Below are 144,179 nucleotides of genomic sequence, written 5' to 3'. Positions count from 1 at the left end.
TCAAGATCTTAACAAGTTTCCCAAAGATTTTAAGAAAATAGATTCGAAAAGCAAAACTTAAACATTGCCCCTAAAAAGACTGCGTGCAAACAATTTTGGATGATTTTATTGAAAACAAAACTGCTAGTGTCAGGGTGAAGCCTTGAATAATCCAGCGTTTTTTTGTATCTATTGAAGAGTTTTGAATTAAAAAAAATTAAAGTTTCAAAAAACTTCAAAAAGTTGCGTGTTTTTAGCGCGCCCTCCCCCTTAAATTTAGACATATTGTCGCCTTTAGAAAAATTTTGAGGCTGGCCAGCCTCAGCCAGAAATAAATGTCGTAAAACTTATACCAAAGGGGGAACCTTTGGAGAAATTTGTCAGACAGAATTGAAGAAGGCACATACCACCCCATCCCCCCCCCCCACCTCGTCACGCTACTGGTTCCCATCATCACTAACGCTTACTGAAATTAAGCACTGAGTATATGGGCCTTTTGTGTCACAGGCTTTGGAATGTATATTAACAGGATGCTGTAACAGTATTTATGATGGAAATGTTAATTTTTAGAAAAAAATAAGTTTTGCCGTTTTTGTGAAATTCTGAAAAAAGATCAATTCAAAGAGGATAATCCAAATAAACGAGTGAAACCTCTTGGAAAAAAGGTTCTTGATCATTTTTAACGCTAAATTGCCTAAGGAACAATGATTGGCCTAGAAAAAATGGGTCTCAAATTGCCAAAGCCAATTAATTTTGAGAATTGAAACTGACCCTTACATGATTTCCTAGAAAAAATTCGAATTGTATGAGTTGACCCTAATTAAATTATCTGAATCATGGCTTAAAAAATTTGCCGGAGTTTTCTTCATTGTAAAAAAAAATCTTAAAATCTGACTGCGGTTAATTTTTTGTTTGAATACAAAATCATAGAAAACAAACAGTCTAAGAGTGAGATGTTAACACTTTTTCAAAATATAAACTACATTCAGTTAAAAAAGTGAAGTGAAATGCATACTAAAATGGTTGTTCCCTATCATCAAAATCTAAATAACTTCGCAAGCAAAGGTAGAGCATACTCCTAAATAGGAATTCACTGTAGTTCCAAAAAATTCGAACATAAACCTCAGCAAAATTGGCATACAGTTCGAAAAATAATCTGAATATGGTTTCCATTGAAGTCTAAACAAGCTTCTAAAAACAAAACTTGAACATAGCCCTTAAAAAAACTGCGTGTAAACAATTTTAGATGATTTCATTGAAAACAAAAGTGCTAGTATCAGGGTGAAGCCTTGAATATTCCGACGTCCTTTTATTATCCATTGAAGAGTTCTCAATAGAAAAAACTGAAGATTCAAAAAATTTCAAAAACTTGCTATAACATTTAACATAAAAAATTTAAAAATTTGCTCTAACATTTAGCATACAATACCGTATTGGTTAGAACAATTGGTGTGCTTCCATTCAAGTTGCAACAACTTATTGGCTCTTAAATCAGCCGCTCACGCGTTTTTATCCAGAATGATATGCCGCGTTGATTATCGCAAATGTGCCAAACTGGCAACTTTTAGATCACTGGTAAACTACCATTTAAAAATTTTAAGAGTTTTTTCATGCAACTGACCAGATTTGATGACGGAGCTTGCGATCTAATATTGATCACAAACTTTCTATGATTTGCTCAAGAGAATTTCAAAAAACAAACAACTTTCCGATTCGCATTCCTATTTTATGACTTTTTGTACTGAACACTTTCGAAAGAACGCAAAAGAACCATGAAAAACCGGGCATTGTTTTCACGCAATTCAGTTTTCAGCATTCTCCAAGAACAATTACAAAGAACCAAGTAATCTTGAATTTTTTTGAAATCTGATTCGAAAAACTAGATTACTTTTTTTCATTTTTTAAGTTTTGCATATCTTTCTAAAATATTCTCAAAGTTTTGTTTCACCTCGTGACTTGCAATACCTGTCTAGAAGCGAGATGCCCTTATTTCTATATTGCACTCCCTGTACAATACTTTTAAAGTATCATCTAATTTAAGGATCATCGAAACATTTACCTCTTTCATACGGCCTATTAATAAGAAAGAGAGATCAAATGCGAGCTGTTTAGCGTTTAACGGAAGACCGATGATGTGCTTCTCATTCAAATTTTCATGCATTGTTTTTGTGTTTTCTTTTCGGGCTATGATGAGCTAATTTTTGCTGCCTCCCCGTAGGCAATGAGGACGAATGTTGATGGGCGTTGACCTTTCTATTTAGGCGCTCAGTAAATTCTAACTTTTCCACTAATAACTATTCAAAAAAGTGGAAAAATTCTGTGAACCGTTATTTATTTTATTCATACCGGCAGATATTTGTTACCAAATACCATAGGCTAAATTGCTAATTATCCCCCAAAATTTTTCCATTCATACGAGGAAGACGTCTGCTCCCTTTTTATTACAGTTTTTCTATTAGTTTTGTATCAGATGCATACTGCAAGAAATAATTGGCATTATATCAGTAAAAAAGGAGAAGGAGATAAAAAAAATCACACCAAGCCAATTACTTGTTGCGTATGATTCGCTCTGTAGATTCTATTAGTTTTCATGCAATCGCTTTTTTGGTTAGTGCATATAGAAATTTAGTTACTTCCGTTATTTGAATCTTTGATAAGTAATATCAACACAAACGCTCTGAAACGATGGACTCGGTTCTAAAACTAGATGACGCATTTTGCTGTGCAAATAGGAAAAAACAATCCAGCCAATCTATTTTGCTTCAAAATAACTAATAACGTTTTGTCTGTAAACATTTCTACTTGGCAAAAAACTTGGAACAAAGATATTAATTGCTAAAACAACGCAAATACAAAAAGTTAGAATTATTAATTTGGTGGATCAGTGAATTCGTGAATATAGTTTTAGACAACACTATCCCGTACCTACTAAATGGTCTAATTCAGATCTGAAATAATTTTTTTCAGATCTAAATTTCAGATCTGGAATGGGTTGTGAATTGTTAAAATAACTCTTGAATACTTTAAGAATGGAACATTACGAGCTAATTTCAGATTTGAAATTTTGTTTTTCTTGATTATTTCAGATCTGAAAAATCTATTTCAGATCTACTTTCAGATCTGAAATTTAGTCTTTCTTGGTTAATTCAGATCTGAAAAATCAATGATTTTGACACAACTTTTGCTTTATTGATACTTTTGTATTTGATAGATTCTGCTAGCTACTAGCATGTACGCAGCAAATTCTCCAATGCGAGACTGCCAAAATATGTTTCCCCAAGCATGAGATAAACATTGGAAACGCATAAAGAGCGCATGAAAGTCAAAAAACTTATAGTTCTTCTAAAAGTTTTTGAAAACTTTTTATCACAGTTGAACAAGAAAAACAGTTTGTGAAATTATTCAGAATTTCTTTTCTACTGCTAGTTAATCTAAGCATAATTGTGTATAGCATAAACATCAAGTAATAAAAACCCAATTGTTTCCTCGAAATGCTTAAGTTATAAATTAACAAAAGGTTTCTCAGATCTAATTTCACATCTGAAATTTTGTTTTTGAGGTTTATTTCAGATATTTCAAATTCTTATCCAGATAAAAATTAAAGAATCTGAGAATCAATTAATGTAAGCAAAAAAAAATGTCAGATCCTGCACAGAAAATCCCCCGGGTACTTGATTGCAAGAAAATCAGTGAAACTAGAAAAAAACTTCTGTTACCGTAATAGTTTTTATCCTGCAGCATAACTGCAAGCAACCTCCTGACGTGTGGCGATTAAGCGGTGCTTACAAGTTTGAAAGTCTTTATCGACAAATTTCTTCGCTGCGTTGTTCTTTTTATATATTTGTTCCCAAAATATTAAAATGATTCTTAAGTTTAAATTCTTGTCGTTACCGTCAAAAACCAAGGCTTTAAGCTACAACAAATAACAAAAATCAATGCAAAAAGCAGTTTTTTAGCAAAAAAAGAGTCAACGTTGGTAGTTAGAAGTATCGTGCAACTAAGTTTACCTGCAAATAAGGTAATTAGTGGGGTGAGAAAAACAAACAAAAAACGATTTTTGAGAAAAAAAAACAAGGATGCATCAGCTAAAAATCAGCTCTAAATTTATCAAAAATTTCAGCTAGCCTATTTTTATTATAGCGGAAAACAAGTTCATCAAGTTCATTAAATGTCTCTTCGGATGGATTGGTCGCAGCTTGGTAATGATCAGACTTAATAGTTTCAAACACAGTATTAATTCAGTACTGGAAGAGTACTGAAATATTTTGTCTTGATTTCATCACTAATCAATGTTTTTGTGGAATTTACCCAGTACTGTTACAGTAATATTTTTAGACTGGAATAATCCGGCTAAACTGTGAGGAGAGTGGTCGAAACAAAACTTTAAGGTGTTTCGTCCGAGTTTTTTTAACTGCGGTAAATTTGATGATCAAATAGCTTTTTTTAGCTAATGGCTGTCTCGCACTTCCTATTTAATATAAGAGCCAGCGACTAGCGCTCACGTATCAAATTTTTATACAAAATCTGTTTCAATTTCAACACAGAGTTGAAAATTCATGCGTTCAAGTATCTTTGTGTCACAGAAAATTTGTATGTCTCAGCAGTTTACTTTTTGGATCTTTTAAGCAAAAATCAATTCTATTTTCCCCGATGGTCCCTAATAACAATTTCTGGCCCAATTAAGGACTAAATTAGGATATATAGGCAAAAATTAACATACCCCTATTACCCCGGAAAAACCCACAAATGCCTGCAAAGATGAAAAAAATCAGCAAAGCTTAAACAACTCAAAAAATGATCATAGATATAATAATTATTTTACTGAAGTTTCTTCCACAGTCTGAAATTTTTCTACTTCTGGCTCTTTTTTCCGGTCAACGGGATAAAAAATATTAAAAATCATCAACCAGACAAAAATCAAAAGGCCTTTTGAAGTTAAGTGTAATAAAAACTGCCTTTTAAAGTCCCAAAAGCAAGGCTGAAAAATTGAACAAATCACTGAATTACATGTAATAATACTGTGTTACTAATGATAACCTATTAAGAAAAGACTGCTCGTATCAGGGCCAAGCCCTGAATGTTCCGAATGCCTTTTAAGGTCTATGGAGCAGTAATAACATGGAAAATTTAAATGTAATAAAATAAAATGAAATTTTTTTTTCTAAAAAAGTTGAGATTTGTGAAAACATCCCCCACACGCCATATTAAGTACAAAGTGATAAATTTTGCTCCTACTAACGAATCAATTATGGCATATAATCTTCCTTGAACCAATTTGGAATGATTTCTAGAAGGAATAAACCTCGCTTCCGCGTAAGTAGCGCGAAACAAAAATGGCAATCCTTAAAACCCCATAACTTTACAAAATGAGATCACAGGTGAAAGTTCCTTTCAAACTTAAGCTTAGGACAACAATAGCTTTCGATTGATGTTAAAAAATTTTGTCAAAAATGGCTAGTTAAAAATCGAAATTTGTCTGAAGAAAAAGAACCCACCTCCAAGCACAAATATTCCGTTACTTTCGTTATGAAAGTCGGAACAAAAAAATAGTAAATGTGGCGAAACAAAAAAATAGTAACTTTTTCTGAGCCAAAATGTTTTTACACAAACTGCTTTTCAAGCTGTTCATAAGCATTTAAAGACATAAAAGTTTTAGCGTTTCTAGAAAAACTTTCGAAAATTATAAAAATTGCAAGTTTTAAGCATTTAGCAGCACATGGCAATCAGTAGATCAGCACAGAGTGATCGATAAATAAATTTTATCTGATTAGGAAGGTATTAAAAAATCGCATTCCGAAGTGATGCAGACCAGAGAATTTTCTACAACATGCTATAAATATCATGTCTTAAACATGTCTTATATTCGGCTTAGTGTAGAATTCCATAGGAAAGGCTGGTATATAGAGTAGAATGGCATAATTTAAAATGGTATAGGTTAGATTGGTATATAGGGTAGAATGGTATAGTCTAGATTAGAATAGAGTAGATTGCCCTGCTACCATAAAAAACCCAAAAAAAACCTCAATCAATTTTGAAATATTGGTAGACGAAACCTTTGGGATATTGATTGAAAAAAAATTTTGGAAAAAAAATTATTTTTCCAGTTTTTTTAGTTTTGCTGCAACTTGCTAGTGCCCTGAAGTCACCATACTTTCAAGTTCGATCTAATTTTTTATTTTCATAATTTAAGATCCGAACAATTATTTACTAAAACTATAAATAATGTTAATGCAAAAGGAAGTTTTTTTTGAAACAGTGCAAAAAAATATTACCACCGATTTTTGCAAATTAATAAGCGCGTAGATTGAGTCGCAAGAATCTGACAGACACACTGCAGGAGGAGGTTTGCTATTTAGGTTGAAGTAGTAAAACCACATTGATTTGTTTTGAACAATGAGGATCTACTTAACAATCGCCCTTCCTTTGGTATCTAAAAATTACCACCCCTATAAATAAAAACAGTAAATAGCACTAGAGTTTTTTATTGTTCCGACTTTTGATACGAAAGTAACGGAATATTTGTGCTCGGGGTGGTTGTTTTTCTTCAGACAAATTTCGACTTTTTAACTAGCCATTTTTGACGGAATTTTTTATTATAATTTAAAAAATATTGTTGCCCTGAGCTCAAACTTGAAAAGATATTTCACCTGTGATCATTTTTCATAAAGTTATGGGGGTTTAAAGATTGCCATTTTGGCCAATTTGGGACAATTAACGCGCGATATATTTCGCGCTATTAACGCGTAAGCGGAGAGTTAATCCGTCTTAAAATCGTTCCAAATTCGTTGAAAGAAGCTTATTTGCCATAATTGAAATGTTACAAGGAGCGAAATCTATCTTTTTTTTAATATGGCGTGTGGGGGGATGAATTTCATAAAAAATTTCAAATTTTAGAAAACTTTTTTTTTTTCATTTTATTTTAATACATTTATTTTTTTGACTTGTTGACTTGCTTTGTTATTAAGTTTGTCTTGACTACCAAACAAGCAAAAACAATATCTCTTGTAAATTGATATTTTTTAGGCCGAAAACCAACCCTGTGGAACAACAGCCGCAACATGCACGAAAGATGTGGAGATTGCATTCGGATACGGAGCAGAAACAGACACGATCTTCCTCCAACGAGAGGTATAAAAATTTCTTTATTTCAACATCGATACCAGCATTAATTTTTTCGAGTTATTGGCTTTCAAGGTTTTTCAATTCTTAGTAAATTAGTTCGATCAAGTCGACGCTTCAATTTTTCAGTCGATCAGCAATTATGATTGTTGTAAACTTTGAATGCATTTTCCCAGTGTTTTCAAAAAGGTATCTTATGTTTCCTGGTAGGCTTCCTGGATGGCTCCTGCTAGAAAAACAGCATTTCGCTGAATTTTTTGATTTCCTGGTAGGAAGTTCAATGTTTTGCCTGTTATGTGAATTGAGAATAAAGAGTTATTTCCTAATTTTTTTTGTCGCTAAATCAGTTTTTTTTTCATGCTAAATTTTAAATTTTTTGCCCATAACGTAGTCCAGACACATCATTTTCAAAAACAAGAATGAAACTTCACAATGAATGTTTACGGTAACGTCAAAATAATATATGTTTTTTGGATAATAATATAAATTTAAATCTGCCCAAAACACTGGCTACATTTTTAACCACTGGACTTAAAAGTTGGATAGCCACTTATGATTTCATAGCCACTCATGATTTTTTTTCGTGAAACTACTGAAAAAAGTTTAATGTACCTAACAATTCTCATTATGAAGTTTACTCTATTTCATCTATTGGTCTCATCTTTTGAGAAAGTTCTGCGTTGTTTTGATTTTAGTCAAAACACGAAAATATAAAGGTAAGCAATTCACGCCTTAAAATTGACTCAATTCTTTTTAGAAACACATTTTTTGCAAGATTTGTTTCTGTACTATTTTGGTATTTTTAAGGTGTTCAAAACAACGAGACAAGTAAAAAAATCTAAAATTAATGATTCGAAGCGTATAAAACGTTTTTTTCCCAGAAATTTCGTTGTTTTATTTCTAGCCAAAAATTCGACTTCTCAGAAATTTAGGTTTTTCTTGAAAAATTTATTAGGTAGGGGAGCGACTTCGTTCGTAAAGTTTGCATTTGCTCATCTCTTTCTGTGTTCAAATATTCTTCATTTGAGCAGATATTCAGTACTGGATGCCAACGGGTATATTGTCTAAAATGCCCCATTAAATTCTCATTCATACGAGAAAAAAGGCAATTTTTTCTCTTCTAACGTTTTGCTAATTGGTCTCAGATGAGATTGTGCAAATTTTATAACCATAAAATCAGGACTATTCGTGACACACCCCTGTTGTGCACAAATTAAGATATCTATTTTACTACAACAGAAGTTAACGTCCCAGTAAAAAACTGAAAGAGAGCAGGGGAGTTTGAGATCTGATGGTTAAATCCATACCATTGTTATACCGTTTTTTTCGCTCTGATTTTTTCCACGGTAACTTCAAACCACTTTATTTGGGTATTTTTTACTTCTAAAAAAAACTTGAACATAGCCCTTAAAAAAATGCGTGTAAACAATTTTGGATGATTTAATTGAAACAAAAGTGCTAGTATCAGGGTGAAGCCTTGAATATTCCGACGTCCTTTTATTATCCATTGAAGAATTCTCAATAGAAAAAACTGAAGATTCAAAAAATTTCAAAAATTTGCTGTAACACTTAACATGAAAAATTTGAAAAATTGCTCCAACATTTAGCATACAATACCGTATTGGTTAGAACAATTGGTGTGCTTCCATTCAAGTTGTAACAACTTATTGGCTCTTAAATCAGCCGCTCACGCGTTTATATTCAAAATGATACGGCGCGTTGATTATCGCAAATGTGCCAAACTGGCAACTTTTAGATCACTGGTAAAATACTGGTTAAAAATTTTAAGAATTTTTTTATGCTACTGACCAGATTTGATGACGGAGCTTGCAATCTAATATTGATCACAAACTTTCTATGATTTGCTGAAGAGAATTTCAAAAAACAAACAACTTTCCGATTCGCATTCCTATTTTATGACTTTTTGTACTGAACACTTTCGAAAGAACGCAAAAGAACCATGAGAAACCAGGCTTTGTTTTCACGCAATTGAGTTATCTCCAAGAACTATTACAAAGAACCAGGTAATCTTGAATTTTTTTGAAATCAGATTGAAAAAACTAGGTAACTTTTTTTTCATTTTTTTAAAAAGTTTTGCATATCTTTCTAAAATTTTCTCAAAGTTTTGTTTCACCTTGTGATTTTGCATAACCTTGTCTAGAAGCGAGATGCCCTTATTTTTATATTGCACTCCCTGTACAATACTTTTAAAGTATCATCTAATTTATTGATGATTGAAACATTTATCTCCTTAAGACGGTTTATTCATAAGAAAGAAAGACCAAATGCGAGCTGTTTAGCTTTTAAAGGAGGACCGATGATGTGCTTCTCATCCAAGTTTTCATGCATTGTTTTTGTGTTTTCTTTTCGGGCTATGATGAACTAACTTTTGCTGCCTCCCCGTAGGCAATGAGGACGAATGTTGATGGGCGTTGACCTTTCTATTTAGGCGCTCCGTAAATTCTAACTTTTCCACTAATAACTATTCAAAAAAGTGGAAAAATTCTGTGAACCGTTATTTATTTTATTCATACGGGCAGATATTTGTTACCAAATACCATAGGCTAAATTGCTAATTATCCCCCAAAATTTTTCCATTCATACGAGGAAGACGTCTGCTCCCTTTTTATTACAGTTTTTCTATTAGTTTTGTATCAGATGCATACTGCAAGAAATAATTGGCATTATATCAGTAAAAAAGGAGAAGGAGATAAAAAAAATCACACCAAGCCAATTACTTGTTGCGTATGATTCGCTCTGTAGATTCTAGTAGTTTTCATGCAATCGCTTTTTTGGTTAGTGCATATAGAAATTTAGTTACTTCCGTTATTTGAATCTTTGTCTGATTATTGTCTCTTATTTGATTATTGTCTGATTATTGATTATTTGAATCTTTGTCTGATATTTACTGGAATTTTATCTGATTAGGAAGGTATTAAAAAATCGCATTCCGAAGTGATGCAGACCAGAGAATTTTCTACAACATGCTATAAATTTGATCAAGTCGACGCTTCAATTTTTCAGTCGATCAGCAATTATGATTGTTGTAAACTTTGAATGCATTTTCCCAGTGTTTTCAAAAATGTATCTTATGTTTCCTGGTAGGCTTCCTGGATGGCTCCTGCTAGAAAAACAGCATTTCGCTGAATTTTTTGATTTCCTGGTAGGAAGTTCAATGTTTGCCTGTTATGTGAATTGAGAATAAAGAGTTATTTCCTAATTTTTTTTGTCGCTAAATCAGTTTTTTTTTTCATGCTAAATTTTAAATTTTTTGCCCATAACGTAGTCCAGACACATCATTTTCAAAAACAAGAATGAAACTTCACAATGAATGTTTACGGTAACGTCAAAATAATATATGTTTTTTGGATAATAATATAAACTTAAATCTGCCCAAAACACTGGCTACATTTTTAACCACTGGACTTAAAAGTTGGATAGCCACTTATGATTTCATAGCCACTCATGATTTTTTTTTCTTGAAACTACTGAAAAAAGTTTAATGTACCTAAAAATTCTCATTATGAAGTTTACTCTATTTCATCTATTGGTCTCATCTTTTGAGAAAGTTCTGCGTTGTTTTGATTTTAGTCAAAACACGAAAATATAAAGGTAAGCAATTCACGCCTTAAAATTGACTCAATTCTTTTTAGAAACACATTTTTTGCAAGATTTGTTTCTGTACTATTTTGGTATTTTTAAGGTGTTCAAAACAACGAGACAAGTAAAAAAATATAAAATTAATGATTCGAAGCGTATAAAACGTTTTTTTTTTCCAGAAATTTCGTTGTTTTATTTCTAGCCAAAAATTCTACTTCTCAGAAATTTAGGTTTTTCTTGAAAAATTTATTAGGTAGGGGAGCGACTTCGTTCGTAAAGTTTGCATTTGCTCATCTCTTTCTGTGTTCAAATATTCTTCATTTGAGCAGAGATTCAGTACTGGATGCCAACGGGTAAATTGTCTAAAATGCCCCATTAAATTCTCATTCATACGAGAAAAAAGGCAATTTTTTCTCTTCTAACGTTTTGCTAATTGGTCTCAAATGAGATTGTGCAAATTTTATAACCATAAAATCAGGACTATTTGTGACACACCCCTGTTGTGCACAAATTAAGATATCTATTTTACTACAACAGAAGTTAACGTCCCAGTAAAATGGAACTACAAGAAAAGAAAACTTAATCCAAAAATTTTTAAAACTAATTGACTGAACTTTGTTTATTGTGATCTTGTAAGAGAATTTCAGAGTTTTTGAAATTTTCTAGAGGGGGAAATGTGGTGGTAGTGAGTAGACCACCTAAGATAGAGGACGTTAAAACTTATTATTATTATTAATGTTAGAGATCATTTGAATAACACTAATTAAAGACCTGTCAATCACGTTGATTGTTCTAACAACTTGATGGTGCTAAAAATTGAAACTCACTCTGTGCTAATTATTGAGAGAATCTAGTTATCTTCTATTCTTTGATCCATACTTACTTATTAAACTTTACTATTAATTCAACTGTATTATTAGTCTAGTTTTCAGATAAGATTTAGGGATTATCACAAAGGCACAATGATTGGCCTAGAAAAATCCAAAGCCAATTAATTTTCAGAATTGTAATTGACCCTTATATGATTTCCGAGAAAAAATTAGAATTATATGAGTTGACTTTAATTAAATTATCTGAACCATGGTTCAAAAAATTTGCCGGAGTTTTCTTCATTGTAATAAGAAAAATCTTAAGATCTGATTGCGGTTAATTTTTTGTTTGAATACAAAATCATAGAAAACAAACAGTCTAAGATTGAGATGTTAACACTTTTTCAAAATATAAACCACATTCAGTTAAAAAAGTGAAGTGAAATACATACTAAAATGGTTGTTCCCTTTCAAAATCTAAAGAACTTCGCAAGCAAAGGTAGAGCATACTCCTAAACAAGAATTCACTGTAGTTCCAAAAAAATTCGAACATAAACCACAGCAAAGTTGGCTTACAATTGCAAAAATAATTCGAATATGGTTTCCATCAAAGTCTAAACATTTTTTCAAAACATTTTGAGAAGATAGCTTCTAAAAACAAAACTTGAACATAGCCCTTAAAAAAACTGCGTGTAAACAATTTTGGATGATTTAATTGAAACAAAAGTGCTAGTATCAGGGTGAAGCCTTGAATATTCCGACGTTCTTTTATTATCCATTGAAGAATTCTCAATAGAAAAAACTGAAGATTCAAAAAATTTCAAAAATTTGCTGTAACACTTAACATGAAAAATTTGAAAATTTGCTCCAACATTTAGCATACAATACCGTATTGGTTAGAACAATTGGTGTGCTTCCATTCAAGTTGTAACAACTTATTGGCTCTTAAATCAGCCGCTCACGCGTTTATATTCAAAATGATATGGCGCGTTGATTATCGCAAATGTGCCAAACTGGCAACTTTTAGATCACTGGTAAAATACTGGTTAAAAATTTTAAGAATTTTTTTATGCTACTGACCAGATTTGATGACGGAGCTTGCAATCTAATATTGATCACAAACTTTCTATGATTTGCTGAAGAGAATTTCAAAAAACAAACAACTTTCCGATTCGCATTCCTATTTTATGACTTTTTGTACTGAACACTTTCGAAAGAACGCAAAAGAACCATGAGAAACCGGGCTTTGCTTTCACGCAATTGAGTTATCTCCAAGAACTATTACAAAGAATCAGGTAATCTTGAATTTTTTTGAAATCAGATTGAAAAAACTAGGTAACTTTTTTTCATTTTTTTAAAAAGTTTTGCATATCTTTCTAAAATTTTCTCAAAGTTTTGTTTCACCTTGTGGTTTTGCATAACCTTGTCTAGAAGCGAGATGCCCTTATATTTATATTGCACTCCCTGTACAATAATTTTAAAGTATCATCTAATTTATTGATGATTGAAACATTTATCTCCTTAAGACGGTTTATTCATAAGAAAGAAAGACCAAATGCGAGCTGTTTAGCTTTTAAAGGAGGACCGATGATGTGCTTCTCATCCAAGTTTTCATGCATTGTTTTTGTGTTTTCTTTTCGGGCTATGATGAGCTAATTTTTGCTGCCTCCCCGTAGGCAATGAGAACGAATGTTGATGGGCGTTGACCTTTTGACCTTTCTATTTAGGCGCTCCGTAAATTCTAACTTTTTCACTAATAACTATTCAAAAAAGTGGAAAAATTCTGTGAACCGTTATTTATTTTATTCATACCGGCAGATATTTGTTACCAAATACCATAGGCTAAATTGCTAATTATCCCACCAAAATTTTTCCATTCATACGAGGAAGACGTCTGCTCCCTTTTTATTACAGTTTTTCTATTAGTTTTGTATCAGATGCATACTGCAAGAAATAATTGGCATTATATCAGTAAAAAAGGAAAAGGAGATAAAAAAAATCACACCAAGCCAATTACTTGTTGCGTATGATTCGCTCTGTAGATTCTAGTAGTTTTCATGCAATCGCTTTTTTGGTTAGTGCATATAGAAATTTAGTTACTTCCGTTATTTGAATCTTTGATAAGTAATATCAACACAAACGCTCTGAAACGATGGACTCGGTTCTAAAACTAGATGACGCATTTTGCTGTGCAAATAGGAAAAAACAATCCAGCCAATCTATTTTGCTTCAAAATAACTAATAACGTTTTGTCTGTAAACATTTCTACTTGGCAAAAAACTTGGAACAAAGATATTAATTGCTAAAACAACGCAAATACAAAAAGTTAGAATTATTAATTTGGTGGATCAGTGAATTCGTGAATATAGTTTTAGACAACACTATCCCGTACCTACTAAATGGTCTAATTCAGATCTGAAATAATTTTTTTCAGATCTAAATTTCAGATCTGGAATGGGTTGTGAATTGTTAAAATAACTCTTGAATACTTTAAGAATGGAACATTACGAGCTAATTTCAGATTTGAAATTTTGTTTTTCTTGATTATTTCAGATCTGAAAAATCTATTTCAGATCTACTTTCAGATCTGAAATTTAGTCTTTCTTGGTTAATTCAGATCTGAAAAATCAATGATTTTGACACAACTTTTGCTTTATTGATACTTTTGTATTTGATAGATTCTGCTAGCTACTAGCATGTACGCAGCAAATTCTCCAATGCGAGACTGCCAAAATATGTTTCCCCAAGCATGAGATAAACATTGGAAACGCATAAAGAGCGCATGAAAGTCAAAAAACTTATAGTTCTTCTAAAAGTTTTTGAAAACTTTTTATCACAGTTGAACAAGAAAAACAGTTTGTGAAATTATTCAGAATTTCTTTTCTACTGCTAGTTAATCTAAGCATAATTGTGTATAGTATAAACATCAAGTAATAAGAACCCAATTGTTTCCTCGAAATGCTTAAGTTATAAATTAACAAAAGGTTTCTCAGATCTAATTTCACATCTGAAATTTTGTTTTTGAGGTTTATTTCAGATATTTCAAATTCTTATCCAGATAAAAATTAAAGAATCTGAGAATCAATTAAGGTAAGCAAAAAAAATGTCAGATCCTGCACAGAAAATCCCCCGGGTACTTGATTGCAAGAAAATCAGTGAAACTAGAAAAAAACTTCTGTTACCGTAATAGTTTTTATCCTGCAGCATAACTGCAAGCAACCTCCTGACGTGTGGCGATTAAGCGGTGCTTACAAGTTTGAAAGTCTTTATCGACAAATTTCTTCGCTGCGTTGTTCTTTTTATATATTTGTTCCCAAAATATTAAAATGATTCTTAAGTTTAAATTCTTGTCGTTACCGTCAAAAACCAAGTCTTTAAGCTACAACAAATAACAAAAATCATGCAAAAAGCAGTTTTTTTAGCAAAAAAAGAGTCAACGTTGGTAGTTAGAAGTATCGTGCAACTAAGTTTACCTGCAAATAAGGTAATTAGTGGGGTGAGAAAAACAAACAAAAAACGATTTTTGAGAAAAAAAAACAAGGATGCATCAGCTAAAAATCAGCTCTAAATTTATTAAAAATTTCAGCTAGCCTATTTTTATTATAGCGGAAAATAAGTTCATCAAGTTCATTAAATGTCTCTTCGGATGGATTGGTCGCAGCTTGGTAATGATCAGACTTAATAGTTTCAAACACAGTATTAATTCAGTACTGGAAGAGTACTGAAATATTGTCTTGATTTCATCACTAATCAATGTTTTTGTGAAATTTACCCAGTACTGTTACAGTAATATTTTTAGACTGGAATAATCCGGCTAAACTGTGAGGAGAGTGGTCCAAACAAAACTTTAAGGTGTTTCGTCCGAGTTTTTTTTAACTGCGGTAAATTTGATGATCAAATAGCTTTTTTTAGCTAATGGCTGTCTCGCACTTCCTATTTAATATAAGAGCCAGCGACTAGCGCTCACGTATCAAATTTTTATACAAAATCTGTTTCAATTTCAACACAGAGTTAAAAATTCATGCGTTCAAGTATCTTTGTGACACAGAAAATTTGTATGCCTCAGCAGTTTACTTTTTGGATCTTTTAAGCAAAAATCAATTCTATTTTCCCCGATGGTCCCTAATAACAATTTCTGGCCCAATTAAGGACTAAATTAGGAGATATAGGCAAAAATTAACATACCCCTATTAACCCAGAAAAACCCACAAATGCCTGCAAAGATGAAAAAAATCAGCAAAGATTAAACAACTCAAAAAATGATCATAGATATAATAATTATTTTACTGAAGTTTCTTCCACAGTCTGAAATTTTTTACTTCTGGCTCTTTTTTCCGGTCAACGGGCTAAAAAACATTAAAAATCATCAACTAGACAAAAACCAAAAGGCCCTTTGAAGTTAAGTGTAATAAAAACTGCCTTTTAACGTCCCAAAAGCAAGGCTGAAAAATTGAACAAATCACTGAATTACGTGTAATAATACTGTGTTACTAATGATCACATATTAAGAAAAGACTGCTCGTATCAGGGCCAAGCCCTGAATGTTCCGAATGCCTTTTAAGGTCTATGGAGCAGTAATAACATGGAAAATTTAAATGTAATAAAATAAAATGAAATTTTTTTTTCTAAAAAATTTGAGATTTGTGAAAACATCCCCCACACGCCATATTAAGTACAAAGTGATAAATTTTGCTCCTACTAACGAATCAATTATGGCATATAATCTTCCTTGGACCAATTTGGAATGATTTCTAGAAGGAATAAACCTCGCTTCCGCGTAAATAGCGCGAAACAAAAATGGCAATCCTTAAAACCATAACTTTACAAAATGAGATCACAGGTGAAAGTTCCTTTCAAACTTAAGCTTAGGACAACAATAGCTTTCGATTGATGTAAGAAAATTCTGTCAAAAATGGCTAGTTAAAAATCGAAATTTGTCTGAAGAAAAAGAACCCACCTCCAAGCACAAATATTCCGTTACTTTCGTTATGAAAGTCGGAACAAAAAAATAGTAAATGTGGCGAAACAAAAAAATAGTAACTTTTTCTGAGCCAAAATATTTTTACACAAACTGCTTTTCAAGCTGTTCATAAGCATTTAAAGACATAAAAGTTTTAGCGTTTCTAGAAAAACTTTCGAAAATTATAAAAATTGTAAGTTTTAAGCATTTAGCAGCACATGGCAATCAGTAGATCAGCACAGAGTGATCGATAAATAAATTTTATCTGATTAGGAAGGTATTAAAAAATCGCATTCCGAAGTGATGCAGACCAGAGAATTTTCTACAACATGCTATAAATATCATGTCTTAAACATGTCTTACATTCGGCTTAGTGTAGAATTCCATAGGGTAGGCTGGTATATAGAGTAGAATGGCATAATTTAAAATGGTATAGGTTAAATTGGTATATAGGGTAGAATGGTATAGTCTAGATTAGAATAGAGTAGATTGCCCTGCTACCATAAAAAACCCAAAAAAAACCTCAATCAATTTTGAAATATTGGTAGACGAAACCTTTGGGATATTGATTGAAAAAAAATTTTGGAAAAAAAATTATTTTTCCAGTTTCTTTAGTTTTGCTGCAACTTGCTAGTGCCCTGACGTCACTATACTTTCAAGTTCGATCTAATTTTTTATTTTCATAATTTAAGATCCGAACAATTATTTACTAAAACTATAAATAATGTTAATGCAAAAGGAAGTTTTTTTTGAAAAAGTGCAAAAAAATATTACCACCGATTTTTGCAAATTAATAAGCGCGTAGATTGAGTCGCAAGAATCTGACAGACACACTGCAGGAGGAGGTTTGCTATTTAGGTTGAAGTAGTAAAACCACATTGATTTGTTTTGAACAATGAGGATCTACTTAACAATCGCCCTTCCTTTGGTATCTATTTAAAAATTACCACCCCTATAAATAAAAACAGTAAATAGCACAAGAGTTTTTTAATGTTCCGACTTTTGATACGAAAGTAACGGAATATTTGTGCTCGGGGTGGGTGTTTTTCTTCAGACAAATTTCGACTTTTTAACTAGCCATTTTTGACGGAATTTTTTTTATATAATTTAAAAAATATTGTTGCCCTGAGCTCAAACTTGAAAAGATATTTCACCTGTGATCATTTTTCATAAAGTTATGGGGGTTTAAAGATTGCCATTTTGGCCAATTTGGGACAATTAACGCGCGATATATTTCGCGCTATTAACGCGTAAGCGGAGAGTTAATCCGTCTTAAAATCGTTCCAAATTCGTTGAAAGAAGCTTATTTGCCATAATTGAAATGTTAAAAGGAGCGAAATCTATCTTTTTTTTAATATGGCGTGTGGGGGGATGATTTTCATAAAAAGTTTCAATTTTTAGAAAACTTTTTTTTTTCATTTTATTTTAATACATTTAATTTTTAATGTCATTACTGCTCCATAATACCTTAAAAGGCAGTCGGAACATTCAGGGCTTCGCCCTGATACGAGCAGTCTTGTTGACTTGCTTTGTTATTAAGTTTGTCTTGACTACCAAACAAGCAAAAACAAGATCTCTATTGTAAATTGATGTTTTTAGGCCGAAAACCAACCCTGTGGAACAACAGCCGCAACATGCACGAAAGATGTGGAGATTGCATTCGGATACGGAGCAGAAACAGACACGATCTTCCTCCAACGAGAGGTATAAAAATTTCTTTATTTCAACATCGATACCAGCATTCATTTTTTCGAGTTATTGGCTTTCAAGGTTTTTCAATTCTTAGTAAATCAATTCGATCAAGTCGACGCTTCAATTTTTCAGTCGATCAGCAATTATGATTGTTGTAAACTTTGAATGCATTTTCCCAAGGTTTTCAAAAATGTATCTTATGTTTCCTGGTAGGCTTCCTGGATGGCTCCTGCTAGGAAAACAGCATTTCGCTGAATTTTTTGATTTCCTGGTAGGAAGTTCAATGTTTTGCCTGTTATATGAATTGAGAATAAAGAGTTATTTCCTAATTTTTTTTTGTCGCTAAATCAGTTCTGTGCTCAAACAAACAGCCCCCTCAAAAAAAGTTTTTTTCTCATGCTAAATTTTAAATTTTTTGCCCATAACGTAGTCCAGACACATCATTTTCAAAAACAAGAATGAAACTTCACAATGAATGTTTACGGTAACGTCAAAATAATATATGTTTTTTGGATAATAATATAAACTTAAATCTGCCCAAAACACTGGCTACATTTTTAACCACTGGACTTAAAAGTTGGATAGCCACTTATGATTTCATAGCCACTCATGATTTTTTTTCGTGAAACTACTGAAAAAAGTTTAATGTACCTAACAATTCTCATTATGAAGTTTACTCTATTTCATCTATTGGTCTCATCTTTTGAGAAAGTTCTGCGTTGTTTTGATTTTAGTCAAAACACGAAAATATAAAGGTAAGCAATTCACGCCTTAAAATTGACTCAATTCTTTTTAGAAACACATTTTTTGCAAGATTTGTTTCTGTACTATTTTGGTATTTTTAAGGTGTTCAAAACAACGAGACAAGTAAAAAAATCTAAAATTAATGATTCGAAGCGTATAAAACGTTTTTTTTCCCAGAAATTTCGTTGTTTTATTTCTAGCCAAAAATTCGACTTCTCAGAAATTTAGGTTTTTCTTGAAAAATTTATTAGGTAGGGGAGCGACTTCGTTCGTAAAGTTTGCATTTGCTCATCTCTTTCTGTGTTCAAATATTCTTCATTTGAGCAGAGATTCAGTACTGGATGCCAACGGGTAAATTGTCTAAAATGCCCCATTAAATTCTCATTCATACGAGAAAAAAGGCAATTTTTTCTCTTCTAACGTTTTGCTAATTGGTCTCAGATGAGATTGTGCAAATTTTATAACCATAAAATCAGGACTATTCGTGACACACCCCTGTTGTGCACAAATTAAGATATCTATTTTACTACAACAGAAGTTAACGTCCCAGTAAAAAACTGAAAGAGACCAGGGGCGTTTGAGATCTGATGGTTAAATCCATACCATTGTTATACCGTTTTTTTCGCTCTGATTTTTTCCACGGTAACTTCAAACCATTTTATTTGGGTATTTTTTGCACAGAATTCGCACATGCCAATATGTATGTTAAGAGTCAGACGTTTGCTGAGCAAAAATTTAAAGCTTTTTTTCCTTTTTCCCCACCTGCGAATTTTTAATATTAATTTCTCCGTTCTAATTGTCCAATTGTTACAAAAATTGGCATGCAGATTAATTAGGCTATGACAAACATATTTTGTCTCCACATCTATCTAGTTTTGGGTATTCGAACCACAAACAAATTGGCGTCAAAACTACACTAGATTCAATCGGTTGGGTAAAATTGCGCTTTTTAGTTGACGGAGTATAAACCTTCTGGAATTTGAACTAATTTTTTTCTCATTAAAAAAAATTGTTTGTGTACATCATCTGAAAGCGATTGATGTTTTAAACTCAAACTTTATAATAGTTCCTGTATGATAAAAGCAGGTATTATGAAAATGTATGCTATCGAGTTATTTTATTATACACTGAATAAGCGGTTACGCCCTAGTTTTCTCACACAAAAAGTTATGACTCTCGGAAAAGTCAAATTTATGATTTGTTGACACTTTTTTGAAACTCAAAGAAATTCACTCCTAGTTATAAGAAAACCGAATAAGATTTTGGGTAAAGCCCAATTTTTGAAGTTACTCTTGTCCTTCTGCATCAGTACAAAATTCAAAAATTATCAAATAGCTGTTTCCAGCTTTAGCTGACCTTTTGTTTACCAGTGTCATTTTTCTTAAGTTATGGGGGTTCGAAATTTGCCAATGTAGGTTTAATGACACGCAATATACTTCGTGCTACTAAGCGTAAGCGGCGCATCAAACCACTCAAAAATGAACTGAGGCAATTGGTATAAAAGACAGACAGAACATTCGGAAAACTCCTGATTCGAAAAATTTTGTAAACTCATCCGACTGGTTTCTTTTTTCTCCAGACAAATTTCAACTTTTTAACAAGCACTTTTTGACAAACTTTTTCAGCTTGGGAATAATAAGAGTGCAAATTTTACTGTTTCAAAGTGAACTGATATTTATGGGTTAAAAGACTAAAAGCATATCATATTGTTTTCTGTACGAACTTTTTATGGCCGATGTAAAGTCAAATTGTTTACACTGTTGACACAGTTGAACAGTGAAAAAATTTTAGAATTTTTTTTTGTTGCTCAAATCACGACTGGAAATGGGTTATTATGATATATCACTCGACCCATTCTGATAAATACATGATTTGTAAATGGAAAACAAAAAAACTAAAGCACTCCCGAGAATACGAAGTTCCTACGCATTTTTCGAATGGTCGGAACAATTAATGTCACGAATCGTTTTTTGGCTGATATGCAAAATTTGTAGATTAAAAAATTTTTGTGGCTATTGCCCTTTAACCGAACTTGGCTTTGCTATCTTTTTATATTTTACGGTCGCCAACTCTTTTGTTTGAAGATCGTTAAAATGAAACCTAGTTTTGTTTTCAAGGTTAAATTAGATAGAAATCTCACCAAAACTTTCGAAAATCTGTATATTTGGTATAATTATATCCTGTTCACTTTTTGGATCGTAACCCACTGAAGGACTAACTCCAGATTAAATCAAACATTATAATCGAACCTTATAATTAGTTCCACCCTTATTTAGCAACAGCCCGTTTTATCTATGTTCAGAGGTCAACCCGGAAGGAAAGAGTTAGCAAGAAAGCCCGGTTAAAAAAATTAATGGGACGAGGCAATGTTCTTTATTTTGGTTATCAATGTACAATTGTTGGCTAATTACCCCTGAAAACATGCCAGTTCATTGGGTTATTTTTTACCGCAGTATAACGTTATAACAAAATACCGGGACCGCAATTTTAGACAATATCGATCCAAAATGCAATCCAGCATTTCCGATTGATAAAAGACTCATTTCCCTGATGGGTTAATGTATCTTAGGTTGAAATGCCCAAATCTATCTAGTTTTTATTTTTTTAAATTTTAGAAGTCGCAAATTATACTTCTTTTTCTTATTCAAATTTTCTTTTTGTATCGTCGTTTTCAGTTTCAAACATGAAATGATATCACTGAGATGAAAAAAGCTTGAACAAAAAGTGGTAATTGGCTTTGATTTCTTTATTACTTAAATCTGAAAGCTTGACTTCCGGCGCTTCTTTTTAGTCTGGATGAAAAAAATGACAATCATCAACCAAAAAAATGAACCAAAAAGCGCTTTGAAGAGAAACGTAATAAAAACTGCCTTGAATTTCCCAAAGCAAAATTACCCAGGTGATAAAAAGATCACCGATTTGGAGACTATAAATACTGTTATTTGACTGAAGACTTATTTTGACACATGGGTATTTTCAGTAGCGTGATGAAAAAACCATTCATGAATAGAATGGGCGCTAAAAACTGTACTTTAAGGAACATGATAAGCGGAAAAAGACTTCAATGTCATCAATCATAATCTGCAATTTTGCAATTCTGATCCGATTTGTAACTTTGGGAATGATTCAACACACCACTCAAGGGAAGACAAATGAAGACTTTAGCCAAAAAAAAAGATAAAAGTTGCTAAGCTTTATAAAATGTTTCCAATGAATGTTTTCATTCACTCTTGCTCTGACAAAATTGGGTTTTCATTGATTGAATTAATTTTAAAATCAATGTTAAATTAATCGAAATATATTTTTTTATTATTTAAATCAATCGAAATTCATTAATTCTGTACACTTTAGAAAGTGAAATAAGTTTTAGTCGATTTAAATCGATTAATTCTGAAAAATTCTGATCGAAAAAAGTGTCTTAAAAATCAAATCGGTTTGTGGATTTTGGTTAAAAAAATAGTAAAAAATTGATAAGCAGAATTTGAAAGTGTTAACTGCGCTGCACAAATTTAAAGTTATAGTAAATTGTAAATTATTTTTTGGAAAAGATATCAGCAAAAATGAGTAAAAAGGATAAACTCAAATTTATGGTTTTAATTTGATTATAATGAATGCGAAAACCATGAATGAATGAATATGATTTAAAGTCAATTTTAATCGATTTAATTCAATGAAAACTTTCTCAAAAATAAATCTGAATAGATATAAAAAATATGGATTTAAATCGATTTTAAAATGATTTCATATTGAACTTTTCTGGTTTTTATTTGAGATCAAACAGTAAATTTGGAATCGATCCGATTCCTTTTTATTTGATCTTAGCTTTTTTCGATGCTAAAAATGATCCTCATCCAATTTTGTCAGTGTGGGATTGCATTTGTGTAAGATTTCGTCCGACTTTCGAATTTTTGACTTTTTGGTATTTTTTTAGGTTAATGAGAAAAATTAACATATAGAAAACTTTCATTTTGTCTCAAAATTTTATCCCTCGCAAAACTTCAGTCATAAAAAATGTTTATAAATGAACAACCATTCTTATTGTCATATTGGCTCAAAATTGGATTTTTTGTCGTTTTTCAATATAAAAACGTGACTAGAATATTAAATCAAAATGGGTGCAGATAAACACGAATTGTAACTCTAATTGACATAACCAAAACAGTAAAACCATGAAAAATGCAAAGTACAAAACTAATCAACTTAATGTTTTTTTATCTCGTAAAATTTCTGATCATAACCAAATTCAGTCACATTTGATCTTCTCTTTATTTATCTCAATTTTAAGCTAAAATCAATAAAATCCTATTTTTTAATGAAAATTTTTGGTGACTTGAAAAAATTCTCAATTACTTAGACGTCAATTGCGGTAAAAAAAATTATGCTCTATCGATCGTGGTTTTCACAATTTACAAAAGTTCTATCAAAAGCGAGAAAAACTTGTTCCTTTTTTTTCATTTTCTAGACTAAATTATACAAAAGTTGATGAGCGGCTGGCATCGCCCACTTTATATTGAACATTATTTGAGCGCCAAAATTCAACATTTTTTAAGATATGTTCTTCATCCTCTTTTTGCCAGTTTTTTTTTAAATCTTAAATTAGTCACCTTATTTAAAAAACGACTGCTCAGAAAAAAAACAAGAAAATGAAAATACATGTTTTTTGATGTTTTAATTGTAATCGGAACACTTTGTGCCTATTGTACAGCCTCCGGCTATCGTTGTTTTAAGTATAATGGAAAAATTGGTAGTATTTTTATAGATAATTGTTCAAAAGAAACAATCAACGCTCAAAATTCAATTATTGCATTAAATTTTTTTGCAGTTGCGTTATAAAGTTCAAACCTTTCATAGTCTGAAGAAAAATTAGTTCAGCTTAAAGACCTCTATTTTTTCAAATTAGCTGACCTTTTTTGATGTAACTGATAGTTATACGTTATAGGTATATGCAGAAAAAGAAAGGCATCTGCATTTAAGCGTTTATTGCTTTCAAGTTTAGAATTCCTTCATGCATTTAAAGCTGTGATGTCCACTGATGAAAGCTAGCTGACAACTTCAGGGATTCCGGAGATAAGAGGCCAGAAAAAGGAAAAATCGGAAAAATGGGGAAAAGTGGTGAAAACCGAGCCGACAGTAAAGGGGATTTTAAAGTTCAATAACCAAATATTACCCGGAGATAAAGTGATACAGACGATATACCAGTTGAGACTGACATTTAGACAAGATAAGGATATCTATATGGACAGGAGGAAAGTCTGCTGAAAATACAAGTTATTTTTCAAGTACAATTGCTCCATAGTCAAAAGAAGAAAAAATACATATTCAATGCAAGCATGTTGTGAGAGGAGAAAAGCTTCGGACGAGAAAACCAACAAGACTGCTCGTACCAGGGCAAAACCCGGAATGTTCCGAATGCCTTTTAAGGTCTATTGAGCAGTAGAATAATATGAAAAAATTAAATGTAATAAAATAAAATAAAACTTTTAAAAAAATTTTGAGTTTTTTGTAAAAACATCACCCACACGCCATATTAAGTACGCTCATATTAACAAATCAATTATGGCATATAAGCTTCCTTGAACCAATTTGGAACGATTTCTAAGGTTGATTAAATCTCTGCTTACGCGTTAATAGCGCGAAATATATCGCGCCTTAATTGTCCCAAATTAGCCAAAATGGCAATCTTTAAACCCCCATAACTTTACGAAAAATGATCACAGGTGAAATATCTTTTCAAATTTGAGCTCAAGACAACAATAGTTTTCGAATGATATAAAAAAACTCCGTCAAAAATGGCTATTTAAAAAGTTGAACTTTGTCTGAAGAAAAAAAACCCACCCCGAGCACAAATATTCCGTTACTTTCGTTACGAAAATCGGAACAAAAAATAATTGATCAATTTTTGAAAGAGCAACACCAAATTTACTCTAAGTTTGCTTAAACCAAAAAAATTTAATTGCGAATAGTGTTTTTTTTGCCTAGCATAAAAGCTTCAGCATTAAAAAAATGTTTCAACTAGATTCAAAAACTAAAATATTATGTTAATTTTTTGTCAAAATAAAATCATTATGAAAGAAATCATCTAAAGGGCAGTTTTTTCCCGCATTTCGTAATTTGCACAGCAATCAGTGCTCAGTTTAAGCCATTACATGTCCAAGTGAGACTGATCACTAATTATGTTTTTAGTAACTCAATTGTTTCGACTATTTTTGAAAACCATGACGGAATTTTTGTGCTCGGGGTGATTTTTCCTCAAGAAAAATGTCGGCGTTTTACCTCGCAATTGTGGCGATATTTTTTACCATTCGAAAGGTATTGTTATCTTGAGCTCAAACTTAAGAAGATATTTCACCTGTGATCATTTTTCATTAAGGGGTTTAAAGATTGCTAGTAAGGCCACTTTGGGACAATTGACGGGCGAAATATTTCGCGCTTTTTGATACGTAAGTGGAGATTTAATCCGTCTTAAAAATGAATCCAGCTTGGTTCAAAGAGGCAGGCTGTCATTATTGCTAGATTACTAGGAGCAAAATCTATCACTTTGTACTTGATACAGCGTGTCAGGGGATGATTTTCAGAAAAATATCAAACACTAAAAAAAATAAAAATTTGGAAAACAAAATGCACCATAGACCCCTAAAATTCTTCAGAACTTACATGAATAGTTTCTTATTATCAGTTAAAAATTTCGATTTTTTTAACTAAGCATTTTTGACGTAGTTTAAGAATTTTTTTGACTACTTTAATTCTACCTATACTATAGAAAAAAAAACGCAGTCAGATTATTCAGGGCTGTTTATTAAGTATGAAATGAAAATTTCACGTTTCTTTCTTCTTTATAAAATTTACTAACTATCTTTTTGCTCAAAACGAGACTGAAACGCTTTGATATGATATAACACTCGACCAATTCAGTTAAACTTTTGTGTTACCTAATTTTACCTGGAAAATAAAACAAGAAAAACACACCCGAAGACAAACTTTTTTACCCATTTTCAATATTAGAACAAAAAGGAGTGATCGAAAACTGATTTTTACTCCTAAAATTTCTAGATGAAAAAAAAATAACTTTAGCCATAGTTCAAAAAAACTCATTAAGTAAAACGTTTTTCCAATAATTTGTTCTTTTTTATGCAAAAAAAAATAGTTGGGAAACAAGATGTGAAATTTTTGGTCATTGAATGGCTCAATAATGTCGGAAATTGAAGCATACAAATAATTTATTTTAGTTAACCAGCCAGACAGGCCTAAGACGGAGGTTGGATATTTAGAGTTAAATAAGCTACCTTGTAAATTTCAGAGCACAGGCGATTTGAACCGGCAATCTTATCACTACCATCACTACCATCATAGATAAACTTATCCAGATAAATGGGGTACAACGTCGATCTTCTTAATTCCGAACAAAAACAAAGTGGCATTGATATAAAAGCAACAAAATTAAAATATTGGATGCTACCGTAGCAATATGGACGCTATCTCAACAATATAACAATGCTTTGGAAGGTGTGATGATTTACATTTTCAAAATCTCTTCATAATTTTCCGCCAGAAATTCATCTTCGAAAGTAGAAATTTTTATCGAGCTGTCGACATGATTGCTTTAGAATTGCCGAATAGTTGCGTTTTGCAATCTTTTAATCGTGAAACCAATAAAAATAATTTTTTGTGACTGTTTTTTTTAAAACTCTGAATCACACAAATTAATTTTGTCTTTGTACACCAGTAAACAAAGCTACGTGCAATTTCAGGATTTTACTCTCCAAAATGCCATCTTCCAATGTCCATTTCGGTTAACACATAATTCGATATTCAGTAAAATTCTTACATAGACCAAAAGCAAATAATCAGAGCTACCCTCTATGAAATTATCAGTGTTTGATTTTATTGACTCGCCACGTAATCCGGGTCTGAAAATGCCGGTGCGCCTCATTTACACTCTAAGTATCCTAGTGACATTTTTAGAATAAGCGGAGTAAAAAAGCTTTCCAAATATTGCAAGTTCTATAGAGGGTAGCTCTGACCAATTGTTCTTGATCTATGTAAAATTTTTACTGGATATTGAAGGATATGTTGTCCAAAATGTAAATTGCAAACAGGCATTTTAAAGAGTAAAATCTTGAATTCGCACGCAACTTTTGGTGAAACCTGTTTTTTCAAAAAAAAAAATGCTTGCGGCGCTAAATTTTTGATCAAAACATGGTTATTATAGTGTTCTGGGAGTGCTCGGAAAACAATTAAGTCAGGTTAGAAAAAAGGTAGATAAAAATTTTGAAAATCCACCCCCTTCAAGAAAATCCTAGATCCGCCCCCTAAAGTATATCATACCTATTATAGTTGCCTAACTGAACAACAAAATGATTTCAGAGATAATTTTGATACAAAGATGAAAATTGAGTGTTTTCCCAACTTTACCTGTGTCTCTCGATGAGTAACGGCAAGATTGGTGTGATAATTCTCCCTGTTCACAGCTTCAATTCCTTTGTTCAAACCTTGAAGTGCCGAAGATGATAACTCACATAAAGATCTCGGCTCCACGTAGTTTCGCAGAAATTTCACTTCGTCTGAACTTTCGTTGTTTTTCTTGCAACCCAAAAATGGTACCAAACTCAGTATTTTGACATTTTTTTCTTGTTTACTCACAGAGAAAAAAATAAAGAACAACAATAACTGCCATAAACAAAAGAGATACATTTTGCTTGCAAGGTAAGGAAAAGTTTTGGGTATAATTTATCAACAGGGAAGAATTGTCAAATCGAATTATCTTGGGTAAAATTTTCGTCGCAGAACGAATGAACTGGAACAATTTGGCATTTTAACAATCCAACTAAAAGCCCTGATGGCCGCGCATATTTTGAGAGACACTTTCTTCGAATTTTTTCGCTCCAGTAAATCACGGAATAAACGGATGGCTCTTTGTCTAAAAAGGCATTAAATTAGAAGTGAAATCCAAAAATGGATGCACGTTCTTAAGCAAAGAAATATTAGCATTTTTAAGGGTACTTTCTTGGTTTATGGCTAATAACCCTTACCTATCCCTTTAGACAATTCTTCAATTAAAACCAACGATCCGTGAAAAAAAAACGGCTAATTTTTTATATGTCTTCTGCAAGTTTGCCTGATAAAATGTTTTAAAAAAAGGGAATTTTGTCCTTGAGAATCGAACTAACATCATCTTATAATATTCAAATTGAATAATATGGGTATATATAAGATAAAATTTGCAAATGTTTTGCTTCCTGTATTTTTAAATTCTAACCAGCTTGTTTGAATTCATAATTATTCATTAATTCATTATGCAAAAGTCAGTTTATGTCTGTCCAGGAAATTATTTCTGCTTCGAAAATCAGTCTGAAAATTGCTTTCTTTGCAATCTCATTGATTAACTACTGACATTTAAAGTACCCTTGAGTTGAATTTCTGAAGGCTAAGGAAAATTTTCCGGGGATAATTACTTCTTTGGATATTTCAATCATGCTACATGACTGAACATTTACATAGCACTCTGAACAAAAACTAGTCCAATAATGTAAACTTGAAATTAGGAACAGTATGAATGAAATGAAATTTGATCAAAGAATTAATCAAAAAGTTAGCTTCTTCTAAAGCAAGAGTATAATTTACCAGAAGTAAGGAGCGTGATAAAAATGTAATCAGACTCAAATTTCCACTAAAAAGTCTTTCAAATGTTTTTTAAAGTCAACTTATTTTGTAAAAATAAATTGACATACAGCTTGGCCGAAATAACTATTTTTGTTACAACTTACTTCTTGTGTGTCCTAATTTTTTGCTTCCAAACACGATTGAAGAACAAATTTCGTATTATCAGATATCCGAGGACTTTTTTTGAAATTACCAATAAACATCTATGTTCTCAATCAGTTTTGAGCTTTTCAATACATTTTGAGCTTTTCAAAAAAAAAATTCAATTAACTTGCTTTAGAAAAGTTCATTTTTTTAAGAGGAAAACACAAGTCAATTTTCCTCACAAATCGAAAAGTTGAAAAAAAATCAAAATAGAAATTCTCTCCATATAAAGAGAATCGAAGAATAAGCCACACTGATTTCACGTGATAACTCTCACACAATAATCCTCTGATTGAGATAAATGGTTATAAAGGCTTATAAATGGTTATAAATGGGTTAAGTGCTTTAATCCACCATCGGGCAAACGCATAAATAATGGTCAGAAATCGGGAAGAAAGGTAAAAATTAGACGAAACTTGTCACTTCAAAACTCAATTTGAGAGTTTTTCAGCCTCTTTTAAATTCAAAATAGGACCTTGATTTTCTCTGATTTTCACCATTTTTGTAAATATCGCAGTCGTTGCTAAACTGATTTTTCCTTGAATAATTTCCAGGATTGGTATTGGTTGTTATAATTTATAACTAGAACCCGCGTCAAATATTGTTGGACTAAATTGTAAATTCTAGCAAGCAGCTTGTTCATACGTCAAATTGTTGTTCCGGGATAACTGTTCATACCAAACAGTGATTATTTGGTTGCAATAAATGGAAAATTTCTCAAAAATTTGTCCAAAAATAATTTATTGCCGGATAAAACTTTCGTCCAAAAGATTAAAGTTTATAACTAAAATGACGAAATAGGGATTAAATCTGTTTAAAAATGGCAGGAGGTAGTTTGTACATAAACAGAAAATGAACGTTTCGATATGTCAGTTTATTGCAAATCTTAAAATCGCAAATATTACTCTGATCTAGGAGTTCCTCAGTTGCTTATCCTGTTGATTTGTATTGAGATTGAAGTTTGCTGCACGGTACAGTTGCCAAAAGATCTTGCCAGTTTGTAGGCTTTCTCTAGCCAGTTTGTAGGTTTTAACTAGAAAACTCAAGAAAATGCAGGCAATTTTAAAAATTGATACAGGTTTTAGCAAAGTTTAAGAGACAGCTTAAAACGAGGAACATTATAAGATAAATGAGAGCTTCACATAAACCAAGGTCGGTCGGAAAACCCAATTATTCCAAACAAACAAATATTTCCAACAACAAGTGTATCCGGGTTGACCAAAAATGCTTATCATAGAATTTTTATATATGAAAAAATGTTAATCATACAATTTCGTACAATTCCATCGATACAGAAAATGTAAAGAAAACTCTAAGCTAAGCATTTTTTTCATATATGGAAATAGTAGGAGAAGCAATTTTTCATAAATCAAAAAGTTGATTTTTTTTAAATTTTGTTTCTCAAAATATTTAGGATATGTTTGTGACCCAACACAAGTGACTAAAACCATGTCTTACTCAAAACTAGAGTTACCAAAAGGTTGATCGTCTGGCATTTACAATGTATTGGAAACGACCTGAATTTTGTAAAAGTTCTCTTCACAAATCATTTACTAAAAGAATCAAATTTTTAAATTTTTGGCAAAAATTTTCAAAGATGATTGTTTTTAAGAATAAAACTTTCAAATTATAAGGCATTGAAAAGAAATACAAAAAAATAAGAGTTTTTAGCCTGTTTGAAAAAAAAATTTCCAGAGAAACGGAAAAAAATTCACCTTTGTGTATCTAGGACTAGGTTCTAAAGACAAAAAAAAATAAAATTTCCAAGCAAACTTTTTTTAGAAAATGATTGTTTGAATACAAAATTCGATTTGCAGTTGAAAAAAAACAAAAAATTTTTGGGCCAATTTAAACATTACTTGGAAAAATTGTTGCTGTCGCCATCAAAAAAATGCTAGTCATACAGTTTTATTATATGAAAATTGTATGATATTTTTTTCCTAAAACAAATTAGTTTTTTTTTATCACCAGATTATTTTATTTGGTTCAAATAGCCGCAAAAAATAGTTCGAATCTTTTTTCAACGATTTTTTGAAAAATCGTATGACTACGATTTTCCATACATTTGATGTATATAATTGTATTACAAGCATTTTCGGTGTATGGAATTGTAAGACATTAAATTTCGGTTTATGGAGGTCAACCCGGGTAGTCATTAAACCACCACCTTCAAACACAGCACCTACCTCCCATCCATTGTCGCGAAAAGGTAGCTAGATCGGTGTCGGACCGTAACTAACTTACTTTACCGCATCTAAGTTAAGAAAAAAAAATCATTTTTAATTGATTTTTTTGAATAAAATTTGTCAATTTAATCGATTCCTCTGTCGCCCTCAGACAACAAAATGGATCAAAAACTGATTATAATCCATTGTTTTATTAAGCTTAAGCCTAATTTTAAAAATTCAAAATCAAGTTTTTTTTTTCATTTTACTTTTGTTTTGGGTCATGCAAATTTTTGCATCCTGCAAATTTTTGCATCATGAGTAATGCAGAGTTTTTGCGAAACGATGTGACTGTACGGCATACACAATTTCTAAACCTACGCCTTCTCAAGCTGAGAAAGGTTCCACCCACCTTCCCCGCTATAGTTTGCTGCTTGCCCCCAACATGCCCCGAAAGTATAGGCTTTTTTGACGAGATTGCAGAATCAATTTGTTTGACATAAGCCTGTTGCCGAAATTTTCAGTTTTTTTTGAAACTCAGCCTTCCACTCGAGAAAAGCTTCGGTCAACTCCTGCATACTTGCACACATACATACATGCATCAATGCATTCTAAATTAACTTCTCCAACTGTTAACCCCTCCACTCCCCAAATTTCTAATTGAATTAATAAAATTGTTGAACAGAGTACGAGAAAACAAATCAAATTTGCGCTCAAAAAGGTTAAAATTGAAAATCAGATAGCCAATTTTAGTTTAAAACGGGAAAAACCGTTGTTTTGGTGCAGTTTTTGAAACATTTTGACTAAAAAATCGCGTTTTTTGACGCGCGCTCTATCTTAAAATTAGCATAGATTGGCGCCAAAATCGATTTTAGATAAGTTTTAGAATCAATTGGCAAAAATGAGGTAGTTAATTAGTGCCAAATGAAGAATCTACTGGGTGATGAGGGGTTCAAACCCCTGCAAGTCAAAAAGTTAATTTTGCAAATAAAAAACTCAAAACTGCCGGTTTCCTAGATTTGAATTTTCGATATTAGGATTTCAGACTGGCCAAATTCATTTCACAGTCAACGTGAACTAATCGTTAGACAAGTATTAAAACAAAATAGGGTATGATCGAATCGCCAACTGCTAAGCACAATTGCCCAGTGCGAAAATTGTTTAAGCCGTCGGCTAATCTTGCCGATAAGAACAAAATATTTAAGAATCTTTGAAATTAAACAAAAATAAGCACCGATTGAAACCCTGACTGCTTTTTCATTTTCATTGCTTTCTGCTTTTTCGAATACTCCAATACTTCTTGTTTAACTAATTTTACGAAAAAAAACTAATAGTTAATCTATGATATACCTAACGAATTTAATCAATGTTTAAATAACTGTTTTTCAGGTATGATTAATTCGGCTAACTTACCTTTTGGTTTGTTGCCTGGTTTCCTCTAGTACTATTTTTGTGACTGCAGACGGTTTGCGTTTTCTTTACAAAAAATAAACAGACTTCACATATTACAATACCAATCAATTAAAAGTGACCACAGCCATGTTTTCCTGCATAACAGATTGCCTAATAAAAGTGGAAAACCAAAACAGTCTTTCAAAACAAGGTTTATTCTTTCATTCACAAGTTCATGAATTTCCCGAAAATTAAATTTTGCGAGACTTTTATTTAAAAATTCACAACTTTGAATAAAACTTCTAGAACCAAGTTAACACCCCCCCCCCCACCCCTAATCTACTTGAGGAGGGAGAATATTAGCTTGGTCAAAAATTTTCATCTTCTAATGACATAAAATGTCAAAAAATAAACAATTTTTGATCAATAGTGAAGCTGAATACAAATTAAAAGTCACAATTAGGTGAAAATCAGACATTTGTAGTGTCTCGGAAACATAATTCAGCAATAAATTTCCGTGATTTTTCCTGCCATTTTTGGAAATGTCTGGACATATGCCTGCTCATGTGTTGCTAGGAGTGGATTTGTTTGGTTTATCTAACCTTCAATGAATAACGGCTTTTAACTGTTTTAACTTTTGCTAACAAGTTCATTGTCGCGAACCGCAAGTTCAAATAATCTAGATCTAAGCTGAGATTATCAAAATTTATGTCTCGATATTTTGACGAACTGGTTCATTGATGATAAAGACCGAGAAAAAATAATATAACAAAAAAACATCCGATTTTTGGAAGTTCAGTATAGAATCTTAGCTTCCATAAGATTCAAAATTTTGAAATCCTAGCTCACGGTCTGCACAATTTACTTGATCATTTTGTCCCTTTTCTTCCATTTTTTCGTTATGATTTTTTCATTTTCCTTTTTTATGACGAAATGTATAATAATTTGAAGAAATTTTTTTGAAAGTTCAGGTTGCGAGATTCTTTACATCAATTTATTCGTCGTAACGTTCTTCGTCTTAAGTTTCCTTCGCTTCTCTGAACACTTAACAGGAAACTTTAAAATACCGTAGGCTAATCCTAAAACCCTTTTCAGGACAGTCCCGGCTCAAATAGTTAATAACCAGTCGGAAATTATAGTCAATAAAACACCCAGTTTACATGGCTAAGGTGCGCAACGAAAAAGACAAACAATTAATACATGAGCTGAAACGGATTTCATGTACAGTTTTTTTTGCAATCTTTTGCTTTAAATGCTGAAAAACAATAGCGTAAAGTTTTTTTAATTTTCTGCTTATTTGTTTTTAGTTTTACCTGCCATCTGTTTATTCACTGTATTTTTCTTTCAGTTCTTCAAATTTTTCTAATTCAGTGCTGATTTAAATCATCCGTACAAAATGAACAAACTTGAATTTTCAAACACGTTTTTTCTCAACTTGGGTTAAGATTAGACACAAAGTGAAGAGAACAAAAGTTGCTTAGAATTTCATCAGAATTAATATTTTCCCCCCAAAAATCTCAACCAAAATTTTAACCCGACTCTCGGTTTTTTTCAATTAATCATTTCGGTTGGCTCATTTCGTTTTTTTTTCAATTAATCAAGAATTACTCTGAAACTACTTTGTTCATGATAAGGAAGAAAAAAATCACAAGAAGTCTCTCACACAGACCAACAAAGTTCTAGAAGGGTAAAATTTCCAAAAATTTGCTCAAATTGTGTACAATTTACTTTTAAGCAAAGATTCTGGGTTTTTTTATAGTAAAAGTTACCTTTATTGACTATCAAGTAAAAAATTTTTTTCTTATACAGGTTTTTAGAGATTTAACCCTTCTAGAACCTTGTTGCGCTGTGTAAGAGGCTTCTTGTGATATAGTTTTACTTCTGGTGAAATTCTAAGCAACTTTTATTCTTTTCACTTTTTGTCAAATCTTAACCCAAACTGAGAAAACGCGTTTGAAAATTCAAGTTTTGTTCGTTTTGTCCGGAAAATTTAAATCAGCACTGTATCTTTGGCCACCAATAAATATTTATAAGCAAAACTTAAATATTGGTATGAAGAGACCTTTATTTTTTTCATTCTGGCTCCTGGTCTTTTCTGTGTCAAACCATTTTTACCGTTGACGAACCCAAGAAAATCTCCTATATGGTCAAATTTAGTTTCACAGAAACACCATCGGCAATGATTCAGATTCCGAAAAGATCAAAAAAAAGTTCTCTGTAACAAAAAATTCGGATCTGAAAACTTTTCTTTCTTTTCTGAAAAAATCGGAGATATCAAGAAAAACCCAAAAACGGAAATTGTTCGTGATTCGAATTACTAGAAAATTATTTGTAAGTAAATTTTGAGTGTCGCGAAAACCTGTTATGAAAACTTGTTTCTAAATTGGACGAAATTTCATTAGAGGCTGACCTCTTACAGTTTGCTTCTGGTTTTCTATTTAGCCATTTTTTTTTACTTTTGCCATTTTTTACACTGTCGTACAGAAATCGATGCTTTGAGATAAAAATTAAAATTTTTGTTTGTGCATCGTATATCCATATGGGTTTGAAAATTCCCATTAGCCACTTTTGATTACTATTTCGCGCGAAGTTTTCAGTATTTTTTTAAAAAGGCAAGTATTTCCAGAAATTATCTTTGCTTTTCTAAAACTGATTTTTAGTATGCATAATTTTGTCAACTGCTATTTTATAGTGTTTTTGGTTTAAATTTTTATTTCACCATGCAGAAAAAACGACACTAATTAGAAAAATTTTTTTTATATGTTTTCAAGACTGATGGGAACATTCTGTGCTGCCTGCACACGAAATGGCTATCCTTATTTTTGTCTTTATAGTTTTATGGGTTTCTATAGAAAGAAATTTTAATCAGAAATTAAATTATACTTCTGGCTGTTTTTCCATCTTTAAAAGAATTGGATCGTTTACGAAACAGAAAGGCAAAAACAGGAAAAGCAGTAAAACTTCTACCAAGTGTTTTTTGTATAATTTTTTTCTACAAATGTGCTAAAGCATTTCATAGAAGTTAGGCATATTTGACTGTCAAAAAAAATTAATTTGTAAACAGTTTTTGAAAAAAAATACTTATAAAACGAAAAAAGTTCGTGAAATTAGATCAAAAATCAAACTTTTCAACTTTTTTCATTTTTTTTCTAATGCTGTTCGATTCACGACCGAAAGAGCCTTAATATGTAATATCACTCGACCCATTCCGATGAATATTTGTGGTACCTGATTTTGCGAGGAAAAACTAAAAAAACTAAAACACAAACTAAAACACCATCAAAATGTCGGAACAAAACTTTTCTAATGTAGCAAGACCAGCATCCCTACAATTCATGTAAAGATTTCTTTCAATTTGCAAAGAATTCTTCATTTTTGCCTCATTTTTGTTTGTCTTAAAGTACAAATTCTAAGGATTTTCTCTATTGGGCAAAATCTTATGTCAGCAAAATTTTATGGAAAAACTTGAATATTGGTATGAGAGATTTGAAACAGTAGTTAAAATTTGAAAAATTACGCAAAACTTGAGAAAACACACTGAGTGTTTTGTTCAGCCTGGTCTGCTTTTTAAAGAAAATTAACTTCATAACACGACAGAACAACAATTATAGTTTACGCTTTCTACTAAATATTTGTTGTGATAGTTGTTTTTCTGCCGGAAAAGCTATTGTTTGGTAACGTTAACGCGAAAACTGACAACTTGCACCCAAAATTTTCTGAAAAAATTTTCTTTTGAGTTTCGAAATAAGTTTGCACCTGAGGAAAATAAATGAGTATAAAGTCATAAGAAAACAAAGGATAGCCGGTTTTTGTGCAATCAGCAGAGAACGTTCCGACCACTTTCTTAAATAAATGCAAAATTTTATTTCAAATTGGTGTCGTTTTTTCTGCATGTTGTGATGAGAAGATTTGAACAAAAAAACGCCAATTAGGCATATTTCAGTGTCATACTAAAATATGTCAATTTGATAACAGTTTTTGAAGAAAAATGACAAGAAAAACAACAAAAAAAAGTTTTTTCAATTATTTTTCGCAGAAATTTTTGAATTTTCTAATTTTTTTGAATCCCACAATTGCGCTAGAAAACTCCAAAAACTAGTTTTCACGGCTTAAAATAAGGTTAATTAAGCTACTGTAAGCCTACACGGTGACCTTTTTGGCTGTAATATAGACCGGTTTTCAAACCGGTTTTTCTCGAAACTAGACAAGAAGTTTGGATTTTGTAACTTTGGTTCAGATCTAGACTGAAAGTGCTTTAATGTGATCTATTACTCAACCCAGTTCGATAAATCTGTGGGATATCTGATTTTGCTAAGACACCTGAATACAAAATTGCTCCCCAGTTATTGGTCGGAACCATAACACCTAATTCTATCTGAATGTCTGTAATGTAAAATTAAAAAAACCAATCAGTACAAAAAAAATTTCTCCAACCGACGGTCTCAAGTCAGTCGAGCTGACTGCTAATAAAAAAATTACATTTTTCAGCTTTTCAGCAAAAAAGTTTCGTGTTTGGAAAAAAAACCTTCCCAATTTTTTTGCGATAGAGGTTAAATCTTGCAAGTACTTTGCATCATTTGTGGTCTAAATTCAACAAAGCTGCAAAATAAAAACTCCATAATTTAACTTGCAAGTAATAAAGTTTGTTTTAACCGAAAAAAAACAGAAGATGGGATCTTTATGGGTCTTTAGTTTTAATTTTTTTTTCTTCAGAATTTTTGAGAGCGCATGCCTTGTAAAAATCTTGCAAGATTCTTGTAAAACTTACTTTTTCATCAACCAAATTTTAAAAATTTATATATGTCTATAATTGAAATTGCAATCTATAGTTTTCAAAAATTTGGAGTTAGTTTCGGACAACTAGCAGTACAAAAAAATTATGATAACCTTTTCCTTACTAAAAACCTTTTCAGCGTATTTCACAAAAATTTTCCAACAGTATCAATAGACCGCCAAAATATAATTTGCATACTTTAGTGCCAATTTTTTCAAGCTTTTCATCCGGCCGGGAAGATATTACAGAAGGAGATTTTTCTTAGTATCTGCTAAAAACTAGTTTAAACTGTAAAATTATTGAACACACCGAAAATTAAAATCAACTAAACATTCGATTTTAATTTTTTTTTGCTGTTGGAATGTGAAAATTGCACGAATCTTGTCTCGGAAAAATTGCTTTGTAAGACAACAGGGAAAAATACCAAACAGTTATGCTCAGAGATATTTTTATTCGGACCGGTTCATCTGTGAAATTTTTGCTATTTAAAGGTTTTGAAAAGTTAAGATAAGAGTAATGTGAAAAGAGTTTTGCGATGGAATTTTGATCATGCAAAAGTTTCAGTGCAACAATTGTGTTCACGTTTCTGCGAATTGTGCAAGGCACAAAGTTCGCGGCAAAAATCTTAAGAAAGCTCAATACTGTCCGAGAAAAAAACAGATGTCTATGAAAATACAACTTTTTTGCAATGGAATTTTTGAGATATCCTATCGAGCAAGATTTGCATTTCATTAACAAAAATAACTTTTTCGCTTGTGTATAATTGTGTTCGCTTTTCCTATTTTTCAATATTCAATTAATAGAAGAAACAGCTTCAGAAAATTGAATATAACGGTGTATTACACATTTTGTGTTTTCTACTACAACACTACTCCACTCATTTTGATTTTCAAAAATCATCAATAACTCTTCAATCTAGTTTTCATGCTCAAACTATAACAAAACTGCTCGTATCAGGGCGAAGCCCTGAATGTTCCGACTGCCCTTTAAGGTTTATGGAGCAGTAATAACATTAAAAAATTCAATGAAATAAAACAAAATGAAAATTTTTTTTTCTAAAATTTAAAATTTTTTATGAAAATCATCCCCCCACACGCCATATTAAGTACAATAGGATAGATTTCGCTCCTTGTAATAAACCAATTACGGCAAACAAGCTTCTTTTAACTAATTTGGAACGATTTCTAAGACGGATTAACTCTCCGCTTACGCGTTATTAGCGCGAAATATATCGCGCGTTAATTGTCCCAAATTGACCAAAATGGCAATCTTTAAACCCCCGTAACTTTACGAAAAATGATTACAGGTGAAATATCTTTTCAAATTTGAGCTCAGGACAACAATACCTTTCGAATGATATAAAAAAAATTCCGTCAAAAATGGCTAGTTAAAAAGTCGAAATTTGTCTGAAGAAAAAAAAACCCACCCCGAGCACAAATATTCCGTTACTTTCGTATCGAAAGTCGGAACAAAATCAGGCAAAACAACAAACAACACAATTGAAAATTAAATATGTAGTCCACTTTCCTGATTTCTTGTTTTTCGAATGCAATTACTGCCACAATTTTGCAACTTATTTTTAGAAGTCTAACAGAAAATATGCACGTTGAAGTTATTTTATGCAAGAATTGGAATGGTTAATACGCGCAAAATTTCCACTTATCTTTGACCGCGTAGCAAAGAAGGCTAATTAATCCGGCTCAGACTTCATTTCAAACTGATTTGAAGCAGACTCATTGATCCAAATATTGTGTTTCCAGATTTGAAGTATAATATTTTGTCTTTTACGTTGGCTGTGGATGAAAACTAAGAAAAAAGGATCAGTTTGAATTTGTTTTAGAAAAAAAATTAGAATTTCCAAAATTTATCGTAATTTAGGATGTTGCCCTGATTCGGGCAGTCTCAAAGTTGTTATTGCTAAATAAAAATATGTTTCTAAATCAATAAAACTTTACCAAACTCCTCTCTCTAAAACTCAGTCTGTTTTTCTTGGATTTGAGCAATTTGAATATGGATTGCTGAGATGATTAAGGTATGATACTATTGAAAACAAAAACAATTGTTAAAGATAAAGAGGAAATTTTTTTGATGAAAGCCACTGAAAAAGGTTTCTATAGAAAGAGATGAAGACTGAATGAGACAATTTTCTGCAAATTATAAAAATTTAGCTGCAAATCAAATGTCCATTTTGTTTATGAGACGGAATTAGACAAATGTAACATCAATCAAACCCAACACCGGGTTTGGTCTCAGCGCTGCTGAAGAACAATTTAACGTCACTTTGAATTAGTTTTACCCCTTTTTGCAGGCCAGCCAGTAGTAATCCCAACCTTTAATGCAATTAATCACAGTCCAATTGACAACCACTAGTCAGTCTAATGGGAAAAGTAACTGGAAAGTAACTGCAGAATAGAAGAAAAAAAACAAAAATAATTCGCCAGACAGCATGGACAAAAGTATAGTCTTAAGTTTAATTAAATCAAAAGTTATAGAAAAGTTATTTCTTAAAACGCCGTACTAAACTAGAGACATGCTTGCTCTACCTATCGAACAATTTCGGCAATTTTAATACAAAAGGCTACAGAGTCCGAAGTAAAACAAAGGTTGATGAAAAAGCAAGGCGACATTTTGTCGAAAGCGGCAATTGATCGAAAGCGACCCTTGGTAGTGTTTAAAAAAGCGCCAATTCGTAACAAGACGTTGTCAAATAGCAATAACTGCTCGCTCCACTGCGCTTAAATTTGTCACGAGAGGAATAGCGCGCGTGAATCAGTATTTGCTATTTGGTTAATCTACAGATAGAAATTGTCGCCTGGTCAAAATCATCGCCCGATGCAAGTTGTCGCTGAGTTAAAAAATGCCATTTTCGACAAGTTGTCGCCTCACGGAACAACGGAACAAAAACGATTGAAACTATATCAAGCTTGAGTTATTTTTTTCGGGAAATAATTTTTCCAGCGTTTATTACCAATTTTCCCGGGTTGACCTCCATACACCGAAAATGGTTATCATACAATTCCATTCATCAAGTGTATGGAAAAATGCTTGTCATACAATTTTCATACAATTTCTAAAAATGGTTGAAAACTGGTATAAACTTATTTCTGTGGATGTTTGATTCTTATAAAACAGTCGGGTGATAAAAAACTGATGTTCTCGTTTTTTTTAAAAAAAATGCTTATCATACAATTCCCATATATGGGAATTGTATGACGGGCATTTTTTTGATGGCGACACAAAAAAATTTTCAAGTAATTTTGAAAATTTGGCCCAAAAAATTTTTGTTTTTTTTTCAACCGCAAATCGAATTTCGTACGCAAACAAACATTTTTCGAAATTTTTTTTTTTGCATACAAAACTTAATATTTTGTGTGCATAACGTAGTCCTGGATACGATAAAATTGGCTTTTAATTTCTTTCACTAAATTTTTCTTTTGAAAAACGCTGAAATTTCCTATTTCTTTTGCATGGGGTGTTAATGTAAGCCTTGATCAATGTCTGGTAACTTGAAAAATCAAAAATTTAAAATAATCATCATTAAAAAATTTTGCCAAAAAATAAAAGTTCGTTACTTTTGTTATATCAATTGTGAAAAACACCCAATTTCAGGTCGTTTGCTATGCTTTGTAAATGCAAGACCGTACAACCTTTGGTGCTTTGAGTAATCAAGGTCTTTGTCACTTGTGTTCGGTTGCAAACACAACCGAAAATTTTTCAGAAAAAAAATTTAGAAAGAAAAAATCGAAATTTTTGGTTTATGGAAAAAAACCTATCATACAATTTTCATATATGGAAAAATGTTTATCATAGAGATTTCATACAATGTTCTGTACGTATGGCATTGTATGGAATTGTATGACAAGAAGTTTTTCATAAATGGAAATTGTATGATTAGAAGTTTTGGTCAACCCGGGTTGCTAATAAGTCGTAAGTTGGATAATTAGATCAGCAACAAAGTAATTTTTTAAACATCATACTTACTACAACGGATATCTCAGAGCAGAAAGAGAGTGTTTTCAAAAGGGTATGTGGGAGGAAATTATCTCTAAAATAATTTTAAAAATCGAACCAACCACAAGGAAAAACATAAAATTATAAGCATTTATAAAGAGCCCACAAAAAATTACAAAAAACTTCGGTTATAAAACCCTGTTTTTGCTTAATAGTCAAATGAGCAATATTAGAAACCTGATTAATTTGAAAAGATTTTTCTAAACCTGTCAGCTACATATTGACACGCCCTATCTAGCATATGTTTACCGAGTGAATAATTGGTCGTAAATGGCAAATCTGATCGTTGTTTCATCTCAAATTGATCTAAGAAAAAGATAAATAAAAAATTCTGAAATTGAACAACAAAACATTCACATAACCTAACAAGACTGCTCGTATCAGGGCGAAGCCCTGAAAGTTCCGACTGCCTTTTAACGTTTATGGAGCAGTAATAACATAACATAAAAAAATTAAATTAAATAAAATAAAATGAAAAAATTTTCTTATAAAACTTGAAAATTTTTCTATGAAAATCATCCCCCCACACGCCATATAAAGTACAAAACAATAGATTTTACTCCTTGTAACAGATAATTTATGGGCAATAAGCTTCTTTCAACCAATTTGGAACGATTAGACGGATTAAATCTCCGCTTACACTTTAATAGCGCGAATGATATCGCGCGTTAATTGTCCCAAATTGGTCAAAATGGCCAAAATGGCAATTTTTAAACCCTCATAACTTTACAAAAAATTTTTGCAGGTGAAATATCTTTTCAAAATTAAACTCAAGACAACAATAGCTTTCGAATGATAAAAAAATTTCGGTCAAAAATGGCTAGTTAAAAAGTCGAAATTTGTAGAAGAAAAAAAAACCCACCCCGAGCACAAATATTCCGTTACTTTCATATCGAAAGTCGGAACAAAAACTCTATATTAAAAATGGTAATACCACCGAGGGTTGATTTTCCTTAAAAAAATTAGGGATTAAAAATGAAAAAACAGCAATCACATTCAACGATGAAGTCAAAAAGTTCTGTGCTGAACTAGCTTTTGATTCAATGTTGGAAAATTCGAAAACTTTAAGCGACAAACTAGCTTTTTTTTCAGGTTTATTTGCCTTAATAAAAAGTTTAAGTACTGAAATAGCAACTATTTTCTTTTTTCCTTTTCGAAATTATTAGTCGATCACGTTTTTCATAACTTTACACTTTTGATGTTCAATAGTGGAGTTTGCCTTCCTTTGAGCAAATGAAATTTTCTGAACTTAAGGATTAACTAATGCGAGTTGGTTTGAAACAAAACAACTTGCAATTAACAGAATTGTCCCTTCTAAACACAAGGGCAAGGCCAACCTGTGCCTTAATACGCTACTTCTCGTAATGTAACACATTTGGTTGCTTGTGTAAAAGAAGTAGATGGTATTGAAGCTAACGACATTTCATCGTTAACTTGTTGTTTTGACTTTCCATACGAAAGTAACGGAATATTTGTGCTCGGGGTGGTTTTTTTTTCTTCAGACAAATTTCGACTTTTTAACTAGCCATTTTTGACGGAACTTTTTTTTTTTATCATTCCGAAAAGTATTGTTGTCCTGAGCTCAAATTTGAAAAGATATTTCACCTGTGATCATTTCTCGTAAAGTTATGGGGTTCAAAGATTGCCATTTTTACCAATTTGGAACAATTAACGCGCGATATAATTCGCGCTATTAACGCGTAAGCGGAGATTTAATCTGTCATAGAAATCGTTCCAAATTGGTTGAAAGAAGCTTTTTTGCCATGATTGATTTGTTACAAGGAGCGAAATCTTTTGTTTTGTACTTTATATGGCGTACAAAAAATTTCACAGAAAAATTTTCAAATTAAAAAAAAAAGTTTTTCATTTTATTTTGTTTCATTTAATTTTTTTATGTTGTTTATGTTATTACTGCTCGTTAAAAGGCAGTCGGAACTTTCAGGGTTTCGCCCTGATACGTGTGGAAACTCATACGAGCAGTCTTGTTATATTTTTGATTTGATCTACAACAGTCTTAGCCAGAATTTTAAAACAAAAATGTACTTATAATGGGAAACATTAAAAGGAAAAATGCATTTGCTAATATGCGTGCCTATTTTCTCAACTCTAATACCTTCGTTTTGGTCTTATATCATCACGAAATATCATGTAAAAAGCATAAATACAATCAGTTTAACACATCTTCAAACAGAATTTGCAATCATTTTTTATTGATTAATTTTACTGGCTATTGAACCCTGCAAAGTCCTATAATAGAATTGTTTGGCCTACAAAAGCCGCAATCTATCGCCTAATTTCACCCCCTCAGAAAACCTAAGCCACAGTTTGTTAGGTTTTGATCCATTTTCCACACAGTTTGATAAGGTTGAAAACTTTCTCACCTCTATATATGAAACGATTTAAAAGTTTTGGTAAAAAGCACAAATAAATAAGTTTGCGGCACAAAAAGGAAATTTTGGAGATTGAAACAGAATGAGTTGAATACGAAAACAAATTATGTATGTTTTATTTGGCGTCCAATTTTAGTTCTCCTAGTTTTTTTGTTGTTTACTAGATCAAACTAATTTAATCATGAATTTCTTATGATAATTTGGGACACAAAACTATAAAACAAGCCAATAAAGTTTCGTGTGAACATTTTTGAGGGTATGCATAATCGCTAACGGATGTTAGAATCATTTCCGAAGCAAATAAATTGATGGCGACTTTCCCATTAGCCAAAAATGCCTTAAAAAATGATGGCAACTATATTTAGGTATTTGAATTTTTACGCTGATTGTTTGAGCTGCAAATGAGCACCCCCCCCCCCCCCCCAACCACCACCACCAACCCCTCATCCGAACAAGCTAAATCTATTTATTCAATCGCAACGCCCCTGTCTACAACATCACGTTGTTTTTTTTATCAAAGCATTATAAAAAAATTGTTTCGAAAAAGACAATAAAATGATGATAAAGAGACTTGAAATGGTTAAAAAACGTGTTCATTTTTTCAAAATGAAAACAAAAAAAATCAACATCAAAAAATTAAAACGTCAAGAGTAGATTGCCTAGTTTTTTTTAGATTTTTCTTCAGATATAAATTTTCATTGTTGTTCATTGCAGCAAAATAAAATACTCAATTCAAGTAATGAAGAAAAAGTATGTTTTGAGTTAAATACCTCTTCAAACATAACTTGCAAAACATGCAAAAAAAACGCCCGAAGAGACGACTGTTTGAATAGAGATGACAGGTCTGCTCATCTTCAGATCGTCAGATGAAGATATTGAAGCTTCCGAGAAGTGTTTGAAGTCGAGCGTTTGCTTGATCATTAGCTATTCTGTTATACAACTGCCTGATCAAAAAAGAGCTTGAAAAGATATCACGTGAGCTTTCAACAAACAGATCTTGAAAAGTAAAACCACTGTTTGCACCTCTTTTTATTTCAAATCATTATTTGAAGCAGGAGAGCTTCAAGAGTCTTGATTTTGTGGATAAAAAACATACTATCATCAGACAAGACAGCCTTGCAGATTTTCTAATTTGTAGAAGATCTGGAGAAAGCAAGCTATCGGTTTTCTAGTTGCAACTAAAATTGCCCATTCTGTAAATGAATGATGTTTTGGCCAGGTCATTGAAAGAGAGCGACTGTTTGCTGTACCTTTTTCATGGCCCAGTTTTTGTATTTTTCGTGTTTTTGCCATGGCCTAGGTCTTATGCCTTGTTTCTGTCCAAGAACTCAATGTATACATTAACTGAATTAATGAAGAAATTTAAACCCAATCAAGCAGAAACAATATGAATCAAAACTCAAGCTTAAGCATTCAGTCTTCGTTTACTTAAGTCTGGGCCAACTCGTCATCCAATGGCTCAAGCGACAGAAATCGTAAATTAAGACCAAGTAACAGACTTTCAAATACCGATGTTTTCGGTTACTGCTACATGAAACCCGCATGAACTTTGGAGAAGTCACCTGACATTCTGATGCCTTGTTGATAATCTTCCAAAGCGATCTAAACTGTAAATGCACAATTCTATAAAATGTTTGATTATAAATTTCTGGCTCCACAAAAATTATAATATAATAATTATTATTTGCTTTGGTTGAAAAAAAAACAAGGAGGTACCAGTTCATGATGACGCTGCAGTAAATAAAAGATGGATCCGCACATCCTACAAAAAAATCACCACCAGCTGCGGGGTTCGAACCACTTCCGAGCCAAAAACCTCTGAAATTGAGTATGAAATGCGCTAATGTTCAACGATAAGAACATCTTCTTAGAAAAATGAGGTAGCTGAAATTTATTTTATTTTTCTCAACAACGTCGCTTAAACTTAAGGAAGTCCCTTATTGCTATAAAACTAAACAAGAAAATGTGACTTTCAAGTTTTGATCCGACAACGAAGAGCTAGTTGAAACCAGTCTTGGCAAAATTTGCGGGTATTATTAGTTAAACTATGCTTTGCGGAATTCGGACAATTTTCAATAATTATGCGGGCCTTTTTACGGAACAAGTGAAATTCCGCGGGAAAAAATTCAGAAATTTTTCCAATACAGATGATAATTTTCCAAAGTTTTTTGACGACCAAAACATTTTTTTTCATTCTATTTGAAAAAATTTTGGGAACTTGAGCTTTTGAAGCGTCGAATTTTTCATTTGAAATCAAAAAATGCGCAAAAAAAAGTCACGAATTTTTTCTACTTTAGCAGAGAAAATCTAAAAAAAAAACATTTCGGAAAATTTTTCTCAAAAATATTCTTTAGTTTGCTCAAAATGTTCAATCATGCGAAATTTTTGTGGAATTCTGCGATTTTAAATTCTAGGCTTATTGTGGGTTAATAATTCGGGATTATTTGCCTCAGATTAATTCAGAGTTGGTTAAAACATATTCATGTCTGGAAAAATTGCAACATGCTATTTTTTTGTCACATCAATTTGTGTTTTTTGTTTAGATAACATTTGTCACCTCCAAGTAAAATTCAGTTAAATGCATATTAAGACAAATTAACAAAAACTTTTAGTGTTTTGATAACACAATTAAAGCTTTTTGGCAATCGTTTTTGTTTATAAACAGTTTCGTTGATTTTACCGTTTAAAAGTATTCCGTTATTTCACTTAGAAATTAAATTCAATTTTCAGATTTTATCTGAATTATCATCCCGCATAATCATTAATTGTTGTTCCGACTATTGAAAATGCCAGGAGCTTTGTATTTGATCGTTTTGGATTTTTTCTCTTTTTTCTTTTGTTTTCCACGCAAAATCAGCAACCAAAAATAATAATTGGAGAGAGTTGAAAGTTATATCATATTAAATCAATGTAGTAGTGATTAGAACGATATTTATATATTTTAAATCTTTTTTCTATGTAGAGAAAAACTTGTTTCAAATTTTTTGTTCTTTGTCTAAATTCGAGCAGACAGAGCTCAAAAACTCAAAAAAATGCAACAATTTTTACTAGTCATTTTTCTAGAAAAACACTTTCCAATTTGCGTATTTTACTATGGCTGTCGAATTTGCATAATCTTTATTTTTTCGTTCAGCTCCTTTTATCACACCACGACAAAACAAAAGACCTTAACTTGAAAAAAAATTGTTGTATTTTTTAAGACTATGATCGGAAAATTCTGTGCTACTTGCACAGTAACCGCTATCCTTGTTTTACATTTGGATACCTGTCCTTCTCTTCATTTTCTTTTTTTGGCATTTCAAATAGATTGGGAGTTCGTATTAACAATAATTGAAGTGAAACTTTTGGCCAGTCCTGAATTGAACTCAACTGTTGAGATCTAGACTGGTGAAATTCAGGATAGGGACTACGCATGTCTCTCGGATGTTATCGTGTAAAGATACTAGCGGCCAGCCTCAGGTCTGTGCATTTCTGAACGAGAACTGACTAATGCATGCTAGCTCCGCTCCGCACGTGAGCAGGTCTGATTCTGGTCTTGAGCAGGTCTGGACTTTTGACAAAATCCATATTTGTCCCAGAAAAGAAATAGACGTGATGATGTTCAAATGAAACATGGATCATATCTGCACAAGATCTGAAATAAGTAAGATTTTCAGCAGATCAGATTTTAATTTTTAGTGTTACTTATGTGTTACTTTATAGCCGTCTTTGTTACTAGCTTTAACAGCAACTGGCCAAATTCAACTTCATTCATAGTAACTCAGCTTCGTCGACCGCATTGAACAGAAGACACATTTCAAATTGTTACAATTTGAAAACCTCAAATTTTCGAGACTTAGGTTTTTTGTTGTTGAGGATAGAAAACAAATGGAAACTGTCTATAATTCAGTTGGCTTATATCAGTGAGCAAACGCCCACTTAATAAAATTGTTGCATGACCGCAGTGACAAAAAAGTATAAAAATCAATTATCTCTGAAAATTTATACAGATTTCAAAGATGTTATGTTATATAGTAAAACTACAAAATCTTAGTTATAGCAAGACTGCTCGTATCAGGGTGAAACCCTGAAAGCTCTGATTGCCTTGTAAGGTCTATACCGTATGATTCTTGTTAAAAAATTGACAAAAAAAAAAGATTTTTGACTTTTCTTGAGTTTTTTGAAAATCATGCCCTCACACGCTATGTAAAGTATAAAGTTATATCTTCAGCATAAAGCAATCTATTCCGTTGGCCATAGACCAAGCTTCAGTTGAATTTGAAAAAATTTATGACATGTATTGGATCTCCGCTTACGCGTTAGTGGCACGAAATATATTGCGCGTTAATGGTCACAAACTGGCTAAGTTGGCAAAAACTAAACCCCATAATTTTTTTTAAATAATCGTCACAGGTGGAGTATTTTTCAAATTTGACCTTCGGACAACAATAAATTTGGAGTGATACAAAAATCTGTAAAAAATGTCCTGTGCAGAAATCGAAGTTTTTCCGGACAAAAATTTACCCGAGCAATTTTCAACTGATTTTTCCCCTGTAATCATTGATGACCAATGATGTTTTCTCATCAGCTTTCGTACATGCTATTATTAGCTTGCATGCAGGTTATATACAGATCATCTAAACTTCATATACAGGTTAGCTTAAATCAAAATACAGACTATATAAAGATTACAGTCAAAAAATGTACAGATTCTATACTTTTTTCTAATTAGACAATAAGATTTTTATATGCAGATTGTTTGCTGATTTTCTAAAATGTTTGTCCGCATAAATGTAAACAAATTGAATTATGGATAAAGTGCAGGTTTTGATTTAACTTTTGTGCTGATGTTTGATCTGAAGAAAGATCAAAGCCATTAAAATTCAAAAAGTCAATAAAAATTATTTTTTCTAATTTGAATTTTCTCGATTGATTTCAATGGTTTTTCAAAAGTCCGCTAAAATTGTAATAGTCCATCTGCCATTTGAGAAAATCCACATAAAAAAATACTTTTCTTACCGCGGCAATCCTTAGGTTGCAAAAGTTTAGAGTAAACACTTGAAACTTTGCGGTATTGGAAGAAACAAATTCACTCGAGTGAGTAAGCCCTATAAATTTTAGAATAATAAATCGGTTGTTCTACACCGATGTTCTACAATTTATATACAGATTATATACGGAATACATACAGAATATTATGTACTGATTATATGCAGATAATCTACAGACTAATTACAGGTTTTATAGAATAGAAAACTTGATTATTTGGGCATTAAATCTACTCATTTTTGATAAAACAGATTCAAGTCTATATGTATGGAATCGATTATCGTTTGCAAACTGGTTGGGGGTAAATCAATTCCAAAATTACGTTAGTCTGTAGATTTTTCAGACTACAATCAATTTTTATCCTTTTTTGTCACTGCGGGTCACCATTAAAAGTTTACCCGGATTCTTCAGAAAACTAAACTTCAGCCCAAACGATAGTGATTTGGCCGAACTTAAAGTTCGTGAAAAATTTATACACTTGTCCAAAATTGCTAATTATTTCAGAAAAAAAAGAAAAACATTTTAAAAAAGAAAAAACGTAGCAACGACTAGGATGTTCTTAATTATAAGACTTATATACAAATATTTAGAATAAGTTATATTGAAATTTAACCCAGCATTACGAAGACAAATTTTGTAATTTCTGATTCCCCAAACTGATTCCGCAACAACCCGGGTTGACCAAAAATGCTAATCATACAATTTTCTTATATGGAAAAATGCTAATCATACACTTTTCATGCAATTCCATAAGTACAGAAAGTTGCATGAAAGATCTTTGATTAGTGATTTTTCATATTTGCAAATTGTATGACCAAAACTTCTCCATGAAACAAAAACATTGATTTTTTATATTTTAATTTCTCAAAACTCTTTGGCTGTGTTCTCAATCAAACACAAATGACAAAAACCTTGTTACTCAAACGTAAAACGTAGAATAACCAAAAATTTGATCGTCGCGCATTTTTAGTGCATTGGACACGGCCTGAAATGTCTAAATAGTGTCTTACACAAATGATACAAGGAAAGTATCAAACTTTAAATTTTGGGCAGAAATTTTCAGCAGTGAATATTTTGAAAATTTGTAACTTTAAATTTTTACACATTGATCAAGAAAATTCAATATTAGTGTATCCAGATCTGCGTTATGCACACATAAAATTAAATTTTGCATGCAAAAATTTTTTTTGAAAAATGTTCGTTTCAGTACAAAATTTGATTTACGGTTAGAAAACTATTTTTTTGGGGGGGGGGGCAATTTCAAATTATTTGGAAAAAGTTTTGTTGTTACCAACAACAAATGCTAGTCATGCAGTTTCCATATTATAAAATTGTACAATTAGCATTTTTTTCACAAACTTTTTCTTTTTTATTTAGTACGATACACCGAATTTTATGCCAAAACACAAAAAAGTTCCTCGAAATGGACGAGTATGGACGTTTTTTTTTGTTCTTCTTTTGTTATTTAATTCTCTTTGGTCGTTTCGACAAATTTTACCAGGCTAAATACTTGTCTCTGCAATTCAGAAACATACAGACACAAAATTTTGTGCCTATCCATAGCACAGTTTGGCCTCGTATTGAATTCTTTGAAAGTCTTTTGCTTTCTGGAAAAAAATAAAACCCCTAATTTTAAATTCAAATTCAATCAACTTTTCTCAATTTTTTTTTATGGTTTGAGAAAATACAAACGGTCAAATTTTGTAGCATCCTTGAAAGCCTTTGTGTAATACCAAACAAAATGCACCTGTCGTTGACGCAATTGAGCAATTTATTATTCTTTTTGATATATGTCTAGCTATCTATGCAAGCCACTTTTGAATGGTACCATGCTTAAATAACAATCGTTGGTTAAAAATGTATATGTATTATTGTTTATGGCTCTGAAACGTCAATAATATTTTAACCTCTCTCTCTAATCGAGGTTTTGGATTTGCGCTGAGCGTTTTGTATTTTTTCACTCATTTCTGCATTTATGAGAAAAACTATAAAATAAAGTTAATCAATAACAATAGTTTTCAGAGAGAATAACGAAAAACAATTTTGAAATAGTATTCTTTTCAAATCTTCATTTTTCTATTGACTATAATCTACCATCAATAGGTGTTGACATTAGGTTTATTTAACTTAAATAAAACTAGTTATTAGTCTAAGAGAGTTTGTTAACTTATTTATAAATTATGACGGCGCTCTCGTCTGAATCAGTGGCAGTAGTCGCGTCCAAATCCGAGCTCCAGCCGACGGCGACTGCCAATGGCGGAGGCGTGGCATCGAACGCCGGAACAAATTCAGCAACTTCCGCCGCCGGCGCCGCAGAAGATTATGCGCAGGTTAGAATTTTGATATTTCAAACAAAAGCACGCACAAAAAGCATACAAAAAAACTTCACGTAAAACCAGAACCCAGACGCTTTCCTTCAAAATAGAAGTCAACCTCTAATTTTTTAATCCAAAAGAGCCTAAAAGGACATTACGTGGTTTGATACAATAGTCTTGAACTTTAGATGGAGACAAAGAATCGAATATTAAGATCAAATATAGAAAGAATCGAAGTGTTGTATTCAGAAATCCGCCCTCCTTTTTCTGAAAACGAACAAGATTAATCAATAATCTCACTTGAAAACGTAAAATGCTTCCATGAGCAGTTTTATGGAAGACGGGAACTTGATTGATTTAAATTCTGCTTCCCACGTCAGCTTTGACTGAATAATTTAAAAACCTTCATCGATTTGTTTTTATTTTGGCTGCAACTATTTTTATTGAATGTTATAGCATTTAATTCCGATTCATAAGGATTTTGGAAAAATTCGGACAAATTAAGAATATAGCTAAGAAATATATAATTCAGAGATTAAACGTTGGTGGATTTTTAGTTGCCCATTATGACCGATGCGGAGTTCAAGGTAATGTATTCACACCTCATTCTCCATATTACGTAATAATTATGTCATAATTAAGAAATGCTTTCTATTTTGTGCAACTGTCATAAAAGGCTTCAATTTTACACAATTATTCCTCAAATCAGAAAAAATTCTATATCCGGAAACAAAAATGGAAAAAAATGAAGTCTAACTTGCTATCGAGATTCACAAAGTTGACAATGATCACCTCACAAGTACAAACTCACAAATGGTAAAACTCATTATATATAGCCCTCCCCCCTGTCGTGTGTTGCTATACCTCCCTGTACCAGACCAAGGTATCTTTATTTTCTTTTAACTGTCAAATCCAGAGTCGTTTTTCATCGGAATCCGCAAAAATTTTGCAACTATCCAAAAAACTGAAGAACATTTTCTAAGACAAAATCACGATAGAACTTGAGGCAAATAAACGAAAAAAAGGGAGACTTCTGTTATCGAGAGACTTTTGCTGGCTTCACCAAATTTAGGATTTTAATGACATTGCTTTTTAATTAAGTTTATTTGAATATAAGAACATCTAATTTAGTAATATATTAGGAACATAGATAGGTCTTCAGTAAACTTTCAGTGACCAGAAAAATATACATTTTTGGTGACAAATCAATTTAGTGACACGAAAAATTTGACGACCTTTTTTTTAGGTCAACCAAATCTATTTTCCGAGCTCTCCTAAAGCACTAAAAAGACGCTTTTTTGGCCAAATTTTCTGCGCCGCAGGCAAATTAAAAAAAAACAGGTAAAAAAGCCGTTTTTGGGCACTTTTTGGAAAATTTAGACGAAAAAAATTGCGTTTTTTTGGCGCGCGCTCCCCCTCAAAGATAGTATATACTGGCCTTTAGAAAAATTTTAGGGTCGGCCGGCCAAAAATGGATTTCTTAAAACGCTCCAAAGGGGGAACCCTTTGGGTCTGCAAGGGGTCGAATCCCTGAGGGGGGGGGGGGCGTATACCATTTAAGTAACATACCATTTTTGTTAAGATTCAGTGACATACAGCTATAATGATACTTGAGGGTTATGTGAATTATAAGTGACCTTTCATTGGCTACTGATGATAGTGACATAAGATTTTAATGATATCACAAAAAACGTTAGTTTGACACCTAAGTGCCGTGCATTTTTACTAACATGGTCTCAGTGAAATCTAAGTTTTAAAAAAAAAAACATTAAGCGTTTCCATTAATAGGAAAACATATTTCTGACGTTGTTAGCAAAACGAACAACGATAATGTTTTTTTTTCACTTTATAGAGGTTTCAAAATTAAGCATAAGGTCGAAATCTGCCCGCGCAAAATTAAATGAAAAAAAAAAAATGTATTTCTGATAGTTAATTAGACTGTTCGAGCCCAATTGAATTAATAGACTTTTAAACTTGCCTGAATTTACTTTGAAAGAATTTTGGAGCCGGATTAATTGGCGTCTTCTTCATTATGCATTAATGGAGATGCAGCGCGCATGAATTATGCCAATTCAAAAAAATCGGAAATCTCAGCCCCCCCCCCAAAAAGTTTAAAATTTTCCAGGTATATTTTCTCAGAACACTAATTGTTTCCGATGGCATAGAATGATTTGTCAAAAATATTAGAAAAAAAACAATTATACGTCATTTTTGTCAGAAACAGCGAAAAAAAATTAATTTATCATTGTAAGATCAGAAATTCAAAAAGTATTTTGATCTCGCAAGAATAGTGATTCCTAAGTCAGCAATATATCAAAAATCAGTACTGTAAATGGACTGATCATTGTTAAGTGGCCACTGATCAGGGCCTGAAACAGCGATAGATATTTTAACTAATTTAGAATAATTTAACTATGGATAACTCAGTGTGGCGATGGTTACTCCAAAAATCAGCGCTGATTCAGCGCAACTCCGAAATTCATCGCTGTTTAAGAATCAAAAATTAGGAATTGATAAAAAAAAACGTAAGAAATTTGACTTAATTTCAAGCAGTGTTAGAGCTCTAATTTGTAAAATTTTCAAAAACGAGCAGTGATTGCCTCATAACTTTTTTTTGTCCTAAGCGGATTTTATGGGCCAGCAACCACGTAATAGAAATAGAACTCACACCTATAACTAGGATTAGATAGGCAGAGGGCTCTTGTATGATTCAGTAGGCAACTCTAAATAATCAAAAAAAATTGAAAAAATATTCACCAAAGACCGGTAAAAAAACGAAAAAAAATTTTCGGCCATTTTTGGCAGACTTTATTTGGCCCCGTACTGCAAAAAAAACTACTTTTTGTTTATTTTTTTAAAAATTCAATTTAGCAATCGATAGTTCATTCCCTAAGATAATTATCATTAGTTATTTGTAGCGCTAGGATTTTTGAATTAGTGATAAACTATTTAACCATTTTTTCACGAAAGGTTTCAGTACCCTTTCAACAGAACTAGTCATTTTTAAAATATATTTCGAACAAACTCTTATTAAAAGTTCAAATGTCTGTTTAGAAAATGAAACAGAAGGTGCAGAATACTAGAATAGCTCTCTCCAAGCAGGGGGCCAGATTCGAACTCCCAATCGACATGAAGTCACTCGAAAGTAAGTTGGCCCAAATTAGGTTCGAAACCAAATTTATTGAAAGACTCGATTTATCGATTTATGCGCCCCTTTTTCTTTGTTTTTTTTTAAACCGTTGGATCTAATAATATACTCACCACTGGTTTATTTATTTGTTGACCCAAAGGTAAAAGTTCCATGCCCCTATCAAATTTTACAAATTTTTTTTCGAGGTTTAGAATTTGCTTTAACCGAAGATGTTTACATTTAAAATTGGGTGCAAAGTTGATTTTAGATGCAAAATAATCTAAAATTAATTGTGCAACAGGTGCAAATGTTTTACCTTTGGATTAAAAAATGACACAGCCAACACCAGAAACTAAACTCAAGGCATCAATAAAAACGCATCAAGTTTTCATTGATAGTCTTTATCTTAAATTTTTCCAATAAGAGCCTTAAAAGTTCAAATAAATGTTATTTATGGGTGGGAAAATACCACTGAACTGTTTTTTCATCTGATGCCTTCTAAAATGGATCGAACAACAATCAAGTTAAACAATGCGCCAAACATGTCAAATGGTTCAATGAACTTGACTCAAATTTACGATTGTTATCTCTTTTATATTACTGGAAATAAATTGTCGATCTGCGAGGGTGGGAATTCTTATGCAAATTGAGCGTTTTCTATAAGCACGATTAGCAAACACGATAAATTTTGGAAGAAATTTGATAATTTTGTCTCGGCCGGGTAGTGAATCATGTTCTTTTTATTGTTATGGTAGTGATACTTCCTTGTATAAATGTTGAAAAGAAGCAAAATAAATCATGTTTTCATAACTTGCTCTGATCCTCAAGGTTGATTTTTTATTCGAGTACTTCTTGAAAAGAGGGAAGGAACTATGGATTAGCAAGTTATTATTCGATCAATTTTAGGTACCTCAAGAAAAACTAGCAAGAGTTCAAGTGTAGTATCTTATACTATCCTTTTTGATCGTGTCTCGAATTTATAAGAAAACTAAAAACAATTTATGTCGAGAAAAAATAGTGTGAAGATTTCTGGTTTTCAGACAAAATTAGACAAACATTGAGTGACTGACCTCCTCACTGCAAATTAATTGTTCTGTTACCGTTTTTTTCTCTATTTTGTAGTTTTTCATCATTTTCAATTGCTATTTTCTAATGAAAATAACCAGAAATTGAAAAAAAAAATAAAAATAAATATATTTTTAAATCCTTGTAGTCGAAACATACATTGTAGTCGGAACCCAAATCCTTGTAGTCGGAACCCAGCAACCAGCAATTTTTACTTAGTAATGAAGTTTTTTTGTCATCCTAATTTTCACTGTATTTATCCGAAAAAGTCATAGTCGAAAAGAAAGTTCCGAAAAAAATGTTTCCAAGAACCTCTGCCGTATATAAGCACACGCACTGATGATATGAAAAACAGCAGGAGGAAAAAACGACAAATAACTCTCTTTTTTTCGATATTTCAGCCCATTCGGCCGCGGAGTATCTGGTGGAGAGGTGTCACGTGACCAAGCGCAGGGAGCATCTGTACAAGAAGCACTTCCAGAACTACGACAAGGACAAAGACCAAAAACTCAACTTGAAGGTCAAAAAAAGTTTGGAATAAGTTTTTTTTCCCGTTTAATGGATAATTTTATAAGATCTTTTTCTCATAAAATAGTGCTGACAAATATCCAAAATTGCGTAAATAGCAGTATTAACACAAAAAACGCATACATGTTTTTTGTTTTAATTTGATATTTAGATTAATGGACTCAGTTTAATGAAAAGCACAGGGGTAAAGTTGTTAAAATTATCCCAGCCAATCACAAACTTAGAAGATTATTTTTTCATTCTCAAAAACAAACTTTGCTCTACCGGGATGTAGAATGGGTTTTAGAAACTTGCATGCATTTATTATACTGTGAATAATTCTTCAGAATATTCTAGAACATTCTAGAACATGCTAGATGATTCTAGGAGCTTGAGAAAGCGATGAAGGATGTGTTCGTAGACACAATAGACAGTGAGACGGTTGAGATTGTGACCATTCTAGCTGGTGTGAACAAGAACAGTACTAGCTCGGCAGCCGGTGAACTAGTTCCATTCAACCTTTTCTCAGCCATGTGTGCACTAAGCGAGAGATTAATGCACCAAAAATACAGGTAACTTTTGTATTATTAATTTAATAATCGTAATCATAATAATTGAACTTACACAAAACCATAGAGATAATTTTTTAATGGATTGGTTTACAGATTACATGACTTAGTAACAACAGCACAATTAATAAAACTTTTGAGTCATATTCAGCAATACTGAAATATTGGGTTGTAAGTATGACACAGCAATTGAAACTTCACCACCAAAAGTTTCAAATGAAGCATAACTAAATTTGGAAGAAAAGTGTAAAAAATAAATAAAAAAGACATCAGTCTGTAACGTCGTTTAAGGAACATTACAAGATAGTCTCAGTGAAAGAGCTGTGCATACCAGAGCTATTCAAAACGTTTGTTAGTTTTATGCAAAGATTCGAAACTTGAATTCCTATAAGAGCAATTTTAGACTTAGATTTTGATAAATTAGAACATGAAAATGGAACATTAAAAAATTAAATCAACGATTAAACTCACTGGCAAAAACTATAAGTAAATTTGAGCAAGGATGAGAAAACTAATTGTATTACACATTTTCTGTTTCCAAGTTTTCACGATAAAGTCAGCAGTTTTAAAGATAGTCACGAAAAAACACTTTACTATAGTTTTCGTCAGTTATATATTTAATACAAATCATATAGAAAAGATAGTTTTTTTCGATGTAGAGATGTATGGTTTGGAAAACTATTGTATAAGTTTAATTCTTAGTACAAATTGTACTGCTTAGTTAAAACCTCGTTTGGCTAGGTTTATCCGGTTTTTTGATGACCTTGCATTTAAGAGTTCACATTTAAATTCACAATTGATTTTTGATTAACCTCTAGTACAGAAACAATTTATGATTATGATTAATAATAAAATGTTTTAAAGCAAAAAAAAAAAGAATTTCACAAAATTCACAAAAATTTCTAAAAAACAATTACTGCCTGGGAGACACCATTGGATCTTCAGTTCCGAATTCAAATGTAAGTTCAATTTATAAACCAATTTGATCAATGGATGCGCAGGTCTGTTTATATTTATAAACCAATTTGATCAATGGATGCGCAGGTCTGTTTCAACCCTGATGGGTTGAACCTCTTTCAAAAAAAATCAAATCTGTAAGTGCCAATGGTCTCTTCGGAAAAAGTTTTAAGTCCGGACAGACAAATTTGATAGTCCTAGAAGTGTACCAAAAACAACCAGAAAAGAGACATGGGCCGAGGATGTCCCCCATATCAATGGGCGAATAGATTTGTTCATTTTTAGATTGGTTTACCTGACGCGAGTTTATTCCACGATCAATGAATATTGAAAACTTTGATTAGGTTTAGGTTAAGGCGCAGATCTAGGAATGTTAATAGGGGGGGGGGGGGGCGGATTTACAAAAAAAATTTGAAAATTTGGTCGACTTTTTTTTTGATTTTTTGACCTCTCCCAAGTTTTAAATACCCTTAGTTGACCAAGTTTTCTGCGCCGTAGCCAAATTTTTGAAACAACAGGCCAAAAACTGCGTTTTTAGGCTTTTTTTGGAAAATTTCGACTAAAAAATTGCGTTTTTTCGGCGCGCGCTCCCATCTCAAAACTAGTATATATTGGCGCCATAGAACAATTTTAGGGTTCATCACCAAAAAGGATATCTCAAAATAGTACAAAGTGGGGACCCTTTATCCGCTACTGAATAGGTTGATAAAAAATGCCATATTTCTGATACAATATGTTTTGATACGTATCAACTAAATTTCGATCTGAAACCAGTCAATTTTTGAAATGTTTTTGGGGACGGCCTGACCCCTCGCATTGAAGAAGATCTGGCGATAAAAGAAACTTGAACTGTTTTCGCCGACTCTACCCTCTACCCCCTTGAGGCCATTTTTTGTATTTTTTAAATGATGAGTTTTTGTCCAGAGTCGCTCACTCATAGAGTAATTTCAGATAAGGTACATCTTATATTTGGCCGGATAGATTCGTGCAACTTTTTAGTCTAATACCAATCTTAATTTTTTTTTTATATCTAGTCTCAATAGATCTAGTGTATACTGGTATTTGCGAGGCTCGGAATCAAGAACTGTTCTGAAGAAGAGCAACTGTGTGCTAAGTTAAATTTATTCAATTCTGGCTGAAACTATAAATAATTTCAGCCTTACAAATTATTGTAAGTGTTAATTATGGATCATGATTGGTTAGTTCTAAGTATTTTACAGGGATGGTTTATCAAAAAAATAATAGGATAAAATAAATACTTGCTTTGAACTGGTTCCAATGATTAATCATTGATTTTACGCTGTTTTGTATGAAGAGAACAAGTTTTTGCATTTGAGTAAAGAAGCCACACGCCATTTTTCTTGGCAGTGGACTATCTGCTAAAATTTAGACACAAAAAAGCATAAGTAGGGTTGAGTAGTAGACTTCATATACCTCGTTTAGTGATATACAAAATGATACATTAAACTGTGCGAATTTTCCCAATGTATATTTCTGACAGCACCGGAGAAGCGAGTCTGGACCCCCTCTATAGCCAAAAGGACAAACTGGAAGACGCCGACTTCTCGTCCCTCGCCTGGAAACTCCACGGACTCAACATCAAACCAGAACTAGCTACTCTAATGTACGTCATACTCGACCCAGACGTCTATCTACCCAAGAATATTCTAGAACAAAACAGAGCATCAAATGCTAATAATAACAACAACAATAATAGTTATGTCAATAATGAAGTGGATGGAGGTGTACCTGGTCAGAATGCTCCGAATGTTCCGACTATTACCGAGGAAGACGCGGATAGCGCGACGGCTGGGAAGGCACCGTCAACCGCGGAGGAAACAGCGGGAACACCCCCCAAATCCCAGGAGACAACTAAATAGATCTCACAAGAAGTCCACTGAAAAAAAAACAATAATCAAATAAACAATAATCAATCAAGTCAGTTTAGTTTTATGAATGAAATGTTTTTTTTTCATAGCTTGATCGTCTCAAAGATTGTTTGGAAAAGTAAGTATGCTGGTTACAATTGAACGCTTTTCAAACCATACATCCGTGGATAGCAAAATTGAACATCGTCCAAATATCGCTGGGAAAAAGCTTTGTAATTCACTATAAAAATCGAACCTTTTAATCAATCGCAAAACTTCTTTTTTTGACATTTCGTAACTTTTTCTACCCTATGTGGGTTTGATTGTCTAAATTTTTGCAAAAAAAAAAACGTTTTTTTTTCAACAAAAAAAATTTTGCACACGGAAATTTTAGGTAATCTGAAAACATGGTCTTTCTCTATCAAGTTTTCCTCTTGAACCGAAAAAACTAATTGAACTGGTGAGTGTATTGGGGTTGTGGTCATGAAGATGCTAAAACCCTCCTCTCAGTCAAAAGGAGGGTGGTTCGAGGCCTACCATGAGCCGTGCTCCTTGCTTCAGGATGAGGCAACATTACCCAGCCCAAAAAATACTCAAAAATATTCAAAGTAGGTGTTTAACAGGGGCTCAACTGTGGTTCCCCGTAACAAGCTGAACACCTGCTTTGCTATTTTTTTCCTCTGGAATATTTTTCAGCTAAATTTGGTGGTTATGCTGGGTCTTTTGAAAAAATTTAGAGGGATTAGTGACTTTCGTCATTGTTTTTGGCACCACTTTCTTCTAATTTTTGAATAATATTTTTTTGCTGGCTCCACATACCATGATTTGCTGACCAAAAAGCAGAAGGCAGAAATTTTTTAATTTTCTGCGAAAAACTTTCTTCGCAATCAAGTAAACACTTTTCATCGTTTCATCGTATATTTTCTAAATTTTTCAACATCAGTATAGTATTGGCTATTTTCCAGCTTCCCAACCCCTTGTAAAATTACAACAAAAAATTGTTTAAAAATTGTCCATACGGCAATCTCCAGGTGATAAATGTTGTACAAACTCGTTCACTTGTTCACGCTGACACGTTTTACTCCAGTTTAGAACATCGAAAATTATTTCTTTATAGGTTTTGTAATTTGATATTTGAAAAAGCAAGTTGAGACTGGAAAAGAGCCGTCAATATTTTGAAATTATCAAAGAATTAAGCCTGTTGGTATCAAGGCAAGTACCTGAATGTTCCTACTGCCGATTAATTTTTCTCGGATGGTTTTTGGTAAATTGAAAAATGCAAAGGCCATGAATTTCAGGCTGATAAAATCAGGAAATAGTGTTGCAATTCGAGTCGTTTATGGATTTAAAAAGAACCAATTAGATGCCTCAATTCAATTTGGAACAATTTCGTAATGCGGAATAAAAAACAAACATTGTTAGCCATTCAGGTGACAAATTACTATAGCTTAGAGCACACGAGGCTGGGCGCTTGCAGATCAAGAGATCAATCCTCCAAAATACAAGCGTTTTGTAAATTTCGTCTGAAGATAAAAACAAGCCGATTATATATATTTCTCACTTTCTTCGAAAGTCGGAACAATACTTGCAACGCCCATAAACCAAATATCAGCTCCAATGCTCTTTAGTAAACTCGTGTCTTTTTAAAAGACAAAAAACTAAACCAGATTTTTTCCGACTCTGATAGAAAGTGAGGAACAAATAAGATTGGGGGCGTTTTCTAAAATTACCGATATTATGCATGGCAGATCCGCACTCAAATTGTTCCAAATTGAATTGTGACTAACTATAAAAGGTCATGATAATTAACTCAAATGTTAGCACAACTCGAGACCTCATACAGAGCAACCAGAAAATTAAGAGTTTTGCTCTGATATACGAGCAGTCTTGTTCTGCTTATTGGTATACTATTCAAAAAATCCTTTAAAATCTAAATCATGACATTAAAAACTTTATCATAGTTACACGATACACCAGTGTAATCTCCTGTATATCTCATTTTATATCTCTTCCTAATTCACTTAGATCTGGCGACAGCAGCGCGAATAGCGCAGATGATTTGAATTAGCCTTAAAATATTGAAGTTCTGCGGAACGTTTTTGTTCGCTTAGCATCAAAACATCGACCAAGTTTTGAACAATCAACTATCTGAATAACTCGATAATTGGGAAATGGATTATTGGGATTATCTCCTCTCTCTCTCTCTCTCTCTCTCTCTCTCTCGTTCGCTCTCTCTCTCTCTCTCTCTCTCTCTCTCTCCTCTCTCTCTCTCTCTCTCTCCTCTCTTTCTCTCTCTCTCTCTCTCTCTCAAAAGAGTAATCAGTGGACACTTCCTGGTTGAAGCTTTTGCAAGTCAGTTCTTCGCTTCAAACTCTCTTCCCAAATTTTCTTAAGTTGCTGTATATCTTGAATTTCAATGAAAAACTGGTAATTTTAAAATTTAATGACAAAATAAGCTGGCTTGGTTTAAATTTTAAACTTTTCTTTTTTTTGTGTTTTAAATATTATTAATCAGAAAGATTTTTTAAAAAAATAGTCTTAGTTACTGCTTTGATAATACCATTGGAAATCATAATCATGCATTGTTTTAAACTTGCAAATTATACTTTTTTCTGCAGTTCAATAAATTAATTTATAAGCGTTCCAGTTTATGTTTGGGAAAGTATTGGAAAAAATAAATGCTAATCTAAAACTTTTCGAATAGATTAAATAGTGATGTTTTTTTTTCAGGTCAAAACACAAGATTTCTTTTCTTTAAATGGATTCTCAATATTGAAATTGGGCGTCAAAAGATAATCTTCACTAGCATTTTGCTCGCAGAACTTCGAGAGTTCCTTGGCCGCCTGAGAAGTCGGTATTCTTTCTAACTTCAGCTCTCGAGATAAATCTTCGATCTGTTTGCGAAGAGCGGCAGCTGCATTTGAAAGTGCCGATTCGGAATCCATAATTGCCACAACACACAACTGATTAAACTACCAATAACAAATCAATCTGAAAAATGTAAGATAGATTTTTTGAGAAAAAAAAACAAATTATATATTTAGAAAAAACTGAAGCTATAATAATTAAAATTAAACTTGAAGTAAGTAAACTTAGAAACTATTTTTTTTAGAAAACTACTGAAAGCTATTTAAACCAGGGGCGGATTTAGAGGGATTCGACCTCATGCCGACCCAAAGGGCCCCCCTTTGTACCATTTTTGCCTGACTGACCCTAAAATTTTTCTAAAGGCGCCTTCTGCGTCAATGTATACTAATTTACTAATTTCAAGGCCCCCCCCCACCTCGAGAAAATCCTAGATCCGCCCCTGATTTAAACAATTCTACATTTTAAAGCTAAAAATTACAAAACTCGATATTCCAGAAAAGTCTATTTGACATTTTAAAAATGAATTTATTACGAGTTGAAATGAAGTTAAACTTATGATCTGTTGTACATAATAGCATAAGCAATCGGCAGAACCAAAAAAGAACAAATGAGTAACACTGAGTTGACATTATTTACAAAACTAATCGGAGTACTAACCAGTTCTGGTAAAACTATTTCATTAATCAACGAAAGTGTGTGTGGTATTATGAGTGAAATTACACAAATGTAAACTACAGATGAAAATTGGTGTGCTTTGATGATGACGTAATAGTTGTTCACTTCGGTTTGTTTGTAGGAGTGAAGGTGTGTTTGAACAAGTTTGAAGTTTGAGACTACGGGTATGAGATGAAACATGCAGTTGAGTCTGAAACGAAAGTTGGGTTTTGCCATTTTGCGTATTGAGGCGTTCGAGTGTTTTAAGGTTATAAGGGTTTAACTACGAGATCAACTGACTAGCAAGTATAACTGACTAATGAAAGAAATATAAACTGATATAAAATCTGACGCAAAGTAACATTGAAAATCAATTTCAGCGCCTAAAGGCTCAAATGAGTCATAATTGGACGGGGAGCGGTCAAAAATTTCGTTTTTGTCCCGCCTTTTTTAAGTTCCGTCGTGGCGCAGAAAACTTTGTCAAAATGAGATTTTTATAGAGTTTTGGGTGAGCTCAGAAAATCAATTGGGTCGACAAAGTCGACAAAAAAAAAACTTTTTTTTTGAGAAACTACCCCTCCCATTGAGAAAATCCTAGATCCGCGCTTGATTCTTCGAACCTTTTATTCTAGAATGTTTTCGCATTTTCAATTTGTTTTGATTGTACCATTTATGTAAACTGGGTGTGAAGAAACCAGCCAAAGTCCAAACCTGCCAAAAATGCGCTGTGTATATAAGTCAGCCGACAGTTTAGATCATTTAAATGAAATTCGTGAGGCTTTCATAACAGTAACATAATTTTTACATAAACGTAGCAGTTACGTATTTTTGGATGCATCTTGGTTTATATGGTGGCTGGCTTATACTTCAGCTCGTTTATATACCACAATCTAAACTATTGGGAAAACCAAAATCACTCAGAATCATTTTCCTTCAAAATCTCAAGGCGACCGATTAACGCTGAGAGAGTTTGACTGAAGTTTTACATAAAAAAGTAAAAACTTTTATGTAAAGTTTTCTCGAAAGATTTTTTTATTAGGAAAAGGATGAAGAGAATGTGCTTCGTTTTTTTAGGTTCCGTTTTTCAAAATAAGGTTTTTTTTTTACTTAAGATTGACTTAATACGGAGTTTTTCTCCATCGGACTGGTGTTAATGCCGGATCGGCTTGACAATCTCCTCTAACCCTCCCGTCTCGTCCCCCCCATAAGAAAGGGAAAGATTGTTAAGTTGATTATATCACCAAATTTTCGTCCAATCAGGAAAGAGCAAAATTTCGTCCAATCAAGAGAAAGCTGTTAATCTAATTTACTGTTGATATCCAGAGGAGTGGGTGTTATTTTTTGATACGATAGGGATTTATAACCAGCTTCTTAAAACTTGCGCTTCAAAATAAACTGATAGCTTAAGTAAAATCAGTCAACGTAAGACTTCGGCCATTTTGATCTAATTCAAGCGCGGAACTAAGCTTTAAAATCTTTCCAAACTGGGGCAGGCAAATCAATCCAAATAATGCGTTCTTTTTGTTCCGACTTTCGATACGAAAGTAACGGAATATTTGTGCTCGGGGTGGGTTTTTTTTTCGTCAGACAAATTTCGACTTCTTAACTAGCCGTTTTTGACGGAATTTTTTTATATCATTCGAAAGGTATTGTTGTCATGAGCTCAAATTTGAAAAAATATTTCACCTGTGATCATTTTTCGTAAAGTTATGGGGGTTTAAAGATGGCCATTTTGGCTAATTTGGGACAATTAACGCGCCATAATTGATTTGTTACAAGGAGCGAAATCTATGTTTTTGTACTTTATATGGCGTGTGGGGGGATGATTTTCATAAAAAATTTCAAATTTTAGAAAAAATGTTTTCATTTTATTTAATTACATTTAATTTTTTAATGTTATTACTGCTCCATAAACCTTAAAAGGCAGTCGGAACATTCAGGGCTTCGCCCTGATACGAGCAGTCTTGTTTTAGTTTTGAAATTGTGTTTGGGTAGAACACATGTGAAAAAGAGTTTTTTTTATTTTTTTTCATTCCAGCATCAATTTCACTCAATCTTAAATTAGTTTGGACTCTCTATAAAACAGTAGGAAAATTCTGCTATAATTCATTGATACGAATAAATCTGCTCTGACTGTAGTTAACAACTAGCTAAGAATTGCAAACTTTGGGAATATCTTGCAAAATTTAGAAATAATTATGTATGTTGTGTCGCTGTTTCAAATACGCACAAAATGAGTTTTTTGTTCACAACTTTTCAGACAAAAGGATGCACTTTCTGCGAAGATTGCGTTAAGCCTTCAGAAGACTGCTCGAATCAGATGGAAAAATCCGACTGCCTTCCAACAACAATCAAAGGCTTTTTGTGAAAAGATTCTTAAAATATGTTTCAAGTTTTTTGGTTAATGTATTGAATCCCCTTGAACATTTTTAAAAGCGTTTAAAGATATATTTTAGGCGTGACAACCTATTAAAAAGACTTTGTATGAGTTTTATTTGGAATTTTTTTGTTCGTATTACTCACGCAGCTAGTATGATCGGATATCCTTGAACTGATGATGTCGTGTTTACCTAAAAACCCATCAAATTTACTAGAAACCAAATACAACAGAAAAAATTACCAGACACTTAGTATAATCTTCTATAGAAATCTAGAGATATCTCTCTTTTTTTGTTCTTTTTTCTTTCAAAAGAACTGCTTTAAAAAAATTCCGAAACACGTCTTTTTTTTTAATTTTAGCCCGTAAACTTTAAATACGTAACTTTTCAAGAAATTCAATTTTGGCAGAGCGACCTAAATAGGACAAAATAGCCTGCTCATTGTTGTTTTGGGCTGAAATCGATAAAAATTTTGAAATGATTTTGATTAGAAGCATATAAACTAGCCTGACACATAACTTTTTCCAATTTGTTATCCAAATCATTTTCAAAAATTCAAATTTTCATTGCTATTAAAACTCACCAAAGAAAAACTGGCTACTTTGCTAATAGCACAGAAATTTCTGACAACGGTTGTTTGAAGCAAAACTACAAATTTTACCTAATTTTTGTGGTATCTTTTTCACATCATGTGAGGCAAGGAGTTCAAAGATTTGTAGATAAAAATGATGAAATGTAATATCTTCATCTGACTAAATTAATCTGTCTCAAAACCAAAACTAACAAAACTAATCAAAAAGTTTTTTTTTTAATTTCTTTTTCAAGATTATATTTTTCTCGCGTTTTGCATTTTTACCGCTTAGCATCTAAATGTAAAATGTGTATTCTGGTTTTCACGCTCATTTTATTCAATTGTAATTGATATGAAAGCTTATTTTTGCGCCTTGTTTTTTCGACACTGAGATTTTTTAAAGAAACTTGAGGCATCGATGAAATCTCAAGTGAAAGGGCTTCATGATGCTATATCACTCCAACCTTTATGTCACTATTGGAGATTTTAAATTTTTCCGCAGTTTAATTGTTAGAAACAAAAAACCTCTCAAAAATATAACTGAGAAACGAAATAGTTTGGACTGAATTTTTTTTTCAAGTAACGGTTGTTCCAAATTTGCCTCTAGGTTGTGTTGCGTTTTCATTTTATCTTTGAAATCAAAATAACAGCAAATGACAAAAGTATTTCATGATTGGTTGCTAAAAAAAGATTTGAACTACAGGATTTCGAAAAAATAACAATCGTTAGTGTACTGTAAAAATGAAGGTTCGGCGCTCAATCACAACAAGAGGAAAAATTAATCAATTTTCCACCTAATTTAACCCATTTATCATCTTACCTGACTTGATATATCCGCTCTTAGCCCAGTTTTGTCCATTTTGTAGAAATTAAAGATCGAATAAATTACCCCCGACAAAAGCATCAAGTGAATATGCAATGGTCTGTGAGGCCAATAAATCTTAAGCCTCGCTAATTGTCCGAATGATGAATTGTCCGAAAGTTGTCGCGGCGAAGTCAAACTCGGCAACGAGTTCAAAATCGCGTTTTTAACTTGAAACTGCATATGGTAAAACATGCAAGGCAATGTAACGTAGAAACTCAATAAAGCTCCGTTTGTTGAAATTTTTATAAAATTATTAAGATTTTGGTTTTGAAATTTTGACTCGTTAAGAGAGAAAAAAAGAGAAAGTAGCGAAAATGAGGAAGTAACTGTTATCATTGAAGACACTCCCCGAAAGAGCGTTTTGCGGTATATTTTGCAGTCCTTAGGGATAAGTAATTTGTGGATGAGTATTAAATTTGAAATCAAAACCACAAACAGAAGCGCCAATTCGGTCAAAATGTTGTCGGTCAAAGTTGACAGGGGGTGCAGAGTTGCAATTAAACTTGAAACTGCGGCTAGATTTGATTCCATCATAACAATTGTTTTTAATGAAAAAATGTATTTCTATTTCTAATTAAAAATTATATAACAAAAAAATTTGATTTCCAAAAAAATATTCAAATTGGAAGTTTATTAGATTTGCATAATAATGAATTATCATGAACACTGCGTCAAAAATTAAGTATTTGTTTTAAAATCAAGAATATTTAGAAAAAGAAAACAAAGCTAAGCAGAAATTGGTTAACGAAGTTCATTTCTATAATTGTAGAAAATGATACCAGCAGTATTGGCTATAAATTATTAATTGACAAAAGTTTGAAAAAAATATTATGTCTTTCTGAATAGATTATTATTTGCACAACAAAAACGTGACTCTAAACGTGACTGCAGATCAACGTGTTTTTGCTCTACGCGTAAAGTACTCATGTTTTTTGTGTTGTACAAAATTGGTCAAACCGTACTTCAAAATGATTAACAATTATCAGAATGATCAAACAGCTTTAGATTCATTGGAAAATTTCTATTTAATTTTGCTAGGATCTATACTGGAAAAACGTTGAGATCTTTATGATAACAATTCTTCAATGAATCCTAAAAAAATTACTTGCGCACCCGCCGTTCTTCAGACTTAGGAGGGCGCAGTCCCGTCCCTCTCTTCTCTCAGCACCCCAATGACCCCTTCCCTTAGAAACAAAAAAAAATCACTAAGCAAAACAAAAGAATTGGATGTTCCGACAACTATTACTAAGAGTTATGAGCAAATATCAAACGTAAAAAACATTTCAAAAAAATTCTAAGAATAACTAAGAACTTCTAAGAAAGTTATTCTCCAAAACTTTTAAAACTATTTTAAAAATTTCCCGTTAACTTTTCTAGTAAACGGCAATTTATTTATCTAGATATTTTATTAAACTTTCCTTTGCACTTAGAAAAATTTGAACATGCCTTTTTCACTACAAAATTTCCTCAGTGAGCACCAATATCCCACGATATGATAAATTAGGGGTTGTGCTAACAATGTTATTAATCCCAAAAAAACATACTAACTTTCAAAGTAACTCTTGTATATCTCGCTGAAGTGGCTCTAGAAAAAAAACAGTAATATTGCAATACAGCAAAGAAAAAATTGTGTCATGAAAGCTGTGCTTGCATCTTTTTTCTACCGTTTTTCATTTATTTCCGCAAGAACTTTGAAACATTTGAACCTTATTTTGGAATAATTAAAAATTATCTAACATAAAAAAGAGTTCAGACAAGATTGTACAAAATAGAATAACAATTACTTTTTTTTATTGAGAGGCGCCAACTAATAACAGCGCCTCAACTCTGTTTTCTCCAACAAATAACAGGCCATAACGATGGCACGTTCTCAACTTAGGAATGTGAGCTCTAACAATAGAATCGCGTTGGATTGCCATTTGAAACAGAATCGCCTTTTTGTGCTGATTTTTCTAATATCCTTACCTTAAAAGTAAAAAAAAAACAGAATTAAATTTTCTCGCCACTATGAGTTAAGTTTAAAAATTAGAACAAAAAGTTAAGAAGACCAAGTGAACTAACTAGATAGTTTTTTAAATTTGAATTCAGATATTTTTGAAAGTATATGTTCAATGCGAAGCTAATCTTTAGCAGCAAGTGAATTTCAAAACCCCACGATACGATAAAATAGGGAGTTTGCTAACAATGTAACCAGAAAAGTAACCTAGCTTTTAAAGTAACAGTTCTATATCTGCTGAATCGGTGAATCGGGCTTAGAAAAAATTAGCCGTGAATTTGCGGCGCAAAACAGAAAAAAATGTATCTTTGAGTTTTTATTAGCTCTAATTTTCTAGCGTTTTTCTTTCTTCTTAAAAAGAAAAAAAATCCGATTCTAAAAACAATTATCCATTATGTAAAAGAGAGTTATTTCAGAAACGATTGCGCAAAATAGAAAAACATTTGAGCGTATTCTCGTGAGCAGAGGGAATATTTTACCACGAACTCATGAGTTAATAAAGAATCATGACGAGAGCAAGTTCCTGGTTCAGGATTGTTAACATAGCAGTTTTCACGCATCGGGTTACCCTTTAAGATACTTGAATCCTTGAATACTACCCATTTGAATATGTTAAACCTAGAGTGTAAGTTTGTTTCCAGGAAGGGAAAGCCAGAAAAAGTACAGGCAAACAACCAACAACCAGTCAATTTTATGACAGCACTTGTTTTCTAATCAAAAATAAAATGCCGTTACAGTATAACTATTGAAAATTTATATCAGAAAACACAATTATTTTGATGCTAAAATACATTGACAACAGTATTACAATAAAGATTTAAAAAAATTGTTAATGCGTCGAAAAAAACCAAATCCATACAATTTTTTAGGTAAAACTACAGAACTGTTTGTTTTCGATGTGATTTTTTTATGGTGATATTGCTTGTAAAATCTGATTTTTTGTTTCTGTTTACCGATGCTCAACCACATTAGTTCTTGTCCAAATTTCTAATTCAAAGATTTGATGGTGTTCTTGTATTGATTAATTTTAAATTGTTAGGGTGAAAATTGCTTTATTAAGGTTATTTACAAAAGAACAGATGTATGTTATGCACAGTTTTACTATTGAAGAAAAACATCATAATTTTTGTTAATGTATATGTTTATGCTTCCTAGTCATAAATATGTTACAATTTTGTCTTCAAGCATTTTCTTTTCTAAATGTTCTCGAACACCGAAAACTTCAACTGGCATGAGGTATATAGAGATAATGTTGAATAGCATGTTTTGAGAGTTCAAAAACTTATCGGAGAATCAGAAGCGATTATCAAAAATCCTCAGAATTACATCAATATTTAGCTTTCAGAAATAAAATCAACATCTTTCAAATTACATGATCTTATGCGGTACTGATTAAAACTATCTGCGCTATAAAAAAAGCAGCTTTGACATTCAATGTATATATTTTTTATTGTTGACACAAAACTGAAGAGGAAATCATTAAAAATAGATTTAAAATTACAATTTTAGCATTGAATTTGATTTTTCAATTTTTTCCGACGAAAATTTGCTGTTGGTGTAATAAAATAAGAGTAATTACATACAATTAGTGGTCGTTGTTATTATAATTAAACCTTGGCGCTGAAATCAAATTCAATTAGTAGATCCATTAAAAACAAATTCCATGTGTCCAAAAAGGTTAGGGTTTTTTTTTAAACATTTTTCGTTCTTTTGTTTTTTTGGCGAGTCGCGCTCTCTAACTTTTGTAATAAAACTGTATTGTAATGACTGATAAATTTGAAATTGTTTCATTTTTTGAAGCGCTTGAGAAAGGGCAAAAATATTGTTTTTGCTGCCGAGGAATTTATTTTACGTCTCTTGGTTGTTTTGATTTCAGAAGACAATTTATGTTTTTGACGTAATCTACATTTCTTTTTAACGACAATTGTAGGAAAAAAATTATACAAGCTGGCAGTTCGCTTCAAATCAATATGCAAATGCAATATTAAGCAAAACAGGTCCATGAGGTCTAACAAGTATGCACTAGAAACCTGCAAGGGTCTAATTTACAGATAACATGCAAACGATATAAAAATTCGCAATCAGTTGTAAAAAATCCTCCGTTATTTCTGTGACGAGGACAAAACCAAAAAGTAAAAAAATTTATGTGTACTTTGAAGTTTTTGTAGAAGTTCTGCGATATCCATTTTTGGCCGACTGACCTTAAAAACTTTCTAAAGGCGCCAATCTATACTAATTTTGAGGTGGGAGCGCGCGCCGTAAAAACGCAATTTTTTAGTCGATAATATCAAAAAAGTGCATAAAAACGCCTTTTTGGCCTGTTTTTTCTCAAATTTGCCTGCGGCGCAGAGAATATTGTCATATTAGGGTCTTAGTAGTGTTTTGGGAGAGCTCAGAAAATCAATTTGTTGGTCGACCTAAAAAGAAGGTCAACAAAATTTCGACCCAAAAAAACGCGATTGGTCTGTTTTACACAATTTTTCCTGCGGCGCAGAATATTTGACCAAAATTTATTGATTTGGAACAGCTCGGGAAATCAATTTGGTAGACCTAAAAAGAAAAAAAAGGTCGACAAAATTTTCGAAATTTTTTTGAAAATCCGCCTCCCTTCCTCGAAAAATTCCTAGATCCGCGCCTGAGCAGAGTACTTAGCATTTCAAAAATTTGCTCCTTTTTATCGGTACTTAAACTATTTTTTATAGTCCTTGCCCAGTCATTTATCAAACTACAAAAACTAAAGCAATAACCACAGTTCCAATTGTTTGCAAGGTTATTTAAATATGCAAATTCAAAAAATTGAGCCAAAGCACTGCACAAAAATTCCTTGTTCTAAACACTTAATCAAAAATTGTAGGCAGTATACTCCGAGGTTTTTCTTAAAACAACTGATTGCTATTATTTTATGTGTGTATAATTTTTTTTGAATTTTGATGCCCTTTGAATTCTTGCTTTTCAATTATTTTTGCTTGTCAATTCGATGTTCTTTGTTTTCAAATTTGCTGGCCAAATTGTTACGAAAGTTGAGAATGTTTCGGCTTTCTAAAGACAAAGTTCTAGACAGTAAATTAAAGTGTGTAAATTTATAGGCTAATTTGCTTAATTATACCAAATCAAAGCACTATTTCATTATATAATTATATTCTCATTTAAGTTTCACTTAACAATTTTAAAGTTAGCCTTAAAATATCAAACTGTTTTCAGTTTAAAATCAGGAAGGATCAATCAAAGAGTTCTGTTTTTGATTCAAGATTTGGTCGGGAAAATCTCCATAATATCATCATCAGGTTCCGCGATGTAGTTTGTATTTCCATTTCCGTTGACTTGACTAGACATAATAGTTCCATTAATTATTCTGCTTCCGTTCGATGCAAACTGACTACTCGGCTGATTATGATTTAAATTATTTCTCATTCCGTTAATCGAAGAAAAGCGTACAAAACCGTTTGTGCTATTCGGAGGTTTGGCCGAGTGTCCATTCGTGTGGTATCCATTCATGGTTAAGCTGCTTCGATTCCGGACGCTGAAATCGTAAGGTGGTGGGGGTGTGTTATGCCTGGCTGCACTCGATGGTTGCTGATTGATACCTGAAGGCTCTGCGGTTGCATTGTTAACAAGATTTGAATTAATTAATTGTACATTGCTGTTGCCTACACTCGAGATAGAACTTGCGCAGGACTGAAACATCATGAAAATTGAAAGTTACGTCGCTGAAACTCATATTATGAACAAAAATGAATCCAACCAACTTCACAATATCTTTATTACAGTTCAATCATACATATGAAACAGAGTTCGAGGGACGAACTCTTGAAATTAATGGGGCAGAAAATTTTTCCTACACGTTCCATACTTTTTACTGTAACTTAAATACAAGCTTGAGCTAGTCTAGAGCAATTCATTCAAAAAGAAAACTGTTACAATGTACAAAAATACTTTGTAGAAAAATACTGCGGAATCGATTTTAACGGTGCTGAATATAGAAAAAACGCAGTTGAAAAACCGCAACTAAAGTCAGCGAACAAAAACTAATTATACTTTATTCAGAAGTGCCCGTTAAATGTGCATGACCCAGGAATTAATCTCTGTCTCAAAACCAAGTCGAACCATAAAAGAGTCATAGTTAGATTCGTCGGAAACGTTTTTGAAAATAAAATTGCTGTTCAACTTGGTTTTGAATAATTTAGCAACTCTTTGAACGAAGCCATTTTAAAACAGCTATTTCATCTAAATGAGCCCGAGAAACGCTAGCGAACTTTAAAAATGTTCCGGAACAGTGAACGCTTCTCAACTTTTCGCAATTTATTGGAGCTATTTGCAAGTGAAAAAAGAAATGAAAGTCAAACCGCGAAAAGTCAAAATTAAGCGTGATTTTGCTGAAAAAAAACGACAAAAAATCAACACGACCTATACAAGTGGATCACTACGCTCAGTAGTGTGCCAAAGTAGGAGCCTTTGGCGCCGATATAGCCAATTTTTAGGGGTGAGCGCGCGACTTTTATGGGGGGGGGAGGGGGGCCCAAAAAATGCTCGGAAAATCAAATGGAAAGCTCGGCAAATAGTTTTTTCGGAGCGCTCGGGAAATAAAAAATTTCAAAACCGCCCCACCCCCTGAAAAATTTCTGCACACGCCACAGACCAAGTTCAATATAAATTTAAAACGAACACATTGTTGTTCACTACGTGCATTAGCTCGTACAAGAGATCTTAAAGCTTAAAAAGCTAAAAAGAGCATGTAGCATTGTTTCACAGCGACAAACAATACCTGGATGAAAATTACTCTCATCAAAAAGAAAGTCATTCATAAATGAAAACATCTGAGATAACACCAGGAGCGTATTCACCTGGTGGATACTATTTTAAGCACCCATTAAATACCACACTCAACTTGTGATACCGTACAAACATAGCAATGCAAGCTAGCAGACAAAAAATGGAACAAAATGTAGTCGAAAAAAGGCACATGGGCAAAGCAGAGATTCGCACCATTGCGATACAATGAGAACGAAAATTTGCAGAGCTAGCCGAAAGCCAGAAGTCGAAAAAAAATAAAAATGCAATAAACCACCTTAAAATTGACTTATGTCTCGATTCGAGGACAACCTGTCGCGAAACATGTTTGCTAGTATTAAAAAAGCAAAAAGAAAAAATTCATCGAAGGGCTACCACGCAGAAAAAGTTTCGCTAGACGCCCGCTTTTACGTCCTCCCAGAAGTACGCACACAAAACACACCTTGTTGCGACGCTCAAACGACGTTAAAATAATCAAATAATTCGATATAACAAGCCGAAACCATTGACACCGAAGAAACCTTTAACACGAGAAAAATATTAATAGAATTTAACTAATAAAAAAATTATTGGTGATTTTTCCTAACTGAAATGGAATTGATCTTTCTTATTCGTTTCAAACTGAAAGATCACTTCCCGATTTTTGTTTACATTAGCTGGTGAAACATGACCTTTAGTCATTGGTTCGAGCAACTTTGTGCGGGTGATTTACCATATATATTTGATCTGAATTGCTACTGGAACTATCACTCAAATCTCATTAACTCACTCCTTATTAATCAACCGTTTGTCGCTGCAATAACCTTGATAGGCTATGAGCCAAGATGCCCAATCACGAGTGAGAAGTCAGGAGTCAAGATTGACTGTTTGGTCAAACTAATAAGGAAAACAGCTGAGATTTGCAGTGGAGTTGTGACAGTGAAAAAACACAACTTGAAATATACAACTGATCAGTTAGAGAACTGCGAGAAGAGAAGCAGGCCAAAACTACTTGGAGATAGACGATTGATCAGACAGAGAAGTGCAAAGATAGAAGAAGGGCAACATAACTAGTAGAGACAGGCAACTTTGACGACAGAAGCAGGGCAACACAACTTCTAGAGACAGGCAACTTTGACGACAGAAGCAGGGCAACACAACTTCTAGAGATGGACAACTCTCGCGATAGAAGCAGGGAAGCACAACAGAGAAGAAGAGAAGACGGTCAAAAGCTACACGAAGGGGCACTGAGTGAGCACAGCAGTGGAAGAAGCACTACACTATTGATAGTGAAAGAAAACTGAAACAAACTGATAAATTACATGTTTGTAAAAGTTGCTGATTTATACTCAATTTTTGCAGAAGGATAAATTCTTTCGTACGCGGTTGCTCGAATCCGACACGAAATCAATCCAAAGAATACATTGTCATTTAAAGAAAAAGAAACTGATACCCCAGAATAAAAAGACGAACTTCTATTTTGCTAATAATATATATATATATATATATATATATTACCTAGTATGAAATCTGAGGAGGGACCTTAGCTTTGCTAATTTGCTGATGTGTTATTCGGTACGCACTCCGTTAGGTTCCAAATCAGATTTAGGTAATCAAATATACTTGAATAGTTGTATAAGCGGGCGATATTGATGTTTATAGTATATGATTTTGATGCGGGGTCATTGAACTTTACCTAGGGCAATACTTCACTTTTTGATGTTTGGATTGGAGCTTAACCTTTGTGTGAGAATTAAGTCGAAAATAAGAACTTGGACTAGGAAAGAAATGTCGAAAACTGATAGGATAGTTTTTTCGGGAAAAGAAGATTTTTCCTACTTTGAAGAGCAATTCGAGGCACGAATTTTTCACTTGAAGTTAAACAAGATTTTAGACGAGACAGTTGATTATAGAAATTTCATGCCAAGTTTAAGACCGAATGCAAGCAGTGATCAAAAACAAGCTGCGATAGATAAAGGAAAAGAGATTTCTGAAGAAAAACAGTTGCATATCTGGTACGAACTTGTGCAGGCTCTAGATAAGAAATCAGTTTTGTTTTTGAGACCTTGTAAAGGCAATGGTAGCAAAGCTTGGGATGTTTTACGGAAAAGGTTCAAGAGTTTTGAAAGCCCAGGCTGCAAAAACTAATCTCCGAACTTACAACTTTGAAAAAGAATAGCAATAAAACAGTGATAGATTATTTGACTAGAGCAGAGGAGATTCAGTATAACTTAGAACAAGTGAACGAAGGAGTGAGTGAAAAAATGTTAATTTCAATTATTTTGAAAGGACTTCCAAAACAATTTGAAACCTTTTCTATTATAGCTAAGTTTAGTAGAGATGAGGAAAGTTTAGATGAGTTGAAAAGAGATTAAGTGAATTTTGACAGCGAGAGACAAGTAATTGAAAAAGAGCATGCTTTTAATAGCGAGAATAGAGTTTGTTTCAAGTGTCATAAGAGAGGACAGGCAGCAGACGAGATAGTGTAGACAGAGCTGGAAAAAATCAGTGCTATGAAAGCAAGGAGTTTGGACATACTGCAAAATATTGCCAAGCAAAGAAAAAGTTCATTAGTAAGACTAAGCGAGAACAGCAGAACCTAGCAGCTGAAACGGAGGCTAATTTTAGTTTCCTGAGTGGAGTGTTTCCGGGCTAGAACTTAGTGTTTCCGGAGCTACCAGTAATATGATTAAGGATTGAGTTATGTTTGTTAGGTTAGATAAGAACTTCAAAGAATCGTTTAGCAATGCAAATTTCTCAGAGTCAAAAATATAGACAATAGGAGAAGTACCTCAGGGTATTGTTTTAAACTCAGTGACAGTTATTGTTTAAACTCAGGTGTAATAAGTTGTTCTAGCAGACTTCAGCGTTGTGTATCAACTTCAACAGCCGGAGCAGAACACAATGCTGTGGTCGAAACAGTAAAGGAAGGAATTCATTTACAGGGCATACTTAGCGACTTAGGCATAATTTGTAATAGGCCTTTAGAAGTTTTCGTTGATAACCAAGCTTGTATTGCCCTTAGTAAACCCTCAATGAACCACGGAAAGACGAAGCATTTTGCCATAAAACAACACTTCCTTCGAGAGCTAGTTGAACAGAAGAAAGTGACATTAACTTTTTTACTAACAGCTAACATGCCTGCAGACGCATTGACGAAAAATTTGGGAAGATGCAAAACTGCATTTTTCCGAGACATTCTACTAGGAACCACCTAATTTGAAAGGCGGGGTATTGGTGATTTTTCCTAACTGAACTGGAATTGATCTTTCTTATTCGGTTCAAACTTAAAGATCACTTCCCGATTTTTGTTAACATTAGCTGGTGAAACATGACCTTTAGTCATTGGTTCGAGCAACTTTGTGCGGGTGATTTGCCATATAAATTTGATCTGAATTGCTACTAGAACTATCATTCAAATCTCATTAATTCACTCCTTATTAATCAACCGTTTGTCGCTGCAATAACCTAGATAAAAATAAGGTGAATCAGCCGACAGAATTAAGGCCGATACCCCATAAACAGAGAAAAATACACCAGAAAAGAAAATCAGTACATGCAAGCTATTGGTGGTTATATTAAAAAATTATACATTTTCAAGTGTCTTCTAATTTACTCATTCCGTGAACAAAGATATTTACGGGAAAAAACTCAAGTAACCGTTTGCTATACCCTTGCAGAAAAAATGATTACAGAAACTTTATAATTTTGTCTCTTATGATGTTCAATTTGAGTAAATTATGACCAGAAATACAATCTCGTCAGAAATACAATCTCGTCAGAAATACTATCTACCAAAAATACAATCCATTAATTAGAGATTAGCCCAATAATTAGCCCAATTAGGATTTTAGCTCAATAAAATCCCCTTTCGAAACTAGAAGTCCCCCAGTTTTTCTAGCAACTTGCGCTTTCAGTATCGGAGAGCGATATTTGCCTTCCTTTAAGCAATTGAATGAATTTGAATTGAACTTGAAACTGAAAAAATGCACAACCAAATAAGTGTCTTTCACTTCGTTCATTGACACTTTTAAAAACCAAGTCAAATCGCATAAAAGCAAATTAAGTAACATTGTTTGAGATTTTCCACAAAAAAAAACAAATTCTTGCAAATTAACAATTAACCAAGCTCATTTATATGAATAGCGAAAATACAAATCACTTTTAAAAAGATATGCATAATTTCAAGTTCCAAATACTAACCAGGCCAGACGCATATCTTTCCAACTTTTCCTTATCCAATAAATCATCCAGTCTAAACTTGATTCTAGCCTCTGGAAGAAACTGTTCAATCTGCTGTGCGGTCTTAGTTCCCATGATTCCAGCCAGTAGTTCCAGATCACTTATTCCCAGCTTCCGAACTGAGACTAGGAAGAATTCAGTTTCTCTGGGCGCCCATTTTGGTGTTTTCTGCTGTCGTTGCAGGGTTTCAAAAAGGCGCTTGCACTGAAATATACCACCCAAAATTGCTTCTCCTCCCAAAACTTTATAGTTCACTGAAATCAATTTCGTCATTAGCGACTTAGATACCTGACTGCGTATAAATTCAATAATCAAATGTACAAAACATGGAGACATAGCTAAATATTGAAAGTTTGGATGTGACGTCACGATATATGGTTTATGCTAGTGACTTTGGAAGATTAACGCTCGGATCAAAACAGACTGTAATTAGCATAACTTTCGCTTCTACATTCAAAAAAGAAAGCTACCAACAGATAGAATTCTCATACGATTATCTGCAAATATGTCACTGTTTGAGCAATTTTGCTAGCCGATAAATCAAAAAAAGGGCGGCGCGCATAAATCGACTTACTTCATCTTTCTGTCCGTAAAATAAAAGTGAATAAAAGACTATATCAAGATCATGAAAACCATGCTTTTATTAAATAGTGATGATTGTTTTGTTGATCGAATAACTTTGTTTGACAATGCATTGTTTGATACCTTTGCTTTATGATGCATATACGCTTCAATTTAAACCTATGACTCAAAAAACGTTTCGTTTTTAGATCATAGGCTAAGCTAACTTCGCCTACAGAATTTTAAAAAAGCCGAAAGGACCTCTAAAGGTCCTTTCCAATTCGAAGCGCACACAATTGAATCTCAATTGTGAAAAACGAACTCAAAATTTTTCGTAATGTAATGAAACATTTCATAGTACGCAAATTAAGTACACATGTTTTTCGAGATTTACGTCGTTAATATCGAGCACTTAAACTTTATCGCATAAACAAGTTCCGTAAAAATATAAAATTTTGAATGTTTGTGAGGGTGAAAAAGATCACTACCATCCGCATTAGTCAAAACCTACCAATCTTGAGTCTCTGAAGTGACTCTTGTCGTTGGGAAACTTAGTGAGCGCCTCAGTAGTGTCTCGTTTCAACTGCTGCAACTAAACACGACAAACATCTTTCAGAGGCTATTCGGTCATTGTACTATTATTGAATTAAATTACCATCTACTAGGAGAAACTTAACAAATTATTGACTGAAATAGTTAACAATTGATTCAATATTCCGAAAAATTATGTGTTAAGCTATTGAGATACTGAAACAAAATTGTTAGAAAAAAAACAAATGGCAGAGAAATAAATGTACTCAAACCAACTTCCTGATGCAACTGAATCTTCCTGCGTTCCATTTCATCTTTAATTTTAGTCCAATTTGGTGCGTCAGCTACTAGTTTTGTAAGTTGCTTCGTACTTAAAGACATATGAGCTGGCAAACTAGCGAAACTATTGGTTGAAACATTGCCACTGGATGACGTTGTAGCCGATTGTTGCCCATTTAGAATACTTCCTTTCGAGTCCAAAGAATTCTTTTCGTCCTCTTCGTTGTCATCGTCTATTACGATCAAATCTGTGACTTTTCGGTTTAAAGTCAGGTGTCTGTTGTTTTTAAGGTCAAACATGGAGTTTTTGTGATTGGGTTTGAACTCTAGTAGGTCGTGTTTTGTTACTCCTGATGACGTTTGAGGCTGGTCGGTGTCTAGTCTTCGTCGCTTGAGGGCAATAAGATATTCGTCGTCTTCAGAATCCCACCAACTGATAACACAACAGCTTCTTACTTACAAAACCAAACAAGAAAGTTAACAATGATAGCCGGTTGCTGTGCAAGTAGTACAGAATGGTCCGATCCGACAACCTTCATGAAAAGTATAGAAGAAAAAAAACTTTTCTATTTCATCTTCAAATTACTCGTTTTTTGTAAGTAATGTTGTAGAAAAAATAACACAACCGGTAGAGATTTACCTAACTGGTCATAATTGACAGGGGTTGATTTCAAAAATGAAATAGAAGAAAAAAAACTATTCAAAATCGAACTTTTTTTTTCTTATTTTTTTTTTGCACAGTGGTTTAATTTATATCAAAAATAATACTGCCGAAAACGCCGCGAAGATACTGCGGTAGCTGGAAAACGACTGTTTCAAACCAGAGTTGAATTGCAGATGATTTACTTAGAAACTGCGGGTAAAGAAAAAAAGAAGTTAAGGTATTATAATCGTATCATTGAATAATTGTATAGATGAAAAAGTGCTTTGTTCGCTCCAACATTGCCTCCCCAATGATCTTTAACCAATCCTTGTATATTTTCAGAAGGCGCGTATTTCTGATGCTGAAGGGGTTGATGCGGGAAAATAGCTAGTGCGGTAGAAATTGGTGAAGGAGCAGTGAGTGTCGTCGATAGATCTGCTTTTTTCAAGTTTTTGTTTTCTACAAGGTTCTAAATTCTTTGTTTCATAACAGTAAAATACTCGCTTTACACTTTTTTCAGAATTCTGCAATCAGTTTGTGCAAGTAGTTGAATCTTTTTAGGGGTAATTTTTCATCTTCATTTAGCTCATTAGTGGGAGGATCAGCTACAGTAAAGCAATTGACTAGACTTGAAACCATATAAAAGCATCAATGGAGTGAGCTGCACAGCTTCTTCAGCATCAACCGAAATTGCTGTTATCGGCCTTGATTTGAGCCTAGTTTGTATGTGACAAATCAGTGTGCATCTTATCCAATTATATTGTCTTTCGTTTTCTGATATAAAATTTAATTGACTTAACAGCAGCTCCCCATATACCTTCGAAACTTGTTGCTCTTGCCGATAAAGGTGTCCTATTAAGCCTCGAACATAATCAGGGAGGCTTTCTATCGTAGAGTGAGGACGCAAAGCCATCTAAAATGTTCTCGTTTAGGTAGTCATTCGATGCGAGTGATCAGCCAACTTTTAGCAACCCCTCGTCTAAATGAATGCATATAGCTGAAGAAGTATTGATGCCCGGCTAATGACTGGGTTCATTTGGATCATTTTTCGTTGAAATGCTGCTCTTGAACCTCTCGTACAAGAAGGTTCGGTCCTAATTTTCGAAGCTGATTCCGATCTTAATCAAACTTTCCCGATGCGCAAAGTTGTACCCCAAGACCACCGTTTCACCCTTTTGTCGGACTCGGCATTCAGTCCTCGTTGTTTTTGCTGCTTGCATAATTTCCTCTTCACTAGCTACCCGATTGACAAGGTGATTTCGTCGAATGACCGTTTGAACTCGTTCTTCTGTTCATTTGCTTCAATAATTGTAGGTTAAGATTGAAAACAAAATTGATTTGTCTGCAACTAAGTCGGTCCTGATCATATAATTTGCAAGCTTTGCATTTCAGCTGCAGTTACTGGTCGAGTTTAATTTCGGCTGTTTCAATGAGTAGGAACGTGTTTCTTTGGTTGTCTAGTCATACATAGCTGCTTCAAAGGCCATCTCCAATGCATCGCACAAATGATGAAAAACGACAAGCCGAGAGGTATCCATAGCTAAGTACCGAGGCATATCTATGGAAAATAAAAGACTTGAGCTGTCTACCCAATGTTGGGAAATCTTAATTTCCATCTCATTCCGAACCTCCATCGCCTTTTTTGGAAGAAGATTTGGCATTATCGTTACAGGATTTACTGGTAAAGGGATCAAAACTCGTTTAAATTGCTTTCTATCAACCGGGAAGTGATCGTAAGTGATCGAATGTTTTCGGGCGCATTCACTGAGTTGGTTTCAATCAATTTAGAAGAACTTCTTAATTTGTCTCCACTTTTTATTGCGCTTTAGCATGACAAAGGAAATGAACAAACTTGAAAGAAAGTTAATCTCTTTCGTTCGTAAAACCGATCGGAAAAGATTGAAACACGTTTTGGCTCTTTTCATTAGTTGATTTTTGAATTTTTCACTAAATTTCAGACGATTTTTACCAAAATATGTCTTGTGTGGAATCAGCCTGATTGTTCTAAAAAAAATTACCATAAAAAACTCGATAAATCCTCAATGGGACCTGGTTTTATCATAATTTTTCAGGTGGATTTTTTAACAGTTGGAAACATTTGCACAAAATTAGCCCCTTTTGAGCTAAGAATAGTTCTCGAAACTGAAAAAACAAAAAAAAATTAACTAAAGCGTCGGGAGTTTCATTAGGAATTTAGTGAAAACTTTTTCTTAACTTGTTTGATTCTTGTCCAAATCCAGGCGACTCATTGAGTATCTGCATGGTCACAATTCATCAAGTCCTGATTCCCTAAAGTTAGGGTTTTCATGTCCTTAAATAGGCTGAAATTGGCCACATTTTGAAATTTTTGGCAGCAACTGATAATGCTTCGAAGTCAACGCTCAAGAATTTGGCTGGCTTGATAAGGAAGAATTGTGACAATGATTCCACCATGAGTAGAAATTGCGTTTTTCTGAATCACTCCAGATATGCGCTCTGGAGATTCTGCTGATTAGATACTGAGACGATGCATGGCCTGTAGGGTTATCACATTCAGCTGAGCGCAATTACCATTATGCGCCCTGAAGTGATGAGCTCGACCGTTCGGAGATCGAAATTTGACGTTCGCTGTGATGACTGAAGTTCACGGAAAAACTCATAGACATTTGGGGAAGAATTGTGATGACTGAAATTCAGCTGCTTGAAGAACATCTGTTGTCGCTGTTAGACGAGGAGTTGATTACATAGAACAGACATGAAGATTTGTTTGAAGCTTCTTTTGACATGTCTTCCACAGGGATGTTGAAGGAAATTGCTGGATTCCGTGACTAACAGAAAAACAATTGAAGCACATCTTATTGTAAAAATCTTTCGTTCTGATGGTGCAATCAATCAGAACGAAAGATTAGATTGTCAGAGCATATTAGATTTTAAAATAGGGCAACGAAGAGCCTTTCTTCTGACATAAAATCTTTTTTGTCAAGATTATGTGCAGCTCACGCTCAGATTTGTGAGGTCTAGCATGAAATCCTCGAACCTCCAAAGACCTGACCAGGTTGTCTAAAAATACCATCAGTGGAACAAAGTCAAGAGCTTGACACAATCCCAGGATACAGAATCTCGAAGTAGAAAAGCCACAATTCGTTTTCAACTAATCTTTCGAGTGTCTTGATCGATTGCGAAGTCAAATTAATGATTGAGTATAGCTGACGGAGCTGAGAAACGGTCTCCGTTCGAGCTGCAGTAAATACGTGACTCATTGACAAAGAGCTTCCGAATGATAACTCGATCATTTTTATGTACCTGCGCACGCATGTATGGCGCTAACTAGCAGAAATTTTCTGTCGTCTCCAAGCTCATGGTGTGTTTAAAAGCATGGCTCGTCAATTAACACTGAGACACATGACTTTCTGAACCGTAGACAGCTTCTCATTTTCATGGACAGTTGACCAAAACTGATCAATGAAGCTTGGCCAAGCAGCGAAATCGTCACTCAAGCTAGAAATATTGATCTGTGAGAACCTTGGTGGGATGCTTGTAGGTTCGATCTGCTTAGTTGCAAAACAGTTGATAGGCTGATCCAATTCAACTATAATTCTCTTTGCGGCATGTAAAGTTTGGCGACCAGCCTTTTGAGACTCTTGAAATTGACGTTTTGTAGTAGGCTGACACAGTGAGCTTAGGTTATGGAACGGACCAGACTGAAAACTTCGCGATAGCCGGAAAGCAATTGTATCCAACCAAAAACTGAACAAAAATTAATGAGTTAATACATTTGCAGGGAAGTGACATTAAAAAAATTCTTGAGACACTTAACATACGTTTTGATTTAGGCTTACATGTGAACAAATAACCATATCAATTAACGCGAGCTTTGTTTGCTCCAACAAAGTCACTTTACTCGTACGAAATGAGAAAGAATCAAAGTTTTCAAACAAGATTTTCTCGACACTGAGACATAACTTCGGAAAACTTTTATGTAGTTTAAAAGATTATTGCTAAACCCATTCCTATAATGACTTGTGGTATGTGATTTAGCATGGAATGCTGAAAAAGCCTAAAGCACCCCGAATACAAAGTTCTTTCCAAAAAATAAACTCTCGGAAAATCTTTTTTCACTGTGCAACATGATAAATTAAACTGACCCGTCTCCTTCTTGTTTGTTTGTCATTTGATTTTTATATAGTCACAAATAGTTTTTATTATCTGTTTCTTCCAATGATAATCAAATGAAATCAAATCTAGCAAATTTCGCTGATTCACTGCTTCTTCTATTTCCAAAATTTCTTCACGTACAACTTAAACGCATTTTCGATAGCTACGCAGTCATTGTCGCACCATTTATTGTCTATAGAACGGTATTTCATAAGTTCTCGAAATGCTTATTTGGAAAGCAACTGTATCAGAACACAATTCAATCAAAGGTGATTTAATTTTTAAATGCGGGTTAATAAAATGAATAAATTATAGGAAAATTAAAATGTTTTTATTTATGATTAAGAAAGAGCTTTACGCGCTCAAATTTGGACTAAAACTCAAAAACGTTCAAGTTTGTTCGATCTCGGCACTGGGACAACTTTTTAAGAACTTATATATATTAACTCGACCCATTCCGATAAATGCTTGTGGCACCTAATTTTGCGTGGAAAACAGAGAAAAAACCTATAATATGCGAATACAAAAATCCTCTCCGTTTTCAAAAGTCGGAACAATTATCGCTTTGCTCAAAAAGTATCAGAAAAACATCTCAGAAAAATATCCTTCACTGAGCGACATGATAAATGAAACTGACCTCACATATCCGTCTTGTTTGTTTGTCATTTGGTTTATATATTCTGTCATAACTGTAGTTTTAATACTCTGTTTCTTCCAACGATAATAAAACGAAATCACATCTGCCAAACTCCGATGATTCACTGCTTCTTGCAATTTCGAAAAATTCTTTCCGTGCAACTTAAATGCATTTTCGAAAGCTACGCGGTCATTGTCGCACCATTTATTGTCTATCGGACGATACTTCTTAAGGTCTTCAGTGGCTAATTTGATATCAAAATTGTGGAAAGTTAGCATGGCTAGAGCTTGTTCTTCGGTGAAATGGCCGAACTTGGAAATCCCTTGTAGATACTCGTTTACTAAAAAAAACAGTAAACATTAAAAGCAAAATACGGTAGACTCAATGAAATCCTGAAAAACTAAATCAAAAAAGCAATCACATAACCGCATCATTGAAACACTTTTTGCTAAGAGAGACTCACTTTCTGGGTCTGACAAATGATGCGACGAGGGGGACCACAAGGGCTGGCACAGGTCTACAGTTTCTGAAAAATTTAAAATTTGAAAACAGCGCAAGCATAATTTTATGAGAAATAATCATGTTTCAATCAAGTCACCTATGTATTCTGGAAGGGTCTCTGGTGAATGAAGATTTGAATCAGTCGCTTGAAATTCGGCCCCGACTTGTACGCTCCTATCTGATGCAGTGCCTGAAAAATGTTGAGTTGATTGAAAAAAATGATTCTAACCTCTCAAAATTATGTTTAACTTCACCTGATCCCTCATTAGCTACACTAAGAAGGCTTGCATTGAAAGACAGCGCTGCAGGATACTCCATTGCACCCATCGTAAATTTCGTTCTTCAAAGCATTGCGCGTCTCAGCTCGCTTTAATACTGTTTAACATTACTCCTTGCATGTACAATTTAGAACTGAAATTACCACCAGTCTCTGCAACGATTAATTGCAATTGTCTCTTAAGTGGACATAGGCAAATGCAGTCAAATAAATCAGGTCAGAATGTATCATGGTAACCGAAGCTACTGACAAACCTTAGGATGGCCAGCAATGACATCCTCTTCGCATGAAGAACAACTGATGCTCAATGAGCTATGCGTTTCAAATTGTCTACAACTTATTGAAACTACAAGTACAACAGGAAAGAGCCTATACGCACTCTTATGCAACAGACCCCAATCAATTATCAACGTAGTTATCGATAACCAAAAGAAGAGCCTATTTTCATCCGAATACCCACCTTTTTATCATCAGAAGTGTAATACAACGCGGGTATGACTAGGCGAGTGTCCGTGCTACGGCTAAGCAGGAATTAAACAAATTTCAACATTTAAATTGTTTTTCAAATTCAAATATAATACGCGCTAAAGTAGTCTCAAGCATTTCCGCTACAGTAGTCTCCTGTTTTTTCTGCGCAGGTGTTAGTTTTTTCAATCTGGCTGGATTGATTTCCAATTATCTGACTCTACACTGTCAGACGGTTGGAAATCATCTGCGACATTTCCAACCAAATGATAAATGGTTGGAAATGTCTATAGGCGACTTGATCTATGTGGCTAAATTACAGTTGTTTAAATTTGATTGGTTAAGAAGTTTTAGAGCCTTTTTAGACATGTTTCTCATTTTTCAGATCTTTGATCGTTTTGTAAATATTGTAAAAAATTTTAATCTTGATGACACATTCGCAAGTCGACAGGTTTGGTACTTGAAGTTCTGTTCGCATTTGGCTTTCCTTGGACGTCTCACCTGAAAACAAATTTGCTTATTTTGTAACATTCGTCTACTGCAGTCACACATGAGGCTTAAGAAAAATAGGCCCTATAACCATTGGCTCAAGAGTCAGGGACACTATCTCTTGTGTTTTTCTACCTCAAATCAGTCGGAGCCAATTCGGTTCGTTTGTGACATGAGACTACGACCCGTTACAGCTTAAAGGCTACTACTAAAATATCCCCCCACTCTAGAATTAGGAACGTCCCCATACTTAGGTTTCTAGATACCCAAAATACATGAACGCCGTTAAAAACCGGGTCGGAACAATCCGCTTAGTTACTTTTTATTGGACAGTGGAACTTTGATCCATTTCAGATGGATCAACCTAAAACTCGCCTTATCTCAACATAACTATCATAAAATACACTCGAGAAATTTAAATTGAGAACTCACATGTCGATGCGCTTGAGTATGAGGAGTAATTAAAAGATGAGCAGCTCGAGAATCAAATAATATAACTAAATAAGTTTGATGCTAATTAGTTTTAACAACAGAAGTAAGTTCTGTCTCAAGAATCAAAGTTTCTGCATGAACCATCGGGACACTTGAGTTGTCCTCTCTTCCATTGAATGTTCACTCTGTTCCGTTCGAATAATCGTCCTTTCTCAATAATTATTCGAACGGAACAGAGTGAACATTCAATGGAAGAGAGGATTTATTGTAAATAACATTTGTAAATTGATGTTTTATCGTCATTTAGAGTAGTTTATTGTAAAAATCCTGACGATGCACATAGTTGCGAAAACGTTTGAAATTTACTTTTTAGCAAAAATTTCTTCGTCCTTTCTCAAGTATGTGTTCTATTCTCCTGTTTTCGGGATAAGACAGCTCTACTCTCTTATTATTTCGTGTCGAGAAATTGCGAATAGCAATTTTCTGCCTTTTTCTTGAGTAGTTTCCCGCAATTGTTAATTCGGTCGTTCTGATTTTTCACTTTTTGTTTTCAGTTGGTTCGAGAAAACTGAGCATGACAGGCTCCATTCGAAATTTTTAAAATTAAAACTTCACTCCAAAATTACGTGTTTCTCAAGGTCAAACCTCCAGACATGACCGACTGGCACATACTCCCCGGACTGGAGATCGATGTCCTCATCGCGTGTTGTCATCTGCCAGTGAGTCCCAGAGAACCGAGTGTTGCTCAAGATACAGTGCCAGTGGTCATTTACAGAAGTTTGCATCGGACTTAAGTTTATCTACCTTCCAAAATTCACAACCATATAAAATTTTCACACTATCGCTAAACAGCAATCAAAATCTGCACACACCTGCACCCATGAATCCCCGCTTTTTAAGCTGGTAATTTTAAAATTTCTTTTGTCCTATTCAGTCTGGAAAAGAGGATAGCTCCATTTGCTCAGCCACGTCCAGTAGCCGAAGCGGAAGGACACTCCTTTGATGTATCTTCCTGATTGTTTCGTTCAGGCTTCGCACTTTTGTGTTCATCTCCACTGCATGTTGATCCGCTCCCATGTTGTAGGGAACGGTACATACCGTGAGATTGGCCGGATCCATTTGGCTCATCTTGTCGTGCAGCCTTGTCAGCTTCCTTGCTTCCCCCCTGGACACGTCGTTCGTCCCGACCATCAGGGTGACCGTGTATGCACTTACCATCCTTAACATCTCAAGTGTCGCTAACATCTGCGGCGTTGCGGCTCCGGCGAAGCTCAAGATTCCCGTTTGCCAATGGGACTGGATCCGGGTCAGCACCCGCAGCAAGCTGTCCCCAATGATCAAGTGAACCACGCCTTCAGGCACTCGCGGATGCGTGAAGTACTCCACCCAAGTCGCGTCGTGGAAGCAATCTCTCCTCTCCCTCTGCGCCGCGTTCCAGTCTATCCGATTGTGCTTGCGATATCTCCCTTCCGTATTCTTCTTGTAGCTCGAGATCACCACACTCCTGACAGGTTGCTCCCCCACGTCGAGGGTAAGTCCGCTCTTGCCGGACTCTCGCGACTCCTCAGCTGTAGCCGCTTGTGCAACTCTTTCAATCGTGACGAGCAGCCACTCACCTGACTACTACCCGGGGTCGAACTCGGTGTATATCCAGGCAACGCGACGTCCATCAATGGTCGTATTACTTGAGTCTCCAAACCACGCAGGGAGGACGCTGATTCGGGCGGTATCCATACCTCCAGCCCCTCGTTCATATGTTCCTGAGCCGCACGATCGAGGTTGAATCGTCCCTTCGACCTAGGAGCTTCATCTACTTCCATGCGTGACTCTGGCCTTGAGCCAGTCACTACCCGTTCTTTGGGCCTAGCCCCTTTCTGCATATCGAGCTCGCGTTGTTGTCGCTGGATCCTCTCAAGTTTTGCCTGATCTCTCTCGAGAGCCTGCTTCAGCTGTTCACAATTCGCGGCATTCTCCCGCACCCTTTCTGCCTGTAGCTGTTCAGCTCTCATCATGTCCAGTTCTCTCCGCGCTTGATCCCTCTCAAGCACCGCTTGATCCCGGTCGAGGTTCGCCTTGTTCCTTTCCCGCTGGGTCCTCTCGAGTTCTCTCTTCATAGCACTGACGTCCGGATAAACTTCCCCCGTCTGCTGTGCCCGTGTTATCGATAGTACTTTACTCGTACTCTGGCTCGTGGACCTGACTGATGGTCTGACCGGCAGTGGGAATTCCCCCGCGCCATACTCCGTATTGTTGTTCAGGCCAGGGTTCCTCGCCAAATCGAACCCCCTTATCGCCCCATCCACGTTCCAGGACAGCCATCTGGTTTGTTCTTGATTGGACACTCCATCAGTGGTGTAGCCTACCATCAAAACCGCTTCCGTCGCAGACTCCCGACACTCGCCCTGTTCCTCCAATTGGAGGATGGCATTCAGCATCACTGCCATTCTCTCGTCCACTTGAGTATAATCCAGGTCCCTCAGCCGCCTGTACAATCCGTCAAGTGTGGGCTTTTCCAGAGCCGATGGCATGGGGATGGCATGGACTTCCAGAATCGATCTGTCATTTCTGTGATCTCAATTGAGTCCTTGAGTATTAGCAACTTGAGTTTTACCTGAGCAACTTGAGTTTTACCTGAGCAACTTGAGTTATCTTTTTGAGATATCGTTTTCTTCCTTCAATTGAATAGTCAATGTGAGTTCAACAAATCAATCTGAAAATAACACCCGATTTTTTAGACCGACAAGCTGTGTTCCTAACCAGAAAACCCCATTACTTTTATGATTAAAAACCCTCTCCTTTTCGCCCTACTAAAATAGTTCAATTGAAATTTTCTAAAAACATGCAGATACATTTTATGTTTTAGCACCATCAATCATTTAAAATAATAATTGTCATGCCAATCACCCCTAAGATCCCTTACCTGTTTTGTACCCCAGTACCTAGCTCAAGACTCCTCCCTCACACCCGACTCGACACCCCCGTGTACCCGACTCAGGCGATGCTCAAGTAGTACTTCTTATGAAGATACACCACTATCTCAGTTTCTGCAAAGACTACATGTAGGATAGCGTACAATTCCCTTGGGCTCAGTTTGCCCCTGTTTGGGTCATACACCGGCATTGAGACCTCTGTTATCCCTCTTTCAATCATGAAGTCTCGTAGTCTTGTTAGTGCCAACATTACGTGTTCGGGATCAATTGTGTTCCTATCATTGACCCTCGTCACTAGGAAGCACAGGTATTTCCCCGGGACTTGTGCTACTGATGGTGGGAGCGCTGCCATCCCTCCCAGTCCTGGTCTCTGTCTGAACAGAAACTCTACGTTCTGGTATTCTCTCTTGAAGTCAGCTTTCAGTCTTGATTTGAAACTCATGTCTGCCGTGATGCAGATCGCGCTCGTTCTGTTTGACAGGATGAAGTCACTATCTGTTATCATGATGTTTTCCGAGTACTGATTGGGTATTTCAAATTTCGTTTTGAAATTCCGGTCTATGTTAGGCTCTGGCTCTTGTTCTTCCAGTTCCAATTCGCTTGTTTCTCTCACATCCTTGAGCTTCTTTATCATCAAATTTTCGGTGTGGGTAAGTCCTACCCCCACTCCCCGGACAAAAATATTTATCGACGTCCCCGTCGATGTTGTCGGGTCTGAATTGTCCGGTGGAATGTCCAGCGGCCTGTCTGTCGCCGTCCAGCCGAAGAGAGGGTCTTCTGACTTCTTGTGTTTTTCCGCTGACACGTCGACTTGCTGGATACTCTGTCCTCCATGGCCTTCGTCTTTGACGTCGCGTATCCACTCTAGTATCCTCAAGTTCGTGTTCTCCCTCCTCTCTATCTCGCTCTGTTCGAGGTCCGTCTCCATTTCTGGTGTCGAGTAATCTTCCTGCGGATAGTGTCCACCATCATCAATGACCTGCCATTCCTCTTCGGCTTCCAGTTCGCCTGCACTCAGTAATTCCTCGCCCAATTTGTCTGGCTGTATCTTGTCAATCAAGAAGTCATCCCCGTATCTGTTGTATCTCACACCCGTCCGTTTACGATTGCCAGTTCTGGTTCCCGGTGATATTGGTCGATCTGGATCCATCCACTTCGGCACCTCATCTTGCTCCGGGTCGTTCCAGTCTTCTTCTGCAAACGATCCTGCTTCAGACTCCACCTCTATCTTTTCATTGTCGTCCAAGCTCAAGTTTTCATTGCCATCATTTTTCTCTCTGGTGCCCTTTTCATTCACTTCACACGCTGGCTCTACCACCAGGTACTCGAGACCCTCCATGTCTTTCGGTAGGCACCAGTCTTCCGGGGACGGGACGTGAGGCTTCAGATTTTCGTAATGTGCTGCTCGCCCAGTACTCAAGCGGTAGAACCGTCCTTGTTGATGTACTTCCGTTATCATGAATGGTCCCCTCCACTTCTTGAGTAGTTTCTTTGTTCCCTTGGGCGGTATGACATTTTGAAAGACCCACACGTACTGGCCCACTTCATATGGTTTTGCTTGTAATATTTTTTCGTCATATTTCTTGCGTTGTCTCATTTGCGCTTGCGCCGTGTTCCTCCAGCATAGCTCGTTTAGCTCTTGTTGTCTTTTGATCGCTTCCTTCACATATGCCTGAGGCGACGTCCTCTTCCCCTCGTATTCTGGGTAGAAGAATGTTAGAGGCATCGCCCTCTCCCTGCCCGTCAACATCATGAAAGGACTGATGCCCGTCGTTGAGTGCTGTGTACTGTTGTAGGCTCCTACTACCTGTGGCAGGTATTTGTCCCAGTCCGTCATGTATCTTGAGCAGTACACCCTTAACATGTTGACCAGTGTCCTGTTCTGTCTCTCTACCAACCCATTGGTCTGTGGATGATAGGTCGTCGAGTGTGCTTGAGCAATGTGCGATCTCTTCATCAATTCTTTTGTCAAGTCCCCCACAAAAGCTTTGCCGTTGTCCGACTGGAAAGTCATTGGCCAACCATACCGCGATATCCAATGCGTTATCAAATGATCACATGTCTCCTCGGCCGAGGCTGTTTGGCACGGGACCACTTCCGCCAACTTTGTGAAGTGATCTATTATAACCAGTATCTGGTTATATCCCGACTCTGTCATGCAGATGTTTTGATGGTCTATCTGCACCACTTCATTGAACTCTGAGCTCTCAACGGACTTGAGGGGAAACTTCATCTTCCTTGGGTCTTTTACCTGGAGACATGCCAGGCAGGCATTCACCCATCTCTCGCAAGCTTTTCTCATTCCTGGCCAATCAAACCTGTGAATTATCCTTTGTTGTACTTTGTCTATCCCCTGGTGGCCCATCTGGTCGTGTGATCTGAAAAGCACCTCCGTTTGGTACAATTGTGGTAGTATGATGAGGTTGTGTTTGTGTAATATCTTTTCCTCATCTCTCCTCTTGCACGCTACCACCCCATCAGCTGTGTGATAAAGTAAGTCTTTCTTTTCTTTATAGAACTGGCTCAAGATCTTGTAGCTGTCTTCCTCAAGTTGCCCCTTCTCCTTGACCCCCGACTGGATCCATTTGGAGAGGTTACTTGTCATTTTGTCATTCTTCTGGGCTCTTATTAGGTCTGACAGCCTATATCTTGCCTTGACATGCTCCTTTAGCGCCATGATCTGTCCATTCATCTCACCAGGGCTGTGGATGTCATCACTCAGTTTCACGCATATCATCATTTTCACGATTTTCATGTCGTCTTCTGGTACCAGATTCGTTCTGACGTTTGAGTTGCACGATAGTTCCCTGAATGGCTTTCTTGAAACCGCTATTCTCTCAAGTTCTTCACCACCTCTTATCTCTTGTATGTCCAGATTGTACGTTCCTGAAGATGGGTCAGTTTGTAACTCCCTGTCGTGGTGCCTTGTCTTCTCTTCCGCTAATATCATGCACAGACTGTCTTGGCCTTCGCTGCTCTCATCCGAGTCTTCATCCCATTCTTCACGCTCCCCGGACAATTTTCCTTTTCCGGGTTCCTCTTCTTCTGTGAACCTGGACCACTCCCCGGACTCTTGATCTAGTCCCAGGTGTTCAGTTCCTTCTTTGAATGTCACTTTCTTTTTCCTGACTTTTGTCTGCTCCAGAATATTTTCGGGGATTTTGTCAACTAGTGATCGCACGACATCTTTGCTATCAGTGACGCTTCCTTTTGAGGAGTCAGTATTGTTTGCTGTTTCTTTTCTCCGAAGTATAGTTAGTTCCGGTCCCTCCTGACCCTTCTCTTGGATCACGGGCTTATCATCTGATAGTTTCTCGAGCAACCTCATTAAGTCATCATCTATCTGTGCAGCTCCCGCTTCTACCTGGTTAAGATCATAGCCTTTTGCCTTAAGTGTTTCCCTCACGATCTTCGACTTGAGTATTACCTCTATCGGGATCCTTCTGTTCTTCTTCAAGATGGTTTTTTCAAGAGGCTCTTTTGGTAATTCGGGATGATCTTCAATCGGTTTGCCTGATTTGTCCAGCCATCTTGTGAGTGGAAGACTGTCGTACGTTTCCTTGTCCATGAAGGAGAAGCCCTCTTTGATTTCAGGTCTGTCTGCCTCTCTTTGTTCTTGTCTCTCGTAGAACTCCGTCTTCTTACTCAAGCTGTCGGCATTTTGATGTTTATCCCGTGTTCTGTGCTCAATTACCATGTTGTATCCGTCCAAGCGAACTATCCACCTCCCAATGTAACTTTGGTCCATTGAGTACGTTTTCAGCCAGCTTAGTGCTCGGTTGTCGACTCGCAGCTTGAAGGGCTCACTGCCTAGGTATGCCCTGTATTTCTCGACAAAGGTGACCACTGCGAACATCTCTGCTTTCGGTGCTCCGTACTTCATTTCTGTGTCACTTAGGACTTTGCTCCCGTACGCTATTGGTCTCAAGACTGTCTTCCCATTCCATTCTTGTTCCTGATGGAGAATTCCTGAAATCGCAACTACCGATGCATCCGTGTCCAGCACGTACATCCCCTTCTCAGTCGGCATACCTAGTACTGGTGCCTCGCATAGCTCTTTCTTTATCCTCTTGAATGACTCTTCTGCTGCGTTGTTCCATGTGAACTTTTTGCCCTTGTGCCTCATCAATTGTTGCATCGGGTACACCTTGTCCGCGTAGCCTTTGATGAACTCTCTGTAGTAGTTAGCGAAGCCCAGGAAGCTCATCAACTGGTGTTCCGTCTTCGGTGACTTCCAGGTTAGGACTGCTTCCACGGCGTCTGGATCAGGTCTGATGCCGTGCTTGTCTACCATCCTGCCCAAGTATTTTATTGAGTCCTTGAGTATCTCGCACTTTGATGGTTTACACTTTAGCCCCGATCTTTTCATGCACGCGAACACCTCGTCAAGTCTCTCAATGTGGTCTTCTAGTGTTGGCGTTGCTATTACCACGTCATCCACGTAGCACATTACCAGATTGCCATACTTCTTTGTCACGCCTATCAGCGCGTGTGCCATCAATCGCTGAAACGTGGCTGTGGCATTGTAAAGTCCAAACGGCATCCGTTTCCACTGAAAAAGACCCAACTCGCAGGCAAACTCTGTCTTGTCCCTGTCCTGCTTCCGTAGTGGTACCTGCCAAAAGGCCGAGCCTAAATCAAGAGTCGTAAAAAATTTTGCATCACCTAACTTCGAGAGGCTCTCATCAATCCTAGGTATGGGATAGGCATCCTTCACCGTGACGGAGTTCAGGTATCGAAAGTCACAACAAAACCTCAACTGGTCGCCTTTCTTTTTGGCCATCACTACTCCACACGCCCACGGTGACTTGGATGGTTCTATCATGTCATACTCTAGTAACGTTTCGATCTCTTTTCTACACGCCTCCGATTTGTGCGGGGTCATGCGCCTCGCCCCCTCCCTGTGCGGTACCGCGTTCTCCTCAAGTTCTATTTCATGCTCAACGAAATTACAACACCCGATATCCGCTTTGTGCTTCGAAAAAACTTCTTCGTTCCGCTCTAGTACGTCCTTGATGGCTTCGAGCTGTTCGTCCGTCAGTTTGCCCCTCAAGTGTTCAATCTCCGGGAGAACCGGTTTATCAATTTGCATTTCATCTAGTGTGGGCCGCTCTGGAAAGTTCGAACAGCTCGACAGTCCATCGTCCGTCTCTGACTTAAGTGATTTAACAAGACCTGATGAATATTTTATTTCTTGTAATCGTCTCAAGATACAAATTTTGTCCCTATGATCGGGACAATCAACGACTTCATTCTGTTTTGAGTTTTCAGTCATCTCATATCGGGTTTTAACCGGTAAAGCATATCCCAGTTTCCTCCCTCTCTGTATCGTGATCGGTATATCAAGGGTATTCAACAAGACACTGACGCAGAGGCCGCTCTTCGTTATCGAGAAGGATCTTCCTAAAACAGCAGCACTTTGACTATTAGGATTCGGAACTATACACACTTGCTTATTGTCACTTAATTCATTGTAATTTTTCATCCGCAAGCCTACGATTGCCGCTTCATTCGCCTTTAGCCTCACCCTCCTACTCAAGAACACCGGTGCTTTGCTTTCATTTGCCATTATTAAATTTACCGGTTTGATTGCGTACCTCCTATCCGGGTTCCGTATCCTGAACATTGCGTTGTTAAGATCAATCGCTACATCAAAGTTCCTGATGAAGTCTCTGCCTAAAATAAATTGGTCAGACTCATTTAGGTTTTCTACTACAAGAAAACTCATCCACAGGTTGCGTTCCCCCAGGTTTAGGGCTATTATTGGTGTTCTGCCTAGCACCCGCAGCGCCCCTTTGTTTGCAGCTGACAGCCGTATTCCCGAGTCTATCAAATCATCCTTGTTGAAGCCCATTCGTTACCAAGTTTCGATTGGTATGACACTCAAGACCGCTCCCGTATCAAGTAACCCACGTAACTGAGTCTTCTTGCCACTTATGTCTAGCACGTGCCCTGTCACATCTGCCTCTGTTCCGATGTGCATCGCATCTTCTTCAAGCATGGCGCAGTGTCCAATCGATCTCACCTTTAACTCTTCCTTCCCTACGTAGATTTGCCCAATTGATGTTGATTCCATCTATATTTAACATCACCTCATGTGGACCATAAGCTTCTGTGTATCTGTTATCAACACGTACCGACTTGCTACCCCCTCGCGTGAGTAGTGCTCTCAATGCTCTAGAAGTCGATTGTGGGCTTATTAAACTCAAGTAATCTGCGTACACATCAATGTGTATTATTGTCTGGTCGCTCGGTTCGCTCAAGTTTCTGGTTACCTCGTGGCCGCCCACTGTGATTATCGACATTATTCTAGCCCCGATTTTTGATATGCCGAATGGTTTTCCTGTCACCATCTTTACAGTGTTACAATTTCCAGTCTTTGTCGAGCCCGATACAGCCTCTGGTGCTGGCTTCAATCCAGTTAATGCTTCGTTGAAATTCTGCTTTTCGATCTCCTGCTTTAGTCGTTGTTCTATTTCTTTCGCTCCCAGATCCTGCTTCACTTTGTTGATGGCCTCCGCTGCCGCCTTCTCGTAATCTATTTCTGGGGCTTTCTTCGCCGTGGCCTCTGCTGCACTACCACATTGTGTTACAGTTTTCATTGATTTCGTTGGTAGCTCTACATTTGGTCCCTCAAGTTTCTTCGTCTCAAATTCACCTTGTCAGTTTCTCTGGTTCTGCACCGCTGCTAGCGCCAACTTGTGTTTCGGATGACTCTGATTCTTGACCGCTTCCCAAAACAACGGACAGTCCATCCTGAAGTGCCCTTCTTGGTTGCAGATGAAGCATCTTGCTCCTATTTTGGTGATCAAGCCGCTATAGAACTCGTGTTCTTCCATCTGACTCATATCTTCCTCATCAGGTGCATATCCCATTCTTCATGCCCTGTTTGTATGTCGTGCAATCCGCCACATGATGATCAACTGACCCGCAGTTAGCACACGACCTGCGTTTGTCCATGTCATCTCTGGGCTTGTACCATGGCGACCTCTGTGGCTGACTCCCCCCTTGGGTGTTCCTGTTGTCTGAGTACGAGTATTTCTTAGGTTTCATCAGCATGTATTCTCTTGACTTCTGCCTCATCTCTTCTGGAGTTGGCGCATTATCTTTCGACAATGTGTAATACGTTGCTAACATCGTTCTCAAGTCATCACTCTTTACCCCATCAATGAACTTTGAGGCTATGCTGAAGTTTCTTCTATTGGTAGATTCTTCTGGGTCACTCCTTCTTCTCAAGCTCTCGAGATCATCTAGGAACCTGTCTATCGATTCGTCATCTCTCTGTCTCCTTTTTTCAAATCGCATCATCACTTGATGACCCTTCATGCCTGAGCCGAATCTATTCAACAGTATTTCAAAGATTTTGTCCGCGGTATCGCGTTCTTCTTCTTTCTTCGCAACCACGCATTTTAATGCCGTGCCTTCTAAATTGCTGAGTATGGCTGTGCATGCTTGTCTTTCATCGTTCAAGTTGTCCTGTTCTAGGTGTAATCCCATCACTTCCACCCAAGTATCAATGCATCCATCAGAGTCATCTTTGAATTCTTTTGGCTTTTTGAATGTTTTTCTGGATTTTCCCTCTCTTCTATCATTCGAGTCAGTGTTCCTCGTGGCGAAGGCCTCTAGAGGTCTATTCATCATCTCCCAAGTGCTTGCCCATGTCATAGCATCCGGACCTGCGTTGCTGTTAGCTGTTGAGTCCCCCGGACCAGTCGTTGTACTTGACGTTCCATTCTTCATGATTGTTTTAGCAGCTGTTGGTGCTATGCTCACCGTATCCCGGGTTAAGGGCAACGGTGTCGATTGCCGTTTGTTCCTTTGTGGTTCCACAAAGTCAACTCTGGTGCCTTGCGTGCGATCCGCTGCCGGTCTTTCTTGTGAGGTAGAATTTCTCAAGATTGTATCCAATTTCGCCTGTATTGCACACGAACTTTCGGCCTGATGTTTGCTCATTGTGTCCATTCTTTTTTCCAGGCTACCTAATTGGCTGTTGACATCATCATATCGGTTTTTCAACTGTTGCATATCTTTTTTGATGTTCCTATCTCGTTCTTCATTGGTGGCTTCTACCTTATCTGTCATCTCCTTGAGTCTCTCGTCTGTTGCCTTAGCCAGGTTGAAATAACTATCCAGATACTCGTGTTTGTTGTATCTTAATTCTTTTCTTATCACTTCTCTGTCCTCTTCGCTGTGCTTCAGTTTTTTGTCGATCTGATTCAGTTTTGCCATCAAGTCACCTAGCTCAAGAGTAGCCTCTTCATGGTCAGCCGTCGGTCTGTCTTTGGCCGTAGCTTCTGCTTTAGTTTGTTCCTCTCTTGGATTTGCTTCTGTCGTCTTCGTGCTCACTGTCCCAAATACAGTGCTCTTTCAGCTTTTGGTTCTTCAGTCATGTTTTCTTTCGTTTTTATTCCGACCATCATCGCCAACTTTTCTGTAAAAGATGTCTTTTTTACTTGAGAGTCTTCTTTCACCGTTTCTTCGGTGTTGCCTATTGCATCTTCCACATTGTCTATTGGTGAGAACTCTATGGGTTTCGGAATTGGTTCTTCTGCATTGGGCATTGGAGTTGACTCCGTCGCCATTTTCCTTGTTTCATCCACACTTTGATCAGGTGTCTCTAGATCAATCTCGATGGTGGGTTCTACTCGTTCCCCTTCCGTGCCCTCTTTTGCTCTGTTCTCCGTTGTACTCCTTGTGCTGACCATATTAACTGAAAAGCTCTTCTTTGTTATCTTCGGACCCATCGATGTTGTTTTGCGTAGCGACGAATTATACTTTGTCTTTGCTTCGGTAGATCTTTTTTCAGCTACCGGTACCCTGCTCCGCCTCATTATTTACAATTGTTATTATTTACAGTATTAATATCTACAAAATTTCTACTCTAAGGTTAAAACTCTAAGTAAAAAGAAATTGACAATTCGCTAAAAACAATCTTTCTTAATTTCTTGAAAACTCTTATGTGTTAGGTTAGGATAGGGAATGTGTTGTTATAATTGGTTACTTCAACCTAACTTAGTACTCTTGTAGTACCCCCTTCCCAATACTGTTCCAAGACTTTCTCTCTACCGTCCCAAGACTATTCAGTGTTGTCCCAGTACTTCTTATTGGTATCCTCAGACCAATGTCCCAAGACCAACGTCCCTAGACCAACGTCCCAAGACCAACGACCCAAGACCAACGTTCCAAGACCAATGTCCCAAGACTAACGTCCCAAGACCAACGTCCCAAGACCAACGTCCCAAGACCAATGGCCCAAGACCAACGTCCCAAGACTAACGTCCCAAGACCAATGGCCCAAGACTAATGTCCCAAGACTAATGTCCCAAGACCAATGGCCCAAGACTAACGTCCCAAGACCAACGTCCCAAGACCAACGTCCCAAGACCAATGGCCCAAGACCAACGTCCCAAGACCAACGTCCCAAGACCAATGGCCCAAGACCAACGTCCCAAGACTAACCTCCCAAGACCAATGGCCCAAGACTAATGGCCCAAGACCAATGGCCCAAGACCAACGTCCCAAGACTAACGTCCCAAGACCAATGGCCCAAGACTAATGTCCCAAGACCAACGTCCCAAGACTAACGTCCCAAGACCAATGGCCCAAGACTAACGTCCCAAGACTAACGTCCCAAGACTAACGTCCCAAGAGCAATGGCCCAAGACTGTTTCGTACCAAGACTGCTCTGGTCCAAGATTGTTTCGTACCAAGACTGCTCTGGTCCAAGACTGCCAAGGCTGCACTGTCCCAAGACTGTGTTGCCCTAAGACTGTCCCCAGACTGCAATGTCCCAAGACTTCTTCGGTACTGTCCCAAGACTCGTCACTGAGTGTCTGGATATCGGATCTCTTTCTTCTTCGTTGTAGGGACTTCTTGGTTCACTGTACCTTGTACCACCACTCAAGCTCTAGTGAAAATTTTCCCAAAAACCCTCTCTTGATGGCCAAATGCTGACCCTCCCTTTTTTTTTTAGTTACCTCTTTTTCAATGTTCCCAGCAATTGAAAGCCAAAACTTGTGCGCAGGTATCTTGTGATCACCTGTTTGTATAAAAACCAATCGCAAATCTTCGCCTAAATGCAACAATATATAAAAAAAAAATTTTAAACCAGAAAAAATAATAAAACAGAGAAATCAACCCACCTAAAATTCAAAGGAGACAAATGTCGACCTTCTGTCGAAAAAAATGTCTGGTACCTAACTGCCACGCGTTTTCCTCCCCCCACTAGCGATCTTATGGGGTATCACAAAAACTGTCTATATCCGTTCCCCCCTACCAATCCAACCAGCGTACCAATCTTAACTCGAAATAAATTTTGGATATCCACCTATTATAACCAACGCGTGTTGATGGCTAATGTAACTAAATCAACGATGTCGATTAATTAGTTACTCTAATTTCCCCCCTTTTTACAATTTACAACCGCCAACCTTTAACCTAACCAGCCCCCCTACTAACCTCCCCCCTCTTTAGCCCCCCTCTTAAGCCGAAAAATCCCTTAAGCGCCGGGTGCTAAACCTCTCGAGAGAAAACCGTAGACCTGTTTCCAGGCCTGCTTGAGTAAAAACTGCCTCAAAACAATGGGACTCCGCTTATCCAATTTTACACTTATTTCCTGTAATGTAATGTGGATTCTAACGATACCCGTTGCTCGACTTGAGAACACCCCTGTGCGTCCTCTTGTAGTGGTCCTGTGCTGGTTGTCTCTGTTCTGCACTTGACAGCAGAACCATTTTCCCACTCGACTGGTCACCTCTTCCAATCAAGTCTCCTAGTGGTCCGTTTCGATCCTTGTGAACCACTTTCCCACTCGACTGGTCACGCTTTCCAGTCAAGTCTCCTAGTGGTCCGGTTCGATCCTTGTGAACCACTTTCCCACTCGACTGGTCACCCTTTCCAGTCAAGTCTCCTAGTGGTCCGGTTGGGTCGCAATCTATCTGAAAACCCTTAACAACGCCCCCCACTCGGGCACCTTGCTGAAGTAACTGGTTTAAATTGCTAGATTGATCGAAACGATCGGTCTTATAAAACAGTATGTGTATACTATTTAATTAATACAAAGGTTTGATCCAACTAATTTGGTATCAAAGTCACTGTCTTTTTTCGTTTTATGGTTTTTGTTCCTTTTTGTATTCTTTTTTGCTCGTGTTTTTGTCCCCCTAGTTGCCCCCCTTCACTCGGTTAGCTAAGCCTCGTTCGGAGAGCGTACCAGGAAATTTTCTTGAGTTTTCTTAAAAAGCTATCACGGTACAACCGGAAGGTTTACACGCTCCCGCTGAACCGTACCACCGGTACTCTAGAATGGGCATGTAGCCCGGAGCTGTGTCAAGTGGGTTCGACTCCGTAGTCATGATGTCGTAAAAACACCCAGGAGCGCCATAAAAACACTATGTAACATTCGTCTACTGCAGTCACACATGAGGCTTAAAAAAAATGGCCCTATAACCATTGGCTCAAGAGTCAGGGACACTATCTCTTGTGTTTTCTACCTCAAATCAGTCGGAGCCAATTCGGTTCGTTTGTGACATGAGACTACGACCCGTTACAGCTTAAAGGCTACTACTAAAATATCCCCCCACTCTAGAATTAGGAACGTCCCCATACTTAGGTCTCTAGATACCCAAAATACATGAACGCCGTTAAAAACCGGGTCGGAACAATCCGCTTAGTTACTTTTTATTGGACAGTGGAACTTTGATCCATTTCAGATGGATCAACCTAAAACTCGCCTTATCTCAACATAACTATCATAAAATACACTCGAGAAATTTAAATTGAGAACTTACATGTCGATGCGCTTGAGTATGAGGAGTAATTAAAAGATGAGCAGCTCGAGAATCAAATAATATAACTAAATAATTTGATGCTAATTAGTTTTAACAACAGAAGTAAGTTCTGTCTCAAGAATCAAAATTTCTGCATGAACCATCGGGACACTTGAGTTGTCCTCTCTTCCATTGAATGTTCACTCTGTTCCGTTCGAATAATCGTCCTTTCTCAAGTCTGTGTTCTATTCTCCTGTTTTCGGGATAAGACAGCTCTACTCTCTTATTATTTCGTGTCGAGAAATTGCGAATAGCAATTTCCTGCCTTTTTCTTGAGTAGTTTCCCGCAATTGTTAATTCGGTCGTTCTGATTTTTCACTTTTTGTTTTCAGTTGGTTCGAGAAAACTGAGCATGGCAGGCTCCATTCGAAATTTTTAAAATTAAAACTTCACTCCAAAATTACGTGTTTCTCAAGGTCAAACCTCCAGACATGACCGACTGGCACATTTGTACTTATTTAAACCAAAACACGGACTTGCATAAAAAATCACGGGGATTATCATGGATTTGAACAAATTCAGTTTCGCTACTCTGTTCAAATTCTGTGCCAGTCGGTCATATTTGGAAGTTTTGACCTTGAGGAATACGGTCAACGTAATAATTTTGGGGTGAAATGTAATTTTTCAAAAATTCGAATTGAGCCTGTCATGCTCAACTTTCTCGCGAAAACTGAAAATCTCAGAAATAGAAGATCAGAACGACCGAATGAAAAACAAGGAAAAGTGGTCAAATTTAGCAGCGGGAAATTCCTACTCGCAATTTCCGATACTTAATTTGAAGAGAGTAGAGTTCCCTTATTCGTGACAGGAGACAGAAAGTAATCGCGAGCTAAAGAACATCGATATTCAGTTGGACCAGAGTAAGCCTTCAGTGGCAAGGTAGAAAAACGAGGTCTCCCAATGGTCCAGACCAAAAACTCAATTCTCAAGCTAGAACTTGTTCGATTAAAACTTATTGAATCAAACTTAATTCCCCATTTATTCTCAAATTGGTTATCAATTCAGTTACCTCAAATTCTCGAGTGTACCGAAATGTGAGTACTCAATTTAGTTTTCTTGAGTGTGTTTTATGATTGTTATGTTGAGGTAAGGAGAGTTTTAGGTTGATCCATCTGAAATGGATCAAAATTCCACTGTCTAATAAAAAGTAACTGTACGGACTGTTCCAACCCTGTTTTTAACGGCGTTCGCGTATTTTGGGTATTTTGAGACCTAAGTATGGGGACGTTCTTATTTTCTAGAGTGGGGGGGGGGTATTTTGGTAGTGGCCTTTAAGCTGTAACGGGTTTTTAGTCTCATGTCGCAAGTGAACCGATTTGGCTCCGACCGTTCGAGGTAGAAAAACACAAGAGATAGTGTCCTTGACTCTTGAGCCAATGGTTGTAAGTGACTGTTACATAGTGCTTTGTGTAACATTCGCCCAAATACTACACAGCGACGGAGCGTAGAAAAAGTACCTATTAACGACTGGCAAGCGTCAGTTACCTTAATCCTACTCGTTTTTCACCGTCTCGACCTTACCAGTTGATTTTCTGGTCTGTTTAGGGCTAAGTAAAAAGTTACTATTTTTAGGCCATCAGTCAAACGACTTTTGATCAGCTTTCGTTTACATGCGAACACAACCACTTAGCTGAGTCTCGGATCCTCAGACTACGTGATTGCTATTAAAAACACGGCTCGAACAACCTATTTTAATATGTTTTTGTGTGACAGTTCTATATTAAATCCATTGGAGATGGATTGACCCTTTCCTCTTTCTAGCTACTCATATTCTAAAATATCAAATTATACCGGTGTTAATTCAGAGTTCTACGACATCCAAGTAGCTACAAAGTCAGTTTTATATAGTCCCTTCACATACAACAGTCTCTGGGGGACCAAGCCTCCGCTCCCGTAATCTTCCTGAGATAACGTTCTTATCTCTCCCAATTTGTGGCACGGGAGGGTTCCGTGGAATATTCCTTCCCCACTGAAGCTTCCTTCTCCACTGATATCCACTGCTAAGAGTCTTATCGTGTGTTGTTGCCACGATAAGAGGCTTCGTACTTCTCGTCTCTTGTGCGACCGTTTTCCACAATATTTGTCGTTGTTCTGTTTTTTTGTCCCTTTCAGTCAAAATGGCCGTCTTTTTGTATTTCTGAGAAATATTCACTCTTTGATCGAAATTTTAAAAATGAAAATTCTAGAATATTCCTACCCTCCTTCGCAATACTTTTTCGTTACTAAGGCCTTTATTCGTTTCCTTTCGTGTCGCCGGAAGGTTGCGCTGTGCCTATCTGGCAGAATGGCACATACTCCCCGGACAAGTCCCCATCAATGTCCCTATTGATCGCATAACACCGGGTTATCGTCAAGTAGTGTTCCAGTTCTCTGTAATCAATATTACAAATAGCATAAGAAAATGACATTTATCTACTCGACCTCAACTCACTAAGTGTTCACAAATGGCATCGTACTGCATCTCACTGCCTTTCAACATTTTCACAAAATTTGCACCATGAGGAGTGTCCTAGATAAAATTTCTTTTCTGACTACTTACGTCACTTGCCATAAAACTTTTTTTCGCTCTTCGTGATTAAAAAGTTGGGACGTGGCATGGCCACGCACCCGTTAAAATTAACTTAACGTCACTCACCAAGTATAATCAGTTATTTATGCAGTCCTTTCAATATTTAAACTAAGAAACTCTGTGGCTAGGAAAGTTATTGAGTTACTCACCCTTCTCGAGCGAGTTTACCCAAACTTACCATGTCGCCACACAGTGAAATTGTGTCTTACACAGGTTAAAAACTTCAGTCGTGTTTGAATAGGTAAATATACTCACCTATGTTCTATATATATACATAAGTAGTGTAACTAAAATTTTCTTTCAACAATTTTAACAATTGTAACAATTTTCAAAGTCTGGTTTGACCAAACTAAATCAAAACAAAAAGTTTAACAAGTTCAATAATCAAACTTGGTTGGTTGGTTTAAGTTTTAACACACAAAGACAATCAAGTTTTTTCTCCTTCTCTTCTTTTCTTGCTCACGTCTTCACTTGTCCTCTTCGTTCCATCATCTTCATTCCATTGCTTCTCCATCCTGATCTTCAGCTTCGCTGTCTTCAAGGACTTTCTCCAGCATTTCCATGGAGTTGCGGGCCGTGCCCCAACTCTCCTGTTCCAACAGCCTCGGTTTGCAACAAGGTAGCAGGTTCACATTCACCTTTTGCTCCCGGTTCCTGCAAAAGCTGTTGTGAAGACATAGGCTCACATTTCTTTCTAGGTCAGCTCTTAAGACCTCTTTCTTCTCATCTTCAGTTACACAAGGCGCTCCAGCTACTCGCTTCACCGCCGTGGTGACCGCGTTTCTGTGCGTCAGGAATGCTCTCGTATAGGCTCCCGGTCCTATATCTAGCTGGAAAGATTGATAGGCATCCGTGTTGCTCGACATATGACGCTTCGCGCGTTCATACATCCACAATGTCATCACTGCACGGAACCAAGGCATCAATCTTTGCCTTGACCATATTCTTTCAATGGCTTTGGGTATTCTCAGAACCTTGCAGGTGGTCCTGAAAAGATCCAATTCACGACTCATCTTCACGTTGCTCAGCTGCTCAGGAGTCGGCACGGCCGTCTCCTTTTCACTTGTGTCCGCGTTAGCCTCCAACCATCTCACTGCCAGCATGGCACTAACCACCACGATTGACACCTGCTGATTCTGATCTGGCAACCCCGTAGAGTACAACTCCTCCACGTCCCATACTAGCATCAGATTCCCGCGTTTGGGGTACCATAACGTCTGCGCCAAGCAGTGGCAAGGATAATCCCCATGGGTCCTCACTATGTTCCTTCGGGTCCGGTACCCTGAGGCTCCCAGTAACGGTTCCACCTCCATCAGAATTCTGTGTAAATTGTCTTTCTCCTCTATGGTGGGGAATTCAGTGGGTAACGCTCCACTCGCTTTCTGCTTCTGGAACTCACTCACATTACCTTCCTTCAATCTCAGGAACTCTTCACCCACTACGTCTTGCAACTCGCCTTCAGATCTCTTCGGGACTGCCCGAAAGATCTTCGCCAACAAATCATATGACCTCTCCGACATTCTGGCCAACCTCATGCACTTTGGCACAGAGAAAAGTTGTCAATCAACACCTGCTGCGTCCTCGCATCCATTACCACCATGTGTGTAGGATACCTACTATTGCAATATGGTGCGGAGCTTGAACCCACCAGATATTTTGAACCAGTAGGTTTATGATAGGCTTCACTATCCTTCAGATTCATTTCGTTCTCCAGAGCTTCTCGCCAGCCTCCGATCTTCTGCTCTGTCTGCAATGCTCCAGGGAATACTTCCACGCTGATGAGGGACGTCACTAGCTCATGGGCACGCTCCAGGCGCTCAAGCGATTCTATCAAACTCGTCATGCTACAAAATTCCAAGGCTGTGGTCAAGTTTACATCCGTCACCCCATGACAGTCCGCGACCAACTCCATGCCACTCTTATCTGACATGCTCAATCTTCCGTACAATCGTGCCAGTTGTCGACGCTGCTCGCTCAGCGTAATCAGGCAGTGCCCCAAGTTGCAAACATATCCTTCCATCCCACTATATTGAGCCAAGCATGTGCCTTGCTTCAACCAATTGCTCAATGGACTTTCCTCGGATAGCTCCGTGGACGGGTTGCTCTTCCGCTTCGTCATCCTCATGGCCAGCAGATGGTGTATCATGGGCAGATCATGTAGACTCGCGTCATCATCCAGGTCTAACGTGATATCCGCCGACATGTCCCAGATTAAACCGGCGTTAGGATGGGGACACCAAGAAGGCTTCATGAGTTCCCACATCGTTACTAGACTGGTTTTCAAGGGACCGTCCCAAGAACCACAATCAAAACTCACTTGCCCCTTTAGCTCGGGAACCGAGGGTTCGACCACTCGTTCTTCTAAGATAATTCCCAGCTTGGGTTGTTCCACCATCAGCATTCCAGTTTCTTTAATCCGTTCAACCCAGAAATTGAGTACTATGGCTTGCTCATAGTCGAAGTACGCTTCCCTGGCTTCTTCATTCACGAAGGGATTATACGCCATCCCCGGTATGCCAGACACATATTGGAACGACTTCAGTTTCCCTAGTGTTGCAAAGTCTTTTTGTCCCCTGACTGCTTCAATCAAGTCCCGGTTCACTTTCAATTCTTTGTTGGAATACCTTCTCACTTCTTCCAACTTGCGATAGCTCTCCATGTCATTCGACTCCCTATTTGGTACAGTCAACGGCATATCCTGATATAGTTCCAGGAGTGCCCTAAGGAAGTTTCTTTCGCAATCAACTCCCTTTTGCCGAATGATCTTTATGCATTCTCCCAAAACAGGAGTGGGGATACGATCCACCACGAACCTGACAAAGCAAAGGGCATCCTTACGCTTAGCCCATGCTATCGCAGAATCGTCTTTTGAAATCAACGCTCGAAGAGCTTCCATCAACTCCAGCTCCTGTTCCCGTGATTTCGAATCATTACTGGCTTCATATTCCGCCTTCTTGATGCCCATCAAGCACCAAGCCAACCGTACTTGCAGGTCAGTTCTCGTGCACGGATGAGCCAGGTACGCTGCCACAGTCGCAGGTGCATGCATCATCTCGTCGAAGTATCTCTGGAGGGCCGCCCTCCAAGAAATTTCTAGTAGTTTTTCCAAACCGATTTCTTTCGCTTCCGAGGACCTTACCGTGCCGTATTCTTTCCGATTTAAGTTAGAATTCTCCGTAAGCCCTTTCAGATATTCCTGCATGGCTCGCTTCTCGCTCCAAGCCATCAGGTGCCCTCTCGCGGAGTTCCTCGCTTTCAACATCTCCACATAACCCCCTGCTGTATCTCCCATGTGGACCGATTCCGGCACAGTAACTCGACTGTACTCGACCACGTCGAGTTGTCCTTCCAGTTTCAACTTGGCTATGTTTGTTTCGCTAGGGCCTGTAATCTTCAAGTCCTCCAGATCCACACTGACTGATGATCTCCATCTCTAGCTTAGTGTCTGCCAGGGTTCGTGCTGTCTTCTTTGATTTCATGGCTGTCATGGTCAGACCTGCCAAGAGCATAGGGGGTATCAGATTCTCTTTTTCTTCACCGATCAGTGTCGCACCATCTCGTTGCCCGCTCTCGCTTGAACGACCTGCGCTCGTCAGAGAGGCCACCACTGCGCTGGCTTTCGACTTCACCACTCTCGGGTTCACGGTTCGACTTCCTGTCTTCCCTTTTAGTCGCTTCAGCCCCTTTCTGGCTCGTCTAACGGGTAATTTCTTTGTGACCTGCTGATAATTGGCACTGTCTTCTGTAACTGACTCGGTCAGAAAATCCGACTCCATGGAGTTCACTATTTTCTCCAGGACCTCACGCATGATGGGTTGGTTCAATCCCACCTTCATTATGGACTGCGTCCCATATCTTCGTATCACGTCCCATGACTTTTCCATGAAGTTCACTCGGCTCCAGGTTGCCCCTGTCTTGCCTTCTAGTTCACTTTGATATCTCTCCCATTCCTCTTCCGGTAGCGTACTCAGGAAGGATACCCTTATTGACTCTTCGATTTTTCTCCTCCTCGGTGACTCATGGAGCAATCTTTGCGGATCCCTGCTTCGGCACTCTCTCGCCTGACTTATTGGGTCCATTGGGGATAAGTCGGCCGACGCCTCCTTTGTAGGGGACATGAAAGACGATGGCGTCATCAGCAATAGACTCCCATCGAATTCCCGATCGTCGTCTTCACTGAACCTGTATTCTAGCAAGTCTCTCTCCAACGCTCCTAGATCCATCTCACCCGGTTTTCCCGTCTTTCCCTCGATGTCGTTATCGTTATCGTCCTGATCCATCAATTAATCGTCATCTGCATCAGGTTTCGGTTTGGGTCCTGAAGGGCCTTGTCGTATGTCTATGCCCGACTCCATCCCTTCACTCCACTTCAACATTCTCTTCTCTGCGTCACGAGCTGCTCCGATGCGAGGGGCAATGACGGGAGATGTGACTCCCAACAACATCCTCCTTATAGGTGGATATCGAGGGCATTGGTCCGGCAGCGGCCTGGACCCGGAAAGCCACGCTTGCTGGTTCTCTTTCGCGTGTGCGTAGGCTTCTGGCAAGAGTGGGACTCTCATTGCCGCTCCTGTATCTTTCACTACTGGTCTCAGATTCCAAAGCTTCGGGTTAAACTGGATGTGGGAAAGGTCCTCACGGCCCATTCGGCACTTGAAGTGGTTGTTGAAATCCATCAACACCCAACCTGGCTCCGCTATTCTTCCGAACAGCCTATCCTCGCTGGCCAGCCCCCTCAGCTCCCTCTGTTCTACCCAATTCAGCACGGAACAATCCACGACTGAGACCAGGTTGACATACAACACAGAATTCCTGTATGCCTTGACCTGCACGTCCGGAAACGCGAAAGACATCACCGGTCCATACACCACCGTGACGAATTCCCGCAGTCCGTGAATCAGAGCCAACGGATCGATCCGCATCATAATAGCCAAATCTGTCAGCAAGGGTATGCCACAACACTGCTTACACTCACCCGCATCCGTCGCCACCTTATCTTCTCCCCTGACGCTTCTGTTCTGTTGCAAGAGATATTGGAGCAGGAGAGTCCTCCAGTCTTTCATCTTCCTGAGCGAGGCGGTTTCCAACTGCGCGTTGAACTCACGACTTGTTCCCTGGAGTTGTTCAGGGTAACGCAACAGCACAAGCAAATCACCCAGTCGACCGTAGGTCATGGCAATCAGAGTCAGGAGTCCATCCAATCTCAAATCTGCCAACGCTTGGGTGAAGAGGTTCGCCGGCCCTTTCACGAAATTTTCATGACCAAATGTCACGTATAGGGCTAATATCAGGCCAATCGACAACTTCCTGATATCCTTAACGAAACTCGCGATCAGGTTCTGAGATGCCATCGGATAGCACGTCGACAGGAAGGATGGCGTCCATCCCACTCCCATTCCACCCAAGATGGCAGCCGATTGTTCATACTGTGCCCTCGTGGCTAGCACGTCAGCTTAGAACTTGTCCAACGACATCGTGTTTACGTCCTGCATCAATTTCAACATCATACCCCCAGCTAACTCCCGGGCATCAAACAAGTTCTTCAGATACACGTGTATCTCTTTGATCACTGCCGGCGCATGCTCGAACGCGTCCTCACCCAAGGTGCACAGCCTTGGTGACAAGTACAATTATACGTTGTTGTGCGGCTTCGTGCGCTAAGCCATTGCCATGAGATCCTCTTCCGCTGACGTCATGTTTTTCCTGACTGTCCTTCCCTGCTCATTCTCTGCATGATCCATCTGTCTGAACCAGAAATCATCAGCCACCTGTTGTACCAACAGATGATCGTCATCTACCCCTGGTCTTAACTTCGGCAATCTGGCAAAGTTGGACAGCTCCAACCCCAGAACCTCATCTAGCACCAACCGAGTTGTGCTACAATCTTTGAGTCCCTGTATGGCATTGGAAATGTCAGCCCAAACGGCAGGAATCTCAGATCGGGATGGGTAATAATTGTCTGGGTCTACCACTCTGTTCGGGGCAGGAATTATCACGTTGAACCGTCCCTCTGCTATCGTTGTGACCATCGTGTACACAAACTGAAGGGTTTCTGGCAATGCAGCGTACCCTGGTGACAACACAAAGACCACCTTCACTACATTTTGGGTGAAACGTTGTTTTGCTGCTGTTTCTACCTCAGCCATCGCCGAGAGCAATGTCATTATCGCCTCCCCTATGACCTCGTTGCTCGGGATCGACCCATCCGTCAGACGTGTCAACAAGCCCCTGCTTTGCAGATGATCATTTGAGCCTGCAACCACTATCACCTGCGGCTCCATGCTGACCACCCTTCGCACACTTATCATCATGCCTATTGCATGTCCCCAGTCCAATTTAGGCGCCGTCAAGAAAATCACGTCGGGCCAAAAGAAAGAACGGGGCGTATAGAGATAATAAGAACTGGCCACAATCAGATACTTGGCAGCTTTCATATCTAAGGGATCATAAGCGGCAAACAGGCCGTCGCCTACTGGGGCCTTCAGTTTCCCATATCTCTTGTCATCTCCACCCACCGTGGTCGTTCGCGGGTAGTCCCGCAAAAATTCGTCAGGCGTCTGACCGGGTGGTTTAGCAAACTGCCTGTACATCTTGTGATGCTTGTTATTAGGCTTGTTATCTGCCTGAAACTTGCCCTTGCGAGCAGGTGGCGTCAGTTCCCGGGCTCTCTGTCGGACGTCCGTAAGAGACCGGGTATTCAAAGGTCCAAAGGTATTGTCCTGAGGCAACCCATTCAAGTCTGCGTGCCGGAGCGTAGTCGTGGAACTGAACTGCTCCTGCTCTGCTAGCAGCCAATCCACGCCCGGTATCCGATATAGTCGCGACACTGTGGGACTTTCTCCGCCAATCATTTTCATTGTGTCCTCCCGACACGTCAAGGTATTCATGTTCAACTTCGTTGACATGTCCGTCTTGTACTGTCCACAATGACTAGGGTCTGATTGGTTCCAAAGCAGCACGCTGCCTGGTTCAACTCCCTCCGCTGGCACGGCGCTCGTAGACGGTCCGGCCGCTGAAGCAGGGTTTGCCATGGCAGGCGGGTCGTTCCTCCTAGACACGGTCTGGGAGTTACTCCTGTTCTGATCAACTGCTCTCCCGAATCGGCTTTCAAGCGGTTGTGTTCTGGGAGGAGGAGCAGTCCCTAGCCTCTTTCTTACGTTTGAGCTCGGAGCGACAGGTGCGGCTGCAGCCTTCTCCATTGCCAAGGGCCCTAGGCGGTTGACGAGGGATTTGGGCACGCTTGCCCTTATTCTATTTCCTCCGGTCGAGCTGCTCCGAGCCAGAGCACTGGTCGCCCTCGACTCCTGCTCCACTTCCCTCAATTGCGTCTGAAATACATCATTGACCCAGTGTCTCCCTCGTTGGGTGTTGAAATGTATTCCATCTCTGGTAAGCGCGATGTGATCAATCATAAGCAGCATGTTTTCGAGATCCAGAATTCGCAGCTCGCCAGGGTTGTTTCTCACCAGACTGCGGATCATTTCGTTCCACCGTGTCACGTTGCCATTCATGAAATCTGCCACTGTGGAGCCCACCAGCGGGTTTTGTGGTATCGTGCACAGCACTACAAGCCTGGGCCTGTTCTTCTCCTTTAGTTCGTTCAAGAGGCATACCAATAAAGGCTCCCACATGCTCTCAGGAGTCACTGGGGCTCTCGAGACGTCGTTGGTTCCCAGCATTATTACCAGTGTATCCAGGTGATCTTCGCTCTGGAATTCCATCATCTTGATGACCTGAGCCACTGAGGCTCCTCCAAAGGTCAGAGTGGTAGTCTGACCATAGACGAAGATCTCATTCAGATCCCTCACCAATTTGTCTCCTATGATCAAGTGGCGACTCCCTGGGGTAATTACCTGGTCACTCGTAGCGGGGTTCCAGCTCATGTCATTCAGGCAGGCTCGAGGATGCTCCGCAGCCACTTGCGTAAACTGGTGACGTGCCATCAGATTCTTCCTAATGTCTACCACGCGGGACTTTTGAAAGGTTCCGCCATGCGCAGTCTTCGAGGACGCTACCGTGCGGGGTGCTCGCTCCGAGCTATTGGATGAAAGATCACGACGTTGGGAAGGAACGATCCTACCCAATGTCCGCCCAGTGGTTCTGTTGATCTCATCCATTGTTGCTCTGGCCACTTGGTTGAATGATTCTTGGAACTGAGGAGCGAGATAGGTGTCAGAAGGATCTGGTATCGTATTACTCTGACTGGAAGCAGACTGTTGTGTCTGCTGAGGAGCCTCGGGCCCTCTCGATGCACACAGCTCCTGTACTCTTGTCTTGGGGCGTGTGTCGCTGGATCCCTCCGAGGATTTCATTGTCGCCAGAACTTCCTGTGACACTTGGCTCACCTTTGCCATATACAGCTCCTTCAGGTGCTTTATTTCACCCTCCTTGTAGGCCACCTGTAGGTCTTTATATTTCTTATTCCATTCGTCTCTTTCTCGAGCTATCGCTCTATACTCCTGGAGTTTGGCACACAGCTCGCTCTGATCTCTCTTTCTTCTCCAACGTCTCAATCGTCTCCGACGTCTGGATTTCTATTTCACTCATCCTCACTCTCTTCGGAGGAGGAGCAGCTGTTGGAGAGTCGACCGAATGTGACTGGCCTGGCCCATCACGTTGTCTTTTCGCTCCGATGAGCGGCTGCGCAGGTGGGACCGGTAAGGGCATCTCACCTAGCCGGTGGTCCCTCTGCTCACCTAGTCCTGGCTCACGAGCCAGGTCGTGGCCAGACATTTCTCCACGCCGCCATTTCATCAGTCGGTTTCGACCTCTCTCGTCTAGAGTCGCTCCTAGACTCGCTGAGAGGAATTCCATAAGTTCGTTTGTGTCACCCATTTCTTATCGCGTTGTTTCTTGTTGTCGTGTAGTTTCTTCCTGTCTCGTTTGATTCAATGAATTCAATAAACAATTTCTAATCAATCAAAATCTAAAAAACAAGTCGCGACTTAAAACCATCATTTTTGGATAAAACATCATTCAACTCTTTAAAACTCCTCATTGAAATTCTCTTCTCAATCCTGATTTAAAAATTTAGCACCAAGGTGGATCGTCTACCTGTACCTGCGTCAGGGTAGCACAATGAGCGCTGTCACCTTGATGACCTGGAGTACTCTGGGTCTTTTATGACATAAAACGTAAAACATATCATAACAATAACATATCACATAAACACATAAACATCACACATCTATATCATCACATAAAAACATAATCCCTAATATTGTACCTAAAACTTAATCCTAATCTAAAACTTGACACTAACTTTTATCAAGTGAACTTAATAAAAATCACTTATCGCCAAACGCAATTCCTAGCATATGCTCATCAGATAGTAATTTTTATGTAAGTAAACCTCTATTTCAGTTTCTGAAAATATCACATGTACAAGTGCGTACAACTCTCTCGGATGTAGCTTTCCCCTATTAGGATCATATACTGGTAACGAGAGAGAGGTCACTCCTCTCTCAACCAAAAAATCCCTAAGTCGAGTCAAGGCCAATACCAAGCTCTTTGGATCTACGTGTTGTCTATCAGTGGCCTTGGTAACCAGGAAACACAAATATTTCCCTGGTATCTGTGATGCAACAGGGGGCAGCGCTATCATCCCTCCCACACCAGGCCTCTGTTTCCATAAAAATTCGATGTTCTTATACTCTCTTTTGAAATCAGCCGCTAGTGCTGTTTTGAAGCTTACGTTCGCGGTTATCGCTATAGCGCACGTGCGTTCCGTGAGTAAGAAATCGCTGTCCGTTATGACGATATTGTTTGAATAATGGTTCGGTAGGTCAAAATACGATTCAAAAATTCGTCCAAAAGGTGGCTTTTTAGCATTCTCGCCCTCTGTCTCTAGTTCTCCGGTTTCTCTTGCCGATTTCAATTTTTTTATTATCAGATTTTCGGTGTGGGTGAGTCCTACCCCCACTCCCCGGACAAAAATTTCCATCGACGTCCCCGTCGATCGCCCAAAGTCTAGGAGATCGAGGTTGGATTGTGGAACACGTAGAGGACCATCTGGGGCGACCCAGTTGGACTCGGTATTGTCATGACTGACGTATTTGATGCCATCTTTATCGACGTCCTGAATCGTCAAGATTGTCTCTTTTGGATCTGTCGGCAGATCATGGAGCCATTCGAGCACCCGCAAGTTGGTTAGTTCTTGCTTATGAGTCTGTTCCGCTTCTGGTTCGAACTCCACTTCCGGTTCTGATCGATCGTCGATCCAATCCTGATCCATGTCATTCACCAAGTCGATTTCTTCTAGCACCGCCATTTCGTCCAGTCCTACCAGCGAGTCCATCATATCACTTACAACTATCCTGTCTACGACGAAATCCTCGCCGTACGGATTATATTTCTTTTTGTTTTTTCCTCTCTTGCTCTGGCGTGTTTCCATGGTGAGAGGAAAATCAGGCTGTATTCCTTTGTCAATTTCGATTTGTTCCGGGCAGTCCCAGTCTTCCTCGGCATAAGGTAGAGTTTCATCGTTCACCTCTACTCGCTCGGTCAACTCCAGATCCAACGGTAGGTCGCAATCGTCCACCACCTCATTCCCGTCGTTTTTGTCTCGAGTACCCCTTTCATTCACTTCACAAGCGGGATCCACTATCAAATAGTCTCCCTCTTGCATGTCCGCTGGGATGCACCAGTCTTCTGAAGAGGCATTGTGTGGTTTGATATTTTCGTAATGAGCTGCTCTTCCAGTGCTCAGCCAATAAAAACGACCTCCTTGGTGCACCTCTGTTATCTGAAATGGACCACGCCATTTCTTTAATAATTTCTTGGTTCCTTTTGGTGGAACCACTTCCTGGAACACCCAGACGTAGTCGCCAACTGAGTAGGCTTTCGCATCGGCTGTCCTTTTTATCAAATCTCCTTTTTGTCTAATTTGCGCCTGTTGCGTGTTCCTCCTGCATAAGTCATTGAGGTCCTGCTGTCTTCTAATAACATCCCGCACGTACGTTTGCGGTGCTGTCCTCTTCCCCTCATATTCAGGGTAGAAAAACGTCAACGGGAGCGCTTTTTCGTGACCCGTTAGCATCATGTGCGGACTTATTCCCGTAGTAAAATGCTCCGTGCTGTTGTAAGCACCCATCACTTGCGGCAATTACTTGTCCCAGTCATCCATGTAACGCGAGCAATAGACTCTCAGCATGGATACCAGTGTGCGATTTTGCCTCTCGACTAGGCCATTCGTTTGTGGGTGATAAGTGGTCGAGTGGGCCTGCGCTACCTGCGACCTTTTCATTAACTCCTTCGTGAGATCACCCACGAATGCTTTGCCATTGTCCGATTGGAACGTGATGGGGCAGCCATGCCTCGCTATCCACACATCTATCAAATGATTGCATTTTTCTTTCGCCGATGCTGTCATGCAGGGTGCTGCCTCCGCATACTTCGTAAAATGGTCGATCATTACCAGCACCTGATTATAGCACGTTGCTGTCATGCAGATTTTCTGATGATCAATTTGCACCACTTCGTTGAAACCCGACGACTCTATTGACTGTAGGGGGAACCTAAGTTTCCCGGGATCCTTCGCCTGCTGACATGACAGGCATGCGGCGATCCACTTCTCACAAGGCTTCTTCAATCCCGGCCATTCGAATTGTTTCTGTATCCTGTTGTACACTTTGTCCACGCCTTGATGGCCCATCTGATCATGTGAGCGAAAGAGCAATTTGGTCTGGTACAAGTATGGTAACACTATTGAATTGTATTTATAAAGGACCTTGTCTTCCTCTTTGCGTTTACAGGCTACGATTCCGTCCTTGTTCAGGTACAACAAGTCGTTTCTCTTCAGGTAGAATTGCTTCAAAAACTTGTAGCTGTCTTCTTCCAAGTCTCCCTTGTCAGGTGCTCCATTCTCGATCCATCTCTTCAGACTGCTCGTCATTCTATCATTTCGTTGAGCACTTAGGAGATCCGACAGCCTGTACCTGGCTTTCAAATACGTCTTTACCGCGTTCATTTGCCCACTCATTATTTCCGGAGCATGAGCATCGTCCATCAACTTGACACACCATATCTTTTTCAAAGGCGTCGCTTCCTGCACAGATGGTTCCAGATTGGTACGGACGACCGTACCATGTGGCAGCAATCTGGTTGGGCGTTTCGAAACTGCTATCAGCTCGAGCTCGTCTGCGGCATTATCTACCACAGTGCCCTCTTCATCTGAGGTGTATCTGTCCCTGTCTGGATCCTGATGCGTTTCTCGGTCCAGCCCGCGCGGCTTCCAGTCTACCAACAAGGAGTGGATTGCGATCTCTGACATATCGGAGTTGGAAGTTGTTTCAGATGTGTTGTCCCAGGACTGGGGCCTCGAGTCAACACTTGAGCCGACCGATTCCCCAACATCATATTCCACGTTGTCTGAGATGTTACTCGACTCCCCGGACAAAACTCTGTCCATTGGTCGCTTTGAATCTGACTCCCCGGACAAAATTCTGCCCCTAGGTGGTCTCGTCAACCTCTCCCCGGAAAAGTCGTCCTGCACGGGCTCAAAGGTGTCTGACTCCTCAGACAAGTCGTCCTTGACTGGCTCGAATGTATCAGACTCCCCGGACATTGTCTCGTCCCCGGACGAACAATCTGGGCTCGGCTCGTATTCTTCTTTTGCATCCGTGAAATGCACTCTCCTCGCGAAGCTAGATTTCAACTTGATCCTGACTCCCTCAGTGGCTTGGGTCTGATTCAGTGTCCATGTTCAGTGAACGAACTTCTCAACAAGACCTCCTTTGGCATCGAGCTCACCAGCTGGTTGACTATCGACTTACAATCCCGTTCAACGCCTCGGCTGCGAATGGACACTGGCCTCTTCTCTGTTCTCTCGGTGACAGTCAACCGCTGCATGGTCTCCATCCACTCACGATCATGCCTATCCACTTCCCTGTCCAACAAATCACGGAGCTTTCCCATGACGTCTGGCGCCACGTTCACCGTCCTGTTCAATAGAGCCATGCTGTTTATACCCAGCCTGGTTAGTTCTTGCTGTACCAAGTTGGATCGTACGAGCAGATCCAACGGAACGGGCTCGCCTCTGGCTAAAACCTTTATCTCCGCGGCCGTCTCCACTGGAAGGTCAGGGTGTTCGGGTATAGGATGCCCTGACTTATCTAACCACCTAGTAAGTGGCAGTTTGTCGTAGGTTTCCTTGTCCAGAAATGAAAACCCGTCTTTGATTTCCGATTGATTAGCCTGCTTCTCCTCGAGGCGCTCATAGAATTCTGTCTTTTTACTGAGGCTGTCTGCCTTCTGGTGCTTGTCACGGGTACGGTGCTCTATGATCATGTGGTATCCATCCAGGCGGACGATCCAACGACCAATATAACTATGATCCATCGAATAGGTTTTCAGCCAGGCAAGGGCACGATTATCCACACGCAACTTGAAGGGAGCACTCCCCAAGTAGGCCCTGTATTTTTCCACAAAATTGATCACCGCGAACATCTCCGCTTTTGGTGCGCCGTTCTTCATCTCAGTATCAATCAGGACTTTACTCCCGTAGGCAATCGGACGGAGAACTGTTCTCCCGTTCCACTCCTGCTCCTGGTGAAGTATGCCCGATATCGCAACCACTGATGCATCCGTGTCCAGCACGAACATCCCCTTCTCTGTTGGCATGCCGAGGACCGATGCCTCGCAAAGTTCACGTTTGATGTTCTCAAATGAAACTTGTGCCTCATCAGTCCAAGTGAACTTTTTGCCCTTGTTTCTCATCAACCGCTGCATGGGGTATATTTTGCCAGCATACTTCTTGATGAACTCTCGATAATAATTAGCGAATCCCAAAAAACTCAATAGCTGTGTATCTGTTTTAGGTGCCTTCCAGGTCAGCACCGCTTCAACCGCTTCAGGATCTGGTCTCACTCCATGTTTATCCACCAGGCGGCCCAGATACTTTACGGAATCTCTGAGGATTTCACACTTAGAGGGTTTACATTTCAGACCCGCCTGCTTCATGCAAGAAAACACCTCCTCCAACCTCTCTATATGGTCTTCTAAGGTTGGTGTTGCAATGACGACATCATCGACATAACACATGATGAGATTCCCATATTTCTTAGTGACGCTCGTGAGTGCCTGGGCCATCAGTCGCTGGAATGTGGCCGTCGCGTTGCACAATCCGAACGGCATCCTCTTCCACTGGAACAATCCCAGCTCGCACGCGAAACTTGTTTTTTCTCAATCTTGCTTTCGGAGTGGCACTTGCCAGAACGCAGAGCCGAAATATAACGTCGTGAAGAACTTCGCGTCTCCCAGCTTGGATAGGCTCTCATCGATGCGGGGAATCGGGTATGCGTCCTTTATAGTCACTGCGTTCAGATAACGGAAATCACAACAAAATCTGAGTTGCCCCCTTTCTTTTTCGCCATGACCACGCCACAAGCCCACGGGGACTTTGACGGCTCGATCATGTCGTACTCCATTAACATCTCGATTTCCTTCCTACACGCTTCTGACTTGTGAGGGGTCATCCTTCTCGCCCCTTCCCTATGAGGTACCGAGCCCTCTTCTATCTCAATCTCGTGTTCTACAAAATTACAGCAACCTATGTCGGCCTTATGTTTCGAAAAAACGTCTGCGTTCCGAATTAGCACCGCTCTGAGCGAATCTAGTTCCTTGTCTGATATTTTACCCTTCAAATGTTCTATCTCCCGCTGCTAACTTCGCTGCTAACCGGTTTATTCGCTGCTAACTCTGTCTCTGTCGGCCTCTCAGGAAAGTTGGAACAACTAGACAGCCCATCATCTGTTTCCGACTTCATTGAAAACAATTTCCTAGAAGATTTCAATTCATTTACCCTCTTCATTATACATTCTTGGTTCGCATGCAATGGACATTTAGTTACATCAAACTTTTTCAAGTTCTCCACACTCTGAAAGTCTGTGTTCAGAGGCAAAGCATAGCCAAGTTTCTTTCCCCTCTGTATTGTCACTGTTGTTGCTTCTGTGTTCAACAACACACTCATACACAGTCCGCTCTGAGTGAGTGAGAAGCTTCTTCCTAAAATAGCCGAGCTTTTACTGTTTGGATTTGGTACCAGACACACCTGTCTGTCATTGCTGAGCTCATTCAAGTTCCTCATCCTAAACGTCGCTACTACTGCTTGGTTTGGTTTTAATCTATTTTTTCGATCCAGAAAAATCGGCACCTTGGCCTGGTTAATTAAGATCTTATTAAGGGTTTTTTTTTCACACTTTCTCTCAGGATCCTTGATCCTAATCAACCCGTCATTGAGATCGATCGTGACATCAAAGTTGCGTACGAAATCCCTCCCTAAGATGAACTGATCGGATTCGTCCAAATTCTCCACTACTAGGAAGCTCATCCAGAGATGTCTTCCTCCGAGCTGCAGTGAAATGATCGGGGTTCGTCCAGTCACATAGATCGCTCCCTGATTGGCAGCTGCCAACTTGATGTTTGTCGGTATGAGATCCGACCTCTCGAAACCCATGCCGGTCCAAATTTTGACTGGCATGACACTAACCACTGCTCCCGTGTCCAGCAGGCCCTTTACTGAAAGTTGTCTTCCTTGCACGTCCAGCACGTGTGCGGCCAGATCGGCCTCGCAACCTATGTGCACCGCATCTTGTTCGAGCATGGCGTTGTGTCCGATTCGTCTAACCTTCAGCTCCTCTTGACCAATGTATATCCAGCCAATCTGATCGTTCGCATCAGTTATGTGAGCTTTTGTGTAGATAATGATGCCATCTACATTCATTAGAATCGGGTATGGGCCATGGACATCGATGTAATGTCCATCCACTTTCATCAGCCTCGGACCTCCTGTTGTGAGCAGCGCTCGCACTGCCCTGGAGTCCAGTTTGGGATCTTTCTCCTTCAGGTAGTCGGCATAGATGTCCAGGTGGACTAGTGTAATCTCGGATGGTTCACTCAAGTTCTTGACCACCTGGTGCCCTGCGACTGAGATAATAGACATTATTTTCGTCCCCTCCTTCGTCATGCCGAAAGTTCTCCCAGATATAACGTTCAGTTTTAGTCCCTGCTTCCTGGTTTCCTCTTTGTCTTCTATTTTCGTCGTTTTACCCAGCATATTAAAAATTTTCCCAAAGATCCGTGCTCTCCAGCTCCGACCTTACCCACTGCTCCACTTCTTTCGTGGCTAGCTCCTGTTTGACATTCTGCAACGCTGTCCTTGCCGCCAGACCGTAATCCACCTTAAGTGGGCTAGCCGATTCTGCCTCCAGGTTCGAGGCTACCACCTCGTCAGGCAGTGTTTTTACCTTCTTAGTCGTAAAGGTGCTCGGTGTCGTCTCCTTTCTCCGAGACTCGGCCTCGTTCATCAGACGTGCTCGACTGGCCTTGACACCCGAAAGCGCCTCTTCGTGGCGGGGATGCTTTGCGTCCGCCACTGCATCCCAAAATTGAGTGCAATCCGATTTGAAGTGTCCCTCCAAATTACAGAAGAAACACCTCGGACCATATTTCATGATGAGCCCTCTGACGTACTCTTCGTGATCCTCGTCGGTCGCGTCGACGTCACCGAGAAAGTAGCCTATTGCTTTCATGTTCTGTTTGTATGCAGAACACGCGGAAACGTGATGGTCCATCGAACCACAATTCGCACACGACCTCCTCTTATCCATGTCATCGCGAGGTTTGTACCAACTGGAGTTCGCACCAGTGTTTGTCCCGCTGTAGTTACCGTAATTGCTGTAACGGTTTTGCGCCCTTGGTTTTTATGAGTAAATACTCACGTGACTTCATACGCAAATCATCGGGCGTGGGTACCTGGTCAAGTGACAGGGCGAAGTGTGTGGCCAACATCATCTTCAACTCCTCACTCTTTACTCCGTCCATGAACTTCGAAGCAATCGCCAAGTTTCGCTCGGAAATTCTCTCATCGGGATTGCTTCTCCTCCTAAGCAATTCAAGGTCGTCCAAAATTTTGTCTATGGATTCGTCATCTCTTTGACGCCTCTTTTCGAACTTCACCATAGTCTGGTGCCCTTGTACTCCAGAGCCGAAACGATTCAGCAGGATGTCGAATATCTTGCGAGCGCTGTCTCTCTCATTGGCTCTTTTCGCCATTACACAATTTAGTGCAGTACCCTCCAGGTTGCTCGTTAGCGCGCTGCACTCTTGTTTCTTGGAGAGACTCTCTTCCTCAAAGTGTAACTTCATCACCTCTATCCAAGTATCAATGCAGCCGTCGGACTCGTCTTTGTATGACTTCGGCTTTTTCAGTGTCTTTCTTGACCTCTATCCTCTCTCGGTTGACTTCGAGAGTTTGGTGATGAATGTTTCTAGAGATCTGTTCAGAGGCTCAAACATCGAAGCATACATCGTCGTGTCCTGTGAGACTGTAGTCAGATCTGGCACTGAACTGACTTGTGGCACAATTGGCAACCTTGTCTCCGGAGTAGCATCTGCCTCCGGCGGGACTGGATTCGTCCAGCCAGGCCTCGACGGGGCTGCCCTTGGCCGCTCCCTATTCCTAGGTTCGTAGTTCGTTCTCGAGCTTTGCTGGGCTCTGGCATAGATGCCCGTACCATCTCCATCATTCGCATGGCGTGAGCGCTCCCTTGGGTTGGAACGCTCCTCCCAATTGCCCCCGTTCAAGATCGCGTCAAGCTTCCGCATCATTAAGTCAGATTTGGCATCTAACCTTTTTTCCAGGCTAGTCATCGTGTGGGCGTAGGTACTATCATGATCGTTCAACAATCGCTCGATCTCCCCCGTCATCCTAGCCTCTCTTTCGTGTGACTCCTTGTTCGCCTGTGCCAGGCTCTCCGCCAGGCATTGATCGGTGTTGCGAATCAATTGAGCCTGATCAACCCTCGCCTGCGACTTCACGTGCGTTACTTCATCTATCAGATTCTCTCGACCCTGGTGAGCTCTCTCGTCAACCTGATCTATTCTCTTAGTCATGTCCCGTCTCAGTTCATCCAGACCATTCATTACGCCAGCGAACATGTCACTTATATCGCCAGTGTCCCCAAATGGCGGTGTTAGTCCCAAAGAAGATGAGGTCAACTGCGGCTGTAGCCTGGTGCTTGATGACGCACCGCCTTTTTGCTTGCTCATCGACGTCATCAATCTGTCGAACGTTGATGACGCTCCCATCGTTATCCCATCTGATATGGGCCTGGTCAGCGAGGCGGACGTTGCCTTCCTGCTCATGTCGTTCCTTGGGCACGGTGTGAAGTTCACATCCGGATGGGTTATCTCCGGGTAGTCATAACTGGAAGATAAACCTTCAGTTCATAGTGACGCGATGCGCTCATCGTACAAAGACCTCCAGCTCTTCTTGGCCTTCGAACCTAGTTGGTTTTCACTCGGGCTTATACTCGACATCATCGCGTTGTTGCTCTGCTTGGCCAGGGATGAGTGGGTATTAGCTGAATGTGAATTTTCTCTCCTCCACCTATGACTCTTGGTCTCCGATTTGGACATTCCCTTGAATAACACTTCCTCTCGCGGCTCGACCTCGGAACGCTCCGATATCTCCTCCGTCCTCTCAACTTCCTCCCGCTCGAGGTCCTCGCTCAGCTCAAAGTCGGGTCGAATGAGCGTCCGTTCCCCTTCGTCAAAGGGGTCCACAAGCGTTTCGCTCGCGGTTCCGGCCTCGGCGCTCCGCCCTTGATCGCCATTGAGGTTTTTCTCGCTCCTTAGTTTCATTTCGCTCACTGAAAGATCAGGTTGACCTTTAGTCGATTCGTTTTCAGCAAACACGTCGGAGGCGCTGCTAAACGAGGACTGGCTACGCCTAGTTTTAAATTTTCGCGTGCTGCCCTTGCTCAGCCTGGGAATCTTAGTAGTCGATCCTAACGAGTCCCTGCGCTGCATACTTTGTGACAAATAACAATATTCTTATTATTTAATGGCGATGCACACGTACCGCAACAATTTCAAGTTAAATTACTTAACGCTGCCTCTTCGATCTCGTAGGTATCAAAAATGTCTCTTAGACTTCTCAATGACAATCTTAGCGATTCAGCTAAAGTTACACACAGGGCCTACTCAGTATTGATATAATGCTAACTCAACCCTGTTGTATAGTATAACAGTATCACAAAATTTTCACAAGATATAATCAACACACAAAACACAATCGATAGTCAGATGAGAATATCCTACAGGTGACAGCGACCTCTCGTCAGTATCAATTTTTTGCCACACAATTTATCAAGTCACTGCTTTGTTAAAATCAAACAATCTTTGGTAAAAAGCAGTGATGATTCAGAAGCAGATCAATAAATCTTAGTCTTAAAGAAAAAGACTTCCCTCAATCGGAACGATCCGAAAGAACAAAGCCCAGGACACAGTCTTCTCAAGTGGGTGTGTGTTTGCCTAATACACCCACCGAGGTCTTCTTTTAGGTGCCCTGCGATTGCCCGAGCAGTCCTACCAAGTAGCTCAAGGCAACCTCTGATCGAAAATTTCTATAGTCTAAGAAAAAGCTCCCCCACACCCGGACTGCTCCAAGTGCACGAGAGTAGGGAACAACTTTTCTTCTCAAGTGAGTGTGTATTTGCTTAATACACTCACCGAGGTCTTCCTTTATTTGTTCCCGGATTGCCCGAACTTTCCTATTAAGTAGCTCAAGGCAACCACAACACCAAAATCACAATCAAAAAAAAATTTTGTTCGGGTACTTCTGATACACCCGAAGTTGATCACAAATTTCCGGGTCAAAATGGGCTCCTATGATCCTAGTAAGCACGCCTAATATCCTAATATGATCTTTATTAAATGGATATTTCCCGTCTCCCAAATTGCCACAGAGGATTTCCTCAAGTTTCTAACAATGAGGGTTGCTAAGATGTTTAAGTCACTCCGGTTGGTTACTTCGGAGGGTTGTTAAGACACTTGGCCTACCTCAGAGGGTTACTTCTGAGGGTACCTTAATCACCCAAGTTACTTCGGAGGGTCCCCCTAAATTTACTAAGGAGGGTCAATAGGATGCTTAATATGCTCCGGAGGGTTACTTCGGAGGGTACCTCTAAAATTTTCAAATTTCTGAACCTCACTTAGAAGGGCCTTCAATTAACTTCAGGAAGCGTCAAAACAAGCTAAATTCTCTATGGCGGACTGTTTTAACTTCTTTGAATGATCTCGTGGAAAATTTCCACTAAGGAGGGTTGCTTAGGGGTTTGGCTGACTCCGGAGGGTTACTTCGGAGGGTTCCCAAAAAAATCAAGAAAAAAGGTTATGTTACCGCGATAAAATCTCCAAAAGCGGTCCACCTGACTTAAAACTAGGTTAGCTGACACGATCAACCTTCCCAGTTGGATAAAAAGGTGTTTTGATAAAATTTTCTGCCGCTCGGAGGGTTAGTTATAATTTGGACCCTCCGAACCAACAAATTCTAAAATTTTTTTCTTTTCCGAGATTATCAACTCAAAAACGGTTGCGATCCGGAAAATTTGTCCAAAACGTCGACTTCTGGTACCAAAATTATCCCGATCGGTTGGCTAGTCTTTGAGAAATTGCCAAACACGTGTTTGTCCAAATGGCCTTTTTTCACCACCTATATAGGTTCTGAGAAACTTTTTCCGCAATTCCTATTGAAAGTGCCTAAAAAAAATTGAAACGAGCGTAGTAGCCCTGTACGGCACTGGAATTATGCAAAAAACCGGACCAAAAATGGGTTTGGAGACAAAAATTTGGCCAATAACTATCAAATTTGGACCCTCCGATTCCTTCCTTTTCCAATTCTTAAGTCGTTAGCTCTATCCACGGAGCTAATCGGAGGGTTACTCAAGAATTTTTCTGGCAGTCGAGCACATTATGCTAGCACGCTCCTAACACACAAAATTTTATTGCTCTAACTCTAAAAACTCAAAAACTCGATCCCCAAAACAGATTGACAAATTTCAGAAAATTATCAAAATTTTGATCGAAAAATTTTGGTTTTTTGCAACTTTTACTGAGTCTTTTCTCACGCGGTTTCTTTAGTTAGGGGGATCGAACTACGTAGCTTCTCCCTATATAAAAACTTTTTGCTGTTCGGAAAAGCTCGGATATCCAAAAACTTGGGGGTCTACAGTTTGGTCGAAAATCGATAATTTTCGACAAAGTTTTGGTGTTTCTTGGGTCTAATTAGGAGATAAGTAATAGGTAATAAGGATAATAACCTATTAGTAGTCGTTAATGAATAGTACTATACCCTCCTTTGCACCAAAATACCCGAATAAAGACCCTTAACTCGGAAATTTGTGATCGACGGAGGGTACAATCGGACCGCGCCAATCGTGCCCCCCACCACTTAAGTTTTAATGAAATAGTACCCGAACGATACTAAAATTGTTTCAACGATACCCAACAGTCGTTGTGGATGTTGTCCCTATGTCCCTGTTGAGTGTGGAACACGTCGGTCAGCTTGCCACTCTACCCTCAGGTCACCGGCAAATAACGTGCTTAAATACTCAAATTACACTCAAGGGAGGGTATCCAACCCTTCACCAAAACACACAATCTTTCTATCAGAAATGATATAGATCAATCTGAAACAACAACAAATAGGAAGGTCAGATCACATCTTGTCCGGAAATAACATATAAATTGTCACTTTATGTTTTTTATTGTTTTTGGTCTTTTTTGGAATTTTTTACTGTTTTTTGTACTTTTTTGTTTTCAAATAAATTTGTTTTTGGCTTTTTCTTGGTTATACACTATTTTTGTTTGGTTTTACGCTTTCTCTTTAATTGTTTTTGGTCCTGGGACCTCGGGACAAGCGGGCTCTAGATTTCCCACCTAACCCTCCGGCCCCCGGAATTTTCGGTGTTAACTAAGTTGAAAAGCTAAATAGTACTAGACGGAGGGTACGCACCTTCCCCCTAGTACAATAACGGTCACTAAGGCCTCTAACTCGGGCATACGCCCGGAGCGGAGGGTTCGTCGCTGAAACGCTTGCTGATCATGATGGTCTTATGCCTTTGACAGGCCCACCCAGGAGCGCCAAAAAAACGTCTATGTAACATTCGCCCAAATACTACACAGCGACGGAGCGTAGAAAAAGTACCTATTAACGACTGGCAAGCGTCAGTTACCTTAATCCTACTCGTTTTTCACCGTCTCGACCTTGCCAGTTGATTTTCTGGTCTGTTTAGGGCTAAGTAAAAAGTTACTATTTTTAGGCCATCAGTCAAACGACTTTTGATCAGCTTTCGTTTACATGCGAACACAACCACATAGCTGAGTCTCGGATCCTCAGACTACGTGATTGCTATTAAAAACACGGCTCGAACAACCTATTTTAATATGTTTTTGTGTGACAGTTCTATATTAAATCCATTGGAGATGGATTGACCCTTTCCTCTTTCTAGCTACTCATATTCTAAAATATCAAATTATACCGGTGTTTATTCAGAGTTCTACGACATCCAAGTAGCTACAAAGTCAGTTTTATATAGTCCCTTCACCTACAACAGTCTCTGGGGGACCAAGCCTCCGCTCCCGTAATCTTCCCGAGATAACGTTCTTATCTCTCCCAATTTGTGGCACGGGAGTGTTCCGTGGAATATTCCTTCCCCACTGAAGCTTCCTTCTCCACTAATATCCACTGCTAAGAGTCTTATCGTGTGTTGTTGCCACGATAAGAGGCTTCGTACTTCTCGTCTCTTGTGCGACCGTTTTCCACAATATTTGTTTTGTTCTGTTTTTTAGTCCCTTTCAGTCAAAATGGCCGTCTTTTTGTATTTCTGAGAAATATTCACTCTTTGATCGAAATTTTAAAAATAAAAATTCTAGAATATTCCTACCCTCCTTCGCAATGCTTTTTCATTACTAAGGCCTTTATTCGTTTTCTTTCGTGTCGCCGGAAGGTTGCGCTGTGCCTATCTGGCAGAATGGCACATTGATGGCGCTCCAGGGTGTTTTTTGACGACATCATGACTACGAAGTCGAACCCACTTGACACAGCTCCGGGCTACATGCCCATTCTAGATTACCGGTGGTACGGTTCAGCGGGAACGTGTAAACTTTCCGGTTGTACCGTGATCGCTTTTTGAGAAAACTCGAGAAAACTTCCTGATACGCTCTCCGAACGAGGCTTAGCTAACCGAGTAAGGTCGGGTAACTAGGGTGACGAAAAAACGAGCAACAGACAAATAGCAAAACAAAAACCGAAAAAAAATAGAAAAAGGAACAAAAACCATAAAACAAAAAATTGACAGTGACTTTGACACCAGATTAGTTGGATCACACCTTTATATTAATTAAATAGTATACCCATACTGTTTTTATAAGACCGATCGTTTCGATCAATTCGGCAATTTAATAAGGTACGAATGTGGGTTGTTTTTAAGGGTTTTCAGATAGCGTGCAACTTAGCTGGACCACTAGGAGACTTAATTGGAAGAGGTGACCATTCGAGTAGGAAAGTGGTTCACAGGGACTTAGCTGGACCATTAGGAGAATTGACTGGAACAGGTGACCAGCCAAGTGGAAAAGTGGTGCTGGTGATCAGGTGCATGACACGTCAAGGAGACAACCAGCGCGGAATCAGATTAACAAGAGAGGACGGGGGTGTTCTCAAGTTGGTCATACGGGTATCGTTAAAATCCACAATACATAATAGGAGATAAGTGTAAAATTCGATAAGCGGAAGCCCACTGTTTTGAGGAACGTTTTTACTCAAGCAGGCATGGAAACAGGTTCTACGGTTTTCACTCAAGGGGTTTAGCACCCGGCGCTGAATGTAATTTTCGGCTTAAGAGGGGGGCTAAAGAGGGGGGAGGTTAGAAGGGGGGCTGGTTAGGTTAGAGGTTGGCGGTTGTAAATTATAAAAAGGGGGGACACATTAGAGTAACTAATTGATCGACATCGTCGATTTAGTAACATTAGAATCTTACACGCGTTGATTATAAGAAGCGGATATCCAAATTTAAGATCGAACTAAGGAAGGAACCCTGGTTGGATTGGTTGGGGGGAACGGAAGCAGACAGTTTTTGTGATACCCCGTAAGATTGCTAGCAGGGGGGAGGAAAACGCGTGGCAATCAGGTACCAGACGTTTTTTCTAATAAAAGGTTGTCACAAGTCACCTTTGAACTTTAGGTGGGTTTATCTTTCTGTTTTTATTATTTTTTCCCAGCTCAAATTTTCACGTTTTTGGTTAAAAAGTTTGAATCGGTTTTGAACAAACAGGTGATCACAAGACAAACAGGTGAAAAAGTTGGGTTTCAACTTGCATCAAAATATCAAAAGGGAGATAAATACAGGGGGGTTGGTAAGTTTTGGCCAGTAAAATTGGGTTTTTTGGGAAATTTTTTTTACTAGAGCTCAAGTGGTGGTACCAGGTACAGTGGTTCAAGAGTCCTGACAACGAAAGAGAAGAGTTCCCACTATCCCAACACTTGGTAGAGAAGTCCTGGGACAGTACCGAAGAGTCATGGGACAGCGGTCTTGGGACAGTGCGATCTTGGGACAGTGCGGTCTTGGGACAGTACAGTCTTGGGACAGTGGTCTTGGGACAAGGCAGTCTTGGGACAGTAGTCTTGGGACAGTAGTCTTGGGACAGTAGTCTTGGGACAGTACAGTCTTGGGACAGTAGTCTTGGGACAGCAGTCTTGGGATAGTGCGGTCTTGGGACAGTGGTCTTGGGACAGTGGTCTTGGGACAGTGGTCTTGGGACAGTAGTCATGGGGCGGTGGTCTTGAGACAGTACAGTCTTGGGACAGTAGTCTTGGGACAATGCAGTCTTGGGACAGTGGTCTTGGGACAGTGTAGTCTTTGGACAGTACAGTCTTGGGACAGTAGTCTTGGGACGGTAGTCTTGGGACAGTGCAGTCTTGGGACAGTGGTCTTGGGACAGTGCAGTCTTGGGAAAGTACAGTCTTGGGACAGTAGTCTTGGGTTAGGTAGTCTTGGGACAGTACAGTCTGGGGACGGTAGTCTTGCGACAGTGCAGTCTGGTGACAGTGGTCTTGGGACAGTGCAGTCTTGGGACAGTACAGTCTTGGGACAACAAAAGAGAAGTCTTGGGACAGTTAAGAGAAGTCTTCGGACAGTACCTAAGAGTCTTGGGACAGCTTGAGAAAGTCTTGGGACAGTTCAGAGAAGTCTTGGGACAGCACGAGAGAGTCTTGGGACAGTACATAGAAGTCTTGGGACGGTATAAAAAAGTTGTGTGACAGTACCAAAAGGTCTAGGGACAGTGCGAAACAGTTCAACGCTCAATTAGGAGCAAAAGGACCGGACCGAACGATTAAATCGCGAAAGATCCGTTCTATTAAGATCACGAATTGAAAGTGTTTTCTTTTATTCTGTAAGAGAATTAGGAATATTTTTAGAATTTTTATCCTTAGAAGAGAAATTTGTAAATATTAATATTGTAGATAGAAAAAATGGTAAATAAAAATCATGAGGCGAAGTAGGGTACCGATAGCAGAAAAAAGAGTTCTGGAGTCAAAGACAAAACATAACTCGTCGCAACGAAAAGCGATGCCATCGGACCAAAAAGTAATAAGGAACAACTTTTCAGTGAGCATGGTCAACACAAGAAGCGCAAAGGAATGCAAGACGAGAGGAAGCGCTGAGGAGGGATGAACAAAAACCTGCTATAGAAATTGATCTTGAGACACCAGATCAGAGTGTTGATGAGGTGGAGAAGAAGACAACGGAGTCGACACCGATGCCGAATGCAGAAGAACAAAAGCAAAAGTCGATAGAATTCTCGCCGATAGACACCGTGGAGGACACGACGGGCAACACGCCAGAAACCACAAAGGACGAGTCTCAAACGAAAAGAACGTCACTCACAGGGAGGTTCGCAATGATGGTCGGAATGAAATCAAGAGACATAGTGGAGGAAGAACCGAAAGCCGAGAAAGGCTAAACGTTTGGAACAGTTTCCACGATAACAACAGAGGCCAACCAAGACGACAATCAGGTCAAACATGGGGCAACAGCTAGTCATGGGGCAACAGCTGACCATGAAACAACAACTCCTCTTGAGCTGGGCGATTTAATGGCGAGTTAGATCAGATCGACAAAAAACCAAAGTGCAGCGAGGAGGATCGAGAAGTGAAAAAGAAGGAAATAAGATACGACAAAAATGAGTACCTGGACAACTATTTTAACCTGGCAAGGGCGACGGAGGAAAAACTTCAGCAGATGTCAGACAAGGTAGAGGCCACTGACAAAGACCGAGAGAAGAACATCAAAAAAGACATGCAAGAAATGAAGCAACGATATGACACCGTGAACAGTAAGCTAGGGAATTTGGAAACGAGGATGGACACTATGAGCAGAGACCAGGCGGAGAGTTCGTGTGCCATACAGTCCAAACTAGATGCCATCTTGAGAAACTCTATAACACAAGACAATCTGGTAACAAATATCGAGCACAAGGCAACAGAGTCGATTTCGTGGAACCACAACGGAACAAACGGGAGTCAACACCGTTACCGTTAACCGAGGATGCAGCAAGCACAGCACTGGGGGGGGGGGGGCAAGACAATTATGAAGAGTGGAACCGCAAATACGACGAGTGGTCCAGGGGATTCCACGACGAACAATAACGTGGTACCGGATACCATGATGTGGGCGAGCACCTGGGAAACGATGAACAGGACACTGGAGGCCTTCGCCACTAGGAACACTGACTCAAGTGAAAGAGGAGGTGGCAAATCCAGGAAAACCTTCAAGAAGCCGAAAGAATTTAAAGATGACTCAGATGGGTGCATCGACACATGGGTAGAAGTCATGAGACTACACCTGGAACAAGACAACTTGAATGACGAGAGACAGGCCTGCACGGCGATATTGAGCAACCTAGAAGGCACAGCGTTAAAATGTGTAGTTGCGAAGAAGGAGGAGTAACGCAACACTGCGGACAAGATCTTCGAGATATTGTTGAATCGATTCGGGTCAAGCATGAAGGGCGACCAAGCGATGATGAGATTTGAAAAGAGAAGGCAAAGGGATGATGAATCAATTGATCGGTTCCTGGATGATCTTGAGAGCTTGAGACGAAGGAGTGATCCTGAAGAGTCAACAAACAGAAGGAACTTTAGCATCGCCTCGAAGTTCATCAATGGGGTAAAAAGTGACGACTTGAGAACAATGTTGGCAACGTACTATACACTGTCGAAAGATAATGCACCGACACCAGAAGAGATGAGACAAAAGTCAAGGGAGTACATGCTGATGAAGCCGAAGAAGTACTCGTACTCGGAGAACAGGAATATGCAAGGGGGGAGTCAACCACAAAGGTCGTCATGGTACAAAACTAGAGATGACATGGACAAACGTGGATCATGCGCAAATTGCGGGTCAGCGGATCATCACGTGGCGGATTGCACGACGTACAAGCATGAAGAGCCTAGGATATGCACCGGATGAGGAAGATATGAGCCAGATGGAAGAACACGAGTTCTATAGTGGCTTGATCATCAAAATAGTTGCGAGATGCTTCTTCTGCAATCAAGAGGGGCACTTCAGGATGGACTGTCCGTTGTTTTGGGAAGCAGTCAAGAACCACAGTCACCTCAAGCATAAGTTGGCGTTAGCGGCGGTGCAGAACCAGAAAAACTGACAAACTGAGTTTGAAACAAAAAAATCGCAGGCACCGAGTGCGGAACTACTGACCAAGACGGTGAAGGCTGTAACGCAAGTCAGGAGTGCCATGGAGGCCAAGGCCCTGAATTCCCTGGAGATAAATTATGAGAGAGCAGCTGCAGAGGCCATCAACAAAGTGAAACAAGACCTAGCCACGAAGGAAATCGAGCAACGGTTGAAACAGGAGATCGAAAGGCAGCAATTGAACGAGACGTTGAGTGGTTTAGTGCCAAAGCCAGAAGCCAAAATGGGAGTGACAAAGAGTGGAAATCTCAACACTCTGAAAATGGTGACGGGAAAGCCATTCGGCATAACAAAGATCGGAGCCAGGATAATGTCGATAATCACTGTGGGCGGCCATGAAGTAACGAGGAACTTGAGCGAACGCAGCGACCAGACAATAATGCACATTGATGTGTACGCAGAGTAATTAAGTGCAATAAGTCCACAGACGACATCTAGAGCCTTGAGGGCGCTACTCACAAGAGGTGGCAGCAAGTCAGTCCGTGTTGAGAATAGATACACAGAAGCTTCTGGTCCGCATGAGGTGATGTTAAATATAGATGGGATAAACATCTACACGAAAACCATGATAACATATGATGAGGACCTAGCCGGACAGATCTACGTGGGCAAAGAAGAATTGAAAGTAAGATCGATTGGACACTGCGCAATGTTGGAAGAGGATACAATGCACATCGGGACGGAGGCAGACGTATCAGCACACGTGCTCGACATAAGTGGCAAAAAGACGGGAACAATCTTGAGTGTTATACCAATTGAAACTTGGGAGCGAATGGGTTTCAACAAGGATGATTTGATAGACTCGAGAATACGGCTGTCAGCTGCAAACAAAGGGGCGCTGCGGGTGCTAGGCAGAACACCAATAATAGCCCTAAACCTGGGGGAACGCAACCTGTGGATGAGCTTCCTCGTGGTAGAAAACCTAGATGAGTCTGACCAATTAATTTTAGGCAGAGACTTCATCAGGAACTTCGACGTAACGATTGATTTAAACAATGCTATGTTCAGGATACGCAACCCGGATAGGAGGTACGCAATTAAACCGGTAAATTTAATAATGGCGAATGAAAATAAAGCACCGGTATTCTTGAGTAGGAGGGTGAGGCTGAAAGCGAACGAAGCGGCTATTGTAAGCTTGCGAATGAAAAACTATACTGAGCTAAGTGACAATAAGCAACATGCATAGTCCCAAATCCTAATATTCAAAGTGCTGCTGTTTTAGGAAGATCCTTCTCGATAACCAAGAGCGGTCTCTGCGTCAGTGTCTTGTTGAATACTCGTGATATACCCATCACAATCCAGAGGGGAAGGAAACTGGGATACGCTTTACCCGTGAAAACTCGATATGAAATGACTGAAAATCCAAAACAGAATGAAGTTATTGATTGTCCCAACCATAGGGACAAAATTTGTATCCTGAGACGATTGAAGAAAATAAAAGGTTTATCAGGTCTTGTAAAACCACTTGAGTCAGAGACAAACGATGGACTTTCGAGCTGTTCAATTTTCCCAGAAAGACCCACACTAGAGGAGATGGAAATGGATAAACCAGTTTTACCTGAAATAGAGCACTTGAGGGGTAAGGTAACGGATGAACAGCTCGAGGCCATCAAGGACGTACTAGAGCGGAACGAGGACGTTTTTTCGAAACATAAGGCAGACATTGGATGTTGTAATTTCGTTGAACATGAAATAGAGCTTGAGGAGTCTGCGGTACCGCACAGGGAGGGGGCGAGGCGCATAACCCCGCTTAAATCGGATGCATGTAGAAGAGAAATAGAGACCTTACTAGAGTATGATATGATAGAACCATCCAAATCACCGTGGGCGTGTGGAGTAGTGATGGCCAAAAAGAAAGGCGACCAATTGAGGTTTTGTTGTGACTTTCGGTATCTGAACTCCGTCACGGTGAAGGATGCCTATCCCATACCTAGAATTGATGAGAGCCTCTCGAAGTTAGGTGATGCAAAATGTTTATCGACTCTTGATTTAGGATCGGCTTTCTGGCAGGTCCCACTGAGGAAGCAGGACAGGGATAAAACAGGGTTCGCATGCGAGCTGGGGCTGTTTCAATGGAAACGGATGCCGTTTGGTCTTGGCAATTCCACGGCTACATTTCAACGGTTGATGGCACACGCATTGATATGTGTGACAAAGAAATACGGTAACTTGGTAATGTGCTACGTGGATGACGTGGTAATTGCAACGCCTACACTGGAGGACCACATCAACTGACTAGACGAGGTGTTTGCATGCATGAAGAGGTCAGGACAAAAGTGCAAACCGTCAAAGTGCGAGATACTCAAGGACTCGATCAAATACTTGGGAAGGATGGTGGACAGGCATGGCATCAGACCAGACCCAGATGCAGTAAAAGCGGTTCTGACATGGAAATCGCCAAAGACGGAACATCAATTGATGAGCTTCCTGGGTTTTGCGAACTATTACAGGGAGTTCATCAAGGGCTACGCGGACAAAGTATACCCGATGCAACAACTAATGAGGCAGAAAGGCAAGAAGTTCACGTGGAACAACGCGGCGGAAGAATCATTCCAGAGATTAAAGAAGGAGTTGTGCGAGGCACCGGAGCTAGGGATGCCAACGGAAAAAGGAATGTACGTGCTGGACATGGATGCGTCTGTAGTCGCAATTTCTGGTATTCTTCATCAAGAACAGGAATGGAACGGGAAGACAGTCTTAAGACCAATAGCGTACGGGAGTGAAAACTTGAGTGATACGGAAATGAAGTACGGGGCGCCAAAAGCAGAGATGTTCGCGATGGTTACCTTTGTCAAAAAACATAGAGTATACCTAAGCAGCGAGCCATTCAAGCTGCGAGTCGACAACAGGGCACTCAGCTGGCTGAAAACGTACTCAATGGACCAGAGCTACATTGGAAGGTGGATAGTTCGCCTGGACGGATACAACATGATAATTAAGCATAGGACAAGAGACAAACCACAAAATGCCGATAGCTTGAGTAAGAAGACGGAATTCTACGAGAGGCAAGAACAAAGAGAGGCAGATAGGCCCGAAATCAAAGATGGTTTTTCCTTCATGGATAAGGAAACGTATGATAGTCTTCCACTCACGAGATGGCTCGACAAGTCAGCCAAACCAATAGAAGATCACCCCGAATTACCAAAGGAGCCTCCAGAGAAAACAATCTTGAGAAGAACCCAAGGGATGCCAATGGAGATAATACTCAAGTCAAAAATTGTGAGAGAGACACTCAAGGCGAAAGGCTATGACCTGAACCAAGTAGAGACGGGAAGGGCAGGATAGATGAAGCCTTGAGGAGATTACTCGAGAAACTGGCAGACGATAAACCCGTGATCAAAGAAAAGGGTAAGGAGGAACCGGAAGTCACGATATTGAGAAGGAATGAAGCGGGTGGTGGCGAGGACTGCTTAAAAGAAAAATCTGACAAGAAGGAAGTCGTGCAGTCATTGATTGATAAAGTTCCTGATGACACACTTGAGCGGACTCGAGTTAGGAAGAAGAAAGTGGAATTTAAGGAGGAGGCTGAACACCTTGGACTAGGACAAGAGTCCGGGGAGTGGCCCACAGTGGAAGAAGATGCTGGAGAAGAAAAATTGTCCGGGGAGTGTGAAGAGTGGGATGAAGATTCGGAGAAGAGCAGCGATGACAAAGATAGTCTATGCATGATACTGGCGGAAGAGAAGATGAGACAACGCAACAGGGAGCTACAGACGGATCCCTCCTCAGGAACCTACAACTTGGATCAGCAGGAAGTGCGAGGAGGTGAAGAACTGGCGAAAACTGCAGTGTCGAGGAAACCATTTAGGGAGCTATCGTGCAACTCAAATGTCAGAACAAATCTGGTGCCAGAAGATGACAGGAAGATCATGAGGAGGATAGTATGCGTAAAGCTGAAGGATGACATCCACAACCCTGGAGAAATGAATGGTCAGATAATGGCACTAAAAGAACACGTCAAGGCGAGATATAGGCTGTCGGATCTAATACGGGCCCAAAAGAATGACAAGATGACAAGTAACCTCTCCAAATGGATTTGGACGGGGTCCAAAGAGAAGGGGGACCTGGAAGAAGACAGCTACAAGATCTTGAGCCAGTTCTACAAAGACAGAAAAGGTTTACTCTATCACAGAGCTGATGGGGTGGTAGCATGCAAGAGAAAAGATGAGGAGAAGATATTACACAAGCATAACCTCATCATACTGCCACAGTTGTATCAGACTGAAGTGTTATTCAGATCGCATGATCAAATGGGGCACCAGGGGATAGACAAGGTGCAACAAAAAATACTTCACAGGTTTGATTGGCCAGGATTAAGGAAAGCTTGCGAGAGATTTGTGAATGCATGCCTGGCATGCCTGCAAGTGAAAGACCCAAGGAAGATGAAGTTCCCACTCAAGTCCGTTGAAAGCTCGGAATTTAACGAGGTTGTGCAGATAGACCATCAAAAGATCTGTATGACAGAATCGGGATATAACCAGATACTGGTCATAATAGATCATTTCACAAAGTTGGCAGAAGCGGTGCCGTGTCAGACAGCCTCGGCAGAGGAGACTTGTGACCACCTGATAACAGATTGGATATCACGATATGGTTGTCCCAAGACATTTCAGTCGGACAATGGCAAAGCCTTCGTGGGGGACCTGACGAAAAAATTGATGAAGAGGTCACACATTGCTCAAGCGCACTCAACGACCTACCATCCCCAGACCAACGGGTTAGTGGAGAAACAGAATAGAACGTTGGTGAACATGCTGAGGGTATACTGCTCAAGATATATGACAGACTGGGATAAATATCTGCCGCAAGTGGTAGGGGCATACAACAGTACGCAACACTCAACAACAGGAATCAGTACCTTCATGATGTTGACGGGCAGGGAAAGAGCGATGCTCTAACATTTTTTTACCCAGAGTACGAAGGGAAGAAGACATCGCCTCAAGCTTATGTGAAAGAAGCGGTTAAGAGACAGCAGGAACTAAACGAGCTCTGCAGGAAGAACACAGCGCAAGCACAAATGAGACAGCGGAAGAATTACGATGAGAAAATACTGCAAGCGAAACCATATGCAGTGGGCCAATACGTTTGGGTCTTCCAGAATGTTATACCTCCCAAAGGGACAAAGAAACTACTTAAGAAATGGAGAGGACCATTCATGATAACGGAATTGCACCAGCAAGGACGGTTCTACCGCTTGAGTACGGGGCGTGCAGCGCATTATGAAAACTTGAAACCTCATGTCCCATCCCCAGAAGACTGGTGCGTACCGCAGAATATGGAGGGACTCGAGTACCTATTGGTGGAGCCAGCTTGCGAGGTGAACGAAAAGGGCACCACAGAGAAAAATGATGGCAACGAGGACTTGATTTTGGATGATAATGAAAAGATAGAAGCGGACTCAGAGGCGGAATCTTTTGTGGAAGAAGACTGGAACGATCCGGAGCAGGACGAGGTGATAAAATGGACAGAACCAGACTTGCCGATACCAGCGGGAACCAGGAGTGGTAATCGCAAACGGATAGGCATGAGGTACAATAGGTACGGGGATGACTTTTTGATTGATGAGATACAGCCTGATGAATTATGCGAAGAGCTACTGAGTGTGGGCAAACTAGCCGCCGACGATGAATGGCAAATCATCAACGATAGTGAACACTACCTGCAGGAAGACTACTCCACAGCGGAACAAGAGACGGATCTGGAGCAGAGCGAGATAGAGAGGAGGGAAAATACAAACTTGAGGATACTAGAGTGGATGCGCGATGTCAAGCGTAAGAGTGATGAGGAGCAAGTCGACATCTCGGCGGAAAAACACGTGAAAACGAAAGATCCCCTCTTCGGTTGGACGTCAACCGACAGGCCGCTCGAAATACCACCAGACAATATAGACCCAGCATCATCGACGGGGACGTCGATAAATATTTTTGTACGGGGAGTGGGGGTAGGGTTTACCCACACCGAAAATTTGATGATAAAGAAACTCAGAGAAGTGAGAGAAAAGAGCGGGTTGGAACTAGATGAGGAGGTGGCTGAGCCTACCATGGGGAGGAATTTCAAAACAAAATTTGAAATTCCAAATGAATATTCAGAGAACATCCTGATTACGGACAGCGACTTCATTCTATCAGACAGGACCAGCGCGATCTGTGTAACGGCGGACATGAGCTTCAAATCAAGACTAGAGGCCGACTTCAAGAGAGAGTACCAGAACGTGGAGTTTCTATTCAGACAGAGACCGGGGTTGGGAGGAATGGCTGCACTTCCCCCATCAGTTTCACAGGCTCCGGGGAAGTACTTGTGCTTTCTGGTAACGAGGGTCAATGAAAGGAACACAATAGCCCTGATCACGTGATGCTGGCACTAACAAGGCTGCGAGACTTCATGGTCGAAAGAGGAATCATGGCGGTTTCGATGCCGGTCTATGACCAGAACAGGGGCAAGTTGAGCCCAAGGGAACTGTACGCTATCCTACATGTGGTCTTCGCAGAAACGGAAATATTGGTACACCTACAACGAAATACTACTTGAGCGTCGCCTTAGCTACGGGTAGACAAGGGAGGTCTGGAGTTAGGGGTACACGGGGATCTCGAAGCAGGTAGATGGGTTTAAACGTAATTGGCATGACAATTATAATTTCAAAAGTTGACGGTGCTAAAACATTAAATGAATCTGCATGCTCTTAAAAAACTTCCAATTGAACTATTTTAGTAAAACAAACAGAGGGATAATTTTTTAACATCAATAATGGGGGGTTTATGTGAGGAATGAAACAAATTGGTCTGAAAGATGGATTTTATTTTCAGATTGATTTGTTAAATCGAGTTGAAGACCTAGCCACACTCATTTGGAAAAGAAAAGAAGGTCTTGAACAAAGTTCACGGTCAGCAACATTCGAAAGGAGACATTTCTCAAGTACTCAAGTTGGTTGGTACGGTAATACTTAAGTTGGTTGATACGGTAATACTCAAGTTGGTTGGTCCGCAAGATCATCTAGAAATAGTAAAAAATGGCAGATCGATTTTGGAAATCGATCTGCTGTACCTGCACGGACTGTTCCGACCCTGTTTTTAACGGCGTTCGCGTATTTTGGGTATTTTGAGACCTAAGTATGGGGACGTTCTAATTTTCTAGAGTGGGCGGTATTATGGTAGTGGCCTTTAAGCTGTAACGGGTTTTTAGTCTCATGTCGCAATTGAACCGAATTGGCTCCGACCGTTTGAGGTAGAAAAACACAAGAGATTGTGTCCCTGACTCTTGAGCCAATGGTTACAGGGCCTATTTTTCTTTAACCTCATATGTGACTGAAGTAGGCGATATGTTTCTTTTGATCGCGAAAAAAGTTTTATTTGCTTTTAAGCCTGCTTTGTCAATGTGTAGAATCCAGCTCATGTCATTTGAAATTGTAACTCTCAGATCTTTCTGAGTGTCCACTAATTTAATTTCCGCATTGTTGACGCAAAATTAGTTTGAAATTTTATTAAAGCTCACGTGACTGCATTTATCAACATTGAATGGCATATTGATTTGAACTGTCCAGTTGTATATCACATTAAGTTCATTTTGAAATTCTTCTTTAGCTAATCCTAGGCTGATGAATTTTGCATCATCGGCGAAAAGTAAAGATGTGTTATTTTGGCAAAGAGAAGGCAAGTCATTAATAAAAATTAGGAAAAACAATGGCCCGAGGATGCTGCTTTGGGGCACTCCGCTTGTTACGGGCTTTGGATCTGGGATTTCGCTATTCACTTTGACAGATTGGGACTTGTTTGATAGATAAGTTTTCAATAATTTGATAAAATTTCTACCTACTCCGTTTTTGAAAAGCTTCATCTAGAGGATATCGTGGTCAACACGGTCGAACGCTTTACTAAATTCCGTGAAAACGGTCTCCAAATCGCTAGCTTCGTCCTGATTTTTGTAGGCTATCTGTAAGAAAATTAATAGCTGTATGACCATGGATATATTCTTCCGAAACCCATATTGTGAACTATGAAACATAGGTGATAGATATAATCTTCTAAATATTATACTCTCTAATATTTTTGAAACTATACAAAGACGGGAGACGGGTCTATAATTTTTAATATCACTTTTATTGTCGTTTTTAGGAATTGGGCTGTAGCTGCTTTCCAGTAGTCTGGAAAACGCCTAGTTTGAATAGTTTTAGAAAAAATATTTGATAGATAGAATGAGATAGAGATGATTGTGTTTTAATGAAAAGTACAGGCCTTTACTTTTATTCGTGTTCAACGATTGACATATTTCACGTATCTGCAAGCGAAACCATATGCAGTGGGCCAATACGTTTGGGTCTTCCAGAATGTTATACCTCCTAAAGGGACAAAGAAACTACTCAAGAAATGGAGAGGACCATTCATGATAACGGAAGTGCACCAGCAAGGACGGTTCTACCGCTTGAGTACGGGGCGTGCAGCGCATTATGAAAACTTGAAACCTCATGTCCCATCCCCAGAAGACTGGTGCGTACCGCAGAATATGGAGGGACTCGAGTACCTATTGGTGGAGCCAGCTTGCGAGGTGAACGAAAAGGGCACCAGAGAGAAAAATGATGGCAACGAGGACTTGATTTTGGATGATAATGAAAAGATAGAAGCGGACTCAGAGGCGGAATCTTTTGTGGAAGAAGACTGGAACGATCCGGAGCAGGACGAGGTGCCAAAATGGACAGAACCAGACTTGCCGATACCAGCGGGAACCAGAAGTGGTAATCGCAAACGGATAGGCATGAGGTACAATAGGTACGGGGATGACTTTTTGATTGATGAGATACAGCCTGATGAATTATGCGAAGAGCTACTGAGTGTGGGCAAACTAGCCGCCGACGATGAATGGCAAATCATCAACGATAGTGAACACTACCTGCAGGAAGACTACTCCACAGCGGAACAAGAGACGGATCTAGAGCAGAGCGAGATAGAGAGGAGGGAAAATACAAACTTGAGGATGCGCGATGTCAAGAGTAAGAGTGATGAGGAGCAAGTCGATATCTCGGCGGAAAAACACGTGAAAACGGAAGATCCTCTCTTCGGTTGGACGTCAACCGACAGGCCGCTCGAAATACCACCAGACAATATAGACCCAGCATCATCGACGGGGAAGTCGATAAATATTTTTGTACGGGGAGTGGGGGTAGGGTTTACCCACACCGAAAATTTGATGATAAAGAAACTCAGAGAAGTGAGAGAAAAGAGCGGGTTGGAACTAGATGAGGAGGTGGCTGAGCCTACCATAGGGAGGATTTTCAAAACAAAATTTAAAATTCCAAATGAATTTTCAGAGAACATCCTGATTACGGACAGCGACTTCATTCTATCAGACAGGACCAGCGCGATCTGTGTAACGGTGGACATGAGCTTCAAATCAAGACTAGAGGCCGACTTCAAGAGAGAGTACCAGAAGGTGGAGTTTCTATTCAGACAGAGACTGGGGTTGGGAGGAATGGCTGCACTTCCCCCATCAGTTTCACAGGCTCCGGGGAAGTACTTGTGCTTTCTGGTAACGAGGGTCAATGAAAGGAACACAATAGCCCTGATCACGTGATGCTGGCACTAACAAGGCTGCGAGACTTCATGGTCGAAAGAGGAATCATGGCGGTTTCGATGCCGGTCTATGACCAGAACAGGGGCAAGTTGAGCCCAAGGGAACTGTACGCTATCCTACATGTGGTCTTCGCAGAAACGGAAATATTGGTACACCTACAACGAAATACTACTTGAGCGTCGCCTTAGCTACGGGTAGACAAGGGAGGTCTGGAGTTAGGGGTACACGGGGATCTCGAAGCAGGAAAATGGGTTTAAACGTAATTGGCATGACAATTATAATTTCAAAAGTTGACGGTGCTAAAACATTAAATGAATCTGCATGCTCTTAAAAAACTTCCAATTGAACTAGTTTAGTAAAACAAATAGAGGGATAATGTTTTAACCACAATAATGGGGGGTTTAGGTGAGGAATGAAACAAATTGGTCTAAAAGATGGATTTTATTTTCAGATTGATTTGTTAAATTGAGTTGACGACCTAGCCACACTCATTTGGAAAAGAAAAGAAGGTCTTGAACAAAGTTCACGGTCAGCAACATTCGAAAGGAGACATTTCTCAAGTACTCAAGTTGGTTGGTACGGTAATACTTAAGTTGGTTGATACAGTAATACTCAAGTTAGTTGGTCCGCAAGATCATCTAGAAATCGTAAAAAATGGCAGATTGATTTTGGAAATCAATCTGCTGTACCTGTACGGACTATTCCGACCCTGTTTTTAACGGCGTTTGCGTATTTCTTGAGTGGGCGGTATTTTGGTAGTGGCCTTTAAGCTGTAACGGGTTTTTAGTCTCATGTCGCAATTGAACCGAATTGGCTCCGACCGTTTGAGGTAGAAAAACACAAGAGTTTGTTCCTGACTCTTGAGCCAATGGTTACAGGGCCTATTTTTCTTTAAACTCATATGTGACTGAAGTAGGCGATATGTTTCTTTTGATCACGAAAAAAGTTTTATTTGCTTTTAAGCCTGCTTTGTCAATGTGTAGAATCCAGCTCATGTCATTTGAAATTATAACTCTGAGTGTCCACTAATTTAATTTCCGCATTGTTGACGCAAAATTAGTTTGAAATTTTTTTAAAGCTCACGTGACTGCATTTATCAACATTGAATGGCATATTGATTTGAACTGTTCAGTTGTATATCACATTAAGTTCATTTTGAAATTCTTCTTTAGCTAATCCTAGGCTGATGAATTTTGCATCATCGGCGAAAAGTAAAGATGTGTTATTTTGGCAAAGAGAAGGCAAGTCATTAATAAAAATTAGGAAAAACAATGGCCCGAGGATGCTGCTTTGGGGCACTCCGCTTGTTACGGGCTTTGGATCTGGGATTTCGCTATTCACTTTGACAGATTGGGACCTGTTCGAAAATAATTCTGCCTTTAATGGATCGGTATCGGCGGTCTCATTTTTGTACTTCAGTATACTTGGTATGCTTGACTTATGAAAAGCTTTAAAGTATTTTAAAATTTTTCCCGTTGATCGCTCTGACGCAAGAGACTGTTCAGAATCGGCTTTGATCATTTCGGCGTTCGTTTCTGTCTGTTCAATTAAGTGCAAAACTTTTGGATGAGATTCGGTTTATTTCTCTCGAGCTGTATGTAAACGATTGCTAAGATTCGAAGTCGGTTGACTTATCCAGAGCAGCAAGGATGATTTATGTTTAGTGCGCTTTGGAATACACTTTTTACTAAGCGAGGATAACCAGTTATACCAATGGTTTGGTATCACATTTACATTTGACCAACAGTAAATGTCAAAAGGGTTTTCTAGTATTTTCTCATTGAGTAAATCGTAATCACCGTTGCAATAACTAAATATGGATTCTTTAATAAATTTGCGACGCATAAGATCCGATTTTATGCTGGTGAAGATCAAATCGAGAGTACCAGTTGAGGCAGTATTCAACTTAACCTTTTTGATGAACTTTCAGATTCTCTATTTCGTCCAAAAATTTTATTTCGGTTTCTTTAATTGATGACATGTTGCACCAATTTATTGAGGAGTAATTGAAGTCACCATAAATAAACAAATCACAGTTCTTCCGCAATTTATTTATGTCTTTAAACAGTTTATTTATTTCACTTGGTTTCAGAGCATACTTGCTATTTGCAGGCGGTAGATAACAAGAGACAACAAGCAATTTCCGTTTATCTAGCTTAATGTAGCATGCTACTGCCGCTCCGTTGGTATTAAAAATAAAATTTGCAGGTTCTGACAGTAAGCCTGACTTTATGCCAATTTTTGTTCCACCGTGAGATGTTGATTGCAGCGAAGATCTTCTGTTTGATAGAAAACAGTTGTAATTTCCAGAAAAATACTCGGATTCGCGGATTTCATTTGTAAGCCATGTTTCAGGCAGGCAAATAATATCAAAGTTCTTTAAAACTATACTGTTCGAAAAAGTTTGTCTTCTTTCTAGTTTGAACATATTTCTTACATTGTAACCTAGTGCTCTTAACTCTCCGGTTTTGATTGGTAGTCATTCAGTGCAATTTACTGCTTGGTTTTTCGGATATAATATTTTATTTCTGATTTTTATGTCCTTTGCTTCGTTTCCGCTTTCGAGTAGTTCGCGTGTTTTCTTTAACAAGTTTCTTTCCCTTTCTTGGTCCTCTTTATTTAAGGATTTGGATAGAAAAACGGAATATTTGTTTCCCTTGATGTTTGGTTCGTAATTTTTTAACATGATTGCACGCGCAAATAATCTATCTGCCGTAAGAACATTTCGAAACTTCACCAAAATTTGTCTGGGTCTTTTATTAGTTGCGTTAAAATTTCCGAGTCTGCGGAAAGAGGAAATTTCCTCTGCATTTGCCCAAAGAAATTTCAGTGTGTTGCTTATCATTTTTTCATCGTGCTCAAACTATTCGATTTATCATTTTTGCTGTCAATACCCATGCTATTTTCCGGCATACCACTAAATCGCAATTCTTGAGATATATCGGAACTAGATTTAACGACACTAGAATACTTAGCTTCCAGTTGGGGAGGAGAAGGATTGCACATAGGCAGAAATTTTATAATCTCCAGTGACTCTTTGATGTCCTCAATGCCTTTTGTCAGCTCGCCCACATCCAGAGTAGATTTTGGACGAAAATTAGCAATTAGGCACCCATTGCACAGAAACTTTACGTTTGCGGTCCTCTCCAGAAATTTGAAGATATCATGAGAGTATGCCATTCACGAGCTATGCGTCCACTTTTCGCACATCAGCCCTCGCACATCAGCCAGTTCTTCCCCACTGACTTGGAGCACATGGTGCAACACTCCTTGACTTTTAGAGGTCAATCTTGACCTCGTCGTAGCACCAGACATTTAATATGAAAAAAACTACTTAATAACTATTCCAGACCTAGAAAATTCCTAGGATTCTGACTGGAATATGCGATCAAGGGGACTCCTGACTGTAAATTCGGTTAAGTGATACTTTTGACCCTCTGATTGTTTTGTTTAAAAAAATTAACAAAATACAAACATTTTGAGTTTTGGTTTGTATCTTGGTTTCTTAATTTCAATTTTTGAAACATTCTAATGTTACAACATGACAGTTTTTTTAATGTTTTTTGATACTTTAA

At 38.1% G+C, this 144,179-nt stretch overlaps 2 protein-coding genes and 2 long non-coding RNA genes across 6 annotated transcripts in view; 1 reads left to right on the top strand and 3 right to left on the bottom strand.

The window, feature by feature from the left end:
* The window catches only part of LOC134855488 (uncharacterized), a 29,988-nt gene extending 627 nt beyond the window's left edge, over window positions 1–29,361 (bottom strand). The window contains exons 1-2 of one of the 2 annotated variants that reach the window (XR_010164495.1): window positions 28,306–29,361; window positions 27,316–27,868 (exon numbers count right to left, since the gene is read on the bottom strand). This is a non-coding gene — a long non-coding RNA (uncharacterized LOC134855488). The remainder of the gene's footprint in view (window positions 1–27,315; window positions 27,869–28,305) is intronic. The other variant, XR_010164496.1, reaches the window with a different exon arrangement.
* Window positions 29,362–50,303: 20,942 nt separating this feature from the next.
* LOC134855356 (uncharacterized) lies at window positions 50,304–58,959 on the top strand. Of its 2 annotated transcripts, XM_063871856.1 has the most exons (6): window positions 50,304–50,797; window positions 51,340–51,369; window positions 53,837–53,927; window positions 55,379–55,497; window positions 55,872–56,056; window positions 58,512–58,959. In XM_063871856.1, the coding sequence occupies exons 1-6, from the start codon at window positions 50,648–50,650 to the stop codon at window positions 58,888–58,890; spliced, it is 954 nt and encodes a 317-aa protein (XP_063727926.1). In that variant the 5' UTR covers window positions 50,304–50,647; the 3' UTR covers window positions 58,891–58,959. The 2 variants fall into 2 exon arrangements, with proteins under 2 accessions (XP_063727926.1, XP_063727927.1); XM_063871857.1 differs by lacking the exon at window positions 51,340–51,369.
* A 3,297-nt stretch (window positions 58,960–62,256) lies between these two features.
* Window positions 62,257–66,982, bottom strand: LOC134855337 (uncharacterized). Its single transcript, XR_010164471.1, has 3 exons — window positions 66,170–66,982; window positions 64,924–64,970; window positions 62,257–62,611 (listed from the first exon to the last, which is right to left on the bottom strand). It is a non-coding gene; the product is annotated as an uncharacterized LOC134855337 (long non-coding RNA).
* Window positions 66,983–71,256: 4,274 nt separating this feature from the next.
* On the bottom strand, window positions 71,257–126,741 carry LOC134855327 (REST corepressor 1-like). The gene is made up of 9 exons (XM_063871823.1): window positions 126,732–126,741; window positions 84,760–84,918; window positions 84,603–84,695; window positions 84,468–84,530; window positions 84,005–84,344; window positions 78,588–79,023; window positions 78,292–78,372; window positions 77,181–77,423; window positions 71,257–71,885 (listed from the first exon to the last, which is right to left on the bottom strand). Exons 2-9 carry the CDS (start codon window positions 84,830–84,832, stop codon window positions 71,454–71,456), a joined length of 1,761 nt encoding a protein of 586 aa, XP_063727893.1. The 5' UTR covers window positions 84,833–84,918; window positions 126,732–126,741; the 3' UTR covers window positions 71,257–71,453.
* Window positions 126,742–144,179: the final 17,438 nt, after the last annotated feature.

Source organism: Symsagittifera roscoffensis, chromosome 10, assembly GCF_963678635.1.
Source record: "Symsagittifera roscoffensis chromosome 10, txSymRosc1.1, whole genome shotgun sequence".
Lineage (NCBI taxonomy): Eukaryota > Metazoa > Xenacoelomorpha > Acoela > Convolutidae > Symsagittifera > Symsagittifera roscoffensis.
The sequence above is the reverse complement of the archived record's forward strand: the minus strand, read 5'-3'. Positions and strand labels throughout refer to the sequence as shown.

What these genes read in the sequence shown, in the direction of transcription:
- LOC134855356 (XM_063871856.1), top strand. Translation starts at nt 50,648, where the DNA reads ATGACGGCGCTCTCGTCTGAATCAGTGGCAGTAGTCGCGTCCAAATCC. An exon ending in TGACCGATGCGGAGTTCAAG is followed by an intron (nt 51,370 to 53,836) that starts GTAATGTATTCA and finishes ATGTCTGTTTAG; the next exon opens with AAAATGAAACAGAAGGTGCA. An exon ending in TTAATGCACCAAAAATACAG is followed by an intron (nt 56,057 to 58,511) that starts GTAACTTTTGTA and finishes TATTTCTGACAG; the next exon opens with CACCGGAGAAGCGAGTCTGG.
- LOC134855327 (XM_063871823.1), bottom strand. Translation starts at nt 84,832, where the DNA reads ATGGGTGCAATGGAGTATCCTGCAGCGCTGTCTTTCAATGCAAGCCTT. An exon ending in TCATTTGTCAGACCCAGAAA is followed by an intron (nt 84,345 to 84,467) that starts GTGAGTCTCTCT and finishes TGTTTTTTTTAG; the next exon opens with TAAACGAGTATCTACAAGGG. An exon ending in ACTTCAGAGACTCAAGATTG is followed by an intron (nt 77,424 to 78,291) that starts GTAGGTTTTGAC and finishes GGTATATTTCAG; the next exon opens with TGCAAGCGCCTTTTTGAAAC.